The sequence below is a fragment of the Juglans microcarpa x Juglans regia genome, chromosome 8D, assembly GCF_004785595.1.
Source record: "Juglans microcarpa x Juglans regia isolate MS1-56 chromosome 8D, Jm3101_v1.0, whole genome shotgun sequence".
In the NCBI taxonomy this organism is placed as follows: domain Eukaryota; kingdom Viridiplantae; phylum Streptophyta; class Magnoliopsida; order Fagales; family Juglandaceae; genus Juglans; species Juglans microcarpa x Juglans regia.
Window position 1 is genome coordinate 26210912 of NC_054608.1, and position 137806 is coordinate 26348717.

A 137806-nucleotide genomic window follows, 5' to 3' on the forward strand; every position below is an offset into this window, starting at 1 on the left:
AACTCTAATGCACGGGAAACCTTTCAATTTGGAAAAAAATAAATAATCAGAAAGCAATGAAGACAAAATATGGAATTTCTGAGAGGGGACTTTATGCACCATGCTGATAGACCACCCAGTCAATAAAGATGATTAGCAATGAAATTGCAAGAGTAAAGAAAAAAACTGAAGGTGAAGTAGAAGATTCCAGTTGTATAATGATTAATAATGAAAAAAGAACAGGTACCCAACAGCTAAGTAAAGAACATTGTACACAAAGATTTGTCATTGGATAGGATCAAAGACAAGTTGGATCCTTTTCAAATTATGGCCTGAAGGATTTGTAAAATGCACCTTCTCCCTCTCAAGACTAAGAAGCCGTGTTTGGGCCCGTTCTACTTCATCCATCAGAAGATTAACCTCTGACTGCTTTGCAGCCCTATCTTCATCTGAAAGTGTTATAACAACAGATAAGACACTTTGCTGGGCAGATAGAAGAGGCATAAATGTTGACATCATGCGTGTCTAGCATCAATAATAAGAATAGAACATGCCTATTGACTTAAGCAATGAGGCATGACATAAATCAAATTCTAAAATCAGCATATCACCAGATTGCGCGCGTAGTTCAAACAACTGGCTTTGTGCAAGTTCGTGTATTTTCTGCATATTTGAAACACTTTCTTGAGCTTGACGTAATTGATCCTGCAGCAATTGCTCCCTGTATGAAAGAAGGAATTATAAATCAGGACATGGATATAGACAAACACAGAACTGTCCAGGAATAAATAATATAGATGCCAAATGGACTCAGATACATATCCTAACGCTAAGTGCCACTAGATAGGACTGTACCTTTCTTTTAAAACTTCAAGCGTTTTTTGGTTCTCTTCTGCCAAACTGCGTTGCTTCATCTCCACAACTTCTTTCACCTTTTCTTCCATCTGAACACATATTAGAAACCTCACACATTAAGAGGAGAAACCATCATGGACTGAAGTACACGAAACTATCTACTAAATGGGAATTATATTGTTCCTGCAACATTCGGTTTACTTGACAATTAAAGCTTACTTGACATTTTGTTTTTCTTTTTCTTTTTAAGTGTTACTGGCATAACTAAAGTACTGTAAACATTACCCACCTGTTGCTCTAACTGGCGTGTGCGCTCTTCAAGTCTTCGTATTGTTGCCTGCTGATTCTTTAAGTGGGTGGCTTCTGTCCGAAATTCCTCAAGCTCGACTTTCATTTTCCGATTCTCAGATTCTAGTTCAGACAATTTTAGATCTTGCTCCTGTATGGAAAGAAATATGAATTTAGAAAAAAACAACAAAACAACTAGCATGCATACACAAAGTGTAAGTATAATGCACACAAGAAGCTTGTATCACATATAGAGACAACAAAGAGAGCCATGGCTTGAAAGGAAACAGCTAGACCAGGTGCTAAGCTTTTATATCAGAGCCCAGAGGCCTAGGTTTTGTACTGCTTTTCAAACCAATTCACATCCACCATTACCCAGCAAAAACTCTGTTTTTTTTTTTTCTAATGATGAGGAAACCCAAAGACCATGCAGACGTGGCATGCCTTTTATCCAATCAAACCTGGACCCGTATAACATGTCTTTATCACTTGATCCAATTCTTAGGGTATACAATTATATTTAATTTGAACTACAACATTGAAATGTATGGATAAAGAGCTAGCACATACTCAAGGATCTTAAAAATATGGGTGCTGCTACACCCACCAACATTTCCCACTGAACGGCCAATTTGTTTTTTTTCAAACATTTTTTTAAACCCCTTAAACATTTAAAAAAAATCACAAACTCATTCAAAAACACTTCCTTAACCATCAAGTAAAAAAAAAAAAAAAAAAAAAAAAAGCTAATCGGTGGCTTTTGTCGGTGATATTCCTCGTGGGAATATCATTTCCCTAAAAATATTTAAAGTACTAACACAAAACCCCTTTAGCTTACCAAGGATGCAAAGATGATATGAAGTTTGTGGTTATTATATCACTGATGTTACCTCATTATATCACCGAGGTATAACACATCATGAAGATATTTATATGATTTGATGAAGATTTTCAAAAGAACAAGTTTAAGTGCGAGCTAATTATATAAACGTACCTATAGAAAAAATTCATTTAAACTGGCTCCAATGCAACACAAAAAAGAAACATGCTAGCACTTACAGCAATTGAAGCAAGAGCTGGATAAGGATCTGGAGCCTCATACAGTTTTTGATAGATGTTAAGGAAAGCATTTTCTCCAAACTTTGCTCTCTTGGTAAGATTGTCAACTTCTTCTTGGTATCCCTTAAGTAAAGAGTTGAACAAGCTTAACTTTTCCTCTGATGAAGCTTTCTTGAAATCTATATGCACGGCAGTTTAAAGTTTTAATGAAAAAAAAAAAATTCAGGACAGAGAGCAGTGGGTGAAGTAGAATGATAACAGAAAAGATAGATCCCATCAAGACCTCTCCAAATTTTCCCTTTAATACCTCTAGTGCTTTCTGCAAGCTTCCGTCTGTTTTTCTGGCTGTTCTCCTGATTTTCGGCTATCCTAAGCCCTTGTTCATCCAGCACACCTTTTTCCTTTTCTAAATCAAAATCTGTATACAATAAAATCAGAAAATTGTGAAACATTCTAACAACACAAGACCTATTCTTTGATGCTGCACAAGAAAAATATTCTGATAGATGCAACTATGCAACAATGGAGCTTTACATCAGACATAAAATCAGGAGACATAAAAGAATGGGAAAAGCAGAGTAACTATGGGCATCCAGTACAAAAGGAAGTATGAAACAGGGTATGTGATGACCCACAGAAAGGACTAGGTGCATTTGCAAATTAACCCAAAAAAGATTAATCAATTTCAAGTTTCCCTAGAATCACTTATAAAGTCCAGTTTCAACTTGTAAGTAGCCAATGCAACTTTAACAAATATAGAAACTCAGGGAATTAAATTTTTCAAAAGAGTCAACATGCAGGCCAAAATTGCCAATAATACAACAACGATTAATAACTTTTGAGACATTGTGCAAGTCCATCAATACCTTATTCAACCCCACCACTTTCATGATATTTAATGGTTTAGGCCAGTATCTTATTTATAGATTTAAACAGTTGCTGCAACTCATTATGATGGTTACAAACTTTGACCTTGGATCATGGACCAAAAACACCATATTCATTCATATGGATCGGGACCCTTTAGAATTTCTTGAGGTATCCCATCATGAAGAATAAGTTTACTACTTTACTAAACTAGTACTTACAATCTGAATATGCATCATATGTACTTAATTAACCTAGTATTTACTTATAAAAAATTTTGAAGTGATAAATGCCAAGATGATAGAATCTTAATCAGTTAATTTGAATGCAATTATTGGGATTTAATAGCTTCAGTATGATAGAATACCATATGACTATAGAGGACCCTGATTCAGATTTATAGTTCTGTTCTTATTTTCTTTTTTGATCGGTAAATAAAATTTTATTGATCATAAGAAAAGGCAAAGCCCAAGTACACGGGTCATATACAAGAGCAACGCCTATGAGTGATGTTCTAGTGATACAATAAATTCAATGGTCATGCCATTAAAATCAATTACGATCGACTAGTGGAACAAGTTGTTAAAAAAGAAAGTTCTAAGTTCATCCAATGATTGCTCATGATCTTCGAAGTTTCACTCGTTCCTCTCCCTCCAAAGACACCACTATAGACATATCGGAACCATCTTCCAAATTGCAGCAATTTGAGAAGTGCCTTGAAGACCTCTCCATGAAGCTAAGAGGTCAATCACCCTTCTTGGCATCACCCAAGCTACACCCACCCTAGTAAAAAAGTCATTCCACAAAGTCGTGGCAATTTCACAATGCATTAGTAGATTCAACAGATTCTTCGCTCTTTTTACACATGCAACACCAACCCAATACTATGATATGGCATTTTCTTAGGTTGTCAACAGTGAGAATCTTACAAAGAAGCTGTCCATACAAAAAAATAAAAATGATGCCTTTAAGGGGGCCTCTATCTTCCAAATGCTCTTCCATGGAAATGGCATTTCGCTTAGAGATGGATTATTCTCTGTTACATGGTTTTCTCTCCGTACATGCTCTACCATGCTTTTTTATGTCATAATTTTTTTTTTTTTTTTTTTTAAAAAGCAGAACTTCTTTTTTTGATAAGTCAATTATCAAACTTCTAGTTAAGAAATCCATAAAAATTATCCAAATAGCAAATTATCAAGCTCCTCGTTGACCAGTGAGTTGTTTATTGTATATTAGTTGTAACAAAAATACATTCAGCCAAAGGACTATTCCAAAATTTTTTGTTGATAAGTGACCATTCCAAACTTCAAAGACGAAGCCAAAAAAAAAAAAGAAAGAAAAAAGACTAAGGTATAGAAGAACTTGCTGATAAATACGAATATCAAAGACAATACATCTTTGTACAAGTTGCATAACTAATATTGCCTCGAGAATGTAAACATTTTACAAGTAAAATCATGCAATAAAAAAAAACAGCCTGAATTGAAAAATGAAACATGCAGAAATCAATACTGGGAGAAAAAAGGATTTAGGATATGTAATTGAAAATGCAGGAAAGAGAGATTAGAGGGCGCGAGAGTTAAAAACTAGCAGGCAATGCGGGAAGAAAGAATTTAGAATTTTGGATACCTTTCCAGAAATTGGAGACGACTGAGGTAGGAGAAGAGGACGAATTCGATTTCTCCCTCTCGGATCCACCACCTTGAGGGGCCTCCATCAGTCACTGATCCGGATCGCCGAAGAAACGCAAGGGTTCTGATATGGCGGTCGATCTCTGCAACAACTAGTATTTGGTTCCCAATTGCAGAGGCTGAAGAGAGAGCGAGAGCGTAAAACAGATTGAGATTGCCTCTTTCTTCTTATTATGGATTGATCCAGCGAGAACTCTCTTTAAGTGTTAATTTTTATTTTATTTTATTTTTTAGGTGAGCGGCTTTACTCATAGATCAATTACAGTCTTACAGATGACTCCGTAAAGTTTTATTACCTTTTTCACGGGAAAAATGCTTTAGCCGTTTAGAAAATTTTATAAAAATAAATTTATAAATTGATATATTTTGATGTGGTTAAAATTATTTTTATTTTAAATTAAATATAATATATTATATAAATTTATGTTAATTTATAAATTTATTTTTATAAAAAAATTTAATGGTCGTAACACTTTTCCTTTTAAAATCCTAAGTGAAAATGATCGTGAAACTGTAAGGGCTTGTTTGGGGCCTCAGACCAGACATGAATTTGAAGAAATGTAGATAAAATAATTTATATTAGTTTTTTTAAAAAGTAAAAATTTGAACTATAAGTTACAATAATTTTAAGTATATCTTCAAATTTGAAGATGTACTGTTCATCTTCAAAAGTAATATTTTATTGTAAAAATTATCTCAATTATTTTGTTTTTCAGTTTTCATTTCTCACGATTTTCACTTCCTCTGAACGTATTTTCACTTTCATTTTTACGTACAGTTTTGAAATATGTGAAATAAGAAATATTATTATTAATTAATATATAGTTAGTGTAATTGTAAAATATAAAAAAATTAAAAATATTATTATTAAAAAAATAATATTATATTATTATTTTGATTAATCCAATGTGGAGTTAAGATTAGAGATGTTTTGAATTTATGAAAAATATATATTTTTCATCAAATTTTATAGATGATTTTGACGATAATGCTAACGCTCTTATCCATGAGATGAAATCAAATATCCAAATGGCCATTCACGCAATAACCCAACTGAGATATCTGTGTCTCAAAAGTTTAATACATTGTTCACCGACATGACTATTCATAGACTAAACAGTGTCTATTGTCCCTGCTTTGATCGTACTTTCCTCCGGCCGTTACTTTTGGTCTTCCCTCTTTTAAGCACCCTCCTCCGTTTGGCCATGAAGCTCTCGTTCCCTTCATGTATAGACCCTTCTATCTCTTCGATCTTCGTCCATCTCAATTTCTTTGAAGACGCCATCCATCACAGTTTCATGGATTTTGTTTCGCCCCAAACCCCCAAACTGAAAATTCCTCCATGCCTTAACTGTTGGAATATGCTCATCTGAAAGCCGAATCGCATCTATGCCCCTTGTATTGACGTTGTTTGCGTTCCTGTTCCCTTGAAGGCATTGTGCTTGAAACCTTTCCAACCTCAAATCATCCTGCAAATTGCCCTGCGAATCTCTGGCCCTAACCTGTGCATTGCTAGTGTAATCTTGACCCTGACCCAGCCGAATCTCTGGCCCTAAAGCATAGCCTGTGTTGTGCAGCCTTTAGACAAAGAGAAGTGACCTCTGCATACACAACTAGGTTCGTGTGGTTTGAAATAGTGGAGTGGTAGTCTCGTGTTTTGAGCTTGGCTGTCTCATTGCCCTGCAAAATTGTCTATAAAGTCGCAATCCCCAACCCGACTGAAGGCACCTGAATGAAGCGCTACAAGTCTCGCACCGCCATCCCTAAATATCGCAATAGATGGCGGACCCTTCATAACTCCACCACCACGAGTCCTAAGACACGCTCCTACTAGGCATTGCACGTTATTTCAATTTCGAGTCCAATTAGTTTGGGAATTTATATTTTCAGAATGTTTGGGAATTATCCATGCGTGCTTTGTAATAATAGATGACCATTGCACTTATTTCAATTGTGATTGCCCAAGGATTAATGAATTGCATAGTAAACAACTCTTCCACAAAATTATGATTCCAAAGACTTCATTGTTGAAGCATTTCTTTTTCCATGGGTGTCTCCTATCTTGTGCCCCATTGAAACCCATGGTCTGTAAGTTGAATTTTAGGAAAAGTGAACATTTGATTTCATATATCCACCTACAAAAACATCTCATAGAATTCCCATAAAATGGTTGATATTTTGGTTCGCAGTGATTTTTTTGTAAAATGACGGAAGCAAGAAAAATGGTTTTATGATCTTTTGTAATGGGAGCTGGAAAAATGATGAGCACAATTAAGAATGTGCCTAAGAAGATTTCTTCATAGACTTGTTTTGGTTAAACACCACAAGAGCAAAAGTTGTCATAATGTTATTTATTTATTTATTTTTGTTATAAAACTGATTTTTTTCTTAAGTCCTTCAAAAATAGGCAACATGCATTTACTTATCTGGTTGCAGTTTTGATGGGAAAATTCCCACAAAGAAAATCTAATTAAAGATTGCTTCTAATTCACACATTTCGTCTCTAACTTCATTGGCCAGAGGACTTGCCATCGTGGGTCTTAGCGACTTAATTAAGTGTTGGGTCTTGTCTTTTATTAGTTGTTCCATGTTTCTGTGTAAAATGGGCCATAGGCCTCGAGTCTTTTACTTATGTTGAGTCTATACGTCTAAGGCCATTGTATGGCCCAGTAGTAGATTCCTTTTTCATTGTGTCCCTAAAACCTTTTCGAATCAATCTGAATGTTAATAAAAAAAACCTTATTTTCCCTTCTCAACTTCTGGAGGCGCTTTCCTTTGAAGAGAGCATTATCATTCTCATTTTATTATGCTATTTCTTTCCCTATTTTATCAATTGTGTTACAAGTGGTATCAGAGATACTGATTCTCTGTATCAGTTGAACCAACTACAAGATGGATTGAATGTTGTGAAGAAATCAAATGAGGTGCTAGAAATAGAAGTAACAGCCATAAAGAGGCAACTAGATGCCGTTGTGCAGCAGCTCACAGTCTTGACAACTGAAATGCAGAGGCGAAACAACAATGGAGAGTCTTCATTAGACGTTCAGAACCGAGAGGAACATGGTCCACAACAGCAACTGGGAGAGATTCAGACTCACACCATCAAGCTCGACTTCCATGTACTCCATGGTAATAATCCTGCATGTTGGATTTATAAAGTGCATCAGTTTTTTACATTTCACAATACATTACCCCACCATCGTTGGAGACTTGTATCCTTTTACATAGAGGGTAAAGCCCTTACATGGTTCCAAGATTTAGAGGAATCTAAACAACTTATTGATTAGGACTCATTCATTAAAGCCCTTTTAGTGAGATTTGGTCCAAGTGCCTATGATGGCCCCATGGAGGCACTCACTAAACTAAGGCAAGGCGGAATGGTGGAAGAGTATAAGGCTAGATTTGAGACACTGTCTAACCGATTGAAGAGGTTGTCGGATACGTATAAACTTAGTTGTTTCCTTAGTGGCCTTAGAGACAATATCCGCTTGCCCGTCTGTATGTTCAACCCCCAGAACCTAACCTCAACTTATAGCCTAGCCAAGATCCAAGAAGAGATTGTTAACCTTACCAAAAGAACCCAAAAATTATCCTTAACTACTCCCCAGACCCAGGTATCCTCAAAAGTCCCAACCAGCCATCATTTTTCCATCACAAAATCCCACCAAACACCAACAAAGTATTTTCCAAGCCATCCCTACCCATGCAAAAAATTAACCAATAACAAATGAAAGAGGAGAGAGATAAGAGACTCTGTTATTATTGTGATGCAAAATAGAACCCAGGGCACAAGTGCCAAAAATCTAAGTTGTACTTGTTGGAGGATGTGTTGTTGGAAAGTGAGTTGGTTGTGCCATGTGATGATGAGCCGTGTGACTAGGTGGAGGAAACACTAAGATTGCATTTGGATGTTTAATTGAGTTGAGTTGATCTGAGTTCTTTATGAATAGTAGTGAGTTGAGATGGTTGAGAGAGTTTTGTGGGACCCAATTAAGATGAGTTTAAGTGTGCTTAGATGTTAAGATGAGTTTAGATGTATTTATGAGAAGTTGTAAAATTATTGGGTCCCACCATTAATTATTACTATTCTTATGACAGTTTTGTCTCCATTTACAGGTGCCAAACCTGCAAGCAAAATAAAAGAAATGAAAGCAAAAAAGAAAAAGAGACTGCACTTGCTGATGACCGAATTTTTCTTGGCCCCAAAAAACGAAAATCTCGGTGGGAAAGGAGAGGATTTTTTGTTGGAAAATGGGAAATGACAAAAATTTCAGATGAAGGGAACATTAAATACTGCCTCATGCACATATATGTCAAGTGGGGTCCAGTCAATGGTAGAAACTTGAAAAGCTGTGGGGCCCAACTACTAATTTCATATTTAAACTGCGTTCAGAAGAGATGAAACCTGAGTTTGAATGTTCAACTCGATCTAAAAATGAAGTGAACTGGACTGAGTTGTGCATCCAAAACGAAGCCTAACCCTCGAATTGACTACAAACCAGAGCAGCCCTGAAATTTCCCTCCATGCGCTGACTAGGTCTCACAACCCAAGAACTATGAGGTGAAAGGAAAAATTGGCAGTCAATGGATCACTATCTTGTGGATACAGGGTCTACTCATAGGTTTTTGGATCCAACAATTATAAAAAAAAAAAAAAAAAAGGTTTCCTATTGACTTCAACGAGAGAGTGAGGGTGAGGGCTACTAATGGGGAATTGCTTCCTAGTGATGGAAAATGTAATGGTGTCAAGGTATTAATTTAAGGAACTGATTTCACAATGGATGTCCATGTATTGGTTTTAGCAGGCTGTGACAGGTCTTGAGAATTAATTGGGTAAGAGACTTGGAGTCAATTTTATGAAATTTTGAAAAGCTATTAATGCAATTTCAATACCAAGGAAAGGAAGTGTCCATTTAGGTGCTGGCAGGGACTAAAATGATAGAGGAAGGGACTCTGAAAAGGCTTGATGGGTTGGAAAAAAGGGGTGTAATTTTACAAGTGTTGGAAGGGGTGAAGGCAACAAACTCGGCACCTCTAGAAGAGATTCTAGTAGCAATGCAACCATTGTTAGAGCAGTTTATAGATGTATTTTCATAACCCAAGGGGTTGCCCCCATCCCAAACCCACGACCATTCCACAAACTTGCTACCAGAAACTAAACCCATCTCCATAAGACCGTATCGATATCCCTATTACCAAAAGGAAGAGATTGAAAAAATAGTGTAGGAACTCCTATCTACCGAGGTTATATAGCCTAGTCAAAGTCCATATTCATCCCCGGTGCTGATAGTCTGTAAGGCCGATGGTATGTGAAGGTTATGTGTCGCTTAGCGGGGCCTCAATAGTGTTACCATCAAGGATAAATACCCTATTCCAGTGGTGGAAGAGTTTAGGGATGAATTGCATGGGGCCATAATTTTTTCAAAGTTGGATTTGAGGTCAGGTTACCACCAAATTCGTGCTAAACTAGAGAATTTTTTCAAGACATTGTTTAGGATGCATGAAGGCCACTACGAATTCTTAGTTTTGCCTTTTGGGCTAATCAACGCACCATCCATCTTCCAAAGCCTCATGAACTAGGTATTTAGACTCTATTTGAGAAAATTCATACTTGTATTTTTTTTTTTAATGATATTCTTGTGTACAACAAACAGTGGAGGAATATGTGCAGCACCTCCAAATTACCCTTGATCTACTACGATAACACAAATTGTACACCAAGCGATCAAAGTGTCACTTTGGCTACAAGGAAGTAGCCTATTTGGGCTATCTCATATTGGCGAAAGAGGTGCGGGTAGATCCTGATAAGCTACAAGCCATGAAAGTTGGCCCTTACCTAACTCCCTCAAGGGCCTAAGGGGTTTCTTAGGGTTAATAGGATGGCTTTTCATAAGCTAAATGAGGCTGTCACCCAGTCCCTATTTTAGCTCTTTCGGACTTCACAAAACCATTTACTATTAAGTGTGATGCCTCGGGCAATGTCATTGGTGCAATTTTAATGCAGCGAGGCAAACCTTTAGCCTTTTTTAGCCAAGCCTTAAAGGGGAGAGCTCTCATGGTGTCTACCTACGAGAAGGAACTATTTTCCTTGGTTTCTTTTATTCTTAAGTGGTAGTATTATCTACTAGGGCAGACCTGTATGGTGCGTACTAACCAACAGAGTCTCATGCACATTTTGGACCAAAAGGTGGGTACTTTGATGCAACAATGTTGGATTACTAAGTTGCTAAGGTATGACTTTGTGGTGGAGTACAAAAAAGGGGTGGAGAATAGGGTTGTCTATGCCCTATCAATGAAGGATATGAATGAGAAGGCAGAATTAATGCTGATTTCAATCCCTAATGTACAGTGGATGGAAGGTTTGAAGGCCGCTTGTGAAAATGATGCACAGGTACAAAACCTTATTAAGCTATTTTCCAAAGGCAAGCTAGGCCCTAATTATACCATGAGTAAATGTCTCCTACTATATAAGGGCAGATTGCATGTTCCCAAGCATGAGGAGTTCAAGAATAAGCTATTGCACAACAGTCCTTGGGGTGGTCATTCGGTGTATGACAAGACCATCCATCAAATGTGAAGGGATTTCTATTGGGAAGGTCTTAAAAGGGATGTTAAGGTTTTTATCCGGAATTGTGACTTGTGCCAACGAGTTAAGGTTGACAACACCCTACCAAGTGGGCTACTTCAGCCACTTCCTGTGCCAACACAACCACGGACCCACATCACCGTAGATTTTATAGAAAGGCTACCTAACTCCCAAGGGTTCAACACTTTGTGGGGGTGGTCAACAGGTTGACCAAATACAATCACTTTATCCCTATCAAACATCTTTATACAATTAGGGATATTGCTGTTCTATTTTTTAAACACATCTTCAAATTGTATGGGTTGCCACAGTCCATTATCTCTGATCATGACAACACGTTTACTAGCTAGTTCTAGCAAGATATTTTTTCCTTGCTGGGGGTTCAACTCTCTCTAAGCACGTTGACCACCCTCAAAGAGATGGGCAATTAGAAGCAGTGAGCAAGACGGTCGAGAACTACCTCAGGTGTTTCCATGGAGACAAACCTAAAGATTGGGCTAGGTGGATACCCTTAGCTAAGTGGTGGTACAACTCCACTCAACATTCATCTACACGGATGACCCCTATGAAGCCCTTTATGGCCAACCACCACCTAGGCTACTGGATTATGTGTCGTGGACAACACGTGGTGAAGCAGTGGACACCACCTTAAGGACTCGGGACCAAATCTCAAGACTCCTCAAACACAACTTACAGAGTGCGCTAAATAGAAGGAAAGAATACTCTGATCTTAATGGAAGGAGCAACAGTTTAGTGTGGGGTGATGAAGTATACCTGAGGCTCTAGCCATATAGGCAGAGCACGATGGCTCAGCATCGCAGCCTCAAGCTGGCTCCTCGATAGTTTGGACCATTTCGCATCTCGCAGAAGATTAGACAGGTGGCTTACAAGCTCGATCTCCCTAGTTCCTCAAGGATCCATAACACATTCTATGTATCTCAACTCAAACGCAAGATCGACTCTAGAGTTACTGCCTTTCCCACGTTACCTCTAGTAGATGACAATGGAGTGATTGGCCAGAACCCGCAGAGATCTTGAACCGACGCATGATCAAGGCTGGCCACATAGTTTGAGTGGAGCTCTTGGTTTGATGGCTGGGCCAAGAGGTTGATGACGCCACATGGGAGGTGTATTCGAGACTCAAGGAGGATTCCCCCCACCTTGCGAGCAAGGTATTTTGAATTGGAAGGGGGGGGGGGAATATGTAACAAACGCCGGTTGAGATGGAGGAGGAGGAGGTGGGACGGTGCGAAGCAAGGAAGAGATGGGTGGCAGTCAAGCCCTAGCACATGTGAAGGAGAACTGTCTGACCAAAGGGGAAGTTGAAGTGAAGTCCAAAGTCTAAGTGATTTATGATGGAAGTACATGGCGTTGGATTCATGGGCCAGTGGGCTTGCCATCGTGGGTCTTAGCGACTTAATTAAGTGTTGGGTCTTGTCTTTTAGTTAGTTGTTCAATGGTTCTGTGTAAGATGGGCTGTAGGCCCTGAGTCTTTTACTTATGTTGAGTCTGTACGTCTAAGGCCATTGTATGGCCCGATAGTAGAGTCATTTTTCATCGTGTCCCTAGAACCTTTTCGAATCAATTTGAATGTTAATAAAAAAAACCCTATTTTCCCTTCTCTAACTTCTGAAGGCACTTTCTCTCGAAGAAAGCATTATTATTCTCATTTTATTCTGCTATTTATTTTCCTATTTTATCAACTGTGTTACATAGTAGAAGTACTCCAAACAATATCATAATTTTTTTCTAAGTAAATAGATCAAAAGAAAAGAATTGAGTGCTAGTGCTCGCAAAAGGCCTCACATGAGTTGGAGGGATCATCAAATCAATCACAAAGACTAGTGGATCATTTTCCGGCCAGTTGATGAGTTGGAAGACATTTTATTATTCGAGGGCTGAAAAGGATGAACCAAAAGAGGACGTATGTGGGAAGTAGAGATCAACTCTTATACCACTATATTATATATATATATATATATATATATATATATATATATATATATATATGTGCGCGCGCGCGTATTTGCACCCATAGAGAAAATGATTTTACTGCCATGCAGGACTATTGGATTGATGGATCATTCACTTATTTTTTTTTCCTAGTCAAAAAAATATTTCATTAACATAAGGAAATAGAGATACATGAGAAGGGAGAGGGGTTTCCCAACAAACATCCAATTACAACAAAGTCAATACAAAAATAAAAAATAGATCAAGTTTTGGGACTATACTTGATCCTCATCCATTTCCTGCAACGAGGGCACTATCCTAAATGATAGTTTTTTTTTTTTTTTTTTTTAATTTGAACAGCTGTACAAACTGTGTTGCCACCACTGGACGCGGTGGATTTTGGTAGTGCACTATAGTTTGTTATGATATTTGGTTAGAGAAAGCAAAAACATAGTAGAATAACGAGTATCGATTGGCCTGGATTGTCGCTGGCTGAGTTTCTTCGTTCCCACCTGTGATTGCACGTGGAATCCACATATCGGTGATAGTGAGATATGGTGGTCAGATCTAAAAGATCAGCCATTGGATGCGTGTAGTTAATCATGGACCAATCACTTTATTCAGGAGGAAATTGTATTGCAAATATTACTTGCTGAGAACCCCTGATTTTTTTTTTCTTTTTGTCTTCGTGGCCATTTTTAAATTCCAACCGTCCTTGATGGGAAAAGAGTACTGGCTAAGATCCCTCACCATTAAAGTTTGCTTCTTAACAAACATGCTTCCAACGCAGCCAATCTTTGTGGAAAATTTTTATTTACCATCAAGGCTACCGAACCCATCTGGAAACCATGGAAACTAAAACCCTTACTCTTCCCCGGGAAATTTTTTGAGATACATTTTTTTCAATTACAGATCAGCATTGATCACTCCATTGATCTTTTGGCATTGGGAGGGTATACTGGTAATTGGACCACCGTTGATCTTTGACAGAGCGGTCAAATCAGGAATTCGGAAAAGGTTAAATGCAGTGGTTATTTTACAATGGGTGGCACCATAGCAACCGCTCTCAACTCCCACTAGGAGTGGGAGTTACTGTGGATAGGTTTGGAATATAAGATAAAACATAAAATTCTAATCTCATCTCATCATTACACATTTTTCAAATTCTCATACAAAATATAATAAACAATTCAACTTTTTCAAATCCCAATACACATTTTTCAAATCTCAAAATAATAATAATATTAAAACATAATATTTTAAACACAAAAAAAAAACACAATTCTCATCTCACCCCCCAAACCTAATTATTATATTTTTTTTACATGTGTTTTTTTAACAAATATTTTTTTAGAAATAAAAAAATCACATCATTAAAAAACATACTTAATCAATAAAAAAAATAAAAAAATATAGCAGGAGCTCCCAGTGTGGTGAGAGTAGCTGTACTCTTTAATAAATGGATAGTGCTACTATTCCTCAATTTGTCCACTTGGCGTGTCCCTAATACAAATTATACTTTTTTTTTTAACTTTTTTTAAAATATTTTTTAAACATTTTTAAAAGATAAAAAAATACCAATACATTAATATAGTCACTTCCTTAATCAGTAAATAAAAAAAATTAAATGCATGAGCGGTCAAAATGAAAGGACAAAATGAAAGGATATACTAGCATTATTCTTTTTAAATTGCAGTCCCAAATTTTTTTGCACACGGAATTGCAGTCCTAAATTCCCAAATAATTCCTGAGAAGTTCTGAATTGCGGCAATAACATATACAAATCACAAGGCAATCTATTTTAAGGAAAGTTTTAATGAAAAATATTTCTAGAAAATTAATGAATTCAGAGTACATACATTCTTCACTTCAGAATAATTCATCTGCACATTACAATACAATCATCTGCATAGCAATCCTCTTCCCATCACAAAACACTAGAGGCAAACATTGACACAAAACTTCCTATATATTGAATTACAGGCACTTGTATTAATGAATGAACCAAACAATTCAAACAATAACGCTAAAGCAGCCCAGAGGCAAGATTAGGATTTCGCCAGACTTACAAATTACATAAAAAAATTGAAAGAAATACAAATAAAAGCCATCACAACCATTTCCGTGACCCTTTCGACAACTACACAACATGAATAAAATACAAAAAACATTTAAATGTTGATGGTGGCTTCCCACAGCCTAAGAAGTCCATTGCGTCCACCACTGCATATCCTTTTCCTCTCAAGGTCGGAAGCCACACACCGTACCTGTATACCACAGAATGGGGCCAAAGTCAAGTAACCATAAATTCAGATATGCAGTATCATGCATTGTAACCTTTCGACTCGTGACATTTAATGTATTTCTTTAAGATTTGTATCTTTTGTGTAATGTATAATCATATAATAAATGATAGCCAAGCAGATTTCCAATCTTTCTAGTCTGTGATAATTTAACTATTACAGTACATTCAATAATAAGAATCATAAAAAAATCAGCATTTGTAATTTGACTAAAAATACCAGAAGTAATGAACTTCCTGAGATAACCGTGAGCCTAGGTTTAATGAGTTTCTCGAAGGTTAATTTACTACTTGTCCATGAAGACATTTACATATTCTTCTACATATCAAGGTAAAAGGAAAGTTCGAATTTACAAGGATGATCCAAGTATGAACAAGAAAAGTGTCTGACAGAAACATCGAGGCAAGAGATTGATACTATACATGAAGGATTGGAGGCGTTATTGCATTACTGTTTCAAGAGCACAATAAGGGTAGGGGCAGGGCCAAATTTTGAATATGCTTCATATGCACACAGTATCATGTATCATAAGAGGAATTAAAATGAAACATATAATATATTATCTTTAAAAATTGGGTTGAAGTAGATGAATTATCTCTATTTCATATACTAGCCAATTAAAATATTTTTCTGCTCGAGATACTACGGAAATCTTAAAATTGAAAAAAAAGTTTTCTAGCTCTTTAGAGTCCCAAAAGAAAGAACAAACTTTTGACAGTTCTAGATCTCTCTATTTCATATACTATAGCTATATAAATATTTTTCTGCTTGAGATACTATGGAAATGTTGAAACCTATAGTGGAACTTTGCTGTTGCTCCACCCTGAGTGAAGGATCAAGTAGGAAATAGACAAGGAGAAGGAAAGACGGACAACACATACCATGGCAACTGTCCTTGGTGGAGTACGGTAGAGTTGCCAGCCTGCCGTTTTTGAAGTTGTGCTAGAGATGCCACCAAGTCTCTCTTGGGGCCGATTAAAGAGAGACAGAGAATTATCAGCTGCTCCAATACCTAACCAGTGTTCCCCAGCGCTGATGGATAATATAGCAGCAGTATGTATGGTAACATTCTTCATGCACCTTATACCACCTGCATGCAGTGCACAATTAATGTTAATAATAATGCCTGATGCCTGGCTAAACTTCTTAAATATAATGAAGAAGAAAACGGTCATGTCTTCAAACACCAGCAACTAATTCTGCAATCATTTAATTTACCGTACAAGTTCAATTCTAAAAGAAAGCAACCTGCAAAGCTACTGACACTAACTTTCTCAACAAGCTAGCATATTACTCTCTCTTTTTCTCTCCACAAACAATAACCATTTCCCGTTTTCCTTAGTAACCATCTTTTTCAAAGCTTAAGGTGCTAGAAAGATGGCTGATAAATATATCAAGCTCATGAAAAATCTCTAGCCAAATAACATAACAATGAACCCAATCCAGCCCTTGCATGTCCAGGATGCAATGGTCTTTTAGGAAATAGACCCTCCTAAAAGCTTAAAATGATAGAAAGTCGGCCGAGAAAGTACATCAAGCTCACACACCTCACAGATTTCTTTTTGAACAGATTCGCATCTTCTTCAAAATATGAAGCATAGATGCTCAAGAACACATCTCCCACGACACAAATCATCCTCCGCCCACCTCCTTCTCTTTTATTATGTTAAATAAACATATGCATAAGTTGTAATATCCCGGATTGAGTATAGGAAAGTGGTCAATGGGATAGACATTGCTTAGGATGGAGAATTTCTTGCCCTTCATAATGGATTCCAAGGGTCACCAATTCTAACAATGACTAGTTCTTGATGTGGCTTCTGCTTTCTGTTAGGTCATTAAAAATGGTATTAGAGCCAAATCCAACCAGAAATGTAGCACTTGAGCGGAGCCACCTATAATGGAAGGTCGTGAATGGGATCTTATATTGCTTGGGAAGAAGTTCTTGCTCTTTATAATGAATTCCAAAGGACTCCAATTGTAACATTAACCAGTCCTTTTGATATGGGCCCAAATGTGGCTATGGCTTTCCCTTGGGTTGTTACATATATTGTGGCATTTATCTTCATATTGAAAAGTTTCCAATCCAGTAGTCCACAATCCACATCTGTGAATAAGCGCAAATATAATTCCAGGTGAACATAATTCTGGATTATTGGATCCAAAGATTTGATGTAATCTCACTGATGAAAAAATTTATGGATCCTCATAATTAGGCAAAGCCCAAGTACACAGGTGGTATACAAGAAAAAAACACCTAATTTAGTCTACGAGCTAGAGAAAGCAGCATAAAAAATTGAGCCCAGTATAACAAGTATTGTGCCTTCAGCGGGCGGTTAGTAAGAAACTCAGTATTATTTAACCTACAATAACTTAACAACGATTTCATATTTCTCACAGCAGTGAATTCGTGATGGCTATAAAAAAAGTGCAAATACTCTCTTCTAACATGGGACTCTACAGTCCTAACATATTAGAATATATCATGAAACCTACATAACAAGAGGATGCAAATGATAACAGAGATGCAAACATGTCCAACTATATGGAATTGTGAAGGGTTTCTCGTGGGAATCATAACTGAGGTTTTCTTAACATCTCTCATTTATTGTTTGCAGACGATACTTTGATATTCTAAGATGTGGATCGAAATCAAATTCATTCATTAAGGGCACTTCTTTGCTTTCAGGCTGTGTTAGGCTTAAAGGTGAACCTTTCTAAGTCCCAAATGGTCCCAGTCCAGTGGGGAATGCTAAAAATTTAAGGAGTTTGGCTAGATCTTTGAGTCGTAAAATATCTTCTTTGCCCATGAAGTAGCTTGGCCTCCCTCCCATTAGGAGCGTCCTTCAAGGCTAGGTCCGTATGGAATGAAGTGATTCAGAAGAGTGAGTGCAGGTTGGCAAGTCGGAAGAGGTTGTACTTATTGAAAGGTGGTCGGATCACATTAATCAAGAGTACACCCAAGCTTGCCTAAGTATTTGCTCTCATTGTTCCCTATATCTGCCGGTGTGGAAATTGCATAGAGAAGCTCCAATGTGCTTCCTTTAGAGTGGACTCGGTGAAGAATTTAAATTTTAGCTTGTCAATTGGGATAAGGTATGCACCTGTCCTCGTGTGGCCGGATGGGGATCCAAAACTTAAAGGTGTTCAACTGGGCTCTCCTTATGAAATGGCTATGGAAGGTGGTGATAGACTCCAAATATGGTGGTAATTTTCTTTTTTTTTTTTTTGGGGGGGGGGGGGGGGGGGGGGTTGCTCTTTGGAGGTACGAGGTGCTTACGGTGTGGCCTTGTGGAAAAACACCAGAAGGGGCTAGGGGGGTATTTTCTCAACACATTAGGTTTGTGGTGGGGGATGATTCTACGATCAATTTTTGGAACGATAGTTGGTGTGGCGATAAAGTGCCTAACACTTTCCCAACAGTAGATAGGATTGTGTGCAGACAATAGGCATTGGTGGTGGAGTTATTGGAGATTTTTGGTGCTTCTATTCATGGAACATTTATATCCTTAGAGCAGCACATGATTGGGAAGCTGGGATGCTCACAGAATTCTTCAGTTTATTGTACTGTACAGGAACAAGGATTCAAGAAGCAGATAAGATGTCATGGAGTCTTTCTAAGAAGGGAAATTCTCTATCCGTTCATTCTATAAGGTCAACGCTAATCATGAGAGTAACCATTAACCTTGGAGGAACGTTTGGAAGAGTCAGGCGGCTTTCTTTGTATGGACAGCAGCACTAGGGAGGATCCTGACCATGGATAGCCTACGCCAAACTATTGTGATCAACTAGTGCCGTACATGTAGGAAGAGTGGTGAGAGTGAAACTGTGGACCACTTGCTGCTTCATTGAAAGGTTTCTAGGGCTGAATGACATTCTTGGCAGAGTTGTGTTAGCAAGGGTTATGCCTGGGAGGGTGGCTGAACTTCTTGCCAGCTGGAGAATCTTCATGGTATCCTGTGAATCCCAGCAATATGGAAGATGATTCCAATTTGCCTTTTGTAGTGCATCTAGAGGGAAAAAAATGATCAAAACTTCGATGATAAGGAATGCTCCCTAGAGGAGCTTAGAAGATTCTTTTTCAACACATCTTTTATTTTTTTTTCTAAACAATAGCTTTAGACTTTAATGGGTAATGTTCATGATTTCTTTGTATCTATTTCTCCTTCATGAAACATAGCTAGGTGTTTTATCTTGTATGCATCCAGTGTACTTGGCTATGCCAATTGATATTAATAAATTTTTACTTCTAAAAAAAACAATATGGAAATCTTTGTGTAGCTGCTTTGGTGCAATGGACTCAATCATATTAGATAAAAGAAAATAGCAGCCACACCTAGGATTGTAAACAAACTGAGCTGTTCAGAAATAGCTCAGCCTCTGCTTGAGTTTGGTTCACTTCCAAGGTTTAACCAAAATTTAGGCTCATTTCTCAATCTACGCTCAAATCAGGGAAGCTCGTATAACTTCATATTTTTTAATAATATTATTTTTAACTTTCTCATAAGTAAAGAAAATTTTATTAAAAATGATAAAAGGCACGCCCCAACCACATAGTTGGTATACAAGAGGAACACCTGACATGAAACTCAGCCTACTAAAATATATAGAAGCTGCCCAAAGTAATAGGTATTGAAAAAGAGCATTTCAAAATCTTCTATCGTCAGCTCATGGTCCTCAGAGACTTTAACTTCAGAATGGGAGCATCGCACGTATTTTAGAAGATAAGAGTGGATCAAATTCTTAACACAACAGATGTTTAAATCCAAGTGAATATAATTCTTGATATAGATATGTATGTATGTATATATGAACTGTATAAATATATTATAAGCACAAAATTGGTTTCTTGATATTTGCACAATTCATAAGATAGTATATAAATAACCTATCTTTTTCAAGTAAAAAGTCATCTATATTTGATTAAGATTTTCCGATTTAATTTTTAAAAGCTCATGTATATAGTTTACCAAGCTAGCTAAATGATTAAATTGACTTTATGTAAGATTTCAGTAATGAAACGTATTTCATTTAAAAAAATAAAATTTTTTGAGCAGCTCATGAAAAAGCTTTATCTCATTTGACAAAAAAGAACCAATTAAGAACATAAAATGTAGCTCGATGATAAAGTCATGCTTAGCTTGTGTTTGAATAAAAAATTAAATTAACAGAATAGTTTGAACCTTCAATACTTGGCTTGACTAGGCTGAATTATAGCCATAGCCGTGCCTCAAAGGAATGGAAAGAAAAAACCTCAGTAGTCAAGAGATCATTAATGCTCTTACCCTCCTCATTTTCCCAAAACCGCAGCAGCCCATCAGTTGAACCTGAAAAGGACATCATTTTTTTAATAAATATTGGACCAGCATGGCATGACAGAAAAGCAAATGGAAAGAACACAGCAAACAGAATGGGTGATAAGGTTCAACCTGTTATTATTCCTCTGTCCAATGGGGAATACTCAACACATAATATTGGACCAGCATGGCATGCTAGAACAGCTTCACACGTTCCCCGTGAAACAGACCATGCTCGTGCTGTCCAATCATCACTACCAGTAATTAAGGTATCGCCAACCATTCTTATTGACCTGCATATTTTACAGTCAAAGCATCTTTACTATCCCTAACAAACTATAGAAGCAAGAAAATGTATATTATATGATCTTTCATCTCACCTAATCCATTTGCTGTGCCCTAACAGCTTGTGCATCTGCCTACCTGCACGGATGTCCCAGATATTTGCAACCCTGTAATGCAAGTATTCACGTTCATAGATATACAGACAGATATTAACATGCAATGATCGGACTTTCGAAAACAATGAGCGGTCTCAAGAGGAACTTCGATCCCTGTTTTTCTGCACTTTATTTCTATGGGCCATTGCTTTAGATTTTAATGGCCTGAATTTTCATGACTTTTTTAGTTTCCCTTACTTCGACCTAGATAGGTCTTATCTCTTGTATACTATCTTGTGTACTCGGGCTTTGCCTATCTTTATTAATATATTCTTAATTACTTGTCAAAAAAAAAAAAATTAACATGCAAAACTTGATCATCTGGAATATCAAGCATAATTGTTACTTTCAATATACATACGCATCTCTGCCAGCAGCAGCCAAGATTCCTGTTGAGTCATCATACTCCATGCATAGAACTGCACTTGAACAACGGCCTACTGTTGCCACACATGTATCAGTTCTAACATCCCACATCTTCACAGTACCGTCATGGGCAGCAGTGAGGACACGCTCGCCTGACAACATGCGCACACAACTAACCTACAAGGACAAAAAACTAGATTAATTCAATTGCAATCATCAACTGCATATGCTATTGTCTTCATTACTTGGAAGGAAAAAGAGGCAAAAAATAAATTCCAGGAATTTTTCTTAGAAGCTGCAATTATTTATGGCATTATCGTTTTCCAAGAGTGTCTAAATTAACTGAGGTAAAAAAATAGAAATTGGTACAATATATAGGGTTGAATATGAGCGCTAGCTCCAAGCCTATATATATAATCCATGCAACACACCCCTAAGGGTTGAATGAACAATCTCACTTCGAGGGTGAGAACCTCCAGAATAAGAGAGTAAGAAGAAGAATAAACTAGAAAAATAAGAATTCTATTAGTTTCTAGACAAAAAACAAACAGTACACTCCCCACATCTATATGTAGGAATTCCCTAATGGAAGGCTTCCCATGTACTGGGCCTCATTGGACATGGCTTGAACAACTAACATAAGCATAATAAGAAAATTAAAAGGTCCATTACATCATTAATCTACTTGGGCCTAAGCCCATGCCACTAACTAAAATAAACTCGGTTCCTACTGATCCAATGCAGCAGTCTCGCAAGCTGGCCCCTGCCGTTCGTGACAGTATGAAGCCCACGAGCCCAAGGCCACTTGGACTGTTACAATCCACCTCCTAATATTAACCCACTACTTAGAGGTGGAGCTCGAAATTGATCTTTGTGGGGGAGGGAGTGAACCAATATTATATAATAAATAACTATTTTTTATTTCTTGAATAAATATATTTTGCTATATGTAGTCATACAAAAATGATTTTATAAACCTAATTTAAAAAATATATATTATTGTCATGTTCATTAGCTTAAGGATATATGGTGCATACCTATTATGGTAGTGAAAGATCACAGACTAAATATATTGATCCAAAGAAGGTACAAGTCATACTTGGGTCTATACTCCAAAATGACTGGTTTTTTTTTTTTATAAATAAAAATATTATATATATCAATAGGAGTAATCAAGTACACTGAGCGTATACAAGAAAACACCTAACCCATACTAGAGAGCTCCTAATGACCCAAAAAGCCTGTGAAAAACTACCCAAAATACATTAAGCCCGAATTGGAATAAAACACACCACCTCAACCCCAACCCCAACCCCTTGTTTCCCGTAAGACTAATACTCCACCCGAAACTTCCTCTATGAGAACATCTTCATGATGCCCTCCCTTTAGTTTACCCTCAACTTGAGCTACCACCCTTAGTGTCGTAGTTGATTGCCCAAGAAAGACGCTTTAACTTTCTGCTTTTCTTAAAATTTGATTTGGTTTCTAGCAAGTGGCTTGCCTCAATCGCAATGAGTAGTGCTTTAAATTGGTCTTCACATCCTCCATGTGTAAGCCCCACGATATGCTAAATCTCGTTAACCTTATGCAGAAACCAATCCTATGGTGAACCCGCTATATTGTTTATCAGAGGGAGAGAAACCAGGGGAACAACATTATCCCCAGACACAGTACCCAACTGCACTCCTGACCCTAGACATTCCTCCTCACAAGACACCAATGACAAACCCATAATTTTCTCCCTGCCATATCTTGCATTCAAATCCTGAACCTCCTCAACAGCTATCTGGTTGCTGTCCATTGTTGCTGTCACCATTAAAGGTTCCTCCCCTCCATCGACGAGGACATTGCTTGTATGCGCTCCACCCCCGAATGATCCTTTCTGTGCCACTTTGTCAGACCCTACTGCTCTCTCAAGAAGCATAGAACAGGTAGGGGAAGCACTACCTTCTGTTACCCCATTCTCATCTTGACAAAAGCTTGGGGCTGTATGGGTGTGAAAAACATTTTCCCATCGGCCAATAACAAATAGACACATAGGCAATCTATTCATCACTGAAATGCACCCGCATGTATGAGAAAAACGCCCATAGCACAATTTGACGCTCTCTCCCTCTCCCTCCCAGCCCTCTCCTTTCTCTCCCTCCTATTTGGACTCCTCCACGGCCAACGGAAGCCCAAAAAAGAAAAACACCAAACCAAAAAATCAAAAACAAAAATAATGTACCCAACATTATTCAATAAACCTATATTAGTAAATTTTTTTTTTTTTTTATAAGTATATGGTAGTATAAATAAGAATAGGCCAAGCCCAGGTATACAAGGTGGAATACAAGAGATAGGACCTATCTAGTTGCTAAAAAAGAAAGAAAAAAATCATGTACAGTTAGGCCATTAAAATCTACAGCACTAGCCCACAGAAGTAAGGTGCAGTAAAGAAAATTCTAAGATCCTCTAATGTTAGCTCCTTATCCTCAAATGTCCGCTCATTACGCTCCCGCCATATGCACCACATAATACAAATAGGAACCATCTTCCACACAGCTTTGATTTGTGGAGCACCACCCGGCATTACCCAACAACCCAATAACTCTACCACTGTTGCAGGCATGACCCAAATCAACCCTATACGTATGAACACATCACTCCACAATGCTCTAGCTATCTCACAATTTAGCATAAGATGATCCACTGTCTCGCCAGCTTTCTTGCACATACAACACCATTCTAGAATAATAACCTGGCGCTTCTGCAGATTATCAATGGTCAAAATCTTACCCAGAGCCGCTGTCCAAGTGAAAAATAGTGCTTTTGGAGGTGCCTTATTCCTCCACACACCTTTCCAAGGAAAATGCGTGTTTGGAAGCTTAGTAAGGGACTTATAGAAGGAGCGAACCGAAAAAATACCCTTACCTGCCGGATTCCACCACGGCTTATCTTCTCTCAAACCAGACATCCTCGTAGAATACACTCGACTGAAAAAGGCCTCCACACTGTTAAGTTCCCAATCATGTATTGCTCTACTAAAGATGACATTCCAATGGAGTTGATTCCCTGAACGAACCATGAGATCCGCCACAGAAGCCTCTTGATCACATGCCGCACGAAAAACAGAAGGGAATGCAACTGCTAGAGCCTCCTCCCCACACCAAATGTCTCTCCAAAATTTTATACGAGTGCCCTCCCCCACCAAAAATTTAGTATGACGAGAAAACACCCCCCAACCACGTCGTATATGCTTCCAAACCCCCACCCCATAGGACCCATTCCCCTCTCTAGTACACCACTCCCCTCCCATCTTACCATGTTTGCAATCAACCACTAATTTTCAGAGAGCTTCTGGTTCCACATTGTATCTCCAAAGCCATTTCCCAAACAATGCCCGATTAAAAGTTCTCAAATTCTTTATCCCCAATCCACCTGAAGGAATTGGTCTGCATACCTTATCCCAACTGACTAGATGAAACTTGAATTCATCTCCCATCCCGCTCCATAAGAAATCCCGATAAAGTTTTTCGATTCGCGCCGCCACACTAGTTGGAATTGGAAATAAAGATAGAAAGTAAGTTGGTAGGTTAGAGAGAGTACTCTTGATAAGCGTCACCCGGCCTCCTTTCGATAAATACAGTCTCTTCCACCTAGCCAATCTTCGTTCTATTTTCTCAATAACTGTGTTCCAAATAGACAAAGCCCGTGAAGCAGCCCCCAATGGTAACCCCAAATACGTCATAGGAAGAGAAGCGACCTTGCACCCAAGAGTGTTAGCCAACTGTCGAGAAATGTTGACGTTTCCAACAGGCACTAATTCTGATTTATCGAAGTTAACTCTTAAACTTGACGCTGCTTCGAAACAAAAAAGAAGCGCCTTCAGTGCCCTAAGTTGATCTTCATCTGCATCACAGAAAATTAAAGTGTCATCTGCGAATAATAAATGGGAGACCGAGATAAGGCCCCTTTGTGGATCACCCACAGAAAAACCAGCCATAAAACCATGACTAACCACAGCCGATAACATCCTACTCAAAACCTCCATGACGATAACGAAAAGCAGAGGGACCAAAGGATCACCCTGTCTTAAGCCTCGAGAGCTATTGAAAAAACCCTCTAGGTTACCATTGATCAAGATTGAAAATCTTGCCGTAGAAATGCACCATCTGATCCACATACACCACCTCTCCCCAAAGCCACATCTCTTCAGTAAGTACAAGAGGAATTCCCAGTTAACATGATCATATGCTTTTTCCATATCTAGTTTACAAATAATGCCTGGAGTGCTGGACTTTAATCTACTATCCAAACATTCATTTGCAATTAAAACCAAGTCTAGAATCTGATGACTCCTTACAAAAGCATTTTGTGGCTTTGAGATTACTTTATCAATTGCCACCCCTAACCTATTAGCAAGCACCTTTGCAATGATTTTGTATATCCCATTAATGAGGCTAATGGGCCTAAAATCCTTCAACTCCACCGCTCCAGATTTCTTCGGAATCAAAGCAATAAAAGTAGCATTCATACTTTTCTTGAATTTCCCTGCTGAGAAAAGCTCATGAAACACACTCATAATGTCATCTTTCACGACCTCCCAACATGTTGAAAAAACCCCATCATAAAACCATTGGAACCTGGTGCTTTATCCTTTACCATCTTACAAACCACATCCAAAACCTCCACCTCCTCAAAAGATCTTTCCAACTAGGATGTTGTCTGTGGTTCTATGGACACAAAACCAAGTCCATCTAGTTTGGGCCTCCAACCCTCATTTTCTGTAAATAGACGATCATAGAAATTCACCACATGTTCTCGAATCGTAGGGGCCTCTATGCAATCACTACCGTTGATTTTCAGCATCTCAATAGAGTTAGTTCTCCGATGAGAGTTAGCCACTTTATGGAAAAATTTAGTGCTTCGATCCCCTTCCTTTAACCAAAGAGCTCTTGACTTCTGTCGCCAAGAGATCTCTTCTAAAGTTAAAACCCTTTCCAACTCTGATGCCAGCCCTGTCTTGCTTGAAGCTTCCTCTGAGGTAAGAGCCCTATCCTCAATAATCCTTTCAAGATTCTGTAACTCCTCCATTAAAGTTTTCTTTTGCTCCCCTATATTTCCAAACGATTGGGAATTCCAAAGTTTTAAATCTTCCTTTAACGCTTTCAGTTTGCCTGCAAGAATATAAGAGGGGTACCATAAAACTGATAAGAAGACCACCAAAGCCTTACCATCTCCACGAAGCCATTGCTTTTAAGCCACATGTTTTCGAACTTGAAATAACGACGACCTCCTTGAATACCACCTCCATCTAATAATATTGGAAAATGATCTGAGCATAGACGCGGCAGTCACTTCTGACATACCTTCGGATAATGGCTATCCCAGTCTGGCGATATTAAAAATCTATCCAGCCGGGACCAAGTTTGACTGTTAGACCATGTGAAGAGACCGCCAACTAGAGGGAGTTCAACCAAATTCAGGTAAAAAATGCACTCTGAAAATTCATTTATGGCTGGATGTAATTGGGTGCTTCTAGATCTTTCACTAGGGAACCTTACTACATTAAAATCTCCTCCAATGCAACAAGGAAGTCCCCACCCACTATAGATAGCAGCCATTTCATCCCACAAACGGCTTCTAATATTGTCAATGTTCGGTCTATAAACACCTGCAAAAGCCCACAAGAAATTATTCTCTACCATCTTAAAAGAGCAAGCCACTGTAAATTCCCCTACAAACTCTTCCATCTTCTCCACAACCCTTTTATCCCACATCACCAAAATACCGCACGATGCCCTCTCAGAAGCTAGATAGGCCCAATCTGCATACGGGCAACCCCACACATTTCTCACGCGCTTTCTGTTTACCAATTTCAGTTTGGTTTCTTCTAAACACACGATATCCGCCTTCCAATCCCGAAGTAGATTTCTTATGCGTAGCCGTTTATTAGCCTTGTTCAACCCGGAAACGTTCCAAGACACAATTTTTGGCTTCATAAAGACAGTCAACCCCTTTCCTTTGGACCTAACGCGGCTTGAGCTACCCTCATTCAACGACTAATTAAGCCTATTAAGCTCCCTTTTCTTCTTAGAATCAAATTTCGTGGACTGAATATGACTCGCCTCAATGGACGTGAGGAGGGCCATAAACTGTTCTTCATATCCCACACATTTCATACCCACAACCTATTGTATGTCCTTTACCGTTTGGAATACCCACTCAGAGAATTCAAAGTCATTCGGTAATGAACAATATAATGGAAAAGGCTCCCTTACTACTTCGTCTCCCTCCCCCCCGAACATATTATTTCTTTTCCATTCTACTATAGTGCCCACTTTTTCCACTGCAAGAGAATCCAAGAATTCCATATTAACCTCCAAGCGTCCCTGCGATAACCCCCTAGCTTTATCTTCCAAGAAAACCCCCCTCCTTATTTCTCCTTCTTCAGATAGTACCTCCAGATGTTCGTCGTAGGTAGAACAAAGACCCAACTGAAGAGATGAGGGCTTTACGGTATGGATCGGCATTTTCTGGGTGTTCGGCATTTTCTGGGTGTCAAGTTCTTGAAAACTACTGAACGGAGACGGAATCTGCGATTTCTCCTCCTCGGCGACGGTAGAACTTGATCCACCACCCTCGCCGGCATAACCTGAGTCGAGGCCGAGTCGTCGACCATCGTCGGACAAGTCTGTGAATGTCCCGCAGCCAAAGGAGGAAGAGTTCCCTCGATTTGGCTTCGAACCAGACCCTCACGCTCTGGACCCTCCGATGGCGTAGATGCTTTCACCGATGGAGCGACGGCCTATGGCGAGACCATCGGTGCGGTCACCTGCGGCGAGCCCACCTGAAGCCTCATCGTCGATGTTGATATGGGCCCATGGACCAATGGGTCAGCAGCGGCCTTTGGAGTCCCGACAGACTTTGTTGCGTCGAGAGTAACCTTGGGCTGAGGCCCATCTACTGCTCCCAAAGCCTGTCCCTTTCCTAAGCCCCCGAAAGGTTCCAACTCCTGCCCCAAAACGTTGCGTTTCAGCCAACCAACTATATCATTTAGTTCTCCCAAGTGTGTTTCGATGACAGCTAAGGCCTCTACCAATGTTTCCTTATTCGGACCAACACCCCCCTGCCATTAACGTCGCTGGACTGACCCCTCTCCAAAGCTGGAACACCACCAAGCTTGAGCAATCCTGACGTCTCTAACCCCTTTGCAACCCAAGGCCCTCCTGTCGACCAACTAATGCCTCCCTGAATGACGACGGAAGAGCTCCATGCAAGGGTTTCACAGGTGCAACACAATCTTTAACAGCATCCTGCAACACCACCATGAGGTTCCTCCAGCCCACACCACCTTTGCTTTCAGGGATAAAGATGAAGCTCCTTCTTCCACCACCTTCATACTCTGCCAGGACCATATACGTCCTCTAGCATTGGAACAACTTTGAGCAATATAGCCTCTGTCCCCATCCCTATGAGCAGAGTAGAAACCCTATCTGTAGCCTTCAGACCACCCTCCAGAGCTCTACAAAACCACCTAGCAGTCCCCACCCCTACTCATGTTTTTCACCCCTTTCCTTCCTTTCTCACTCAAAAATATGTAACGCCCATCCCTGCTCACCTCAAAAAGCTTAGCCTCAATCACAACACGTTTCATGACTGGCACTATCCAATGTAATAGAACACTAACCAACACCCACAACCACCAACACCTACGCCATTAACAGAAAACTAATGAAGAGAAAACTAACTGTGTGAATATTTCGCATGTGTACGGAGAGAAAACTGTCCTTCTCTATTCCCTACTTATATGCACTCTTGAATATACCTATATTAGTAAATTATATAAATAAAATCATGAAACCTCTCTCTCTCTGCTCATGAAATTTAGTATCGGTTGATAGGAAGTTGAACCCCACGGTGCCTTTTCACAATATCTCTCTCCTCACCGCGTACCTGTACTGACCTCTCTGAATGTTGTCCCGGCGCTTCTTGTACAAAAACCCGGCCACTACTACTAGCCTTGCCGCCACTATTACTGCCACCACAATCCTCGCTTTCTTGCCTCTGCTCATCTTGTCGGACGAGCTCTTTTCTTCTTTTCCGTTGCCGTATCTCTTTTCCGGATTGATGTTGCCAGCAACTGGAGGCTTCGGCATCGGAGCCTGTGATTTTGGAGTCGAGAAGGAGTTTGGAGAGAGATTTGCTGGAGAGGGCGTGGGGGACATAAAGTCGACAGTGGGTTCACCGGAGCTCGAACGTTCGGTTGCGGGGCCAATGGTGGCGGAGATTTGGCGCCAAATCCTGGTGCCGGACTGGGTGAACTATCGGGAGCCTGTGGTGCAAGTACGGAGAGTCCCACCAAGGAGGGAGAGAACGTTGGATTGTGCTATAGGCGTCTTTTCTCATACATGCAGGTGCATTTCAGTGATGAATAGATTGCCTACGTGTCTGTTTGTTATTGGCCAGTGGGAAAATATTTTTCACACCCATCCAACCCCAATCTTTTCTCTTTCATCTTCTAAAAGAGGCTCATCAGTTTCTTCCAAAGTACTCAAGACCCTGGAAGGACCCCCATCTTCAACTGAAAGTGAACCCTAGAAAAAAGTACCAACCCCATTAGCAACTGGTGATTGAAGGCAGTTAGACCACAAGCTACCGATGTCCTGAGTGACACCGACGTGAACAGTGATGCTGGCATCCAACGACCCTATCTGTGACAGCGTCGAAACGCTCTTTGCCAGCGCACTTGAGGCCTTCAAACCCGTAAGATCTACCCCCGCCCCCTTTGTCCCTTTTCGACCCACCACCCAAACCCACAACTAGATCCAGCCCCTTATCCACTTTAATCATGAGATCACTCGCATACTCCATAACTCCCGTCAATTGAGCTTTGACAGTCCACAAGACCCCTCCACTTCTCCCAATGTCACCTGATAGCCTTTGTCTCGTACAAGTGTCTTACTCTTTCCTTTTGTTGAGGAGCTATTTTCAGATGGACTATCCACTAGTGACCTTAACACCAAAGCGTACGAAGCACCTTTGACCGAGGAAGGCCTTCCCACTATCTTTCCATCAACAAACTCCCTCTGTTTGCATGCTTCAGAATAGCGGCTTTGGACCCAGTAACGCTTCGAATGGACTGCAAAAATCCTTTCCATCCAATGTCATTTGCGCCTTCAGGAACCACCAACAAACCTTTCCTCCTTCCATTCTAGAATTATGAGAGTTGCTAAAAGCTGCCCTTGTGTTAATATGATGTTGAATGATGAGATCTCCATTACCCATCCTTAGCTCTCTGAAGAATCCTTCATGACAGTTGAGTTCTAAACAATCCTCTATCCCCTTAGCCACCCATGAAGCTGCTGTCCCACCTAAACACATGAACTTAGCCATCCTTTTACTAAGTTCAAAGATGCGAAAGCTATTTCCTCCTTCTTTCGTAAAAAAAAAAGTTTTTTATTCCACCTTCAACCACCTCTCACCTTCCATCTGAGACAAATCCACGTCGTGCGTCGTCATCTCCCGATCCCAAGTCACAAGATCATCTCCCAAGATAATCTCGCTTCGTCATCTCAAGGATTATACAAAAATAAAAAGTAGATCAGAAACACCAGGTCTGCGCTAATGAAATGAAAACAAAAATCCCGATCGTCGGAAGGGGACTGATATTAGAGGGCCCTCAAAGGAGTCGCCAGAGCTTGTCGGTCTTGTCTATGGCAGTGGCGGAGGCACAACTTCGATGGTCAATGTCACCTTCGAGAAAGATAGAGAGAATCTTGCGAAAATCAAGGTCGCCAGAGCCAAGACCTACGCTGGACAACCCTTAGCGAAGTGGCCGGGGCCGTCGGCCTTGTCTGTGCCGGTGGTGAGGTGTCACTCATTGGTCTAGAGTGGATGAAGGGTGGCGTCGGGTTTTCTCTCTTTGGATTTGGATTTGGGACTAAACCTTTTGTTTTAGTAAAAACCAAAATACATGTATTTTCTATTAGCTTTTGAGAGCTAAGAGGATTATTTCATTTTTTTGTTTTGGGGGAGGGGGGGGGGGGGGGGGCATGGCATGAGACCTTTTTTTACCAATTCTTTGGTTTTAAAATCTCATTGAACATAATGTTAATGCATTGGCCGCTCTTCCACACATGCTTTATGCATACACCCTTTTTATTCCATACTCCTTTATTTTTTATTTTATTTTTTTCAATCAAAGAAAGATGCATTGAGTACACAAAACCTGTCCATCGTGGCCTTTTAGCTCTTCCAAAAGCTGAGTTGTTTGTTTGTCCCATACTAAAACAGACAGGTCATCAGATCCTGATACCACCTTACCTCGATCCGAACTAATTGCACGGACGGTTCTACAAATGAGCCAAAAAAGAAAGTTAATCCATGGTGAGTCAAACAGCAATAGGGAGGCAAGGGGAGTAGGAAAGATTGGCTTCAATCAAAGGGGGGAAAGAAAACCTTGTATGTCCTTTCAAAGTTGCCCGAAGTTCAGAACCGCGAAGACTAGGATCCCAGATCTTAACCTGCATGATTGTAGAAAATGAATACCCATAACATCTTTAAGACCTGCATGACATTTTATAAAAAGCCTCTCAAGCAAGTTAGAAGATAAAAGCCAAAAATTCAAACTTACAGAGCAGTCTGTACTTCCACTGATAAAGAAACCTGCATCTTCACGGTCACCCACCAGATCCCACACCTCTCTTCTTGACACGCAATGTAGAGCAGTAACAGCACCGCTATGACCCCTAAGTATGCGAACATTGGTTTGAATTTTCTTATGCCCTCCAGCCAATAGATCTTGTTTGCGAGGAGTCCCATTCTCATTTGTGTCTAAGATTGGAAGACAATAAACCATGTGGTTGTAGTAAGATTACCTTAACAGAAAAACTAATGATGCATGCATGCAACGATGACAAGAGTACCTGCATTGCCAGCATCAGAAGCCCATCTACGAACGCGACTAAAAGAGTTTGTTCTGGATGCTGTGTCTCTGCTGAACATGCTCTGAACCCAGCTCCTTCCAACACCAGAAGCCTCAGCAGGTGGCTGATTCTCATCTGTTTCCTCTTTTGAACGTGGGGATGGTAATCCGAGAGACGACATGGATTGGGATTTTGTAGAAGTGATTCCCCAGTATGCGATACGTAGTTGCTGGGTATGTGACAGGAATCCTCTAAGTTTAATCTGTGACAAAGAGGTAAAGTATGGTTTCAGCAAAGGAAATTATAAAGAGAAAATCGAATCAAATGGAATGGCAAAAAAATCATAACAAAAATTGAACAAGAAAAAAGTGGCCAAAAAACATTAACCTAGTAGCTTGACACAAAACATCCAATGAGTCAAAAAGGCATGAGCAAAATTAACCTAAATCCATATCAATTTTCTTTGTCGACTATCAAACCCAAGAGCTGATGAACAATAATCATTAAGACAGGCAATAAATCGAATTTCAACAAAGGGAAGCATCATCAAACAATGGATTGACGAAAAGGAGGGCCAAAGGATAGTAGAATGTCCAAGACCATTTAGCTGAAGTTGCGTGCCTTCCGTGAATGTCTCTTGTAGAATTATAGAGAGATTTATGTTTAAGGATCTGTTAGCAATATTAGGGGCTAATATCTAGGAGATTTACAGCTAACAGATCAGTTTTTCTTATCCCATGATTTTAGGAGATTTGGTAGTCTGTTACCAAATCTGTAGATATAAGTTTCCTGTTTTATAGCTTTCAGTTTTAGGTAGTTCTGATTTCCTTTCTAGATTAGCTGTAAATATCCCTAAAATAGATAAGCATTATCATCTATAAAAAGAGGGGCCTGTAACCTTATTTTCAATATAGTGGAATCTTACTCTTTCCTTCCACAAACAAGATGGTATCAGAGCAATCTCTGAACCCTAATTCCCTCATATGACCAAATACGGGAAACGTGATTCAAGAGCTACCGTTTCCCAAATCACCTCCAATCAGGAAGCCATGGCTTCCAACAATCATAGTAACCTCATGTCCATTACAGGACACAAACTGAATGGGAACAACTATCTCCAATGGTCCCATTCCGTAATGATGTTCATATGCGGAAAGGGCAAAGATGATTATCTCACCGGAGATGCTGCCAAACCAAACAAGACGGATGAAAAATTCAAAGTCTGGAATGCCGAGAATAATATGGTCATGTCATGGCTCATTAATTCCATGACAAATGACATTGGAGAAAACTTTCTTCTCTATGGAATAGCAAAGTAGATTTGGGATGCTGCCAAGGAAATATATTCTAACAATGAGAATACATCGGAATTATTCGAGGTGGAAAGTGTTCTTCATGATTTCCGCCAAGGAGAATTAACAGTGACTCAATACTTCAACACTCTCAATCGGTATTGGCAACAGCTAGACTTATTCGAGGAGCACAATTGGAGCTGTCCGAATGATGGAATCAGGTATAGACAAATAATTGAACGGAAAAGAATATACAAATTTTTGATTGGATTAAATAAGAACCTTGATGAAGTACGAGGAAGAATTTTAGGATCCAAACCACTACCAAATATCCGAGAAGCTTTTTCAGAAGTTCGGAGAGAGGAAAGTCGAAAGAAGATCATGATGGGATCTCAAGATTCTGTGACAAATCCTGAGAGTTCAGCACTTGTGGTGAGAGGGAATCCATCCAACAACAACAACGATCACAGACCAAAGAAAGGGCGACCATGGTGTGATCATTGTCGACGTCCTGGTCACACCAAGGACAACTGCTGGAAGATTCATGGCAAACCAGCAGATTGGAGGCCTTCCCGGTTTGCCAATGACAAAGAAGGACGAGGCAACCTTGCTTCCATGGATGAACAACCTCCACCCGAACCAACTCCCTTCAGCAAGGAACAGATAGAGATCTTGCAGAAAATGTTCAGCCAATCCTTGCCTGCACCAACTCCCACTGTAGTTGGTACCGGATCCCTGGCACAAAAAGGTAATTTTTTAAGTGCTCTAAATGCTAACAAGGAGAGACTCAGTCCATGGATTATAGACTCAGGAGCTTCTGATCATATGACTGGAGATGAGAAGCTATTTTCAACTTACACCCCATGCTATAAAAATTTAACTGTGCGAATAGCTGATGGTTCACTCTCAAAGGTGGCTGGTACAGGCTCGGTTCAAATTTCAGAGAACATCACTCTTGATTCCGTTCTACTTGTACCAAAATTAAATTGCAATTTACTGTCCGTTAGTAAACTCACTGGGGATCTCAACTGTGTTACTAAATTTGGCTCAAATCTGTGTGTATTTCAGGTCTTGGACTCGGGGAAGACGATTGGCAGTGCTAAGATGTGTTCGGGGCTCTATCTTCTAGAGGTTAATGATCCTCCTCAAGGAGCAATTCATCAATCAGATTGTTCAGTGTCCAGTAGTCCTGTTTCTTTGTCTGTGAGTCAGTCTAATAATGATAGTGCAATTATGTTATGGCACTATAGGTTAGGTCATCCAAATTTCTTGTATCTTGAGAAGTTGTTTCCTTCATTATTCCATGGTAAAAATCCAAATGAATTTCAATGTGAGATCTGTCAATTCTCTAAACATATTCGCAATTCTTATCCTAACAGATCCTACAAAGCATCTCAACCATTTTCCATGATTCATAGTGATATATGGGGCCCTTCTAGGATAAAAAATGTTACTAGTTCTCGCTGGTTCATTTCATTTATTGATGATCACACTAGACTCACATGGGTTTTCCTCATGAAAGAAAAATCTGAGGCAAACCAGATCTTCAAAACCTTCAATACCATGATCCAAACACAATTCCAAGCAAAAATTCAAATTCTGAAAACTGACAATGCCAAAGAGTATTTCAATTCCAGCCTTAATGATTATCTCATGAGTCATGGTATTGTCACCAAAGTTCCTGTGTTAACACTCCTCAGCAAAATGGTATTGCCGAAAGAAAAAACCGGCATCTTCTTGATGTGGCTCGGTCTCTTATGTTCTCTACCTATGTACCAAAATATTTCTGGGGTGAAGCCATCCTTACTACTGCATACCTCATAAATAGGATGCCATCTCGGATTCTTAACTTCCAGATTCCCTGTCAAATTCTCCTTCAGTCCTTTCCCACTACTCGTCTCATCTCCACCATCCCATTCAAAGTTTTCGGGTGTTCAGCTTTTGTCCATGTCCATCAACAACACCGGAACAAACTTGATCCTAGAGCTCATAAATGTATTTTCCTTGGGTACTCTCCAACTCAAAAAGGATATAAATGCTACTCACCGGTCACTAAACAATTCTATCACTCCATGGATGTCACCTTCTTTGAGCAACAACCTTATTTCCCCAAATCTGATATTCAAGGGGAGACTAATTTTATCCTTGAATATCAGCTTTGGGATATTGAAGAATCACCTCATGTCTCTCATAATTCTGACCAAACTTGCCCATCAATAAATCATGAATCACTTCCTCCTCAAAATCTCTCCCTTGAGTCTTCTTACTTCCTAGAACCTCCTACTCAAGATCAAGCCAACAATCCACCTCAAAATCTGGACACACCTCAAAATCTAGACACTATTCAATCAACAAAGAGTGATGAATTGATTACCTACTCAAGGAGGAGAAAGAACCAAAAGGAGAAGGAACAACAAGCATCTCTTGAGCAAACCCAAGAGTCTGACTCAAGTCCTAGACCAAGTGAAGATCCACCAGGTAACACTAATCCTGAAACTAATGATGACAATGGCCTTCCTATTGCTGTGAGAAAAGGGGTAAGATCATGCACAAAACATCCGATATACACATTTGTGTCATATGAAGGATTGTCACCGAAGTTCAAAGCTTTTGTTGCCAACCTCGACAACATCCAAGTTCCTAATAATATACAAGAAGCTCTCGGCTCACCAGAATGGAAATCAGCAGTGTATGAAGAAATTCATGCACTAGAGAAAAATGGAACTTGGGAAATCTCTGACTTACCAACCGGGAAACGCCCAGTAGGCTGCAAATGGATCTTCACAGTAAAATATAATGAAGATGGGAGTGTTAATCGGTTCAAGGCACGGCTGGTTGCAAAGGGATTCACCCAATCATATGGAATCGATTATGAGGAGACATTTGCTCCTGTAGCCAAGTTAAACACAGTTCGGGTTTTATTATCCTTGGCTGCAAACCTTGACTGGCCTCTCCACCAACTAGATGTCAAGAATGCCTTTCTAAATGGGGACCTAACTGGAGAAGTGTACATGGAAATTCCCCCGGATTTGAGACACAAACTACATGCAACAAGGTTTGTAAACTTAGGAGATCTCTATATGGGCTCAAGCAATCTCCAAGAGCTTGGTTTGAAAGATTCACAAAGGTAGTGAAGAAGCATGGCTACTCTCAATGTCAGACGAACCATACACTATTTGTTAAACACTCTTCTGCAGGAAAACTTGCTGTCCTCATAGTGTATGTGGATGACATAATCCTAACAGGAGACTATGAAGAGGAAATCTACACCATCAAAAGTTTACTAGCTGCAGAATTTGAAATCAAGGACCTTGGGAATCTTAAATATTTCCTAGGTATGGAGATTGCAAGGTCAAGAAAGGGAATCTCTGTCTCACAGAGAAAATATATCCTAGATCTCTTAAAAGAGACTGGAATGCTCGGGTGTAAGCCGGTAGATACTCCTATGGATCCAACTATCAAACTAGGAGCTAAGGAAAATTGTGCACCCGTGGACAAAGGAAGATACCAAAGATTAGTAGGTAAACTAATATACCTATCTCACACACGACCAGACATTGGATTTGCTGTTAGCATGGTAAGTCAGTTCATGAACAATCCAAATGAAGAACACATGGAAGCTGTGTATAGAATCCTGAGATACCTGAAACTAACACCAGGTAGAGGATTATTTTTTGAGAAGAACCAAAGAAGAGATATTGAAGTGTTCAGTGATGCAGATTGGGCAGGATCAGTACAAGACCGAAGATCAACTTCAGGATATTGCACTTTTGTGTGGGGAAATTTGGTCACTTGGAGAAGTAAGAAGCAGTCAGTGGTGTCAAGAAGCAGTGCAGAAGCTGAATTCCGGGCAATGGCACACGGTATTTGTGAGGGAATTTGGTTAAAAAGGGTGCTAAAGGAATTAAAAATTTCAGATGAAGAACCTATGAAAATGTTCTGTGATAATCAATCAGCAATCAGCATTGCCAAAAATCCAGTTCATCATGATAGAACAAAACATGTGGAAATTGATCGACATTTTATAAAGGAGAAGATAGAGGAAGGAATAATCAAGATGTTGTACGTGCCTACATGTCTTCAGACAGCAGACATCCTTACCAAGGCTCTATCGAGAAAGGTGTTTGATGATCTGAGTTCCAAGCTGGGGTTAATTAATATTTACCGCCCAGCTTGAGGGGGAGTGTAGAATTATAGAGAGATTTAAGTGTAGAATTATAGAGAGATTTATGTTTAAGGATCTGTTAGCAATATTAGGGGCTAATATCTAGGAGATTTACAGCTAACAGATCAGTTTTTTCTTATCCCATGATTTTAGGAGATTTGGTAGTCTGTTACCAAATCTGTAGATATAAGTTTCCTGTTTTATAGCTTTCAGTTTTAGGTAGTTCTGATTTCCTTTCTAGATTAGCTGTAAATATCCCTAAAATAGATGAGCATTATCATCTATAAAAAGAGGGGCCTGTAACCTTATTTTCAATATAGTGGAATCTTACTCTTTCCTTCCACAAACAAGATCTCTATTACTTGGAAAAAGAACTAGCAAGTACCCAGTTGGAATCCAATCCAAACACGCATCAGAGCAGCTCTCTAGAAGACCACTGTTTGAATGTGCTTCAAAATGAAACAGATTTCAATGGCCTCACTTTGAAGCCCCATCAGAACACTGCTTCAAATGCCCAGCACTTTAAGAAATTTATTAGTTAAACTTTTTTTTTTCTTTTTGAATTTTGAACATTAGGGTTTCTCTATGAATATATCAGTGTAGTCACCAAGCATATAAAATCTCAATAAGTTGAGCCATGGCTTGTTAAGAAAAGGATCATTTTTTTCATGGTTAGCTCTCTATCATTTCGGGTGGATTTTCATAAGGTGGTGAAACAATTTATCTCTCTGTGTATCTCTTTGGTAGATTTTCACAGACAAATGAGCTACTTTTTCCAAGTATTGTCTAATGTCTCTTTCTTGATCACCATAAGATTTGGTATTGAAACTTAGGTTTCAATGGCTCCTCACTGTTGCCATGTGCTAGACATTAAAAGGGTAGTCCTCAAGCGTAATATTTGACATGCTATAATGGATGACTTAGACAAGTAGAAACAATTCCATCAGTGTCTAAGTGCTACAAATCTAAGGGATGTGACGATGGGCATCATGGCTAAAAGTATAATACACCAAGCAATGAAGAAGGGGGGATCAAGTGAAGAAGTTTCTTTTCTGCATCAAACTCAAAGGAATTACAAATTCCAACGAGATTATGGCATTGAGGTCGATATTACAATATTTGAATGAAAATGCATCCGAATGAGTTTTTAGATGGCGTAATGTCCAAGAGAATGGACATATTGAGAGTAAGGATCAGTCACCGAAGACTGAGGAGGAGAATGATTATGAGTAAGGTACCCTATGCCTCAGCTATTAGCTCTCAGATGTATGCTATCGTCTGTAGGAGACCAAACATTGCCCATGCAATGGTAGTTGTGAGTAGATACATGAGCAATCCAGGAAGTAGCACTTGGAGGCAGTAAAGTGAATTTTGAGGTACTTGAGGGGTTCTTCAAATATGTGTCTTTGCTTTACTGCGACTGGTCTAAAACTGCAGGGTTATGTTGATGCTGATTTAGTTGGTGATACTAACAACCAGAAGGGTACTACAAGTTTTGTATAGACTTTGGGTGGTACTGTTGTGTCTTGGTGTTCAAACTGCAAAAGACTACTTCTCTATCTACCACAGAAGCCTAGTATGTTTCTGTATCTGAAGCCTAGTATGTTTCTGTATCTGAAGCCTCAAATTATGATTTGATTACAAAGTTTCTAGGAGGACTTGGGTAAGAAGAATGAGAAGGGTGCTCTACTTATAACAAAAATAAAAAATAAAAAAATGAGAAGGGTGCTCTCTATAGTGACAGTCAGAATGCCATATTCCTTGTCAAGAACCTAGCGTTTCATTCCAAGACCAAACATCTTCAAATTAGATATCATTTTATTCTATCTCTTCTTGATGATGGCCAGTTGATACTTGATAAGATTTGTGAAAGCAAGAACCCTACAATTGTGTTGACTAAAGGGTGTTACACTTGAGAAACTGAAGTTGTATGCAAATTCAAAAGGCCCTGTTTGGATAGTGAAAGTGTTTAATCTCATCTCATCTCATTATTACAATTTTTTCAAATTTTCATACAAAATATAATAAACAATTCAACTTTTTCAAATCTCAAAACAACAATAATATTAAAAAATAATATTCTAACAATATTTTATTTAACTTTCATCTAAAACCATCTCATCTCACTATCCAAACCGTACCTTAGTCTTCTAGCCCGAGGAGAGCTATGATTTGCAGGGATGGAGATTTTAGTTTTGGAGGCAGGTGGTTGATACTTGTGAATGTTCCAATCTCCAAGGGGGAGAATTGTTGGGCTTCTTTGTGTGGAACCTTGTTCTGTTTATGTACGGCCCAATTTGATGATCCGACCCGACAAGGATGAATTGCAATTTTTGGTGAATTTTCAATGAGGTTTGGACTTATCCAAGCCAAAGTGATCTGCTAATTAGGGTTTACTATATATTAATGGTGGCAATATGTGATACGACCCATTAACCCAACACGAACATGATACGAAATTAGCGGATTTGAGTTTGATGTTAACGGATCAGTTTAGACCCATTAAATTTTTTACTCAAAATTACAATTATATCCTTTTTAACCTAAAAACAAAAATAGTTTAATCCTATTTCGTATTTCCTAACTCTCTCTCTCTCTCTCTCTTAGTTTTCAGTTGGAGTCAGTTCTCATGAGTCACGACTGCCTCCCACACTTCTTATGGATTGTAATTTTGGTGTTTTTATTATTTGTATTGTAATTTTAGACTTACGTAGTTATTTTTATATTTTTGGAAGATATTATGATTTTTAATTTTATGTGAAATTATATTAATCAGGTCAAATAGATTATTTGGGTAAATTCAACTCATTTACATAAATGGTTTGAAACTAGTCGAAACTGGTCGTTTCGTGTCAATATATTTTTAATTAATTCATAACGGGTCAAAATGGGTCGTGTCGTGTCGTGTCAACCTGTTATTTTTATGGGTCGTGTTAGGGTTTAGAAATCTGACCCGTTAAGCTTAACGAGTCGTGTTCAGGTTGATCCATATTGTATAATATACACGACTTGACACGACACGAACATGACCCGTTAACACAATTTACAACCCCTACAATATATTGTATTATACCATGTACGGTCACCATATTGCCACGCATTGTATCTATGATTTTCATCTAGGTAAAATCATTTGTAGTTGCATGGACGTAGGCACGTTGCCCAACGACATAAAACCTTGTGTCGTGTGTAATCGATTTCACCCTTTTTGCTTTAGTTTTTCACTTATCGTTCCTAACAAACTTGACGCTCTTCAACAAATAAAAGTAATCATTTATCACATTCGTACCAAAGTTTCCTGCAATTTCCTTCTTAATGTAGACTACCAAATAATTTGCAATTTCCTAACAATTTTTGTAATTTAAAAGGCTCGCATAGTTTATTTTATTTCGAAGCTTTGTCTTAACCATGTATATAGTTTAAATTTTTTTACGCACTCATATTGTAGAATCTAAAAAAAGTTTTTTTTAGAACATTTTTTTACTTATAAAAAAAAATTTCAAAATAAAAAGTGTAGAAAGTTACTCATGAACAATTCACAACATGACATGCAAAACTAATGTAGCCAATTGCATATTGGAATAAACAAAATAAAAATTTTAAGTTTACATGAATCACTGGACATGTACATGATTTGTAGGTAAGATAGCATACTTGGAATTGGAAAAAATTAACAGTTCCATTTACCGTAAAGATCCCCTATCCCTTTTATAATAGATTAGAAGTGTGAATCATTTTTTACTACTTCTATTGAAAAGAAACAAGTCTTACAAACTCTATTTTTTATTTTTTTTTTATAAGAATAAAGTTCTATTGATTGTAAAGAGGCATAGCCCTAGCCCAAGTACACGGGAAGGGTGCATGGATTACACCTAGCATCATCTATGAACTAGAAATGGATACAAGAAAATTGTGAAAACTAGACCCATTGCAATCAATGAGTGAATCCAAGAAAAAAGAGTGTTGAAGATGAATCATTTCAGCTCATCCAAGGACAATTGAAGCAGATTATGCTTCTCCTAAAGAGATGTGTGGCTTCATATTAACTGCTTAGAAGAAGAATAATTCCGGCAATTAAAACCCAAAACTAAGGCCTGGTTTGCTTTCAAGACTAAAACTCAAAACTTTGAAAACCTCTCATCTCATCATTACAACTTTTCCAAATTCTCACACAAAATAAAATAAACAATTCTAACTTTTTCAAATCCCAAACAAAAATAATATTATAATAATATTTTATTCAACTTTTTAACTTTAATCTCAACTCATCTCATCTCTGAAAACAAACGATGCCTTACTCTTTCTTTTTCCTTTTTTTTCTTTTGTTTCACTGAAATTTTTCAGAATCTTTGGGGGCCAAGCCCCTCGAGATTCATCCCTGCCTCATTGTTTTCTTACTAGGTGGAACTGGGTGTTATAATGATGTCAAGGGGCTCCAAAGGAAATCTTGACTAGTCTAAGTCCGAGTATGGCTTGGACTTCCCTTCAATACAAGAGACGATCTAATAATAGCATGTGGAGTTGGGCAGTCAAGCAATGTGGGCCTTGACCAGGATGTTAAAATTGGAGTGGGGGAGATTGTAACGCCACACTAAGTTGCACACATGGTATTATTGGTGGGTAATCTATGACAAAGAAGAATTGAGTATGAAGAAGATATATTCAGTGCCAAGTTTCATATTGGTTCCTTACTAGATTTTTTTTTTTATAAGTAAACGATTATAATATATTAATATGAATAGGCATAGCCCAAGTACCCAGGGGGTATACAAGAGATAACACCTATTTAGGAAGAGGAAATAGAAATAAGAAAGTCATGAAAATCAAGGCCATTGAAATCTACAGCTTTGGCCCAAGAAAACAAAGTTCTAACAAAAAACAATCTAATCTCCTCCAATGAACGCTCCCTATCTTTGAACGTCCGGTCATTTTGTTCCTGCCAAATGCACCAAAGAATACAGATAGGAATCATCTTCCACATAACTGAGATTTGTGGAATACCACCCAAGTTCGACCACTATTGCAGGCATAACCCAGGCTAGCTCTACTCGTCAGAATACGTTGACCCATAACGCTCTAGCAATCTCACAATGTAGTAAAAGATGGTCCATAGTCTCATCACTTTGTTTACACATACAATACCATTCCACCACTATCACCCCGTGTTTCCGTAAATTATCCATTGTCAGAATCTTTCCCTCATGCAAAAAATGCCGCCCTAGGAGGGGCCTTATTTCTCCAAATTCTTCTTCATGGAAAGTGATTATTCTGTAGTTGTGTGAGGGCCTTATAGAAAGAACGAACTAAAAATATACCTTTTCTGGCAGATATCCACCACAAAGTATCAGCACCTTGGATGCGGTCACATGGAGTATAAGAGTCGGAAGAAATCTACAAAATTACTGACTTCCCAATCTTGAGCCACCCTAGTGAAGCTCACATTCCACTAGAATAAATCACCATCCATCTCCATGAGGTCCGCCGCTGAAGCTTCCTTCTCACGTGCAAGTATGAACACTATAGGGAATGAGTCCTTGAAAGCACTATCTCCACACCATATGTCGTGCCAGAATTTAGTACTTGAACCATCTCCCATCACAATTTTGATATGAGGAGCAAACACTCCCTACCCTTGTCTAATGCGCTTCCATACTCCCACGCCATAAACCTCACGTACCTCCCTAGAGCACCATCCCCCCCCCCCCCCCCCCCCCCCCCCACAAAAAAAAAAAAAAAAAAAAAAAAAAAAAAAAAAAAAAAACAACAAACCTCCATATTTATAATCAATCACCAACTTCCATAAAGTTTCATGTTCCGTATTGTAACGCCAAAACCATTTCCCTAGTAAAGCCTGGTTGAACACCCTTAGATTTCTAATTCCCAAGCCATCGGAAGAGATTGGGGAGCATATCTTGTCTCACTTGATCAAATGAAATTTAAATTCATCCCCATGTCCACCCCAAAGGAAATCACGATGCAATTTCTCAATACGTGCCGCCACACTCGCTGGAATTGGAAAACAAGAATAAGCAATAAGTAGGTAGATTGGAAAGAGTTTTTTATTAGAGTAATCCTACCACCTTTCGACAAATAAAATCTCTTCCAATTTGTCAATCTTCGTTCAATCTTTTCCATTACTACATCTCAAAGGAAGGCCTAGATAATTCATAGGGAGAGAGGAAACCCTACAACCAAGAGTGTTAGCCAACAGCCGGATGTAACGAACGTTACCAACTAGAACCAACTTTGACTTGGATAAATTCACTTTCAACCCGGACACAACCTCAAAGCAAAGTAAAAGTGCCATTCGTGCCTGATTCTAGTTTAGATTTGCCTCACAAAAAATTAGGGTGTCATCTGCAAACAACAAATGAGAAATGTGAAGAGTACCTGATGTATGTCACCAACCGAAAAACCAGCCAAGAACCCACTGTTAAGCATCGTTGAAATCATTCTGCTACATGCCTCCATGAATATGACAAAGAGGAGTGGGGACACGGGATCCCCTTGCTGTAGACCTCGGGAGCTATTAAAAAAACCAACTAGGTTGTCATTCACCAAAATTGAGAACTGAGCCATTGATATGCACCACCTAATCCAAGAGCACCACCTCACCCCAAAACCACACCTCCCAAGCAAATGCAACAAAAAATTCTAGTGATCATAGGCCTTCTCCATATCCAATTTGCACAAGAGACCCAGATTGCCCGATTTTAGCCTACTATCTAGGCATTCATTGGCGATGAGTACTGAGTCCAAAATCTGTCTTCCCCTAACAAATGCATTTTGGAATTTTCTAATGATCCGCCCCAAATTCCTCCCAGACGATTTGCAAGCACCTTGGAAATGATCTTATACAGTCCATTCACAAGGCTAATGGACCGATAATCCTTAACCTTCGATGCCCTAGCCTTCTTGGGAATAATTGCAATAAAAGTGATGTTGAGACTTTTCTCAAATTTCCCGTCTGAAAAAAATTCATGAAATACCTTTATTAAATCCTCCTTCACCACTTCCTAGTAAGATTGGAAGAAACCCATTGAAAATCCATCTAGCCCCGGTGCTTTTTCTTTGACAATCTTTCTCACCAATTCATGAACCTCAGCCTCCTCAAACGGCCTCTCCAACCCAGTGACATTTTGCTGCTTAATGGGCTCAAATGCTAGCCCATCAATCTTTGGCCTCCACCCCACTGGCTCGATAAGCAACTGCTCAAAATAACCAACATGTTCTTGGATCACAGGGACCTCCGTGCAAACAGATTCGTCAATATTCATCACCTCAATGGCATTAGTTAGCATATGGGAATTTTCCACTATGAAAAAACTTCGTGCTACGATCACCTTCTTTCAACCACAAGGCTCGAGATTTTTGCCGCCAAGAGATCTCCTCCGATAGGGTAGCCCTCTCTAATTCTGAAACTAGTTCTGTCCTCCGACCAAGTTCCTCTGAAGAGATGGCCCTTCCCTCTGTGCCTTCTCTATCTCATGAAGCTCCTCCAATAGTGACTTCTTGCGGTTGCTTATATATCCAAAAGACTGCACGTTCCAAAACTTTAAATCTTTTTTTAAAGCTTTCAATTTACCTGCACATTAAAGCTTTGAAGCTTTAAATCTTGCGGTTACCTGCACGTTCCTTACTAGATGAAAATGGGTTTTATATTGATTTTAAGGAACTTCAATAATAACCTTATAAGTTCCTTTGGATGATAAGTTCGAATATGGTTGGGTTTTCCTTGTGTCATTACAATAACAATATCTAGTAACCACAAAATACCTCATCACATATATAGATAAGCTAAGAAAAAAGGGGATCAATATGCCACCATGAATCAGAAACGTAAAAGCTGAAAACAATCAAGCAGTCCAAAAGGGGAAAAGAGAAAGTTCACTTACAAACTGCTTGTATCCAACGCTGTTTTTATCTGCTATTGTTTCAAGCATATACCATGCATCATTATCAGGAAGTCCCAACCCAACCTTCATGAAGAAATAAAACAGAATCGGAGCTCAAAAGAATGAAAAAATGTGTAACTTAAAATGTGGTCAGGGAAGGGAAAAGTGGTCAAATGGAAAAAATATGTAAATAAAAAAAGACCACACATACCATGTGTGATGCCATCGCAATCAGCTGTGCAGTGACCAGAGATGCGTAATTTGCCGAACTGAAATAAAATAAAATAAAATAAATATTGAGGAATTATTTCTTTTTTGACAAGTAGTCGAAGAATTTATTGAAAAACATGAGCCCAAGTACACATGTAGCATACAAGAGGAACACCTAGTTAGAAAAAGGAAAAGAGGCACAATAAATCATGGAAACTCAGCCTATTACAATCTACAATAGCTACCCAAAGGAACAAATTATTAAAAAAGATAAATTATTAACCTCCTCCAACATCCGCTTGTGATCCTCAAAATGTCTTATCTTTCCCTTCCCCCTAAATGCACCACACCATGCAAATCGTGACCATGTTCCACACTGCTACAATATGTGGGTTGTTCAGTACCAATATGTCCCAATGATATGATGTTTCCTTAAGTTGTCCATAGCGAGAATTTTACCTAAAAAGGTTGTCTAGTAAAAGAAAAAACTACTCTCAAAGGCACCTTGGTGCACCAAATATTTCTCCATGGGAATCAGTTACTATTATGGCTGATCTTTCTATAAGGTCGTTATGGCTCATAATAGTAACTGATTCCCAAGGAGAAATAACTGATTCCCAAGGAGAAATATTTCTCCTTGGCAGTTGCCCAAGCATCTTATCTGCACCTTCAAACATAATCTTGTAGAGTACAAGAGGTTGAAGAACACTATGAAGGCATCAGCCTCCAAGTGTCATCAGCAGCTCTGAAAAATTTAACATTCCACTAAGGCGTCTCAATAAAATTTCATTAATCAGCCAGTGAAACCTCACTCTGAGAAAGCTTCCTCGAGGTTCTACCACCACACCATAAATCATGCCAAAACATAGTCTTAGAGTAGTCACCTACCTAATATTCTTCAATAACCTCACCCCATATCGCTCATTTACCTTATTAGAGCACCGCATTCCCCAAGTATGGCCAAAGTTAGAATCCACTACGGCTTTCCACAAGGTCTTCCTTTCATTTTAGCACCATCAGAACCATTTCCCAAGAAAGGCATGCTGAACAAAAGCAAGTTTCGAACTCCCAAACCACCTCTAAAATTACCCCAATTATGCCAGTTTCGAACTCCCAAACCACCTCTAAAAGTAAAATTTGAACTCTTGTTTACTAGGTAAATTATGCCAATTTAATAGGTAAAATTTGAACTCTTCACCTACCCACTCAATAAAGTTAAGCAAACCAAATTTACCTGCTTCCACTAAAAAGCCAGAGAAAAACCTCCAGCAACTACAGCTGATAACATTTAGTTGAGTCATATTTACTTGCTTCTATTTAATGAAACCCCGCCCAAATGTGGGTTCAATTGGATGTGCAGATAGGAAACAGATGCATGGCATAATTGTGCATTGATGCGTACAATTGCAAAAGAAAGAAATATATTTTTAATAAAATGTATACCCCAAATAATGAAAGCAACTAAGACAACTTCAGAAGAGTATACCTAATTGTAAAAACAATAAAACAATAGAAAACCAAAACAAAAACAATGACAAAAGTCTCACTTGCTTGAAGAGCGCTCCATTAGATAGTCGAAGTATCCTTCCCAGAATCTGTGAAGATCATAAAGAATGTGTGAAAGTTCCAAATCTAAATTATTTCACAGCTCAAAGAAAATAACATCCATTTTATGCGAGCAAAACTGATTCAACTTTTTTTAGAACAATGAAGAATCCTAATGATAAAAGAATCCCAAATCTTGCAAATTAGAGGAATAAATATTGGGTGGCAAAGAGAACTGAACACTCTCTTGTTTTCCTAGACAAGTTTAACAGCCCAATTCAGGAAGAAGTAAACACGAGTACTTCTATAAACAATACATTGCCCCCACAGCCTTTCCTAATACCTGAATACATGGAATCTAATTAAGGTATACTAAGAACATCTCAGAATATCTGTGAATAATAGTGAAGTAGTTTGTGAAGAGTAGTGAAATGGTTAGTGAATAGTAGTGAAATAGTCTAAGAATATCTGAGAGTGAAATAGTCTGAAATCTGACAGAAATTTAGGTCATTTGTGATTTCTCTAGTTTTTCAAAATTTCTCAAAATTTTTCAGACAGATTTTTCCAAATCAAACCAAACATCTTCAAATCTAAAAAAAATGCAACATTCCAAGTTTTCAACTTCTCATCCAATCATTACCCAAACACAAAAATCAAAACAAAAACTACTCTTAAAAAATTGTATTCAAACACTTTTCAAAACATATTTGAAAAAAAATTATTCAAATTTCTCTCCTTTCACAAAACCCAATAAACAATGATCTTAAATATTTCTCAAATCTACTGTAAATGTTTCTCAAAATCAAGCAAACCAAACATGGCCTTAATACTCAGAGTATCAACAACTAAAAAAGAATGAACAGAAGAAGACAGCGAGCTACTTAAATTAAAAACAAAGAATTCCACCATCATCTAATCAAACACAGGACAGATCCTTAACTGGGGATTGTATCTGCTAGAAGTTCTTATAGTTATTTGCAAAGCACAATCTTAACCCATTACAAAGGACGAAAAGGACAAAAAGCAAATGGATTCAAAGAAAAGGACTATAGCTAAAGCATACTAAATCGTTTCTGTTTAACATATTTAAGATTTATCAATAGTAAAAAGCAGTTAAGATAATGACACTAACATGACAAAAATGCTTCATCAGCAACAAGATACAATCACCGACTTAAAACAAATTACATATATCTTGTTTATTTTTTATATATGCCATTCAGGCTTTCACCATCGAACTTTCTTTATTGCTTTGCATCAATTGTCTTTCTGGTGTCCAGAACCTCCCAAATATCTCACTTTGATTTTCAGAATTTAAAAAATGAATCATCGGGCCCAGCCCATATATTTTTGAGGTACTATCATGCACTTTCCACTCATAATGTCTAAAGGTTCAAATTTTGAGGTAATATCATGCACTATGATTTTTTTCTTTTTAATTGGATACATGACACTGCAGTTATTGTTATCATTCAGTTATGATTATTATTTTCCTACTCATACAATACAGATAAAGCAAGACTACGAAATTTGAGACTCATTATCCTACAAAGCACAGAATAATGTGTTCAGTTCGTTTAACAAAAGCTCCTGAGCATGTACATCTGAGTTACCACAACTAAGAGTGACCATGATGTTTAAATAAGAGCAGAAAGCATCTAATAACAAATCAAGCTATTTTCACACCCATTTCCAGATGTAATATTGAAAATAAAGTAAAGGGTAAAATGTAATTATTTAGAGAAATCAATTGCACATGCCGTAACTCCTACTTGTGGAAAGGAAAAGGAGGTGAAATATGATATAAAAATCTTGTAAAATTATGACCTGCAACACATACCGCAACTCCTCCCAGATTGAGAGAGATATAAGATGGCGTTGGATGTAGTCTGAAACATTATTAGCATCTTTCTTATGCATTTCAGCAGAGACTTCAAGCGCATCTCTAATTGTAATTAAATCATTCCGAGATGTTGCACGGTTGATTGCCGTTTTGAGCTGAATAAACAAGTCAATTGTATTTAGAGAGAGAGTAATTGCAATTGCAAATATACAAATTCCATATAAAGTGCACTAAAGCAACTAGAGGTCTAGAAGAAAAGAAAAACATGCCAAAGATCAAAGCAATGCAAATGCACCTTTGGTCAGCTTCTGGAAATTAATTTCTTTTTGTAAGCCATAATTTATATAGAAAGAGCAAATTACTTTAAATGAATTTATTCAAACAAATTAACTTTAAAAAAAGGCAATTTTATTTATGCTGAAACATTGACATATTGATAACTAAGAATAAATATGTCATAAAACTAATGGAAAAAATTAAATGATGAAACCACTAAAAATCATGCAGTAAAACCAATGCAACAGGAGCTTTCTAACTTAAAACAAATTTAACAATTATGTTTACTACAATACTCAATCAATTTTTAGGAAACTTTGACTTAGAATATACATACTAATTCTTTCACTGCAATAAACTGTTCCTGAGTCAGTTGACAGTGCCACCCCTGAGAGCATAAATCCAGTGCAAAATCAGCTTAATGCCACAAAATAGAAGCAGGAGACGTACAGAAATAAAAAGCAATAATAATAAGCGTAAAAGTCTGCTAGAGCTACATACTGAGTGTATATGCTCTCTTATACATTCAACAAACCCACTACCACCAATTCCCTCTGCATCAGATTCAATCAGAGCTGCAAAAGGCCAAAAAATACTTATTGTTGTGGGAGCTTTTTAACCATTAGAGAAGGTTTTGAATTAGTGAGTGACAGTTGTAAAGAGTTCATCTAAAATGTTAATGAAAATCTTCAACTCAAATGGAGCATACCCAGAATTGTGCCATATTCAAAAGATGAAAGGGGATCATCAGTTGCCCCCAATTTCAGGAGACGCAGCCACAAACCCTATTTAAGAACAAAACCACAGTACTTGAAATAGAAGTTCAAAGGTTGACAACAAGGCTACTATAACAGTTTCAAAATCAGAACAGCATCAAAATCAACCAAACTACACTTAACTAAGAAGGAACCACCAAGCATTTCTCTTAAATTCTACAAGCATTGGCATTGAGATTAGTAAATTTGTTTTTATACTCATCCACAATTGGTTTCAATTAGATCACACACACAAGCCCATAAAGCACACACCTGCTTAAGACCAACTCGATGGTATCACAAGAGGTTAATCTCCTATGTACCTCACAACTTATCCATTATAAGTTGGTTGAGAGTCTACCCCACATTTCCTCCATATCAGCTGTTAAACTCTATAGTCAAGATTCAGCACTTCTTACAAATTACCCATCCAGCCAACAAGGGTCAAGGTCAGCAACAACCAGTCATAGCCATAAGTATTTTCAGCAGTTTTTGGGAACCCTTCCGAAAGACTGAAAAAAAAAAAATACTTGGACCCATTTATTTTCCATCGTCGAAGAATACATTTCTATCAAATCCAAGATCAAGCTGTTGAGGTGCTGACAATTTTATGCCCACGTATAAAGATTCAAAAACCTCATAAAATTGTATGTATTTATTATAATGTAATCAACAGTTTAAATATAATATCTCATGTACAGTAATAAGACCAAGCAATGTGATTAGAAGAGAGAACAGTAACCCTAAAAACCCCACATATAAACAGTTCAAACCTTAAATGCCAAATTCAGAAACTTTATTCACAATTTACTTGTATCCATCTCTAGTACCTACTTGTTATTAGGTGTTTTATATGTATAGATCCTGTGTACTTGGGCTACGCCTTCTTTACATTAATAAAATTTTAATTTTACCTATAAAAAATGTCAAATTCAAGAACTGGGTAACCAGATAAGTTAGATATTTTTTTTTTGATCGGTAATCAAGAAATTTTATTCATAATAATAGGCAAAGCCCAAGTACACAGGGAGTATACATGAGAAGTAACTAGAGTTTAAAACTAAAAGTAGAAAGTCATGGACATTTAGTCCGTTACAAACAATGGCCCCCACCCAAGAAAACAATGTTTTAAAGAAAAAAACTTTCAGCTCCTCCATTGTTCTCTCATGGTTTTTGAAGCTTCTATCATTTCGCTCCCACCAAATACACCAACACATACATATGGGGACCATTTTCCAGATTGCTGCAACTTGTGAATTTCCACGGAGGCCTCTCTAGCATGCTAGAAAATCCACCAATCTACAAGGCATGACCCGTGATAATCCAAGTCCTATATAAAACATCAGCCCACATGGTCCTGGCCACCTCGCAATGTAGAAACAGATGGTCAACTGATTCACAATCTTTCTTACACATGCAACACCAATCCAACACCATTATCTGACGTCTCATTTGGTTATTTGTGGTGAGAATTTTGCCCAATGCTGTTGTCCAAACAAAAAAAGTTGCTTTTGAATGAGCTTTTGTCAGCCAGATGCTTTTCCATGGGAATGTGGGCATGCTTGGGCTCGATAAAACTTTGTGAAATGATCTAACCATGAATTCACCTTTCTTGGAAGGGCTCCAAAACATCCTGTCCAAAGTACCCTCGGTCATATGTACAGAACACAGTGCCGCATAGAAGTTTGTGATAACCTCCATCTCCCAGTCTTTGGCTGCCCTAGTGAAGTCCACATTCCATTTAGGGGAGCCACTAGAAAAGGCCAAAAGATCTGCTATCACTGCATCCTTTACTCGTGCTAGCTCAAATATGGGTAGGGAGACCTTCTAGAGACATACACATTTTTTTTTTTCAATATCATGTTTAATTATCAAAAAAACAATATGTGTATGTCTCTAGAAGGTCTCCCAACCCGTCCTAATGTTTTTCCACAAACTCACCCCATATGAGCGGCGTACCTCATTCGAGCACCAACCATCCCATGCTTCCCCAACCTGCGCAACTATGACAAACTTCCACAGGGCACCCCTTTCTTGTTGGTACCGCCACAACCATTTACCCAATAGTGCTTGGTTGAATTTCGTCAAGTTACAAATCCCCAATCCACCCCCTTTTAATCAACATGAGCCTACCACCTTTTGATAAATAGAAACTCTTCCACGATGCCAACCTGTGCTCCACCTTTTCAATCACAACATTCCAAATCTACTCTAATTTGAAGGAAACACCCAAGGGTAAGCCAAGATACTGAAGAGGTAGAGAAGATACCTTACATCCCAAGAGAGAAGCTAGAGCTGGCGCTTCGGGAACATTCCTGTTAGACCTCCACGTCGAGTCGCCTCTAGAGATGCCGCACATGCCCTAGTCATGGTGGGAACAAACACCTTGGCTAGCCCACAACCATGCCTTGGCTCATGGGGTGATGTGTGCGGGGCGCCCACCATGCATGCATGCCTTGGCCCGAGCGCTAGCACACACGGGGCGCCCAGCATGTGGGCTAGCAAGGTTAGTCAGGACCAGCCTGCGCACGCAGCAATGCGCCGTGCGACCATGCGCGCGGCAACGCGCACGCCCCTGCGCGCAGCAAGGCGCACAAGCACAAGCCGCACGCTCATGCGCGCAGCCAAGCGCAGCTCTTGACCGCGCGCGCATGCGTGCGACAATACAGGCCGCAGTGCGCCGCGCGCGCCCACGAGTTATTGTGCACAGGCCCATGAGCTTGGCGATGGGCCACGCGGCCCTTGTGCACGCCCATGCGGCGCAAGGCCTTGCGCCACACTGCCAGTCCTCCCAATGCATGCGCGCGCACCTGCCTAGCCATGCAGCACTCCAGCGAGGTTAGTGGCATGCCTCACCCAGCGCACGGCTCCAGCCCGTGCCTTGCAGAGCAGGCCAGTGGCATGCCCACCAGGCATGCCATCCAGCACATGGCCCCAGCCCATGCCCTGCAGACTCAGCGCCTAGGCCACCAGCCTAGGGCATGCCATGCACCACCTTGGCTCACCATCAGCAAGCCATGCCGCACCACATGACCATGGACCAGCCCGAAGACCACCATGCTCCAACCTAGCCCATCATGGGCCATGCATGCCAAGGCTAGCCTTGGTCCATGACCACTATCTTGTTATTTCTTTTATTTAATTAATTTGATTTAATTATTTATTTTCAAGGGACCTATTGGGGGTTTCCACTTTGTATTGCTTATAAATAGGACATCTTTCATTTGCTTTAGAATCTTTTGGCAAAACTCCTAGAGGGAAGACTATTGTTTGAGAGATCACAAACTGGTGCCATTGCACTTGGTCTTTTTGGGTGAAATTCGTGAATCCCAAATAGAGAATCACACTTTGCAATTCTTTGAATAAGTGTGATTCATTTATCTTGTTATTTGCAACTTGGTGCAATTCGTGAATCCAAGTTGATTTTATCAATATATGAGGTTTATTCATTACTTGTGCAATTCGTGAATTAAGTCTTGAATTATTATTGTTTATGTTTTTATTCATTCAAGTTCATAAGTATTTGCTTGTGTTCTTGAGTGTTCTTCATTTTATTCTTGGTGTTCTTCATAAGTTGCTCTTCCAATCCATTCCTTTCATCAAAGTCGATCAACCCTTGTGTTAGTCAACTTTCCATAAATTGTTGGCTTCATCTTTGTTGCCCTAGCCGAACCCTACTTCCATTGGAATTTGAATTCAAATTTCGGCAACCTCTTGCCTAATTTGAATTGTCCTAGCCAAACACTCCACTTACCAAACTAGGTTCCTATAATCTAGGAACCCTAGTTGACCCAAACACTTCTCCATACTCGGCTAAACCTTTCCAAATTGAATCCCTAGATTTTAGGAACAACTTCCTAAAATCTCTCCCTAGCCTTGTTCGGCCAACCCTAGCCGACCACATACTTTCCCATCTTCCATACACTAAACCTAAACCTTAGCCGTCCATCACCCAACTTCCAAACCCTAAATTCCATCTTCCAAGAGGCGCCAACCCTAGCTCACTCTAGTGCCGTACGCCCTCATTCATTGAACCCCACACAACTCCTTGACCCTTACCACCACTCCATACACTCATCTTAGCCTAAACACCTAACCTCACCGTACCCAAGTGGTCATCTTGACCACAATTGTTCGAGAACCAAGCAAGAGAGGAACAAGGATTCGGTCATCACAAGGCCACTTTTGGCGAGGAGAACATAGTGTTTAGGGACTTGACCGAGGTCCCTAACAATTCCCCACCGGTACCAATTCAGACTTTGAGAGATTAACTCTCAAAACCCGAAACGGTTTCAAAACAAAGAAGTAGAGCCCTCAAAGATTGGATATGCCTGAGGTTTGCTCCACAGAATATGAGAGTGTCATCAGCAAATAACAAGTGAGAAATATTAAAATAGTCATAATTACCATTCCCCACCGTGAAACTGTAGAGAAAACCACTATCCACAAGGCCTACAATCATCTTACTAAGAGCTTCCATGAAGAATAGGAAGAGTAAGGGAGAGAGAGCAGATCTCCCTGTCTCAAACCACAAGAGGAGTCATAGAAACCCACCAGTGAACCATTCACCAAGATAGAAAAGCGGACTGTTGAGATGTAAAACTATACCCATTTCAGCCATTTCTCTCCAAAACCGCATCTTGCAAGTAAATAAAGCAAGAATTTCCAATTAACATGATCATAGGCTTTTTCCATATCTAGTTTGCAAATTAACCTAGGTTCATGAGATTTGACTCATCCATCCAGCACTTCATTTGCAATTAGAACCGAATCTAGAATTTGTTTGCCTTTGACAAATGCGTTTGGTGGCTTCGAGATTAACTTCTCCATCACTGTACTCAAACGGTTCGCTAGCACATTAGAAAGAATCTTGTAAACCCCAGTTACAAGGCTAATGAGACAATAGTCTCAAACATCCACTGACCCCACCTTTTTTGGGATGAGTGCTAGAAAGGTGGCATTGAGACTTTTTTCAAAGCTAGCATAATTATGGAACTCTTGAAATACCCGTATAAAGTCACCCTTGATCACTTCCCAACAAGTTTGGAAAAAAACCCATGATAAAACCATCAGGGCAGGGGCCTTATCACTAGCCAAGCCTCGAACGACTCTGCATACTTCTTCTTCTTCAAAGGGCCTCTCAAGCCACCCTACACACTGTTGATCTAGTGTTGAGAAAGTCCACCCATCTACTGGCAGTCTCCATGGTTGTTGTTCGGCTAGGAGATGTTCGTAATATTGTACAATGTGGTCCTTGATTGATCCGAAGAAACTACTCCATCAACCATCAATATATCTATAGCGTTGTTCCTCCGATGCGAATTAGCCACCCTGTGAAAGAACTTTGTGCACTTGTCTCTCTCCTTGAGCCATAATGCCCTTGATTTCTGTCTCCAAGAGATCTCTTCCATCAATAAAACTCGTTCAAGATCTGTGACTACCTGACTCTTGCGAGTTTTTTTAGATTTAGTGAGAGTTCTTGCCTCCTCCTCATCCTCCAAACCCTGTAACTCCTCCAGAAGGGAGTGTCACTGTAGTAGCACATTGCCAAACACTTGTTCATTCCATAGCTTCAAATCGTGTTTCAGCACTTTTAACTTTCTTGCCAATATGAAGCTTGGAGAACCTTGGAACTCATAAGAGGACCACCATTGCCTAACCCTGTCTACAAAACCGTCAGATTTAAGCCACATATTTTTAAATTTAAAATACCTTCTGCCTCCTTGGATGCCTCCACAGTCCAAGAGGATAGAGAAATGATCAGAGCACACTCTAGGTAGTCGTCTTTGAGTTACATCAGGAAAATGTAACTCCCATTCTGGAGTTAGCAAAATCTATCAATTCTCGACCAAGATGGGAGTTCTCGAGTGTTAGACCAAGTATACGTACCTCCCGTTAGTGGATATCCATAAGCGCCTGTTCTGAAATGAAGTCAGGAAATTCCCTCATAGCGAGTGTGATGTGGGATGTACCTGACTTTTCACTCGGGAAACGAGATACATTGAAATCACCCCCTGTACAACTTGGTAACTCCCACCAACTAAGAAGTCCGCCAATTCTTCCCACATTGATCTTCTTCCGCATCAATATTAGTGTCGTAGACTCCTGCAAATGCCCGTCGGAACCCATCTTCTATATTTACAAAGGAGCAAGCCACAGTGAAATCACCCACACATTCCTCTAATCTTTCCACCTCCCTTTTGTCAAACATGATAAGAACACCAACCAATGCTCCTTTAGAAGGTAGAGACGACCACCCAACATGATGCCCTCTCCACAAACTTCAAACAATTTGCCTTGTAATTAATTCTAGCTTGGTCTCCTGTAAGCAAATGATATCACTTGCCATTGTCAAAGTAAGTTCATGACTTGGAGCAGTTTGGCCTGCTCGTTCAGCCCCCTTACGTTCCATGATATAATTTTTGGCTTCATATCAGAACCGTCGTTGCCGTCGTTGCCCTTCCCTTAAGATGCCCCCGGCTAGAGTTCTACTCCCCTCCCTCATCATTCATTGTCCATGTAAGCCTCTTGAGTGCTCTCTCTTTTTTTGTCAAAATAAGTGAGGGATTAGCTTTTGCTTGTGCATGTCCAGCTTCAATAGCTATGAGTAACGCCAAAAATTCATCTTCAAAACCCTCGCATGTAATCCCAACACAATTTTTGATCTCCATGACTTTTTGAATTACCCAATCTAACACCCTCGGATGAAACGAGTTCAATGGAGTAGGTTCTGTCCCCTCAACAGAGCATCTGCCCCTCACTGCGTCCTCCCCCCTTTCAACCATCATCTCCACCCCACTTGTAGACTCACATACTACAAGAGCCCCTTCCATTGCAACTTCCTCTTGAGTTACCCAGGCTTTCTGCATTGTCAGGGTCAACAGATAGGGATTTTTTGGCAACTAAAAAGGATTTCGGCACCTTTAACGGTTTATGGGCAGCTGAGGAAAGTTCTGTCGGCCCAGAGGTCGCTGCTGGCATGTTCTATGGCTTCTCACAATGTTCCAACCCTCCCAACAACTCACCCATTCTCTCCTTTGCAAGATCCTGTGGTAACTCAACATTCACCAGCGCCGGTGAAGTCACTTTCACAGCTGTGATGGCGGGAGGCAACCCAGAAAGGTCCGTCGCACCCTTCTATGCCTCTCCATTGGACATTGCCCTCCCGATGACACGATCCAAATGCGTAGCCTCCTCAGATCGCAAGCTCACTCCTGGCGCAAGATTTCCAGTGTAGAGGTTACCGGAGATGGTCCCTAAAGTTGCCAGCAATGAGCCGTCGATGTTGGGTTGTTGCCGCTGTTGATGGACCATTGCCGGCGATGGGATAGTCCCTCACAGGCTATCGTTGGGTTGTTGCCATTGTTGGGCTGGCAGCTCAATGGGCCCAGCTGAGGATGTGGAGCCCTTCTCAAAGGAAGGCCCAATCCTTTTGAGATGCCAGCTCATTTTGGGTTGGGCTTGGCATGTCCATCCCAAGCCTACGCACATCTTAGCTTTACCTTTATCCAATCTTGATTTCAAGCCCAGCCTAGGAATTAAATCCCAGCCCACATTACCTATAAGTGCTTCGATAGCCTTCTTCAAACAACAGAGCTCCTCCTTCACGCCAACCTGCTCCTCCTTCATCCCAAAGAGTACCTTCTGCCCCTCACTTTCCCCTGCACAGGCATTAGACATACCACCTCCAACTATATCAAGTACAGAGTTTCGACCAACCCTCCCTGCCAAAGGACACTCCCCTGCTACCCATTTCTTTTTGTCCTTTTCTCCATTTTGTGAAGCCAAAACCTGTCCCGTACCACCATGCACCACCACCCTACTTCCTACTCTACCACCACCACCAGCCTCGGCGTATAGCTTGACCACCCACCTCTTTACCCTGAACCACCATTGGAACCTTGGAGAGGCATGCTTCATCTCCATGGACAAATTTTTCCACCCCTGTCCTTCCATCCTTGCCGGGAACACAAGCAGGCCCCGATGCCCATTACCACCAAATTCAGTAACTTCCAAGTAGCATCCAAAGGCATTAGAATACTGGTGAGCAACCATTGCCAAAGACCCAACCCAAAAAGTCTTGAAAAAATCCTTTCTTCCCTCCAAAAGGTAGCATTCTTCCATCGTGTTTGCCAGCCAACAATCCCTAGAAGGGCTGAAAACCATCTCCTTCGTAACCTTCTAGCCTCTTTCAGTAATACGGAAGAAATTTCCCCCCTCTAATGATAATATGAAAACCTTAGTTTCTATTAATAAGTGTTTTAAGTAGCCCATCTTTAGTCAGAACTATAACAGACCCAAGAAAAGCTAATGGGATGATGATTCCAGTGTAGATCACCAGAAGGGATCACCCATGGTAAGGAAGAATGTTAAAGGGAACTCGAGGGGAAATGGATTGAAGTCATATGCAGAAAATAGAAGATAGAAGAGAACAAGAAAAGTTTCACAGCCAATTAAACTAGACGACTTAACAAGTGCTGAGCAGGCTTAAACCATTAGCATGACCCCACCAGATATGAAAAGAATCCAAAAAGGACATAGCAAAGGCAGTCCAGATAAACAAGCAAAATTGGCAAAAATGCTGTAAGAGAAATCCCATCACAACAAGAATTGCCCACCCACGGCAATATGCACTTCTTCAAAAATTACATGAGGCGTGATTCTACCATTCTATTCACCTCAAGAAGAAGAAGAAGAAATGCAGATGACAAATCCGATAAGTTAGATATTAAAAGCATATGATCCAATGTGATTCAAAATACATGAAATACCAAACATGAACCAATAACTGCTGCATATTTATCAACCAATATACAAAATAAATTTAAATAACTATTCGAACATGAAATTAACTTGTTGCAAGCAATTCATTGATGGAAAAAGTCCAATACAAAAGCAAGGAAAATAAATAAAATGAAAAAGGTTTCACCTGCAGCTTAACTTTTATGTCCAAAACCATGCGCTCCCTTTCAGCCTGTAAAATACAAATGAAATAGTGGATTCAGTTCAGAAACTTTGTTAAGTTCAACCGTAAAACTAATTAGGGCATCCCGGGGATGGTGTAAAGAACTTACAGCCCTCTCCATTGGACTGAGACTTTCTGCTTTTGAATCCTTACCCGCCAGCATGGAAGGAGAACTGATGAAGATCAAGACAAATTAAGGGTAGCACTAAGAGACATGACATCAAACAGCTAGAACATTTTAAACTTGTCCTTTACAAATACAAACCTTGGAATATGCTTTCCAGAGTATTCAAAAGCTCCACTTGCTGCAGCAAGAATCTGTCTCCTCTTCTCTTCTTGCTCTTCTGTTCTAAAATTTGAAGGAAACCGGTCATAAGTATATTTGGCACCTGATCCTGAAGAGCCAAAAAGAAAATTGGAAAATGAATATTACCATCTCCAAATTGTAAATACCCTTGTCTCTTTATAAAATGATTCATTCATACAATTGGTAATCTAAATAAAAAGGGGACAACAAATATACCTGACAGTCCCACATCAGGATCAGATATTGTTATAATCTCGGGCTCTACCAAAGATGAAGGAAGTATAGAAATAGGATTTTGACCCCTTCCAATTGCATCTTGTAACTTGTCAAGGAGATTATTTTGATTTTCACCAGAACCCAAACCTCTCTCCAGATAATCCAAGAAACCATGAGAGTCTAGAAATTGTGTTATCTGAAAAAACAAAGACAATTACAGTTCAAGTACACTAAATTTTCAATGGATACATTTGAAGGAAGATAGGTACTTTATTCATGTAAACAAGATGAATTAAAAAGAGTGTTCCCCTCATAATACATCAACTCTAAAGAAATGATGGTGATGACAACAACAACAACAACAGTAGTAGCAACAGCAGCAGCAGCAGGCAGCTGCTGTAGTAGTGGTAGTAGTATTTCTTAAAATCATCCATAACATACAAAAATGGCAGAAGATGAGTGGAATTGCATCACATCACCATAGGTTCAGGCGGTTGGTTGGTTGACCGAGAGCGCTTCTTTAGAAATGCTTGAGTGTTGAAGACATGATTTGCTGTGTTTTCCTGACAAAGAAGATTTTAGCAAAAAAAAAAAAAAAAAAAAAAAGAAAGAACAGAAATGAATGAGTGCAAGTTTAAAAAATAAATCCATTGCAAAATACAAGATAAGGGTTTCATACAATGAAATTGCGGTAGCCACTTAGAAGTGAAGCAAAGAACTTTAGGAATATTAACCTGCACGTGAACATTCATCGAATGTAAAACCAGAATTTTTATGTTGGATTTGATCAAACATACGGTTCTTTACATGATAAAAGAACTCGCATTCACATGTCAAGGCATCACCATTCATACAAGTCATATGGTTTAACCTTATACAATATACGTGCATATGAGTAAAAACTTCACATTCTCCTAAACTGCTCATTCAGTCAGGCTTTAAGAATAAACCATCAAGCTAAGATTTAGAGCAGGCATAGAACAGAAACAGGATTCAAGTAAATTACTGAGGTGATTGTTAAAAATTGCACTTTTATCTGGTGAATAAAAGGTATGAAAAACTTTAAACCACTACTACAAAGAAAATAACCCATTTATCAAAGAGCAGAACTGTTTTCTTATTGCAGAGAGCTCCTCCTTCTATGATAAAAGCGTAAAACATTTCATAAATTTGCAATAATATGAATGCAAAAGTATCACCAAAGGTCCAAAAACAGTATATTAGTTTAAATGAAGTAAAACTGAAACGATTGGCTCTAGGAAGTCAAGAGTGCATCGTAAACATGTGGCATCAAAGGATCACCTAAGTTGAAGGTCATGGTCCTCTCCCCAAGGTTTGTTGCCACGTATAGATAATTGCTCAGAAGTATTATAAGGGCCACCCTTCATCTGATCTATCCCCACAACATTGGGGCACAACAACTTTGTGATCTCATCACGCAAAGAGCTTAATTCTGGCTCTGGAATAGTGGGAATCTCTTCTGATGTGGTGATACGATTATACTCCAGGTCTACCACAACTACCTATAAATGGGGAAAATATAACCAATTCAAACGAGTTAAATTCAAGATGGTAAATTGGAAATATAAGCATGTATGTAACACGTGCTATGATATTTCATCACCAATATAACAAAAATAAAAGCATTTAAAAATTTTTATTAAAAAAAAAAAAAAAAAAGAAGAAGAAAAACAACAAAAACATAGGAATGTAATAATTAACCTCAAAGATTCATGATGTCTCTTTTCAAAGTAGAGAAGCAACAACATTATATGCACCAATCAACATTTTATGTTGTCTATTAATGTTGCACTAATAATCAGGAAAACCATTCTAGTCAGTGCTAGAAACCAGCAGTTACAAAAGCTTAAGCAATAGGAAGTAAGCCAATGATGTTCAGCCTCAGTCTTGCAATGTTAGTCACGCCTCCCACTTTTTTATTTAACAAAATAGATGCCATGTTCTAAAACTAAAAATTAAAAAGAACTTTTAGGCCTCGTTTGGTTTCACAAACCTTTCAAATCATTTCATCCCATCTCATCTCATCTCAACATCCAAACACCATTCAAACACAAACATTTTTCAATTTCAAATTTTCAATTTTTCAACTTTTTCATTTGATCATTACCTAATCATTACAAGTCATGAGAACAACAAGAAGGGCCTGAAACAAAAAGACCCGAGTGCAACCACAGTGGTGAGGTAATCATATGCAGAAGCTCTGAATATGGGTCCTGCTTCGGTGAATCAGTTTGCTAATAGAGACAAGAAGGGAAGCTGTGAAAGGGGTCTGCAGCCTCTACAGATTGTACATGGAAATATTCCAAGTCAGAAGGAGTCCGACTTGGATGGTTTGGGTCTTCCCAATGGTATGTACTGTACATTAAAAGAGATGCAACACTAGCTTGCTGAGTTGAAGGCAGCGGTTTCTATGTTATCAGCAAAAATTGAGGGGCTAGGTGAGCTAAGAGGTGGTAATGGTGCTGCTGTAAGGTCCAATAAGGGTGAGCTTGGCGTGTTAAGTGATGGACTGAATGCTAAAAAATTAGATAAAGGAAAAAAGAAAGTAGGGTTTGGCCCAGTTTCAATATCTAGACCCAGGTGAGTGTGGAGGGTCAAGGAGAAGCAGGTCATGATCTACATTCGAAGAGTAAATTGGGTATTGGCGTGAAGACGACTGAAACGGACTGCCCCTCACCAACGGTGACTTGGAAAAAAATTTTTTGATACGTAACAGTGACTTGGAAATTGCCAACGAGTTGCGTAGTCAATGCTCTTTTCGTCGAATCGACGACACCTGTGACAGAATCTATGGTATTGCTCAGTTTTGGGGGAGTTTTGAGGGAGGTTCCACCACCCATGCCAGAGGTAACCGGTGTACCTCTTTAGGCATCTTGTGGGTAGATACATAACTTTGGCCAAGGGGGTGACAGCATCAATAGCACTAAAGAGGCATCTTGTGGGTAGATACATAACTTTGGCCAAGGGGGTGACAGCATCAATAGCACTGTGGAGGAGATGCAAGTTTTAGGAACTGGTGTGGAGGAAGGGATGGGGCTGTCATTGGTGCCTTGTGTAGCATACGGATCCAAATTTAGGGCTTAAAACTAGTATTTTATTTATTTATTTATTTATTGTTTTATATTTTTATTATCATTTTAGAGAATGTGCTAACAGATAGATTAAATTAGTGATTCCTTCCCTATCCAAAACCTTCGTATACTTTATCCATTAAGTTCCCGTGTTAGACTCGGTTTCCAGTTTAAGATTAACTCCAACTCAAACTCTTCAAATCCTCTCAAAATCTGTATCCTCGTAAGAATAGGCTCCTAAAGTTTAGGCAATTTCGAATTATAAACAATCTCCTAAAGATGTACGTTGTTTCCCTCCGTCGCCTATAAGAAACCCACAAGGCCTCCGAAGTGTACACACAAAAAGCCCTAGAGAAAAGACTCTTTCACGTAGAGAAAGAAACTCACCCGCAAGCACCACGCAGCATCCCTCCCAGCAACCAACAGCCATCTCGAAAGACCACCTGCCACACCACCACAGAAAACGCCAGCCAACCTATTTTCGTCGCACCCACTCCCTCAGGTAAGCCTTGCCGCCGCGCGCCACCTTCCTCCCTCTCAATATTTTAGTTTTCATTTCTCTCTCTCTAAACTCTCTCTCTCTCTCTCTCTCTCTCTCTCACTCTCTCTCTCTCTCGGTGTCTCACTACCATCGGGACTCCCTCAGTTGTGCCGCCGGTCACTTCTAGTCACCCAGAGTCGCTGCGCAACAGTTTACTTTTCCCCTTGGTTAGTTGCCTTCCGTCGCACGATGCTCCTCTCAGGAGCTTTTCTTTCTCAGCCCTTAGGGCTTTTACGTTACTGATGTTAGAGTGGGCCACGAGCCTTAAGCCTTTTGGCCAAGAGCCTTATAAACTCGAAGAGGACCTATTTCTACACGGGCCATGTTTTAAGTTGGACCCAATCTTACAGAAACTGGTATAATATTTAAAAAGACTGTTTTCTAATGTGGGTCTACAGTATTATTAAACCTGGGTTGCAAAATCATTACATTGTTATTTTATAAAATACATAATATGTAGATATTTTCTACTATTTTATATTTAAAGGACTAGATATGATATTATTGTTTTAGTAGCCATAAAATAGTGAGATTAATCAATGAATTCAGTATAAAGTTAGATATTTTATTAGATTTAAAGTTTATGATATGTGCTCAAGTGGGAAAGATAGTAGGACACTTTTTCCTAGAAGATTAGTAACGTCGTGTACCTCGTATAGGTAACGCACTCTCACTTGGAAGTCAAGAAGCAACGCTAAGAGGTAAATAGTATGATCATATGAATGCATGCGTACTGTGAATATTATTGTTATGTATAAAAATGTGATGTCCTTATGATGATTATCTATGCTACGCTATAAGACAAGTCAAGGTTAGATTCCTTTCACGATCTTTGATGAAATATGAGATTATGCTTGAATGAATGAATTTGTTATTTGATTGATTGAATGTTACTAAAATCATATGAAAGCCATGAGATGTTCATGTAGTAATTCAAGTCAAATATGCCATGTAATAGAATAGTCAAATTATGCAAGCCATGTTCATATGATAATTAGATCATGTATGCCATGTTCATGTAGCACGTAGATCATGTATGCCATGTTCATGTAGCATGTAAATCATGTATGCCATGTTCATGTAATACTTAAATCATGTATGCCATGGAATGTCATAAAATGTTCAGTTCTAGTCATGTTATGCTATGTCATGTTATGTTATGCCATGTACAAGAATATGCCATGTTAAGAAAGTTCATGAAGCCTAGTGAATTCTCATGCATTAAGAAAGATAAGAAATTTTAATACAGTACCACGGACTCAAGCGTGGTTAACCACAAGTAAAGTGAAACACGGACCCAAGCGTGTTTCACTCCATGTTATTCAGTTAAGTGAAACACGGACTCAAGCGTGTTTCACTCCATGTTACTCAAGTAAAGTGAAACACGGACCCAAGCGTGTTTCACTCCATGTTATGCCAGTTAAGTGAAACACGGACTCAAGCGTGTTTCACTCCATGTTAAACAAGATAAACAAGTTATTATACATTCACGTTACATATTATGTATGCTTCAGCTCATGATGATGGATAGATATGTGCTATGTAAATATATGACGATTATATGTATCTATGTTGTTAAGAGTCTTCAGAAACTAAATCCATGCTAGGCCAGATTATGTTTTACAGTATAATGTGCTATTTACTCAGTATTCGACTCATTCTTGTTTGTCTTCTTGTTTCTTTCATGTCTAATTGTTACAGATGATGTTTATGACGATGCAGAGCTGGATGGCCAGGAGTAGATTTAGTACAAAGGATTAGGAAGGAATAGATGATAATTCACACAAGAATAAGACGTCTTTTACGTCATTCCTAGGATTAATTTATGTTCTTTTACTTTACGTTCAGTTTTTGAGACGATTATGTTCAAATCAGTTTTTAATATTTTATCGCTTTTAAATAAATAAGGTATATTCAAAATATGAATCTCTTTACCGGGCATTATGTTATGAATGTTAGTAACATCTCTATCCTATGGGAACGGGGTGTTCCACCTTGCGAATGGGGGTTTTTTGGGCTTGGTCCACAGTTTGGAGCGGAGACTGCAGAAGATGTTGTCCCCCTGATATCTCTCCCACCGATTAACAATATAGCTGATTCATCATTGGATTGGGTCTTGGACAAGGTAAATGAGATACAACAGTGTGTGGGGATTACCTGCGAAGGATTCGAGGACCAATGCACAACACTACTCACTAAAATTGAGGCAGGTCATGTACTTGGCACAAAATCAAGATCTAAGAAGAGCAGAGAGTTAAAGCGTCTTACTTGGGCAATCACCTATGACAATAAGGGAGGTAGTTCAAGTCGAAGGAGAACCAGAGGGAAGACAAAACCAATTGTATATTTTTAGTATGCTCGTTCGGAGTTTACAAGTATTGAGGAGTGTGTTACAGAATTGGTGGTGGGATAGGCTTGGTGCACTGCCGGTGGTTTGGGGCAGGCACGTCTTTGGGCTTGAGCTAGGGCTTTGTTAGGTTCATTTTCCTAGATGTGTTTATCCTTTTTTTTCTTTTGCATCCCAACGAGATGTTTTCTCTTGTATACATCCAGTGTACTTACCTATGCTTATTGACATTAATAAATTTTTACTTATCAAAAGCTTTATTTTTTTTATAAGTAAAAATATTATATATATCAATAAGAGTGACCAAATACATTGACTGTATACAAGAAAACACCTTGTCCATATTAGAAAGCCCCTAATGACCCAAAAAGCCCACAAAAACTTTATTCATTATCTAATTATTACAACTTAACTTTTCCAAACTTTCAAACAAAACACAAAACAATTCAATTTTTTCAAATCTCAAAACAAAAATAATATTAAAAAATGAGATTCTAACAATGTTAACTTTATAATATTTTTATTCAACATTTTCTCTCTCGTTCCCAAAACTCAATAAAACATCTTAACTCAAACCATTTCACTACTATTCACTGATTTATTAACTCATCTCAACATCTAAACGAAACTTAGTTCTGGTAAATTGTCACTATTAGAAAACAAATCCCTATATGGACCAACAAAAAGGGATGCAAGGGGTACAGTAACAACACACTATGCGACTAACACCGTTTCCTAGCATGCAGGACCAAACTATAAGTGGACCCAAAAAGGAACAGAAATAGAGACAAACACAATACACAAATTGAAATAAGTGGAGGATCCTAAAACATGAAAGATGAGATAAAAACCAGACAATTTTTTTATGTACGTATTGAGAAATTGGACAGTGTAACTAGTGCAAAGAGGACAAAAAAGTAAATTAAACCATGAGTTTTGTATAAAAAGACTTACGCCATCCATTGTGAGAGCAGACGTATCAACACCTGAATGGAGACCCATCATATATGGTGTAGGAGCATCAATGTAATCTACTCCACTGAAAAATAGTAGTGGAATGTAGACGTGCTTCAGCACAACAAACATACCAAGATTAGATGAGAATAACTAACTATAATCACAAAAGGCATTACTATAGTATTTGATAATCTACTATCAAATGAATAATATGTTAACTATCATTTCCCACCACAATATAACATATAACACAAAATGCCAGCAGGATAGAAGCCGAAAACAGATACGCGAGGGAAACATTGTTTTCTAGTCCATCAAAAGAGCAGTGGACCTCAAATATCAAACCTTACCTGCCACCGAAATGGATAAATTAAATGGCATATGGCCTCCGATACAAGAGTTAAAAGCGAATACCTGAAAAATACAGAACAGAGGATAACTTATATGTTGGACCTGCATATCTAGGATGATCACAATCTAGAGATATTAGAATCGGTCGAGCCATATGCAAAATGTTATACAACAGACCAAAAATATCCACAATTATGATTCATAAGGTGATGATGATGGCATCCTTTTTTTTTTGTACAGAATTATAATCAGAAAAGGCCTTGGGATTCTCAAGTGGTTGTCAGAGGTGGTGTATGCTACATTTCAAGCAAAGGCTTAAAAGAATTCATGAAAACTTCCAGACTGGGAAACACAGTTACATTGACAAATGATGCTTCAATAGCCACGGCAGGGGTTTTTAGTCATTGTGGAATGTGGTGATGGGGATTAAAGAGGATTCATCATTATGCTGAAGGGAAGAGGTCAAGGTTCAACGATGGAGCCAGGGTTCTTCTGAGTGGAGATCAATGTTTTAAAATCCGTTCCGGTGATCATTCCGGTTTAAGTACTAGAACAAAATATTTCGGTACCAGTGCATTCCGGTGCATCATTTCGGGATTAATTATATATTAAATATAAAAATTTATATGTATATATAAACTAACAACTAATAGAATAAATACATATATATATGTAAGTGTGTATAATGTATATGTGTATATATATGGAAGAATTGAACATTTATAAAATAATATAAAATGAATATATTGTAAAAAAATCACAAACTTGAGTTGAGACACAAAAACAAAGAAAAATAAAATAAAAGAATAGAGAAATTATTAAAACTAATGATATTTAAAAAAAAGAGTGAATGAAGGGACATATTTAAAGTTTCAAAAAATTAAAATTATATAAATACATTTTATATTCTAGAATTAATTAAATACCATTTGGATTTAAAATTTACAAAAATGTCATCCAAGTACAAAAAAAGTCCAAAACGGAATAGGGCCTATAATACTAATTCTGGCCGGAATACCAATTCTGGCCAAATTTGACCAGACTGGCCGAAATGGACCGGAACGGGCCTTAATTTGGAGCAAAACAGAACGAGAAGGTATAGTGTACAGGATACTACATCGGAACGGAAAATTCCGGCCGGAATGGCCAGAACGGAATGGAATTTAAAACTATGGTGGAGATCCCTCCTCGCGCTGAGAAAAAAACCATTGTTAATAGCATAAGACGTATCCAAAGGCACTGCTTTCAGTGAGAAGGGGCTTAGCAGAAGGTGGAGGTGTTACCATTAGCAGGCCTGACAAATCAGCCGATTGCAGAATAATTGAGAGCGGTCTAGAAAAGGCTGAAATTCATTTTGGACATGTGCATTGCACTGACATGCAGGCAATAGCGTAGGACCAACCTCCAAGGTATCACAAGTGTACACTTGCGAATGTTAGCAGATTAAGGGACATGTTGCTCTTTTTAAACATTAACGTGGATCAGTGCTTTGAAAGAGTGGACTAAGTTTTTAGACTAGGGTCGGTATGAGTGGCTGGCCTCGGGAGCTCATTTTTTAAGCTGCACCCTATAGGCTTAGGTTCCCTCCCTCAACCTTGGGGTGCCTAAGCAGCCCGTGAGCTACCCACAACAAATGTGTCTTGGGCTGAAAGTAAAAGGAAGTCAACGGAAATTAGCGTGAAGTTGGGCCAGGGAAGTTTTGCCCAAGAGAGCAGCACTGGGAGAGATATAAGCAAAGCACTGAATTCAAGGGCCCATTCCAAGACAATATCTCAACCCTCAATCATTTGTCCCTCTCATGGAATTGCGTTTTTTTCTTATTCCTGTAGTTTGGTGTTTCCTATTGTATACACCACATGTATTTGGATTGTGCATCCTTGTGCTTGTAATAAAATTACATTGCTTATCAAAAAGGAAACAATATCACGTCTTAAGTAGGAGGATTACTTGTTTGATCGAAGCAAAATCCTCCTTTCAAGCAACACAGCAGTAAAAAGTTCAATTAAGTTGTCAACATCCAAGCACTGTACAAGTGGTTGAAATGATATCTGCATTCATGAAATAGAGAATGGGTTAATAAATGATAAGGTTATCTTCAACAACCACTGAATAACAGTTGGCAAAGGGAAGCCACGCACAACTGAAAAGACAAAGGGAACTTGAGTGTCATACATCAGCATGTGGGAGACCATCCTTGGGTGGAGCCTCCACAGAAAGCAGGCAATTATCTATAGCAAATAAAACTCGATCCCTTCCAGGTGTAGGCAAAGGTACATTGGACACCATATGTGCTATAACATCCCATAATGGCTTGCTGAAATTGTTGCAGAACTGATAATATCAAATATAATAAAAACGAATACCATAGACTTTCATATTTTCAATGGATTGTAGATAGAAAATTCAGGTCCCACTTAAATTCTGGCTGCAACACAATCTAGCACTAAATGGCACATACCTACTTCCATTTGCGGAAAAGCAAAGTGCAAATAGTTCCTCAAGTGCACTTCGAAGGGCATGAAAACTCGGCAAGCGTGAAATGAGACATATACATTTTTCAGCAAAAGAATTTGCCGGTATACGGTAAGCTTCGGCAATATCCTCACTGACTGGATCCCGAAAAGCAATGCAACTAACATATATTTTTGATCCATCACCCTCTGCACAAGTTTTACATTTAGACAAAACAAGTATAGCTTTTAGAAGTTATCAGACATTAAAATATCGGATCATGCAAAAAGAATTCAAAGAAAACAATAGCAGGTTATAAAGAACCATGACAAAGGAAACTCTAAGAATTGACTAATAATTGAAAAAGTTAAACTGAATGATACTAGTGCTAGAGTGTAGTTACTTCTTCACTTCCTTAAAAGGCATAAAAGTTTCAGCTTTTAAAATCAACATCTGAGCATTTCATGCTCCCAGCTTGAAAATATGCTTAGAATTAGGATACAAAGTACAGTACGCAAATCAGAATATATCAAACCACTTTCACAAGAAAATTTAATATTCTACCTAAAAGAACATTAGGTGAGAGAAGAAGCTCTCATCCCTTTGCAAAGTGATGGAAGGAGCTCTCCTCCCTTTGTAAAGATAGATAGGTGAGAAATGTCAATTCCTTTCAAAGTTCCAAGTATAATATGCAATGTGTCCCACATAAAATGGTCCTCGTAAAGTTCAATGGCAAAGCTCTCGTCCCTTTGTAAAGATAATTTGGTGAGATTGTCTATCCCTTTCAAAGTTCCCAGTGTAAGATGCAATTATGGCATCCCACATAGTTTATAAAGTTCAATGGCAAGACCAACCAAGGAATAAGCAGGAGAATAACACCAATGCCTGCTGGTCAAGTAGTGGTGCAGGGAAAATTGAGTTCCCAGAGGTAAGGTTACACTTTAAAAAAACTCAAGCATAACCTGTTGCACAATTATGAAGAGTAGAGCTGGAGCCTGATATCTACCAGTGGGCTCCAGCAGCTAGAATTGCTGGAGCAGTATATGAGTTATAGCTGAAAGGAAAATAAGTTCAAGAAGGTTAAACTGCACTCACAGGCATCAAGAAAAAGATCAAAGAGAGTTGAAAAACAAAATGCACTTTAAATTCAATGGCAGAATGGATTTCAGGAAAAAGAACAAATTTGCACTCATTGTTGTGGAAGGCCATGACCCCTTTGGGCCTAGATTCAAGGATAGATGGGTCAAAAGAAGCTCTGGATTGAGCCATTCTGACTTTGAATAATATGTATCATGTGCTGAGTGCAAATGGACGGCAAAGGAAGACAGGGAATTGAGGAACTTTGGCAATGGAAGTGCACTACAGGTGAGAGAAGATTATGGACAAAAGCAAGTCCCTATGAGAGTTGATGGGACATATATGCCAAGAAATCCACTCAAAACAACAATTTCATTTGCACAGGCCTGCATAGGCTGAGAACTGGCCAGAACAAAAAGTTTTATGCATCAGAATCTCAAAGAAATGACAAAAAGGGGGCAATTAGGAACTTATTGGGTTCATACACCTTCCATACACCATGAGGACTAGGCCAAAAATGCCTACCCAAAAGAGCAATGAAGTTGCACATGCACAGTAACGCCTCAATGGAAAGCCCAAACTATATGGCCTATACTCCAAAATGACTAGTCAATGATATAATTGGAACCTCATTAAAACATTATAAAGAGCAAAAACTCTTTCCCAAGCAATATGGTATCTCATACACCACCTACATTATCATCTTATCATATGAGGTATCACAATCTCTCCTCCTTAAATTTTTGACGTCCTTATCGGGCCCATCCGTCATAGATGGCATGGCTCAAGTCCTACATTTCTGTTTGGGATAGGCTCTGATACTATTTGTAGTGCCCTAATGGAAAGCCCAAACCACATAACCTATATTCCAAAAGCCCTAGCCAATAACACAATTTTTTTTTTTTTTTGATAAGTTAGTCAATAATACAATCGAAACCCCATTGAAACATTATAAAGAACAAGAATTTCTTCTTCCCAAGCAATGAGGGATCTCATACACCACCTACCCTATCCTCTTATCATATGGGGTATCACAATCTCCTCTCCTTAAATTTCCAATGTCCTCGTTAGGCCTATCATTATAGGCGGCACGGCTCAAGTTCCACATTTCTAGTTGGAATAGACTCTAATACTATTTGTAACGTCCTAATAGAAAACTCAAACCACATAGCCTATACACTAAAAGGACTAGTCAATTATACAATTGGAGCACCATTAGAACATTATAAAGAACAAGAACTTATCCTTCCCAAACAACGTAGGATCCCATATACCATCTACCTCTTATGATATGGGGTATCACATGCACATTGACAGGGCAGTGGGCAACTGCAGATGTCAAGGTAAACAGACCGCACAATTTCAGTTAGAAAAAAAAGCATAGAGATCAACACAAATAAATAAGAGTAATACTACATACAAGTCTCATGCAAGATCTTTGAAAAAACATGGTATTATGAAAAAGAGTAGCTTTTCCTGAAGTGGCCGATTTTTTTCAAAGGAATTAGAACAAAACTTTCACGCCTAAGGTTCGTACAAAATCATGTATTGTGATAGGATCACATTGTCCCAGTTTCTTACCTACCTTAACATGTATCTGAGGTTTTACAAGTCCAATAACAACACATAAACGAAAATGCATGCCAAGTATATATTATTTGGGATCTGGAAAATAAAACATAACAAAAAAATCCACAAGTTCAATGCATAAATAAATGAATAAGACTTGTGCTCATTTTAGGCGTACCGGTTAAAACAATCGGGTAGCTCCTCGGAGAAGTTAAAGCATCATTAGCATCAAAACCAGATGAATAAAACTCGACCCCAGCCGGTAGAACACACTGCAATAGCAACCCCCCCCCCCCCCCCCCCCCAACATCAGTCTCAAAATTCCACAAAAAAGGAAAAAAAAAAAAGAAAAAACAATTCCTCGGAATAGCAGCACTTGTCATATAAATTAACTAAAAAATCAAAAGTAACTTCAGAATGAGTGAAAATGCATTCTGCTAGTGTTATTGTTGCTGTCGGTCGTGGTACTTACGGTGGGGAGCTGAGGTGGCGGAGGGGGATAGAGGGAGTGGTTGGGTGGAGGGTACTGGTCAAGCAGAGAAGGCAGGTACGTGACGCCGGTTCCATGAAAGCCCTTGTCCCCGTCAAGGGTTCGAATCTCCGGACCAATCCCACAAACCACAAAGTGCTCGAAGATCCGAGCCATTGTTGTTATATTAGTAAAGCTTATTCGTAAATGCAAGATGGCTGAGATCCAGATTCATATGAAACCGACATTGTTGAATTGGTCTGAGATTTGGTTGGAAGTCAATTGCATTTTCAATTTTATTTTGGGTGTTGTGGGATTCGGAGGAAAATGGTCGTGGAAGTTTCAAAATTTCAGTGGAAACCTGGCTCAAGTTCCTGAGGAAGAAAATAAAGTGGACTGAACTGAAGTTCCTCTCTCTATTCTTTCCCCTCACCCCCACCCCAAAAGGTTGGACAACCGGTTCGCCTGGCCTCGTTTGTTTTTAAAGATGAGATAAGATGAAATGAGATAAATTAAAATTAAAATTAAAAAATTAAATAAAATATTATTAGAATATATTTTTTATTTTTTTATTAAAAAAATTGAATTATTTATTTTATTTTGTATAGAAATTTAAGAAAATTATAATGATGATATAAGAAGTTTTCAAAATTTTAGATTTTATCTTGAAAGCAAATGAGGCCTGTTGACACTCAGCGGGATGGTAAAGTAGCAACCGAAAGACTGGACCCACGCTTCGCCGTAAAGGAGGTTGGACAGTCGAGAGGTTGGACCTGCCTGTTAACACTCAGCAAGAAGGTAAAGTAGTCAGACAATTGAAAAACTGTACCAATGTTTCGCCATGAGAGAGTTCGAGCAGTCGAGAGCCTGGACCCACCTGTTGACTCTCAACAGGAAAGTAAAGTAGTTGGGCAGTCGAAAGACTGGACCCACGTTTCACCGTGAGGGAGGTCGGGTAGTCAAAAGATTGAACCCGCTTGTTTACTCTTAACAGGAAGGTAAAGTAGTCGGGCAGTCAAAAGACTTGACCCGCGCTTCACCGTGAGAGAGGTCGGGTAGTCAAAAGACTGGAACCGCCTGTTAACTCTCGACGAGATATGAGTTGGCTTTGAGTTCGTTTGTATAAACATTTGTCATTAGCAAAGAGTATTTATCCTTTGACGCTTTTGTTTTCAATAGCATTAGTGGATTTTTTCCCTTTCGATGTGAATCGTTGTTTATGTTTCTATTTTGTTGTTGATGTTCGTTGATAGTTAGACTATGTTTGTAGTAACCCGCTCTAGGGTTTATTTGGGGAGTGAGATGAGATGAAAATTTTATTAATTAATAATAAGATAATTTGTGAATAATAGTGAGATAATTTGAATTGGGTATTTTTTGGGTTTTGAGAAATGAGAGATAAAAAACTGAATAAAAAATATTATAAAGTTAAAATATTGTAAGAATATAGTTTTATAATATTATTTTTGTTTGGGATTTAAAAAAGTTAGAATTATTTTTTATTTAAATTTTTTTTAAAAAAATTGTAATGACTAGTTTAAAAATGTTGTATTTAAATTATGTTTAAGAATAAGATGTGATGAGATAAAATGAGATTAGATGAGAACTTTATGTCTCATCCCATGCCCCAAACTTAACCAAGTGGTCAAGGAGCTCGTTGACATCCTGGGTCAACCTTAGGCAATTGATGAGCCCGTCAACTCGTTCCTAAAAGTAACTCACGTGAGGCGATTGTGGAGCTCAGAGGCTCGTTCCCATAGGTAACTCGCTGATGGCAATTATGGCACGAGTGTAAATACTTGACGTTTGTTGGAGGAGATGTCGTGTTGGGAGTAAGGTCGAGTAGCCGAAAGACTAGACCTGCCTATTGACTAGACCTGCCTATTGACTCTTAACGGGAAGGTAAAGTAGTCGGGCAGCAGAAAGACTGGACCTGTGCTTTTGCCATGAGGGAGGCTGGGCAATCGAAAGGCTGGACCTGCCTATTGACTCTCAAAGGAAATGTAAAGTAGTCGGATAGTCGAAAGATTGGACTCGCACTTCGCCATGAGGGAGGTTGGGTAGTTGAAAGGTTGGACTTGTCTGTTGACACTCAACGGGAAGGTAAAGTAGTTTGGCAATCAAAAAATTGGACTCGCGCTTCGCCATGAGGGAGGTCTGGTAGTCAGAAGGTTGGACCCCACCTGTTAACACTCAACGAGAATGTAAAGTAGTCAGGTAACCGAAAGACTAGACTTGCACTTTACCGTAAGGGAGGTCGGGCAGTCAAAAGACTGGACCCGCTTGTTGACTCTCAATGGGAAGATAAAGTAGTCAAGCAGCCGAAAGACTGGACCCGCACTTTGCGGTGAGGAAGGTAGGGCAAGCGAAAGGCTGGACCCGCCTGTTGACACTTAACGAGAAGGTGAAGTAGTTGAGCAGCCGAAAGACTAGACTCGCGTTTTGCCATGAGGGAGGTCAGGCAGTGGAAATGCTAGACCCGCCTGTTGACACTCAACGAGAAGGTAAAGTAGTTAGGCATCCGAAAGATTGGACTTGCGCTTCGCTATGAGGGCGGTCGGGCATTCAAAAGGCTAGACCTGCCTATTGACACTCAGTTGAACGGTAATGGATGAGATGATTGACCATGCTACAAAAGTCAACCAGGTAGAGTAGATAATCCCCAATCACAAGTGTGAGATTTGCAAACCTGAATAGTCTTGCTAGAGCGTGGCGAAGATTTGAGATGTGCCGGCAAAACCTGCGGGCAACCATGCTTCGGAAATGTTAAAGATTTGGGATGCCCATGTGCATGTTAATGCCAAGAAATTTATTCCGATTGAGACATATTGAGATGTCCAAGCAATCCCTGAGTGGAGCTGTGTAGTCAGTGTTTTGTTCCATAGGAATCAATTATGTTAGTAAAAATGAAATGCACATAAATTTTGAGAGAGACAAACTGGGGTGATTCAGTCATTGTAGCCGGTCATTGCTTGACTAAAATTACCCGTTGCTGGTTGTTGTTTCCTTATCTCTCTCTCTCTCTCTCTTTTAGAACATCAAATAGCTTGATCAACGTATACTATGCAGCTTTGACCACGTGGGTTGACTATTGCATGGGACATACAACGTGTGACCTTTCATGGCCATGTGACCATGCATGGCCAAGCAACGTCTGAACATGCATGGCTGGCCATTTGTTAGAGGGGGTGGTCGAGCTCGTTCTTGCCCGCTTGTGTATACGGCAAGGTGGTTGCCTGTGTGTGTGCCCAACAGGGGGGTTAGTGAAGCACGTTGCAAGGCCCATGCAACATGCCATGGTGGCAGCCTGTGTTAGGTTAGGCCTTTCCTTGTGGCCGAGGGGCTTTGAGTTGCCGAACAGTGGCTGAGGAGCTGTGTGTCCAAGCAGTTTCTATCCGAGATGTTTCTATCCATGCAATTATTGTCCGAGATGTATATGACTGTGTAGTTGTTGTTCAAGATGTATATGGCTGGGCAACTTGTGGCCGAGATGTATACGGTTGGGCAACTTATGGCCGAGAGGCTTGTGGCCAGGGAAGGCACAACTAGGTAGCAGGTGGCTGAGATGGGTTGGCCATGTGTAGCATGCGTGTGGCCGACATGCTCATGCAAGGCAGGATGGATGCATGTCTTCATGGCTGAGGAGTTGGCTGAGTTGTGGAGTACTCCGCCAGCAACAGAGATCGCTAGCGGTCCTGTTGGAGGTTGGCATTGCCATCCAGCCCACGGTGGCCACTAGAAGAGAGGGGCTCCCCTCTAGTGCATGGGGCAACGTGCACAGCCTTAGTTGCCAGGGACCACCACGATCACAACAGAAAGTGTCGGCTGCCCTCGTGGTGGCCAGCTGCTCCTTCTTTTTTGCCCATAGACAGTGGGCAGGATGTATCTTGGGTGCACATGGATGTGCACCCGCTGGCTGACGTGTGCATGGCCGCATGGCATGCACATGTTAGGCATGCCATGTTCGGCCCCCGATAGTGAGGGCTAGGCGATCGGAGACAGAAACCTCCGACGACCCACATTATGGCTGCTGACAAGTTCACTGGGCTCGCATGGGATTTCGTGAGCCTCCCGTTGAGCTGCAGCATGTACCCATACTATGCATGGCATTGTGCATGCCATGCACAACTGGAAAGTGCATGGACAACAGGCAATTGCTCGTATGTGCATGCGCATGTGTACTATGCATAGTGCACAATGTCAGGGACTTGGCATCTGTGTGTAGATGCACAATACTCGTCCATATTCTTGCCTCTCTTTTTTCATAGTGCACTAAGCACTTGCAGCTCAAGTGGATGAGGAGTTTGGGTTCCCAGCCTTGCACATCGGTTGTGCAAAAAGCACTTAAGTTGGTAAAAATAAAAGTCGAAAGGCCGATGCTAGTTATATGGAGAAAATTTATCTGCTGAGTATGAGATGATTTTGCAAGCTAGAAAATCATCTTTCTTCCACTTTCGGTGTAGAAAATTAGTCGAATCTCACAGATAGTGCCAACTGTTAATGCCAAAAATTGTACAATAGGCCGGAAGGGTAGAAAGAGTCATTGTCAACCCGCTGGGAGGATTCAGTCCTCGATCGGTGTGGTTTGGAACCCTCAGTGGAAGTCTGGTGCAACTATATGGCGTTTGTATGTATATTCATGACAGTGTGTAGGAAATACATGTAAGAAAAATAAAAGAGATGGAGACACATAAATTTACGTGATTTGGCATAATGCCTACATCTACGGTTCATTTGGGGGAGAAAAATTCACTATAATATGATTGTTTTATAGTCTTTCATCCTAATTTTACAATGGAGATCAGAGATCTATTTTCTGGTAGAGATATTCTCTCTAGAGCTCTCATCGCGAGGTTGAAGAAGCTGAAGAAGAAGTCTTAGGCTTAGTCTAGAAGTCCCCCTGAAGTCGTCTGGTCCTTCCCCCGTTATCCTCTGTCCACTCTTCCTTTATGTCACATTTCATCTTTTTCGTCCTGACGTATTATCCTTCCTTAGCCTTTTGTTCCATCCTTTCCTCCTCTTTGACTTCCCTCCTGATGAGATTCCCAACCTTGAGCTGGGTTTTGAAAGCCACTTTGGGCTTAAGATATTTTATCACCTCCATAAACATCATAATATTACTACCATACATAATCAAATATATAAATAAGTTAGACACTAGTATTGAAATAAGTCTAATATAATAAGTTAATAACACATAATACTAATTTACTAAAATATAATAACATGTAATTAGACACTAGAAATAAGTCTAGTGTAAAAATAAGTCATAAATAAGTTAATAGTATAATATAATAACATATAATACTATAGTATAATAACATATTATTAGACACTATAGTTTTCTTGTTTGTAAATAATTAGACATAATAGTATAAGTCTAGTATAGAAATAAGTTAAGACTGTAACACTCGGGCCCAATCTTAGCCCAGGCCCATAGAGAAGCTCTGTTGCTAAGGAAAATCGCTCCATTTATGAGTAGTGTGTGCACTCTTATTTTATTTATTATTATTACTATTACTTTATCTTCTTCATTATTATTTTTATCATTTAATTTTTCTACCTCTCTTCTCTCCCCCACCAGATGGTTTCCTCGACAGTTTTCCTTCCTCGTTACCCACGTCCTAATTTCTCTCGACAACTGCTCTCCCTCATCCCATCCTTTTATCTCTCTCCCTCTCATGTGCTGAAGGCTAGCATAGTTGTCACACAATGATCTCCACCACCAAGCCTACGTTCAAGCAAACCACCGTAGAAACACTGCCCAAGCCACCGTAATGACCAGCACCCTCACGATATCCCGCACCCCACTGCATCATGCCAAGTACGGTGCCAGCCACCGAATGCATCGAGATGCCACCATGATATAGCCCCACATTGTTGCCATCCCCACCAAAGCCCACTCCTGGCCGTTGTACTCCTCACACCAATAACTCCAGTCTCCGTTTTACCAAGCCGCAAGCCTTCTTCCTAGGCCCATGTGAAGCTCATAGCGTTGCTTGCTTCTCCAAGTCCAGCAACCAAACCGAGAGCCACCCCATTGTCACAACTCCTCCACGCCAACAACCTCTTTTCCACCGTGAACTACTATGGGAACAACCGATGGCAAACCCATGAAAAACCACCCCAAGGACTTGCACCACCCACTGTGTTTCTAAACCAAAAAGGCCTTGTTTCATGCACCAAAAAATAGATCAGCGCCAGGACTGTTTATCCACTCAAGCCACCGTGCCCATCATGGCAAACTACCATGGCTCCACCTCAGAGCCACCATGAAGAAAGCATGCAAGGGTCGGAGTTTAGCCCAGTGCCTTAGCGACTGAAACCGTGAAGTTCGCTCTCAGTAACCTCCCTCTCTCTCTTTTCTCTCCTCTTTCATTCACTTTCTATCTCTCTTTGTGCCCTGCCACTATGCCTAGCTGCGCTACTATCGACATCCACCCACTGCCACTCCGATCAGTTGTCATGAGTTTCCCTCATGGTGAGCTTGGTTCCATCGCACTGTAGTGTTATGTTTTAATCCTATAAATCTGCCTATGCATTTTATGATCTTTTCCTAAAATATCCTTGTTATTAGGTGGGTTCTATTTTGGGTCCTTGTCTATATTTTATTTGTGAAGGCCGTGTTTTAATATAAGATCGTATAAAGAAAATAAATGAGAATTTAAATTATATTATGTTAATTGTAATCCCTTGTCGTATAACATTTGAAAATCATATTGAAGAAATTGTTTTAAGTATAATTATATTACTTTCAATAGTAAATAAAAAGATTTTTAATTTTATTAAATGAGTTTTCTACTTGTTACATTATTTGAATTTGATATAAGTATATTATTAAGTTTTAAATTAGCAGTATTTAAATTTTTTTTTTTAAAAAAAAACTAAGCCAATTATATGATACAAGTCCTTGATGGTTTTAAATTAGATATGATTAAGAATATTTTATGAATTACTATTGCTTAAGGAATTTATGAATTTCCAACTACATTATATGTTGCCAGTATGAAATTATCGTTTTAATAATAGTTTATAAGGATATGATTTTTAATTATGATTAAGTTGATTTTTGAAATAAATCTAAGTTGTTTTGCATATTTGATAAAATTATATTATGATAAGTTAAGATTATTTTTAATGATAATAGTATTTATTAGATTTTTGATAACTGGATAATTATGAAAACTATTTCTGTAGTATGAATTTAAATAGATGGAGAGTTTTAGCATTTAGAAGTTTAGTATTTCGTATATGTTACGATTGACATTCATTCGGCACGATTGTGGAAAGATTAAAAAAAACTAAAAAGTCCAGATAAGCTGGATTCCTATGCTAGATTTGCATAAAAAGAAATAATTTGAGGTTGGTTTGTAAAAATGTGCATGTTATTTTAAAAAGAAAAGGTGAAAAATAATCTCAGTATATGTTTTGCATTCACTCATGAGATATGTATGAAAGATAAAAAGAAATGCTTTTGACATGAATAGTGTAGTCATGAGCAATATTTGACATGTTTATGAAATGTGCAAAATAGCGAATATGATATCTGTGAATTTTTGTACATATGATATGAAAATGATTTAGATCTGTTTTTGATCAAATGGAAATAATATAAATATATTTAGCATGTGATTTGATATGATATGGATATGAAAAACTTTTGGCATACTTATCTATTTTAATTTTGAATCTGAATATAGTTTTGATATGATGATATTGATTCACGTGATATGGATGGTATCAACATGATATAATATGATATGAGTGTATCCACTTTGGAAACAAATTGGTTTTTTATGTGTTTTTTTCTGTGTGCACACTCTGGATTCCGAGATTAAAAAATGAGAAGTTTTACAATATGATACTGGCTGGTTTGGCCACTAAGGATAGCACAACTCTACCACGGGGGTTAAACATGTATATAATATGATATGGTGATATGATATGATATGATACGATACAATATGATAAGATGAAGATGTTCATTTATGTCATGCCAAAGTGTTTTTGAATATGAACAAGCGTTTTTTATTATAAAAATGGTTTTTGAATATGAAAATGGTATTTGAATATCAAAAGGATCTTTGAATATGAACAATTGGTTTTTGAGTATGAAAAGATTGAAAAGTCACTTTGATTTTCTGATGACATGTTTCTGAGATCTGTATATGAAAATGAAATGTTTTGTTTCTGCATATCCAACTTCCTAAAAAGGCTCATGTTTACATACCAGTATATGTTATTTGCTTACTGAGTTGTTGATAACTCACTCCTATTTCCATAACTTTTTTTCAGATAATTTTGATGGTACAACTGGGATTAAGACTAGAAATCATGTATAAGGCTACGTAAGTATAGTGGAATAAGTACAAAGAGGGTATTTTGGTTATCTGAGTATTTTATTCAATAGTTATGTTTTGCTTTGTCGATTGAGTATTTTGGAAGGTTGATGTTTATTTTGAGATTTTGTGGTGTTTTAGATTATTCATATTGGAGTAGTTGATTTGAAACAACGAGTTGTATGTGTCATTGAAAACTTTGTAATCTATGACTATATGATTGAGACATGATTTTGAGTGACAAGTAATAACTCCCTGACCCATCAAGGACTGGGGTGTTACATAGACACAAGTATATAAATAAGTCTAATATAGTAAGTTAATAACATATAATACTATAGTATAATAACATGTAATTAGACACTAGAAATAATATATAATACTATAGTAGGATAACATGTAATTAGATACTATAGTCTAAGTCTATTATAAAAATAAGTTAGATATTAGTATAGAAGTAAATAATCAGTGAATGATTTAGATTTTAATTTTTGGAAAGATTAAAATTTTAGAAGTCCACAAAAACTCTTTTAGAAATGGGCTAAATTAGAAGTTAAAGAAAGTCCAGAAAAAGTCCAAATCCAACTCCTCTCCAACAAGTTGGAGTTGGAGTTCGGATTTGAACTCCAACAAAATCGGAGTTGGAGTCGGATTTAGGATAATCCAACTCTCACTAAGTTGATGCTCACCCTGGTTTTAGAGAACGCTAGTCCCGCACATCCCCTTTGAAAAAATGGATAAACTTGGAATTCACATGAAAAAATCTTTTTTTAATAATGGACCCTACTTATTTTCAATGAAGGTGCGCGAAATTTACAAATTTTAAGATTGTATCTAGCATTATTCTAATAAAAATAATTCGATATGAAAAAAAAATTATCATATTCGTCAACTTGAAAAACTTTTGAAGCGAGCTAGGATAGAAATACAGCAAATTTGAGTGTATGCTACAATACCGCAAATTTGTTGATTTTATCATCACGATGCTCCAAAAGGTTTTTGTAAAAAAAATAATTATTATAATTCTTCCCTCATTGTAGAGCTGGAATATATGCTTGATATTTGTTAGTCCATTTATCAGAACTTCATGCAACTCAAGCTGTATAATTATCTAATGCTTAAACATGAAGGAAAAATAAATCTAACCTTTGCACAGCCAAGATCAGGTGTAGTTTTTTGAAATGCACTCGGTTGAATTTAACCCGTTAAACTTGTATATCTCCTTTCAGCAATTTGAGTAACTATTATGCCTTTTTAGTTTAGACTCTTTGTACTAGGACATGGAAATGTGTATTCTATGATAATTCAGGTACATGATTTCGTTCGATATGGGTGAGGTTGCCTCCATCTTTCTAGCAGCAGCTTTAGGTATTCCTTAAGGTCCGATACCTGTCCAACTTCTGTGGGTTAATCTTGTTACCGATGGACCACCTGCAACTGCTTTGGGGTTCAATCCTCCGGTCCAGATCATGTAGAATGGACGTGTCTCAAAAGTGTTTGCGTAGAATGGAAGTGCCTTAGAAGTCCCATGAAGTTTGCTGAAAGTTCCAAGTGTTTTTTTGTGTAGAATGAACGTGTCTTAGAAGTGTTTGTGGAGAATGGAGGTGTCTTATAATGGTGTCCTTTCCTATAATATTTTGGACACAGTGAGCCATATAAATTACATATGAATTCTCAATGATATTTTTGGGTTGGTAAACATTTTAGAGAACTGAGTGCAAACGATGAGATCTATCAAAAGTCTTATTACTTTATGAGGTAAGAAGCCGGAGTTTTGTATTCATGGTGTGGAGAGTTTCATAGGTAGTAGTAATGTTGTTAGTGATCTGCCTACCAGGCACAAAATCACATTGGTTTGGTGAAATGAGTAAAGGCATAATGGATTTCAGTATGTTTGTGAGCATTTTTATAATGATCTTATAAATGATATTGTAACACCCCGCATTTTAGTGTATTTTTACTAAATGATTATTTTTATTTATTTAAATTTTATTCTCGTATTTTAAAATTGGTTGGATTTTGAATGAGTTTATTTCCATGATTTTTATTTGGTGAAAATTATTTTTATGTGCTTTCTTAATATTTATTTATTGTTATGCATTTAAATTGCTTTTAACATTTATTTAATTACTGTGGGATTTAATTATTTCAATTTGACTTTACCATTACGTTTAAATTATTTTATTTAACTTGAGGTTTTGAAATCGTTTCCGTTGGATCATTTTTGTGACCCAAGTTATGAGGATTGGACCTCATTTCTTTTCCCTCTATTTTTCTTTTCCTTTTCTTTTTCTTTTCTTCTTTTCTTTTCTTTCTTTTTTTCTTTTTCTTCTTCCCGGTTTCCTCCCCGGGTGCGCGAGTTCTTCTCTCTCTCTCTCTCTCTCTCGCCGTGCGTTGGCTTCTCCCCCAGCCCGCCGCCGTGCGTCGGCGACACCGCCCGGCTCCACCGCTCCCCCTGCCGCCGGCGATCACCCCCCTCCATTTCCAGCTCCTCCATCGCCGCCGTTAACCACCACAAACCCATTGAAGCCGCGGCGTTCCATGCACCACTGCGCCGCCGTCGCGCTACCTCCGGCCACCATCTTTCTACCACATCATCCTCGACCTCTTGGCAACCCATTGGACCCAACCCCAGCTCCGATCCGTCACCGGTGAAGCCCCACCAAGTCCATCTCCGATTTGCACATTTTTGGCCTAAAACCACCCCTTGCGCCGCCACCCACGGCAAACCACCACCACCACTAGCTTCACCGACCTCCCTAGGCCCTACCCTATCAATCTTGGGTCTTCGTTTGTCCTCGTTGAAAAGTGGGTATCTGTGACCCACGGCCACAGTGTATTTTACACTGTGGTGTTGCTCAAACGTCGCCTTTTTCAACTTCGTGATCCTCGGAAAATTATTATATTGCACTGTAAGTATTTCTCCAAAGAACTTTCGTAATTTAAATGTATTTTTGCACTAACCCATTTCACTGTATTTTTGGCATGCCGGACTGAGTCCGAGGAGTTCGGGGGTCGGATGGATTTGTGATTGGAGTTGTTTGGTTGATTTGGTTGAATTGGATATTGGTTGTTGATGGGTTGGTTGGATTTGTTGGTATTGTTCATTGATGGATGTCAGATATTGTGTTGGTACATGTGCATTTCATTACTTCATGCATGATCATGTTTGTAAAAGAAAACTGGGTTTTCGTGTATTGCATTCATGTTCATGTGCTTTGAAAAGCTATGATTTTATGTGATAATATTTTTGGTGCGTGTGTATCACGACCCCAAGCCGAGATGGGGTATTAACTCGGTGGAGCTCCTCTGGTTACTCGGGAGCGGAATATACTGAGTAACGTCCCCTGGATTGTCGCCGGGCGACAATGGGATCGGACGAGATGGTCTCGTGCCGACTCCGTGGTCCTTCTGCTGGCGGGGACTAGAGGATGTCTGGCCACGTACGCGCTGGGCGCGGAACTGGGCATCGCTCATTGCGTAGTGTGGGTGCTTGGCCATGTACGCGCTGGGCGCGGAACTGAGCACCGCTGCGAAGCCAGGACGTGCGGATGGTCCATAGGGGAGACCATGGTGCATATGGAAATAATGCATGGTGCATTTGGGATTAATGCACTATTTTCTGGAAAAATAATGCGAGTTGACTTTTGGGTAAATCATTTTCTGGGAAAATGTTTTACGGATAATTTGGACCAAAATGGGATTTTGGTGTGTGTTGGAAATTTATCATTTTCGGGAAAAATGATGTTTTGTGGAAAAATGCATGTTTTCATGTGCATGCATGTTAGTTGCATTTAATGCATTTTATATTACGTTGTTATTTGGGTTATACTTACCTGCGAGACCATTTTGTGGTGTCGCAGATTTTGATGCTGATGAGGAGGAGGAGGGCGAGCCTGAGGAGACGGCTCCGCCTGAGGAGTGATCTGGGATCACTCGTTTGTACATTTAAAACTATTGTAAATTATTTTATGGATGACTGTATAACTGCTATTTAAATCTTTACTGATGTTTGATTGTAATTAAATTCTGGTACTTAGTTGACTATCTGCTGCGTTATTTTATTTGAACACTGTTGCATGTACACACACTGGCACTTCGTTGGGATGTGTGACCGTGTTGTCACCATCCTGGCGTCTCGATCCCTGTGTATTTTTATAGGGGGGATTGGGGCGCCACAGATATTGCATAAGCTTATGGGTCTATACTCAGAAACATTCTTTGGATTTGGGAATTAAAACCAGATAAGTGTGAATAATGGCTACTATACATGATTGAGAGTTAAGAAATGATAGAATTGTATGACAAATCTCATTCCCCACCACATCCCAATTGTCTTCATAAAAGCAAGTACTATAACCATTTGGTCCAGGGGCTTTGAATGGTCCCATTTGAAAAACTGCAGTCTTAACATCATCCACTGTAAAGGCTTGAAGTAAATCATCATTCATAGTAGGAGATACTATAGGTGTCAGATTATGAAGGCCAACATCAATTTGAGAAGGATTAGAGGAAATAAACAGGTTTTGATAAAAATGAGTAAAAGCAAAACCAATCTCTGTTTCAGTACTACACTAAACACCATGCTCATCTTCCTCTTGCACAATTTTATTCCTTTTTTGTCTTTGGCTAGCACTCAAGTGGAAAAATTTACTGTTTTTATCCCCATTCTGTAACCATTGAACTTTGGCCATTTGTTTCCATTTTAAATACAAAGATTCTTGAAGAATAGAAATATCTTTCTGCAATTTACTAACTTCTGGTACTAAAGTTGCTGTGAGAGTTGTCTGAATCCTTTCAAGTTGGCTCATCTTCTCCTTAAGGTGCTTATTAGAGACCGGATTTTTGAGTAAGCCCATCTTCTTACAGATTTCATGAAACAAGCTAGTTTATTGTTTAGAGAAACCAGATTATCAGAGACTCCACCAGCCTACAACCAATCAGATTTTATAGCACTACTATATCGTCATAAGAAGCCCATCTGGCCTCAAATCTGATTGGCCTCTTCAAAGGACTAGAAGGCTCATGATTTTTAAGAAAGGTCATGAGAGAGGGCATTGATCAGAAGAGACAGAAGATTGAATTCTTCCAAATTCATCACACCAAGCAGAAGATGCCACTGCCCTATCCAATTTCTCCTTAGTGAAAGAAGAGTCTGACCTATTGTTAGACCATGTGAACCTCCCTCTAGTAAACTGTAGATTATGAAGTTGACAATCATCTAAAGATCCTTAAAAATGGCAATCTGTTAATCACTTCTTACAACACCCCCCTTTTTATCACCCTGAAAAAGGATCTCATTGAAATCTCCAAGACAAAGCCACATATAAGAATTCAGAGAATTGAGATGCCTTAAAATGTTATAACCCTCTATTCTTTTTTCAGTAATGGGATGAACATAGAAACATGTGAGCATCCATGGAGGTTTTGGAGATATGCTGTCAACCCAACAATTAATATGTCTTTGAGAATAGCTCTGAATTTCTACATCACAATCTAACTTCCAAAACAAAGCCAGTCCCCCACCATGACCCAATGCCTCAACCAGAAATATATTAGTATAAAACCAAGAAAATACTTCTAACAATCCATCTTATTCTTACGTAATCTAGTTTCCATAAGAAATAAGATGTTTAGCCTTTATCCTTAACCATAAGGTTAAGGTCGTGAACTGTCCGAGGGTTGCCAAGCCCTCGGCAGTTCCAACTTATAAGCCTCATTTCTTTTGGCGGGGCTGAGAAACAGCCTTCGCTAATGTTTTCACATTTCTCACTTTTCTTTTAAACATCAATTTGTCCTTAGTAGTACGGTTACCAAAAGGCAAGAACTTCCTCTTTCTAGTAGCCAAAAAAATATCAGAATTAAAAGTAGCCTGAGCTTTAGCATTTCTGACCATATTCTTGAGATGAAGTAGTGAATGAGATGGACTAGAGGGGTCATCTTGTTCAGAGGCTTCCATGCAACTAGTACATTCCCCATCATCAGGAATGCGGACTTTGTCAGGAGATTTCTCAACAGATTGGGAAGGGATTATAGGATGCAGTGTAGGATCAAGCATTGTGGAGGTGACAGTTGTGGTAGTTATAACAGTCGGGGTAGTTACAGTTGCTGCACTGGTAATCTAAAGTATAATGTATATAGTATAGTAATGTATATATTATATAGTTTACTAATGTATATAGTAATACTATATAGTAATCTAAAGTATATTACATATAGTATAGTAATAATATTCTTGATCAATAATATATTCACAATATAAAAGAACTATATTATCAATAATAGTATTATTAGATTATATAATATATAACAACTCATGGGGAGCAAATAAAGGAGTTTCTTTTACTTCTTTAATAGTGGGTTTTATAGGAGATATTTGGGTTTCAGTTCTTTCTAATTGTTTACCCATGGTTTTTAGATATAGATTGGTATAGTTGTTTTGTTGGATTATATTATCAATATTTTTATCAGTGTTTGCTGTAATAGAGAGAATTTGGCGAGATGCTGTGCTTATAAATATTCTTGATCAATAATATATTCACAATATAAAAGAATTATATTATCAATAATAGTATTATTAGATTATATAATATATAACAACTATTATATATTACCTTATAAATAATATATTATTTAGTATATATTATCAAAAATATATTCTAGAAACGAATATAACATTCGAATGTCTCAGAAATTAAGTGACACACGTTCAAATGTACAAATAGTAATGTTCAGATGACTCACTCTGGAATTAAGTGACGTTCAAATGTTAACGTTAGAACGTTTGAACGTCACGTGTATATAAGCTATCATCCGAACGTGATAAGACATTTCTACAAAAACCAAAACCGTTCGAACTCAAATCGTGCACTTCGCCATTAAATCTGTTGCTGTCGCCGTCAAATGCCACCACAAATGTCACAAAAGAGGTAGACATCTCTCTTTAACCCTTAGTATATTTTTTTTAATATTTAATGGAGGTTTTGGTATGAATCGAAATCCATTGGTGATCGGATTTTCATCTTGATTTTTCGGTCACCATGAGTTACCAATGGCCAATGACTATGGTAAAAAACTTTCTTGAAGTGTATACTTCATTTCTACGGTGGCTTTTGGTCACTTTTATTATGTTTGAGTTGTACGGGAATGGTTGAGTTGACTAAGCCATTTCTGTGTCGTAACGTTCGAATGTTATAACCGTATATTCGAAAGTTAGACCTTTCAAATGAGGAAGACGTCAAACACGTTTGAACGTTAATCTTGTAACGTGCAAAAGTTCTCTAGTACATTTGAATGTAACGAAAGTACGTGCGAATGTGTATTTTACTTTCAAACATACGTTTGTAACGTTCGAATGTCATATCGTTCATATTCTTGAGCGTCACATATGTTCAAACGTTAGTCTTATGTTCGAATGCTTATTTTACATTCATTCAAATGTAAAACCTTTCAACTTCTAGAAAGGTCAGAAACGTTCAAACGAATAGCTAATATATGTTTGAATGTCTTAATAAATACGTTCAAGAGCTTGCTCACATTCGAACATTTTTTTTATACGTTCGAATGTAATAAACTTTAGTTCGAATGTGTGTTTGCCATCATCACGTTCGAACATAACTGAATGTTTAGCCTATAGGAAATTAACGTGCGAACGTAAAGCCTAACACGTTTGAACTTAAATTATTTTACATTCAAACATTTTTTCTAAACAATTTAGATTACAGTACACAATATGCATCTATAGTACGAATGTTTTTCTTCTTCTTCTTTTAGGATATGGCTCATCTTCTGACTACTAGGAAATAGGGGAGGGAAGGAACCAGACATGAAACTTCTCTGATCGAGGCTCAAATCGGTATTGGCCGAATGAGAATTGTTGATCAACGAGTTCGATGAGCTTGGATGGGAGCAGAAGAGCCTTAGAAACATCTTCACTACTAGAGGTTGAAGCAATATCTGCATATTGAAGGGTAGTATATACCCCTCAATGGTTCAGGAGTTTTATATAGGGATGTGCTCCATTCCTCAGGATGCATCCTCTCACACCGTGACTATACGCGGTGTTCAATTAAAGGTCTCGGCGGATGTCATTGCCGAGCTACTCGGGATCCGTCGTGTAGTTGAGACATCGACTACAGGAGATGCTTAGCCTGGAGATGGATCCCGATTAGCAGGCACATCTGCAGTAGTTGCAGGCACATCTGATGCAGATGTAGGCACTTCTGCATCATCTACTGGCCCAGTTGATAGGTCAGAGGCCGATGGTATTGACCATGAGGCTGAGGATGACAACTGAGATGAGGATTTCTATATCCTCACTGGGAGAGATTGCACGCAACTCGATAAGAAGAACTCATTCAGCCAGATATAGCTGCTGCCTTTTTTCCACATGTTGCATCTTATAGTTGTAATAAATGTGGATCCTGTGGCACATAAGGCCACATTCACTCAGATTTGCACACAGTTCATGATACAAGTGGCATGTGGAGAGCCCATCAAATTGGCACTGCGCATTTTTGAGAGGATCCGTTACGAGGCGAGCATCATCTCCATGGACAACCTCCCATACGAAGTCGTCATTACTCGACTATTACTGGCCCGGAAAGTGCCACCCTAGGCGGAGGAGTGGTTGACATAGTAGATCAGCCCCCTCAACTTGACCACACACCGTTAGAGCATTGGATAGCGGAGGGGCATGCTCGACGTAAGCCCGGCCCTGTAGCAGATCTTGTTCTTCTGACCTAGTCTGGGCCCTATGTTGCTCCCCATATTGGGAGTACTAGTCAACTGCTGATGGGTACATCTGCAGGGGATGGGCGGCCTGCTTGGGTTGATGCAGTGATTTCGAATCTTACTGCGCATATTGACCGACAGATAGACAGACAGATCGCAGCTATAGAGGAGATTGCCCCCGAGATTGCCCATCATGTAGATATTCTAAACGAAAAGGTGACGACATTGATTGAGGAGTTTCACAGTACATGATTTGTGAACAACACGTTGATTTGACTGTTGTTTAAAAATTTTTATCATATTTTGTACTTTATTTTTATTATATGTAATGAACAATATTATTTAATATATCTAATGTTTTTGAATTTCAATTCTCAATCTTTTTTAATTTAATGTTAACTTATGCAACTTTAATATTAGATCACTGCACTTCTATTCTCAATATTTTTTAATTTGAAATATCTAATTTTGATATTAAATCAATTAACGTTCAAACGTGAATTACTAATGTTCGAATGTTGGCGTAAAAAATTTACACGTTCGCACGTAAGTAGCCTCAACGTTCGAATCTCCAGTGCTCGTTCGAACGTGAATATGTATACATTCGAATGTAATACAATTTCTCGGCTGCCTTAGTGATGATTTCCACAAACTGTCACAAAAAATATTTTTTGGTGACGGTTTGGGGACTGTCACAATTGCCAAACTGTCACAAAAACTCATTTATGTTGTAGTATATGGATAATATCAACAAAATATAAGATTTATTGATATTTATTTATTGTGAACGAGTTGGTACGTGGGATTTACGAAAAGCAATAGTTTGGATTAGTATTTGGAGGAAAAAAAATAGTACTTTGTATTAGAATTTGGAGGAAACAAAATATGAGAGGGATACGATTGGAGATAATGTGCAATGAGATAGATTATAAAAAAGCGACACATTTTGACTTCAACACTACAAAAAAGCATCACACTCAGCAATTTTCAACGCTATCGGCAGTCGCTGTAACATCCGAGTCCAGTCGGGGTGCTTTAAAAATAAAAAATTTTGGATTACAGTTATGAAAAATCGTTTGGGATTACGAGTAAAATTTTTAGAAGAGAGTTTAGACCTAAGATATTTTTGACGGTATATAAATTTTTTAATAGGTTTAATAATTAGGTTTTTAAAGTCTTTAATGAATCAAGCGGATGTTCATCAGAAAATTTATGGAATAAGTGTATTTATTTTAGATTGAGTAGAGACCCAAAACTTTAGATAAAAGCCATGCAATAATCTCGTTAAGGGTCCAAGGCGTGCGCCTAAGTATATTTACTTTATGTTACTTTATGTTATTTTATTTTATCTTCTTTTGTTTTCTTTTAGATGTAAGAAACCGGTCTGTGGAATCGTGTTCCAGACACCATCGCTCGGTTTGTGTCCATTTTTCCTTTTTCATGCAGTGTTCCCATCCTCTCCTCTAGGTTTCTTATCTCTTTACTATTTATATATCTTATATATGTGTTAAGCATCCTCAGCGCCGCTGCCCTCTCTTCATGCTTTCCGCCATTTAAACTCATCTGAGCTTCCCCCCAACCTCAATACTGACCACAGCCAGCCACTGAAGAACCACCTTCTCCGTAAAACACCAACCGAAGAGCTCGGCTTGCATCCAGTAAACCGCCACACCCAAAGCCAGTCCACGAGTCGTAACTCCACCAAACACAGTTCGCGCCGGTGCCTCCGCCTCTCATAGTCCATCACCCAAGCCGTGCGCCACCACCTCTCCGTGTAAACCCACCTCTGTAAGCCACGGAACTCCCATGTTTTTAGCCACCCGAAACAGAGACCCATCCACCAAACCACTGCACTGCACCACACTGCGCAAGCCGCTACAAGCTGTCACCACCTGCACGGAAGAGGATGCCGGACACCCACAGACCACCCCAACCCGTAGCAACCCCTCACGGTGAGCATCTGCTTCTTTCCGCCCTCTCTCTCGCTCACCTCTCCCTCTCGTTCTCTCATGCTCAGCGCTGCTCGACGGAAGCTCCGCCGCGCTCCTGCTCTCCTGCCGCACCACTACAGTTCCTCCAGCCAGCTTCCGTCGCACGGTGCCACTGCCTTGGTTTTGCGTGGGTGAGCTTCTGTCGCCACTCCCGTTTGAGCCTCTGCATGTTGTTATTTTGGTAGTTGTGTAATAAGGAAATATGGTATATATATATATATATATATATATATATATATAATTATATCGGTGAATCACTAGGAAGAAGAGTGTTTTGAGTTTTGACCTTTCTACCCCTTTTTATTAAAAGCATACTTTAATTTCTGGAGAGGCTTTTAATGAACTACAACTTATACCGTAAGCTTAGTTTTATTTGATTGGTATTTAAATTTAGTGAGATATTTATTAGTGGTCTAGGTTTAAGATTTATTTGATATACATCATTTTGATAAACCCGTCTATTTTTATTAGACGCTATTTCAATATGTTTGATAAACTATTTTAGTAATTTTATTGGACTGAGATTTTTTTTAGCAAGTTAAAATTTCACTGTTATAGATATGAGTAGTTGGACTCGAATTCTTTTTATAATTATATTATCTAGTAGGAGATTTTATAGTTACACTTCAATAGTGAGTAAGTTAGATTTTTTTTTTGTTATGTTTAGTCGAAGTATTAAAGGGACATCGATGATTTTAGAAAGTGATGATGTATTATGAGGTTATGAGGATTTTAAGTTTTAAGGAATTAAAATAAGTTATTCTAGAAGGTTAAGCTTAAATATTGAAATACATGTTCAATTGAAATTTATGAGAATTACGTGATTACCTTATAGGTGACGACTGATAATTCTTCGACATTGGGAGGAAATTTTTGGGAAAAACTAAGAAGTCCAGGTAAGCGGGGTTCCTATGCTAGACTTTGCATAAAAAAAAAATAAAATGGGCTGAGGTTGATTTTTTTGAAAAAAAATATGCATGTTTTGTTATGAAAAGAAATCTGAAATGACCCCAGTTATTTGTTCTACATGACTCATGAAATTCTGTTTAAGAATAAAGTACTTTCTGTTATAACTGGTGTAGACATAAGTTTATTTTGACATTTTGTTTTTGAACTGTGCAAAAGAGAGCGAATATAAAATTTTGTGCATAAATTATATTTTGTGAACTGATTCTGTTCTGTTCTGAAAATGTTCTATACTCTGATGTGATATGATGTGATTTCTGAAACCTCTGGCATGACATTCTGTTTCTGTTTTGACCTTACCACGGGTGTAAAACTGTGGCCTCTGTTTGGGTTGGTACCAACTTTTATATTTCTGATGCACCCACTTTGAAAACAAAGTGGTTTTCTGCGTGGTCTTTCCTATGTGCACACTTGGGGCTCCGAGAATGATAATGGGAAGATTCACATTCTGTTTCTCCTCGGTTGGCTGTCGGGGGTTGCACAACCCTACCACGGGGGTTAAACATGGAATTCTGTTATGATATGATGTTTCAGTTATGCTGTGCCAAGGAATTTTGAATAAGAATATTATGAACTTTCGCTCTAATATTTTTTAAAAATATGTTCTGACTCTGCATTTTGAAAATAAAAAGTGTTTTGTTCTGCATTCTGAAATCTGTAAATGCTCATGTTTGCATATTAGTATATGTTCTCTGCTTACTGAGTTGTTGATAACTCACCCCTATCTCCATAATATGTTTCAGATAATTTTTGATGCAACAGCTGGAAATCAGGAATAGAGAGTACTTGCAAGTTCTGTTGATCATAGAAGGCTAAGTGTCTTGGGGTACAAGGATTTTTGGAGAATCTTTTGGTAGTGTTGATATTTTATGTGGCCTAGGTATTTTGAGTAATGGATATTTCTAGTCTTTGTGGAAAAGTTTATGTATATTAATGAGACACTTCTGATGTGCCCTTATGTAGGAACATGGATATCTGTGTTGAACAAATAGGTTAATATGTTATGGAGATTCTGGTTTATTTTAAAAGTATTATTTGGAAATGATTTTAAGTGATATGATTTAACTCTCTGGACCCTCGGGGGGACGGGGCGTTACAGTCGCTCCGCCTCATGTCGGTAAGTTCCATTCTCTTGATCTCTCTCTGACAGCCTCCGTCTCTCCGTATCTCACTTTATGTTTCTCTTTTCCTCTCTCTCTCAACTCTCAGCAACACCGCACACCTCCTTGTTGCATTTGCGGCTCCACCGTACCAAGCCACGCGGTAGGCTCCCTTCCGCCGTGACCCAACCCCATTCTCAATATAATGCATGGATATGGAATATAAGATTTGTTTCACTTGATGAGTATAATGTAATTATCATGCACCTTTACTTCCCCATTATTATTATTATTATTATTATTATTTATTTATTTATTTTACTTCCCCATTAATTACTATCTTTATAAGCATGTTTATTTAACCATATATTCATTTTGACTTTAGTGATTTCAGATAAATTTACAAAGTAACAAGTAGCCAAGTAAGATCTAATTTACTATCTTATCTGTAAATTTGTCTAATACTAACACTTATTGAATATCATAATAATATTTATTAATTTATTAATTTTATTATTTGTTTCCGGCGAGGTGGTGGTCGATGGTTTCAGTTATGACTTACCTGGGCATACGTGCATTAGCACGTTATGCCTTACTAGTGTGTGTATATATATATATATATATAATATTTGAGAGTCGTCGCAGAGAAGATCTGCATTTCATCTGGAAAGGGATCTAAATTAAGGTCTGGGTAGAGCTAGCTTCAAGTTTATGAAGTTATCTAGCTAAATCATGTGAACAGCCCTTTGTCCTGCATCTCAGTCCCGCATAAAGCTTGGACTTCTGTTGTATCAGGTTCAAAAATCTTTCCTTCCTCTCATGACTCTGAGGCTTATTTCTTTCTTTCTTGCTCATCTTTGCAGGCATCTAAGCTTTAAGCGAGTGGCATCAAATTTAAGGTTGCATTTTGATCTTGATTTGGCTTTTTATTTCTTTTAGCTATTCAAAGCTACATATCTACAGCCTTAACTGAACATGTATACTTCCAAAAATAGCGCTGGGCCTGTGACATAATTTGTGTTTTTTGATGTATTTAACGTTGCTATTTCTCAATTCTCATGCATTGAAGGGATTTAGAAGATCAATTGCATATTTTTTCTAGTATTGGGAATTCCAGCATTGGAGCTTATGGTTTTCACCTATCAAAATTGGCCCTTTCGTCTGTACATCATCTATTCATATCTATAAATGTACGTCTGTTATATATAATGTTATGGTATCTACAGACGATGACCTCCTGATGTCGTTGTTTTAACATTGATTTGATTGTTTTGGGAGGTGGAAAGTGTCCAAAGGAGACCTGGACGTGGTATTTGAACTTTGATATATAAGATTTAGGCCCCAAACAATTGAGGGAATTGTCGATGCCGCTTTCTTTTATCCATGTCCTTCTGTAATGTCCCTTTGAATTCTTGATATTTTGAAAGGATAGTTGGAAAAGTAAAAGTCAATATGCATGTAGAGACCAATTGTCCACCCAGTTTTATTTTAATTGCGCGCTATATAGTGAGGATCATGTACTGTTTGTCTTGATAGATGGCAGGAGAATCAGAAACTACTTTTCAAGATGTCGACGCAAATACTTCATTCATAGAAAATCTTGAACATCGAGGTACAAAATTGTCTGATGAAATCACAAGGATGTTAGAAAGCTTAGAGCCACTCCCAGAATCACCTGGATGCTGCATCTACAAGGTTCCAGATCCCATTCGCAATTCCAACGAAGAAGCTTACACTCCTCAAATTATATCCATAGGGCCTTTCCACCATGGTAGCCAAAAATTGCAAACCATGGAAAAGTTTAAACTGAGATATCTCAAGAGTTTCAAGGAACGATCCCAGATCATAGACTTGGAAGATTTAGTAAGCAGTATAAGAGGTGTGGAAGAAAGTGTTCGTGAATGTTATTCAGAGACTATTCCATTTGGGAGTGATGATTTTGTGAAAATGATCTTGTTGGATGCGAGCTTCATTATTGAGTTCTTCTTGAAAAAATGGTCGAAAAGCTGGACCTCACACGATGCTAAGATATTAAAGCCATGGTACTGGGGCAGGCTGCAGTTGGACTTGATGTTGCTTGAAAATCAACTTCCTTTCTTTGTTATTCACAAAATATATGACACTGCATTATCATCTTCATCAATATACCCTTCCTTCATTGACCTTGTCATTCACCAATTTGGATATACTGACGTTCAAATTATAGAGGATCCCAATATCGTGATGCAAATAACGCACTTTCTTCACCTGCATAGGAGCTATATTTGCCAAGACAGCGAAAGGCAAACAGAAAGAAGTCCCGGAATAATTCAGGAAATGCATAGTGCAACCCAACTGGCTGAGGTAGGAATCAAGTTTATGGCATACAGCGGGGATTTGTCTCAGAGTGACATAAAATTAGTAGGCCGAGTGATGGAAATCCCACGCTTTAAGTTAGACAAAAACACGGAGATTTATGCTCGAAACCTGATCGCCTTTGAGCAATGTCACTTTCCAAGTGCTGCATATATTACTGATTATTACTTCCTGTTACGTTTATTAATCAGAAGTCAGAGAGATGTGGATTTACTTGTTCGAGAGAAGATCATCGTTGATTGGGTAGATGACATCGATGCAACTTCTGTGCTCAACAAGATCTTAGAAAATATCGACTGTTCATGGATGAACGTTAATTATAGACATCTTGCTGAAGATCAAACAAATTCTATGAAGCCCGCGTGAGTTATCTTCAGATTATGATGGCTACCTTGAAACGTGATTATTTTCGCACCCCTTGGATGGGTGCTGCCACCATAGGCGGCATTCTATTGTTGCTGCTCACTGTATTACAAGCTGTGTGTGCTCTCATCTCTGTGAATTAAGAAGGTATGAAGCTTTTGCAATTCTACGAGTATTGGATTGCATTATATATGATAGTTATGTTATACTCATTAGTTCATTATGTTGTCGGACTGAACTTTCAATGTGACATAAGTATTAATAGATCTTTCGATCTAGCATTTGAGCAATTCTTCATATATTTTATCTCAATTGTTGTCATTCTCAATCACACTTTAATTGGTCGCCATTTAAATAATGAGAAATATTAGGTCTACGTACAAATCTTTTGCAAGAAAATTTACATGATGGCGTGGCTTAAAGTGATAGGTTAGATTTACATTACAATAAAAGAAGTTTTACAATTTAGTTGATTATATTAAACTACGTCAATGTATAAACTTTTTTGTGTAAGATTTCTGTATAGACCAAATACTTTCCTTGAGTAATCTATTTAATTATATAAAAGCCAAGTTTTCAAATACTGAGTTGTCCTTCGTATCATAAAATAAGGGAACGTAAGGGTGCAAGTCATGTGAAACAAGAAGGTGAGTTTGAAAAGAGGTGGCATAGTGCGAAAAGAGAGATGGAAACCAAGTGGTAAGTCGGGAGACACCAACACCGCACTTCTCAACACGTTTCGAATTAAATGCCAGCCTCTTCTTTTTATTAATGGGAAATGATAGTCTGCCGTCCCATTCTTATCGCCCAAGTTGATCGCTTGCATTTTTTTTTTTTATTTAGTGATTAAAAAAGTGATTTTAAGTGTATTGATATATATTTTTTTTATTTTTTAAAAGTATTTAAATATATTAAAAAAATATGAAAAGAAAAAAAAAATAATAATTCTAGGCAGTAATAGCGGTGAAAGTGGGGCGGCATAGTAGCCCCACTCTTTATTAATTTGTTTTGTCTTTTGCGTGCAGGTTTTGTCAAGAACGTGCGGGAGTGCTCTTCTTTTTTTTTTCTTCGGTTTCCTCTTTTCTTCATTGGTTTTATTTCTTTGCACCTCTTCGTTCGACGTCCGTAGCTTCCTTCCATCCTCTTGTGTTTGGCGTCCGTAGCTTTTTAGCCTTTTCGTGTGCGTGAGACACCAACACCGCACTTCTCAACACCCACAGATAATCCTAGTAGCTGTCAAGTGCTGAGAACAAATAAAGGCACTTCGAGGGGCCTAATCTCCACAATCCAACTTGGACTCAAAGCAAAAACGTACTTCATTAATCTGAATTCAACCATATAAATAGATATAGACTCAACTGAATGTAACGTCCCACTTACGCAGTACAAATGTTACTGGCTTAGTGGCCCACTGACTAAATGCTTGGACTGGAAAACAGAAAGTGGCCTAACGGCCCACAACCTATGCTAAGGACCCGGACTAACATAACCGAATACTTGGACTAAGTCAAATGAGAACATTCTCGACTAATAAAAGCTAATAACACGGACAACCATTAGATCAATCGGACGACTGTGGTAAGAGAATGCCATGGGTCACATGACAAACCCTCCCTGTTCGAGGACCTTATCCGCAAGGTCTCCAAACTTTGTCTTGAATTCTTCCAGGCTTTCCCATGTCGAGCTCTCCTGCCCTAATCCTAGCCATTGCACAAGTACTTCTGTCACTGCCTTGTTGTTTGTGCGCTGCAATCTGCGAGCTATTATCTTTGCTGGTTCTGGATGAATGGAGCCATCGAGGTTCACTGGAGGGAGTTGGCTCTATGGAGTGACTAAAGATCCCAATCGCTTCTTCAAGCAAGAGACGTGGAAGACCGGATGGATTTTAGATTCCGGTGGAAGATTGAGAAGACTCAATCGGTAAGTGACACTCCCAATTTTCTTCTCGATCTGAAATGGGCCGTAAAATTTTGGGGCGAGTTTTTGATTTCGATGAAGAGATGCGGAAAGTTGTCTGTATGGCTTCAATCTGAGGTAAACCCAATCGTGTTCCTCGAAGCTCCGTTCTGTTCACTTGAGGTCAGCATATTTTTTCATCCGCTCCTGTGATTCACGCAAGTTATCCTTTAAGATCCGTAATGCTGCATCTCGGTTTCTTAAGGTGTCTTCAACGGCTTGTACCTTTGTTATGCCGGGTACATACTGGAGTATTTCTGGGGGAGGGAACCCATAGACTGCTTCAAAGGGACTGGTCTTTGTAGAGGAGTGTGTATTGGTATTGTACCAATACTCAGCTAACGGCAACCAAAGACTCCAAGGGTGCGGTTTTTCTCCAGCAAATCTTCGCAAATATCCTTCTAAACATTGGTTGACAATCTCTGTTTGCCCGTCGGATTGAGGGTGGTACGCCGTGCTTAAATTCATTTGTGTTTGTTGTAACCTACAAAACTCAGACAAGAAATGTGAGATAAAAATGGGGTCTCGATCGCTGACAATGGATTTTGGGGTTCCATGGAGTTTGACGATTTGATTTGTGAAGAGTTTGGCTATGGTTTGGGTTGTGTATGGATGGTTGAGGCCAATGAAGTGTGCGTATTTGGTGAGGCGGTCCACAATCACCATAATCACAGTTTTAGAGTGAGACGGTGGAAGGCCTTCAATGAAATCCATGCTTATGTCGGACCATGGTTGAGTTGGGATTGGGAGTGGTTGGAGGAAACCTGCAGGGTGGCAATGTTCCACTTTGTTCCCCTGGCAATTGTCACAATCTCAGATATAATGTCGCACTGTGGTTTTCATGCCAGGCTAGTAGAAATTTATTCTTACCCTTGCAAGGGTTTTGTGATAACCCGAATGCCCTGCTAATGGTGTATCATGCATTTGATGTAGGGCTTCCCGATGAAGATCCGGACATCCACCCAAATGGATTCTTCCTTTATATAGGACTAGGCCATGCTGTAGGGACAAATTTTTGTGCTGCAGTGTACCTTGTTGTAACTGTTGGTGCAGTGATTGCAGCTGAGGATCTCTCAGATAAGCGTCTTGAACTCGATGTATCCATGGTGTTTGAGCTTGAGTTAATGTAATTGCCTGTACTGATGTCTCTGACTGTTGCATTCTGGATAGGGCATCTGCTGCTTTTTCTCGCATCCTACCTTGAACTCCACACTGAACTCATATCCCAAGAGTTTGGATATCCACTTCTGCTGTGCGGGCGTATCGACCCGTTGCTCCACCAAATATTTTAATGTTTGTTGGTCTGTTCGAATCTTGAATTTCCATCCCAACAGATATGAGCGCCATTTTTTTTACTGCTAGCACTAGGGCAAGAAGCTCCTTCTCATATGTAGAGAGTAGGAGATTTTTGCCCTTGAGTCCTTGGCTGAGATAAGCTAGCGGACGTCCTTCTTGCATGAGGACAACACCAATTCCCTCTCCAGAAGCGTCACATTCAATGACAAATGTTTTTGTAAAGTCGGGTAGGCCTAGGACAGGTGGGGTAGACAGGGCGGTTTTGAGGTGGTTAAAGGCGAGAGTTGCTGCTTCATCCCATTGAAATGAGTTTCCTGAGAAGTTGAGTTAAGGGATTGGCAATGACGCCATACCCTTTGATGAACTTGTGATAATATCCTGTAAGGCCTAAGAATCCTCTAAGGGCACAGATAGTTTTTGGTAGGGGCCACTGCACCATAGAAGCAATTTTAGAGGGATCGGCCTTAACACCATCGATTGAAATTATATGTCCAAGGTATTCAATTTCTGAACACCCAAACCGACATTTTGACAATTTAGCATAAAGTTGATGGAATTGTAGGAGGTTTAGGACAATACCAAGGTGGATGATATGTTCCTTTAGACTTTTACTATAAATTAGGATGTCGTTGAAAAACACCAACACAAATTTACGTAAATAGGGTCTAAAGATATCATTCATTAAGCATTGAAAGGTGGAGGGAGCATTAGTGAGCCCAAAGGGCATCACTAAAAATTTGTAGTGTCCTTGATGAGCTTGGAAAGCTGTTTTTGGGACGTCTTCGGGTGCGACCAATATTTGGTGGTACCCGGAGTGAAGGTCAAGTTTTGAAAAAATCACAGCCCCACACAATTCATCAAGAAGTTCATCAATAAGGGGAATAGGATACTTATCTTTGATGGTGACTTGGTTGAGTGCTCGATAATCTATGAACATTCGCCAACTACCGTCGGCCTTTCGAACTAAGAGTACTGGAGAGGAATAGGGGCTTTGGCTGGGTCGGATAGTCCTGCTTTGAAGCATTTCTGTTATTAATTTCTCGATTTCACCCTTCTGATAATAGGGGTATTGGTATGGTCAAGTGCTCACTGGTCCTGTGCCCTCAAACAGCTGGATTCGATGATCATGGCTGCGGTGTGGTGGGAGACCCTTGGGCTCTTTGAAGACTTCTATGTAACGGTGCAGCACCGACTGGATTTCCTTGGGAATTTTTGCTGTTGTTGGGCCTGGTACTTGTTCCATTAGGTGTATGACTAAACCTTTTGGATGCAGCCCATTGTTGGAACAGAATTCGTCCATTTTCATTAGGGTCGGAGTTGACGGGCTCAATCCTTGTAGTTCTATCGGGAGATCTCCCCATTTAAACCCCATTGTAAGACTGCTGAAATTCCACAAAATAGGGCCTAGTGTGCATAGCCAGTTGACTCCCAATACCATATCACATCCTCCTAAGGTTAGTAAATAGAGAGTTGTATAGAACTTGTTACCTTGTAGGAAGAAGGGTACCGTCATACAGCAACCTTGGCAAGGCAGGCGGTCTCCATTGGCCACCATTACTGTCATGCTTCGATTTTCCAGCATTCATAGTTTGGCACGCCTTGCCACATTCGGATCAATAAAACTATGGGTGCTTCCCGTGTCGATTAAGACTGTTACTCATTGATTACCCACATAACCGATCAACCTCATTGTTTTTGGTGCAGGAGTCCCTGAGAGAGCATGAAGCGATATCTCCACTGTTTCGTTCGAGCTAGCAATCTCCTCAACATCTTCTTCCACTAGTGCACCTTTACTGTCTCCTGGAGGATCTTATTCCTCCAATCCTTCTAGTAGGAACACCTTGGGTGTTCTGCATTTATGGCCTGGAGACCATTTATCTTCACAATAATAACACAGGCCTCGATCGCGTCTGTCTTTCATCTGGGCTGAGGAAATTCTTTGTATGGGTAGGCTTGTTTTGGTTCTGGGAGGAGGTGAAGCGCGATTATGGGTGACTTGGGGTGCAGGTAGCTGTAAGGGAGAGTAGGAATTAATGGGTCGTGGACATGGTGGTCTGGGAAAGATATTTGAAGTTTGTGAGTTATTTGGGCCTGTGGTATGTATGTTGGGTCGGTGCTGCGGTAAACGCCTCCAAACTTCTTCATAAATTCTCGTAAGGCCGAAGGCTGTGGGAAGATCACTGGGCCTGAACATAGTTACTACTGTACGGATCTCATCTCGGAGTCCACTCAGAAAGGAGCTCACCCGAAATTCCTCTGTTAAATTAGGAATTCGGTTAGATAGCAACCCAAATGAGACTGGTATTCTTCCACCGTCGTAGACTGGTGGAGTTTTGTAAACTCAGCCACTGGGTCGTCAAAGGGGGTTGGTGCAAATCTCATCTGTAAGGCCTCAACAAAGCCGTCCCAAGTGTTAACTGGGTGGGCTTCGTTTAACCACTGATACCACGTTAAGGCCCTTCCTTCCATGTAGAAGGAAGCCAATTGCACCTTTTGTTGATCTGGAATATTATGGAAAGCAAAGAACTGTTTGGCCTTGAAAATCCAACCAGCAGGGTCGGATCCATTGAATTTTGAAAAATCGAGACGCATAGCACGTCCTTGGATTCCGGTATTGGAGTCAAAAAGGGGGTTGTTATGGTGCCTGGAATTGCTTCCCTCTGGGTTTGAAGTGGTGTTATGAGGTGGAGGGTGGGTCAAGGTGTGGGACAAGGTTGCATACTTGTTGGCTAGGGTGGCAACCTGCTGGATTAAGTCTTCCAACAATTGCTGCTGTCTGGTGTGGGCTATGGTTACTTGTGTTTGGGTTTCTTTGATGGATGCATTTCCGGCTTTCAATTGTGAGATAGCTTCGGAAAGCTGGGTGAGTCGAGTCCCATCAGCCATGGATCGACCTGTCTCTGGATACCACTGTCAACTACTGAGAACAAATAAAGGCACTTCGAGGGGCCTAACCTCAACAATCCAACTTGGACTCAAAGCAAAAACGTACTTCATTAATCTGAATTCAACCATATAAATAGATATAGACTCAACTGAATGTATCGTCCCACTTACGCAGTACAAATGTTACTGGCTTAGTGGCCCACTGACTAAATGCTTGGACTGGAAAACAGAAAGTGGCCTAACGGCCCACAACCAATGCTAAGGACCCGGACTAACATAACCGAATACTTGGACTAAGTCAAATGAGAACATTCTCGACTAATAAAAGCTAATAACACGGACAACCATTAGATCAATCGGACGGCTGTGGTAAGAGAATGCCATGGGTCACATGACAGTAGCAATATTCCTCAAAGCCGTAACATCAAGGTGCACATTTTCTTTCCTTTGAAACATTAGTTACTGATCTGTTTGGTTAATTCATCAATGATTTTTCTCTTGTTTATTTATTGTTTCCTTCCTTTGGGGTACACTGTGTGTGCATGTGCAAAAAAGGAGTAGGACGGAGAAGATCGAAGAAGATTTGGCTAGAGCTCGAGCGGCTATCCGTAATGCAATTCGTATCCAGAACTATACTTCTGATAGGGAGGAAACATACATCCCCAACGGATGCGCTTACAGGAATGCATACGCCCTTCATCAGTAATGTTTTGAGTAAATTCTTTTTGTTAATTTTTCATAAAGGGATGGCTGAAAATGTTTTGCATTTCTGGGTTGGTTTTAGATTGCTTATAACAAAGTGTTTTCTACATCAGCCGAAATAATAAAATTTTCAAGTCCATCTTCGGCAAATCTACCAACATTTTTTTCTGAGCGGTCTGCATTCAGGCGAGCGAAAACGTTTTCCAATCCGTTTCTTTGTTTGTTTGCTTGTGGCCGTACATGCATGCTTTTGTGTCTTTAATTCGGGCCTCCTCCTTTTGGTCATGTTATAAATTGACTATGAAATATTTATTAGTGAAGTGAACTCTTTTATATATTCATGTTCTAATATATATATATATATATATATATATATTTGATATACATTTTTTTGCTAGTTGTGAAAGTGATTATGTATAATAAACTATTTAGAGTTATAAATTCAACATAAATAATGATCCGCGTATTGCGCGGGTTATCGACTCGGTAATATAAAATGCCACTTGAAATGTGACACATCATCATATATGAGTGGGGATGACAAGATTTCGGATGAATAGTAGCAGCATTCGTGCTTTATTTTCTCTTTCTTTTCGTACTAAACATTACTGCAAGAATGGGTTGTGGTGCTTTCACTTCCATTGTAACATGTTCGGAAATCTCTCCCACTCTCGTACAAAGATATATATATATATATATATATATATATATATATTTATATGATGACTTCCTCTCACTCAAAAATCTTTGCACTTGTTTAGCATATATGTTATAAGAAATGACAACCATTTAGAACCTTACACATGTCAAATGGAGAAAAGCTACAACCAAGTGGTACTCAAGTTGCTAAGGTGGAGGGTTGCAGTCATTCTGTTATGCATTTGAGAATCTATATAAGGATCGATGTGGTCCATTAATGTATGATATGAATAGAGAGTTACATTGTGCCTAGATGATATATAAGGGAGAAACAGAGAGAGAACCTGAGAGATATACTTTGAGAGAAAAAGTGATAGAGAGGGGTGTGATTTTGTAATCTCAATGCTGTATTTTCATCTTGATCAATAAAATTGAAAGCTCCTAGATGTTCCTGCCATGGTGATGGAAGCCTCACTCGCGCTCAGGTGTTTACAGTCATGTTGGATGGATGAATCAAGGGCTAACTTTGGGGAACACAAGATCCAACTGGTTGGAAGATGAAAATCAAGACAAACTTAGGCTAGCACTCAATTCTCGAAAATTAGGGTGACAAAGTATAAGCTTCACTTTGATTGAAAATAGCATAATAATCAATTACAATGCAAAACCGAAATAAATAATACTAGGGTTCAGCCAGCCCTCCCCCAATTATTCCCTCCAATGACTTCTTTTGAAATCACAATCCTAAAACAAATCCAACTTCTAAAATTAAGGAAAAAATCCCAACAACTATGAAAATAAAGGAAATAAATTAACTAAATAATAAATGGATAAACTTCCTAATTTGAAGAAGCACAACTTGTTCACCAATCCCCTAAAATCAAGGGATTTGCCTTATCGTTTAATTTCACGGGATTTGCCCCATTGCCTTAATTCACGAGATTCGTCAACAACTCGATCATCCTCTAGGTGGTGAGCGGTTGGTCCTCAGTCGCCTTGCCTTGTGCACCCAAAGCCTCCCTCCACGCCTTGGCCCGTTTAGCCTTCCTAGTGACATTGCAGATAACCCTTCTCGCATCTCCATCACATGAATGTAAATCATTAGGATCGAACCACATAATTCACTTGTGTTCTTTACTGCTTTCTCTATTCCTTTCAATTTTCTGTGAGTTTTCTTCGCAATCTTGGAAGGCAAATCTGCTCTGGGATTCAAAATAGATTGGATTCAAGTTCAACAAGTGGCATCAAGAGCCAGGTTCGATGGGAACAACCAAGTCTGATGTCGAGAAATTCACTGAAAAAAATGATTTTGGTTTATGGAAGATCAATGTAACACCCCATGCCCGAGGGTCTGGAGAGTTAACTCATGTTACTTGATAATCAACTCCAACATTGCTAATATACTTTCAAATGCTCCAAATCAAACATAAACACTTCCAATTTAAATAATCACACAAACTCATTTATCAAATCCTCGATACAGTAACCCAAAAAAATATCAACTTCTCTACAAGTCACTTAAACTCACATTTCAACAATATAATTATAGACTCTAAATTCCCGACATTACAAAGAAATTTGATTAAAACTAATTTCCTTAATATAATCAATTCTTCAAAATATCACGTCATCAGAACACAATAAAATTTCATAACAATAATCGCCAATACTCATTGAAACTTTCTATTCTTAATCCACTATTCTTAAGTCATCTCACCCACTACTTGTAACATCCGAGTCCAGTCAGGGTGCTTTAAAAAAAAAATTTTGGGTTACAGTTATGAAAAATCCTTTGGGATTACGAGTAAAATTTTTAGAAGAGAGTTTGGACCTATTTTTTAATAGGTTTGATAATTAGGTTTTAAAGTCTTTAATAATTCAAGTGGATGTTCATAAGGAAATTTATAGAATAAGTGTATTTATTTTAGATTGAGTAGAGACCCAAAACTTTAGATAAAAGCCATGCCATAGTCTCATTAGGGGTCCAAGGCGTGGGCTTTAGTATATTTACTTTATGTTATGTTTTGTTATTTTATTTTATTTTATTTTCTTTTTTTTTTAGACGTAAGAAACTGGTCCGTGGAATCATTTTCCAGACACCATCGCTCGGTTTGTGTCCATTTTTCCTTTTTCATGCAGTGTTCCCATCCTCTCCTCTAGGTTTCTTATCTCTTACTATTTATATATCTTATATATATATATATGTGTTAAGCATCCTCAGCGCCGCTGCCCTCTCTTCATGCTTTCAGCCATTTAAACTCATTTGAGCTTCCCCCCAACCTCAGTGCAGACCACAGCCAGCCACTGAAGAACCACCTTCTCCGTAAAACACCAACCGAAGAGCTCAGCTTGCATCCAGTAAACCGCCGCACCCAAAGCCAGTCCACGAGTCGTAACTCCACCAAACACAGTTCGCGCCGGTGTCTCTGCCTCTCATAGTCCATCACCCAAGCCGTGCGCCACCACCTCTCCGTGTAAACCCCACCTCTATAAGCCATGGAACTCCCCTGTTTTTAGCCACCCGAAATAGAGACCCATCCACCAAACCACTGCACTGCACTGCACTGCACCACACCACGCAAGCCGCTACAAGCTGTCACCACCTGCACGGAAGAGGACGCCGGACACCCACAGACCACCCCAGCCCATAGCAACCCCTCATGGTGAGCATCTGTTTCTTTCCTCCCTCTCTCTCGCTCACCTCTCCCTCTCGTTCTCTCGTGCTCAGCGCTGCTCGACGGAAGCTCCGCCGCGCTCCTGCTCTCTTGCCACGCCACCACAGCTTCTCCAGCTAGCTCCGTCGTGCCTTACCCCTCCACGCGTGCCTTGGTTTCCATGGGGTAAGCCCTTGCCGCCGCGTACTGGGTGTTATTCCCGTGCATTGTGTGTGCGTCGGGTTTTATGATTATAAGTGATGTACGTACATAATATATATGTTATATATTTATAAAGTGTTAACTTGATAGTTGAGTCTGTTGCCAGTTTTACCCCTATACCTCCAGATACATGTTTTCGGTTGAGAGGTATTTATTTATTTATTTATTTTTTTGTCATGTTAAAATGAGTTTTGTTTTAAGTCTCATAAAACATTATTTTTGTGTAGAAAATATTTTAATAACATAGTTAACTAAAGGAAGTAAACCTATTTTTAGGAGAGGAGTTTTTCATGTCGTAATTTATAAGATTTTTAAAGTAGTCTAAGTATTTTATTAATTTATAATGCGTAGTTGGTGCTTTAGATATTTTTAAATATTACTTTTTATTAAGTTCCATAATTGTCTTAATACTTGTTTGATTAAACCTCTTATTCGGTACAAATTCAATTAAGTGGATATTGATGGTTTTAGAAAATGATGGTATTTTAGGAATTATGAGAATTTTAAGTTTTGAGGTTTTAAACTAGGTTCTTTTAGCAATTTAGGTTTAATTATCGAAACACGTGATTGATTGAAAATTTACGGGGATTGCGTGATTTTTATAGGTGACGATTAATATTTGTTCAGCTTTGTTGAGGAAAATTCTTTTAAAGGCTAATGAGTTCAGGTAAGCGGGGTTCCTATGCTAGACTTTGCATAAAATAAATAAAATGGACTGAGGTTGATTTTGGAAAAACATATGCATGTTTTGTTATGAAAAGAAATTTAAAATGACCTCAGTTATTTGTTCTGCATGACTCATGAAATTCTGTTTAAGAATAAAGTACTTTCTGTCATGACTGGTGTAGACATGAGCAAAGTTTTGGCATTCTGTTTCTGAACTATACAAAAGAGAGCGAATATGAAAATCTGTGCATAAATTATATTTTGTGATCTGACTCGGTTTTGTTCTGAAAAATGTTCTGTACTCTGACGTGATATGATGTGATTCCTGAAATCTCTGGCATGACATTCTGTTTCTGTTCTGATCTTACCACGAGTGTAAAACTGTGGCCTCTGTTTAGGTTGGTACCAACTTTTCTGTTTCTGGTGCACCCACTTTGGAAACAAAGTGGTTTTCTGCGTGGTCTTTCCTATGTGCACACTCAGGGCTCTGAGAATGATAAGGGGAAGATTCACATTCTATTTCTACTCGGTTGGCCGCCGGGGTTTGCACAACCCTACCACGGGGGTTAAATATGGAATTCTGTTCTGATATGATGTTTCAGTTATGCCGTGCCAAGGAAATTTTGAATAAGGATATTATGAACTTTTGCTCTGATAGTTTTGATAACATGTTCTGACTCTGCATTCTGAAAATAAAAAGTATTTTATTCTGCATTCTGAAACCTGTAAATGCTCATGTTTGCATATTAGTATATGTTCTCTGCTTACTGAGTTGTTGATAACTCACCCTATCTCCATAATATGTTTCAGATAATTTTTGATGCAACAACTGGAAATCAAGAATAGGGAGTACTTACAAGTTTGTTGATCATAGAAGACTAAGTGCCTTAGGGTACAATGATTGTGGAGAGTATTTTTGGTAGTGTTAATATTACATGTGGCTTTGGTACTTTGAGTAATGGACATTCCTAGTCTTTGTGAGAAAGTTTATGTTTATTAATGATACACCATTGAGGTGCCCTTATGTAGGAACATGGATATTTGTATTGAACAAATAGGTTAATATGTTATGGAGACTCTGGTTTATTTTAAATGTATTGTTTGGTAATGATTTTAAGTGATATGAGTTAATTCTCCGGACCCTCTTGGGGGCGGGGCGTTACACTACTTCACAATCTTGATCCTCAGCTGAAATGTCTAAAATCATATGAAAATATTGGAGATAAGGGGGTGAGTTATCAACAACCGAATAAGTAGAACATATACTAGTATGTAGACATGAGCATTTACAAAATTTGAAATGCAGAACAAAATATTTTCTTTCAGAATGCGGAGTTAGAATACTTGTTTTCAGAATGCAGAATCAAGACTTACCAAAAATATAAGAGCGAAACTCTCAGAAAACATTCTTATTCAAAATTCCCTTGGCATAGCATATTTGAAATATCATATCAAAACATAATTCCATGTTTAACCCCCGTGGTAGGGTTGTGCATTTTTCAGAAAGTCAAGTAGAACATAAATCACCATGAATATCAAAGCAATTGCACTCAGAATAGAAAACCACTATTATATCCTGTGGTGGGCTAGATGTCACTATTGTATCTCTTGACAGGGTCAGAGGTTATTATTGTATCCCGTGATAGGGCCAGAGGTCACTATTGTATCCCATGACAGGGCCAGAGGTCATTATTGTATCCCTTGACGGGGCCAGAGGTCACTATTGTATCCCGTGATAGGGCCAGAGGTCACTATTATATCTCGTGACAGGACCACATATCAGAGCAGAACAGAATCAGAATAAGAGTCAGAACAAAATCAGAATCAGAGTCAGAACAGAATCATAATCAAAGTTAGAATTAGAGTCAGAACAGAATGAACGTCATGCCAAAGGTTTTTCAGATGCCAAATCATTCCAAAATAGAGTACTGAACAAATTCAGATAATTTCACATCTTTCAAAACAGATTCAGAATATATACACGTCACATGCAAAAATTATAAATTTTCATATTTGCTCATATTTTTCTGAGTTTAATAGCAGAATGTCAAAAATAAACTCATGTCTACACCAGTCATGCCAGAAAATACTTTATTCTTATATAGAATCTTATGAGAAATGTAGAACAAATAATTGAGATCGTTTAACATTTATTTTCATAACACAACATGTACATTTTCAAAATTTATCTCAGTCCATTTCATTTTTATGCAAAGTCTAACATAGGAACCCTGCTTACCTGAGCTTCTTAGATTATTCAGAAATTCTCCACAATAGTACTGAACAATTGTCAATCGTCACCTATAAAAATTCATGTAACTTAAATAAATCTCTAGTGAACAGATAAATCTCATATTACACATGAAGTACCTATTTTAATTCCTAAAACCTTAAAATTCTCTTAACTCTAAATATCATCCCTTTCTAAATTCATCAATATCCACCATAACCAACGTCAAATTCAAAACACCAATATTTAAACCAGAAACAGGCAACTAGACTGCAGAAGATTTGTTAGTGCAAAAATATATTTAAATCTCAAGAAATTCTTTAGGAAATTACTTACAGTGCTAAAATATAATTTCCGAAGGATCACTGAGGTGTAAGAAGTGGCGGCACAGCCACCCAACAGTGCAAAATGCACTATAGCCGTGGGTCTCAAAATGTTAGATTTTGAACGGGGACAAACGAAGACTTGAGATTACTAAGAAAGGACTTAGAGGTGTTGCTAAAACTAATGGTGGTGGTAGTTGGCCGTGGGTGGCAGTTGGAGGCCAAAAAGCTCAAATTGGAAATGGAGATGGATGGGCTTCACCGGTGGCAGATCGGGGTTGAGGAAGGGTGGGTTAGGTAGCTAGGAGGCTGCTGGTACTATGGTGAAAATATGGTGGTCGATGGTGGCACGACGGCGACGCTAGAGCACAAAAATCGGTCGGCTTGAAATAGTGCGTGGAGGCTAACGACGGCGAGGGAGGAGCTGGAAACAAAAGGGGGTGGTCGCCGCCTGGAGGGGAAGAAAATGGGGTGGGCGGTGATGACCACGGACAGTGCATGACGGCGCTTAGGGCTGATGAATCAAACAGACAGGGGAGAGGGGAGGGAGCTCATGCGCACGGGAGGAAGAAGCAGAGGAAAAAGGAGGAGAAAAGAAAGAGAAGAAGGAAAAGAAAAAGAGGGAAAAAGAAAAAGTGAGGGAAAGAAATGAGATCTAATCCTCACAACTTGGGTCACAAAAATGATCCAACGAAAAGAATTTCAAAACAATAAATTGAATAAAATAATTTAAACGCATAGACTAGTTAAAATAAAATAATTATAATAAATCCAGTAATACAATAATTTTAAAGTCCAACATTAAACTAATTTAAAGTAAAGAACAATTTAAATGCAAAACAATAATTAATACCAAGAAACCACATCATAATAAATTTCACGACTTAGAAATCATAAAATAAATCCAATGAAAAATCCGATAAATTTCAAACAAGGGAACCAATATTTAAAATAATTAAAATAATCATTCAATTAAAATACACTAAAATACGGGGTATCACAATCAAGATGTAAACATTACTGGTTCAACAAGGGCTTGAAGATGCACTTCTTGGTGAAAAGAACTTGAGTTCTTTATAAGAGAAAGAAAAATCACATGTCTTACAGAAGGCTCATAGTACCATAATTCTTTCCCTTGGTGACAAAGTCTTGAGGGAAGTTGCCAAAGAAGTCATAGAAGCAGAAGTTTGGCTAAAACTCAAGAATCTGTACATGACCAAGTCTTTGGCAAATCGACTCCACAACTGGAGAAGGGTTGATTGTAAGGGGTAGACCATAAAAAATAAATCACAAAGGGAAGAATAACAAAACAAGATCAAAATCGAGAGGAAAGCAATTGAAATGTTTGTCTGTCACAAGAAAGGGCATTTTAAGAGGGACTATCCAGAAAAGAAACAAAATCTGGGAAACAAGCCTAAGGAGGAGGGAAATGCAGCTGTTGTCCTGGATGGATATGAAAGTGCTGAAGTTCTGAATGTTTCAGAAGTGGATTCAAGAAAAGAATGGATTCTGGACTCAGGGTGTTCAATCCATACGTGCCCCTCTAGATCATGGTTTGAAACCTTCTGTGAACTCGATGGAGGACATGTGATTCTTGAAAACAATAAATCCTACAAGATTCTGGAATTGGGTCAGTAAGATTGAATATGCATGATGGTTTTTGGAAAGGTTACTCAAAGAAGTAAGATATATACCTCAGTTGAAGAGAAATTTAATTTCTCTAGGGATGCTAGATCAATTTGGTTGTACTTTTAGATCAGAATCTAGAATCTTAAAGGTTTCAAAGGGGTCCCTTACAGTAATGAAAGGAATAATAAAAAATGGACTCTACACACTAGTTGGTAAGATAGTAATTGATGAGGCATCTCCAGTTCAAAAGGGAATAGAAGACAAGGTCCTTTTATGGCATAGAAGGCTAGGACATGTGAGTTAACAGGTTCTACAAGAGCTTAAGAAACAAGATCTACTGAGAGAAGAAAATCTTGGGAGATACCTTTCTGTGAGGACTGCATACTTGGGAAATCAACAAGAGTTAGCTTCAAAATAGCAACTCATCAAACCAAGTAGACCTTGGATTACATTCACTCAGACCTATGGGGACCTGCAAAGGTAAATTCACATGCTGGGGCAAGGTATTTTCTGACTATTATTGATGACTACTCAAGGAAGGTATGGTTATACATTCTGAAAAATAAAAGTGATACATTTGCTAAGTTCAAAGAATGGAAAACTCTAGTAGAAAATCAAGTTGGCAGAAAAGTTAAGAGGTTAAGGACATATAATGGCTTATAGTATCTGTCTAATGAGTTTAATGATTCTGTAAAAGGGAGGGCATGGCTAGGCACAAAACTATAAGGGAAACACTCCAACAAAATAGTTTAGCTGAGAGAATGAATAGAACCATTTTGGAAAGGGTAACTTGAATGCTAGCAACATCATGTTTATTAAAAACCTTTTGGGCTAAGGTTGCTGTTACATCAGTGCACCTAATTAACAGATGCTCATCATCAACCTTAAATTTCAAAACTTCACAAGAAATTTGGCCAGGAAATGACCATTTAAGAATTTTTGGATGTGTTGCATATGCACACTCAAAATCAGATAAGTTAGAACTACGTGCACTTAATGTGACGCCCCTAACCTCCGCTTGGTATGGAACGAAGACTTAGAATATTGGGACATGCAACACAAGGTTACATACCCCCGTTCCTGACAGTTATTATGTAATGCATCCTAGTATGCAATTAGCAGTATGCAATAATCGCAGCGGATAGAAGGGTGAAAACATAACTTATGCCAGAATAACAAAAACATCTCAATTTTATTAGAAATTATCAAGTTCAAAATACCAACATAGCATAGACTTAGGTACAAAGTTAAATCGTTCTCTTCATGTGATCTAAGGCATGAAGGATTAGGGCTACAAACATGATAATCAAATCTAGTCTCTTCTTGAGGTCACGCTCTTCCTCAGTCAGTCGGACCCAGTGCTCCATCTAATCCGTCCTCTTCATATCTTGAGACAACTTTTATCATTCCGAGTGGAATGATAGTGGGTCCATGAGGGGTGAGATTTACTTGAAATCTCAGTAAGTTAGCAACCAACTTGCACAAAGATAAAGTATGCATGAAGGATGATAAATATGAAGTGTATGAAATGCAGAAAAATGTGCATGTGTCTCCCATCCAGATTCCTCATCATCTTTAGAAAAATCTTGATGCACTTTCACTTTCAGAGAGCATTTTCACTTTCTCATTCCAAAAACATAACATTTCGAAAGAGAACATTTTCATACTTCATTGCATTCGAAAATCATAACATTTCACCGTTTATTAAAACTATCATTATTAACATACATTTGGTAGCAACATGGTTCCCCATACGCACCATGAGAACCTGTCGGTGACCGTAGAACAACTCATGTTAGTATTACGTCATTATCTGCAGATATAATTCTCACTGCATTGGTAACATAACATAACATCATAATATCATAACGTGTACACCCACCAGCATTAGGTGTCATACATATTGACTTTACTCCGACGTTCTTTAAAAAGAACCCATTTGATGCCCATTGACTGTTCTTCGTCAATTCAAGGGTTATCACTCCATTCTTACTCACTCTAGAGTGGACAGAGGAGTACTACTAGAATAATTTTCCATTCTACCCTCTGGGGTCGTGACAAAAATTATTTTTATGCTAAGTTAAAAATGTGTTCCATGACATGTGCATATATAACAAGCTTTTTATGTAAAAATGACATTTATAGGTGCACTATGCTAAAATGGTAGAAATACCACTTGTCATGTAAATATACACTCAATGTATCATATAACATGATATTTTATGCTCAAAGTGATAATTGAAACATGAATGAGGCATTTATCAATAAATCATAAATAATTTGCCAATGTATAAGTTAGAGGCCAACGTACAAATTTCCGGAGTAATTGAAAATATTGTCATAGCTACGTAAATCAAGTGCATACTAAGTTGAGATTAATACTTCTATGGGTGAGGTCCAAAATCAAAGGTCTAAAAAATGGGTATTTAAAAACAATTCTCCTAGACCCTCAAAAATTGCCGTTAAGGCTCTAAATTTTCACTAATTGCAAATGAACTCCAAATTTAATAAAGAATCATGGAATTCATATTTTTGGCATTCTAAAATCATCTATACCCTTGAATTTTCAAAAATCAAAGTGGAACTTGCCCCAAATGGTCCCAATCCATGGCATGTACTTTAGTTGATGTCTAAGTGTATTTTCAACTATTGGTCCCTATAGTTACATGCATGTGAGTTTTTCTTTAATCACAAATGATCACTAACATCTTTGATGACATAGTAAAGACTAATTCTTGGATAATAGAGTTCATCCCAATACTTAGTCATGGCTAAGATATCCTTAATCTCTACTTCATTCAAAACCGATTCATACTAGATGATCAAAACAAGATAGATTCAAACCCTACCATGGCATGCTTCTAACCACAATTTAAACCTTCCATAATTATGCTAAGACAATAATAAATCATATCAAATCATGCCTAAGACATGCTATGGCTAAATTTTCACTTAAAATCATTTAATTAACCAAACCATCTCTTAATAGACCCGATTTTGATTTAAGCATGATAACCTTCCCAAAACTCACCCAAATTTCGTACCAACTCATGGAAACAAAGCTTGACATGCTAACTAAGATCAAAAATAAGAAAACTAACAAATTTTTTCGCCTTCCAGCCACTCTAGATCGCCTTACACAAGAACACTCAAGAACTCACTAAAGAACTTACTCGATTTCACTCTTTTGATTTTTAAGAGGGGGGAAGTGCTCTTCAAGACTCAAGAGAAAGCTTGGAGTAGAGGTGTGGAGGAAATGAGAGGGTGAGGGGGCCTTTTATAGGTGGCCAAGGGGAAGGGGATGTTGGCTTTGGTCAAGGGAAATGATGCAAGATGGTGTATAAATATGAAATTTCTAGATTTACACTCCATCGTCTATGTCATCTTGTGCAGATCAAAATAGTGCCCTAAATCACCATTATTTTACTCCTATGGTTGCTACATTACTCCTATGGGGGCTGGCCAAGTTGTGGGGTAGAGGAGAGGGAAGAAAAATAATCAAAACCACCCGAGGGGGCAAAGGGGTTAAACCGGTTTTTCTCTTGGCAGGTTTTGATTATTGCCTTGTCTAATCCTTTTGAGCCATCATGAAGATATAGCCCGAATAAGGTGATGGGATGGAGGTGTCCCTGCTGAAATCTCAGACTGCCTTCTACAGTTTGCATCCTTTTGAGCAGGGGAATAGTGGCCTGAAACCACCATGATTTCTTCTCTACTGTGGCTACAATGGTCTTATAGTGACGACCAGGTCGTGGGGTGATAAGTGTGGTTTTATGCTATTTTCGTCCTGACTGATGAGTGGTAGCTAGAATTGAAGAGTGCCGACGAGAAGGAAAATTCAGAATGCCAAGAAGAGTTACCTACCACTGCTTAAGGTGGAGCAATCGATAAACTCACCTTGTAACCATGAAACTCAAGTTAGAAAAATTGAGGACTCAAGCTCAGAGGTTAGAAATCAAGGTGGAAAGAATACTTACCAACTAGCTCGAGACAGGGAAAGGAGAGTTATAAGACCTCCACAGAGGTATGCGCAGGCTGAGATAACTGCCTTTGCTCTTACTATTGTTGAGAATGTAATTGAAATGGAATCTAGATCCTTTAAGGAAGCCATGGCTAGCAAAGAGTCAGATAAATGGATGCTTGCAATGCAAGAGGAAACAGAGTCTCTAAAAAAAAAACATGGAAAATGGTTTCAAAACCAGAAAATTGTAAACTGTTTGTGTCTAAGTAGATTTACAAAAGGAAAGAGGGCACACCAGGAGTTGAACTCGCTAAGTACAAAGCCAGGTTAGTAGCTAAGGGGTTTACATAGAGAGAATGAGTGGATTATAATGAAATCTTCTCTCCTGTGGTTAAACAAAGCTCAATAAGGCTTTTACTCTCTTTTGTGGCTTACCAAGACATGCATTTGGAACAACTGGATGTTAAGATAGCTTTCTTGCACGGTGAACTTGAAGAAGTCATATACATGCAACCACCTGAAGGCTTCACTACTGAAACCACAAGGAATCAAGTGTGTTTACTAAAGAAATCACTGTATGGACTTAAACAGTCCCCAAGACAGTGGTATAAAAGATTTGACTCCCACATGATTCACAATGGTTTCAATAGAAGCAATTATGACAGCTGTATTTTATTTTATTTTTTTTGTAAATGCCCTCACTTTTGACGAAGGAATACCTTGGTTATATTATTTCAATTTTCACTTTCCACTAAAACCATAAACAACCTTATGACCAAAATTATAATCAATAAAAAAAACTAGCATTCCCAAAAGTAACAAAAATTAGCAAGATCGTAAATAAGGTAACACTAATTTAACTGTGTGGATCAAACCTCTAAAAGACCTTGAGCCTAACTTAAAGAATTCCACTCACACGAAACTCTAAAAAACCTTGGAGCATTTCCTTCTCTAAAATATGTTGCACAGTAATATCCCCACTATTAACATCCCCATTGTGACAGCTGTGTGTACTACAAGCAAAACGAAGGAAAGGACATAATTTAGATTAACCAAGTCAAGTGCATGCTTAAGTCAGAATTCGAGATGAAGGAATTGGGTCTTGCTAAAAGAATCCTAGGAATGGAGATAATAAAGGAAAGGAATAAAAGGCTTATCTATTTATCTCAAAAGTCATATATTTCCAAAGTACTTAACATATTTGGTATGAATCAAGTAAAAACAGTTACTTCTATTAGGCAGCATTCAAAATTATCAGTCACTCAAGCACTAGAAACTGATAAGAATAAAGAATTTATGAAAAAAATTCCATATGCCTGCATGGTTGGGAGCATCATGTATGCTATGGTTTGCTCTAGGCTTGATCTATCCTATGCTGTTAGTATAGTGAGCATGTTTATAAGCAATCCAGAAAAATCACACTGGCATGCTCTTAAGTGTGTATTTAAATACTTATCTGGTACAAAGTGCTTAGGACTAAAATTTTGTGAAAATGTGTAGATAGGATCTGATCTACAAGGCTTTGTTGACTCAGATTATGCTCGAAATCTAGACATACGAAAATCACTAACAGGTTTTGTGTTTACTATTTTTGGAGGAGCCGTCAGTTGGAAGGCAAACCTACAGTCAGTGGTAGCCTTATCAACAACTGAGGCAGAATATATTGCAATGATTGAGGCAATAAAGGAAGCTATATGGCTAAAAGGAATATCGTATGAATTAGGCATGTATAAAGGCAATATCACAGTTCACTATGATAATCAAAGCACCATAATTCTTGCCAAGAATCATGTTTATCATGAGAGATCCAAGCATATAGATGTCAAGTTGCATTTCATGAGGGACATTATATTTGCTGGGGATATTAGGGTGGAAAAGGTTCCTACTAAAGACAACCCCTCTGATGTAATGACAAAATCTTAACCAACAACCAAGTTTAGACACTGTCTAAGCTTGATTAATATGGAAAATTGTTGAGTACCCACTAGGGGGAACTTGCAGGAACATCTAAGAGGAAGAAGAAGACATCTTGCAAGGACTAAATGCTTGCCAAGGTGGAGAATTGTTATAAGAAATGACAACCATTTAGAACCTTACACATGTCAAATGGAGAAAAGCTACAGCCAAGTGGTATGCGAGTTGCAGAGGTGGAGGGTTGCAGTCATTTTGTTATGCATTTGAGAATCTATATAAGGATCGATGTGGTCCATTTCTGTATGATATGAATAGAATGTTACATTGTGCCTAGATGATATATCAGGGATAAATAGAGAGAGAACCTGAGAGATATAGTTTGAGAGAAAAAGTGAAAGAGAGGGTGTGATCTTCTAATCTCGATGCTGTATTTTCATCTTGATCAATAAAACTGAAAGCTCCTAGATGTTCCTGCCTTGGATGTACATCATTAGGATTGAACCATGGAATTCATTTGTGTTCTTTACTGCTTTCCCTATTGCTTTCAATTTTCTGTGAGTTTTCTTGGCAATCTTGGAAGGCAAATCTGCTATGGTATTCAAAGCAGATTGGATTCAAGTTCAACAATATACGGTCACAATTTGCATTTTGATCTAGATTTTTCTTTTCTTTCTTTCATGGTACTTTTATTTAATTTCTTCTATTTATGGTACGTCTATTTAGGGTAAGGTATTCAATAACTTTCTAGCTTGATCATATTTACCTTCCTTTCTCAAGAAAAATGTTCGAAATTGAGTATTTGTATTTCCAATTATATATATAATATATAATATTTAATATACAATGATTGCACCTCACTCCCATGTAAGGTAAGTTACAATTCTGTAGAAAACTTCTCTCTCTCTCTCTCTCTCCAAAACATCTCATGCAAAAACCCAAACCTAGATAATCCAACATCTTTGACTAGATAGGGTGGAGTTTGGCTCCTCCATCCCTCATCCACTCCAATACATCTAGGAACTGGCCTTTTTCTATCCTTTCAGACTATAGAAGCAGATGGGTTGATCTATTATCTTCCAGCCTCCAACAATCGAACACGTTGCTTCACAAGACTCTCTAGCCACTAATCCATCAACATGTAGAAGTAGATTATTGAAAAGCGCATTGCACATGGCTCACATGCGACCTACATGGTGTGTGAGATCCACGCGCCGTCGGGCCTTGGACTTTTTCTAGTTGTCATTGCGGCACTGGTGGAACCATCAATTGTGGATCTTTTAGATCTGACTAAGCTCATCTTCCCCCACTGGCACCCGACCTCTACATGCCAATATAGTCATTGAGAGTTATTTGTTTATGACTCAATCCACCTATCACATGTTATATTCCTATGTTATCGCTTTGCCTACCACTCGCCCCTAGCGGGTGGGTAGCTAGGCCACCTGTTTCTGGGCCATTTTTGGGCCTAGAATCCGTTTTTATATAAAGTTTGTCAAATAAATATAACACAATACTTATAAAATAATATAATGCAATCTACTATAAGCAAAAGCAAAGAATGAATTAAGAGCGATTACGGCTTCTTGTGTGATCATTATCCTCTACCTCGTATGTAATGCCTCGGTCCCGGATGGGGTCGAAGAGTTACTACCTTTTACTTAAAATCAAATATTACAGTACATATATAAATTCCAATCTCCTAACTACACATAGATCTCATTATTTTAACTCGATTATATCAAATAATAACTAGTAACATCACAAATTCTTAATATAAACGCCAACCCCCAACATATCACATCATCAAAGCACAACAATTTTACTGAATAAATTCCTCAATACTCATATAAATATTCTTTGTTTAATCCACTATACTTAATTCATCTCACCCATGCTCCACAATCTTAATCTTGAGCTGAAAATTTCCTATCATCTAAAAAATATTGTGGAGATAATGGGTGAGTTATCAACAATTCAGTAAACAGAGAACATATACTAGTGTGTAAACATGAGCATTTACTGAGTTCAAGATGAAGAATAAAATATTTTTTATTTTCAAAATGCAGAATCAGAACATGTTATCAAAAATACCAGAGCGAAAGTTCAAAAATATTCTTATTTAAAATTCCTTTGGTAGAGCATAATTAAAACATCACATTAGAACATAATTCCATGTTTAACCCCCTGTGGTAGGGTTGTGCAAACCCCGGCGGCCAACCGAGCAGAAACAGAATGTGAATCTTTCCCTTATTATTCTCAGAGCCCCAAGTTTGCACATGGGAAAGACCACGCAGAAAACCACTTTGGCTTCCAAAGTGGGTGCACCGGAAACAAAAAAGTTGGTACCAACCCGAACAGAAGCCACAGTTTTATACACATGGTAAGGTCAAAATAGAATAGAAACAGAATGTCATGCCAGAGGTTTCAAAACTCACATCATATCATATTAGAGTACAGAACATTCAGAATAGAACATAATCAAATTACAAAAATATAATTTATGCACATACTTTTATATTCGCTCTCTTTTGTATAGTTCATAAACAAAGTGCCAAAATAGCTCATGTCTACACTAATCATGCCAAAAAATACCTTATTCTTATACAGAATTTTATGAGTAATGCCGAACAAATAACTGAAGTTGTTTCAAATTTCTTTTTATAATAAAATATACATATTTTCCAAAAATAATCTCAGTCCATTTTATTTTTATACAAAATCTAATATAAGAACCTAGCTTACATGAACTTCTTACCTTTTCAAAACTTTTCCACAATTGTGCTTAGCAAATATTAATCGCCACCTAAACAATTTTCATGCAATTTCTATAAATTTCCAATTGAAAACTTATCCCGATATTTATCCTGAAATGCTAAAAATTGTCCTATTTTAATTCCTTAAAGCCTAAAATTCTCATAACCCTAAAATGCCCTCATTTCCCAAATCCATCAATATCCACTTAATATACTCAATCTAATTTCAACACAAACCCTAGTCCATTTAAGAAATCGAACCCAACCCACTTAACATAATGAAAAGTCGTTGTAATAAAAAAACTACCTAGCGCAAAATAATTTAAAGCTTGAGCCCAACCCAAAAACATTTAACTTCAAAATAACTTAACATAACACACTCAAGAAATTTAAAAAGGGACCCAGTAGAAAATAGGTCCACGTGGCCCAAAGTAAAGAACCCACTTTTAAAACCCTCGTGTTTAGTTTTACAACTAAAGGGAAAAATCATAATTTCATAAAACAATATACAAGATAAGATTTATGGAAAGACAACCGACTTGTTTTTATTTTAAAAACTATGCTGAGGCATATCGAGAGGGAAGGAGGCGAGTTGGAGTTGGGGTGCGGTGGATGGTGGTGATCGCGGCGAAGCACTGAGAGAGAGAGAGAGAGAGAGAGAGAGAGAGAGAGAGAGAGATGATGGAATAGAGAGAGTGTGTGTGTGAGAGAGAGAGATGAGGGAACAGAGAGTGTGTGAGAGAGAGAGCGCGGAGAACCACGGCATGAGGGAGAGAGATTGTGACGCCCCGACTCCCACGTACAAAAAAAAACACGAGAATCGTGATGTCAGGATGATGACAACACGGTCACGCATCCCAACGATAGTACCAAGTGTGTGTACATGCAACAGTGTACAATAAACAACGCAGTGGATAAATTTAACAAGTCAACTAAGTACCAGAATTTTAATACAAATATTCAAAACAAAGCATCTTTAAAAAGTTATACAGTCATCCCAAATAAAATGTATACAAGTCTCAAACCATAAACGAGTGATCATCATCACTCCTCGGGCGGAGCCGAATCCTCAGGCTTACCCTCATCCTCCTCTGCATCAAAATCTGCGATACTATAAAATGGTACCACAGGTAAGTATAAACCAAACAACCACGAGATAAAAACATATTGATGCAACCAACATGCATGCATATGATGAAATATGCATTAAATCCAAAATATCATTTTTCCCAAAAATAGATATTTTCCAATACACGCCAAAATCCCATTTGGCCCAAAAATAATAATCCGTCATTTTCCCAGAAAATGACCCAAGTCAATAAAACATCATTTTCCCAGAAAATGAATCACATAAAATCCTTTTATTCAACACACGCTATTTTTCCAGAAAACAGCCCATTAATCCATTAACTAATGCACCATGATCTCCTATAGGGATCATCCGCACGTCCTGGCTTCGTAGTGATACTCAGTTCCGCGCCCAGCACATTCGTGGCCAAACACCCACTACCCAACTAGCGATGCCCAGTTTCGCGCCCAGCGCGTTCATGGCCAAGCATCCTCTAGCCCCCGCCAGTAGAGGGGCCACGGAGTCGGCACAAGACCATCTCGTCCGATCCCGTTGTCGCCCAGCGACAACCCAGGGGACGTCACTCAGTATATTCCGCTCCCGAGTGACCAGAGGAGCTCCACCGAGATAATACCCCATCTCGGCTTGGGGTCGTGATACACACGCACCCAAAATCCTTTAACACATGAAAACTCAGTTTTCATGAAACACATGAACATGAATGCATGTACACGAAAATCCAATTTCTTTTACAAACATGATCATGCGTGCAATATGCCATGTACATGAACAACACCATACCAACAACCAACATCTCACAATGCAAACCAAACACACAACAATTCCGTCCACAATCCATCCGACCCCTAAACTCCTCGGACTCAGTCCGGCATATAACCAACTAGATCACAATAATATGAGTTAGTACAAAAATATATTTAAATCACGATAGTTCTTTGGAAAAATACTTACAGTGCTATATAATGATTTTCGAAGGACCCCGGAGGTGCAAGAAGTGGTCGCTCAGCAACGAAACAGTGTAAAATACACTGTGGTCGTGGGTCTCAAAAACTCACTTTTCAATGGAGACAATCCAAGACCCGAAATTGATAGGGTATGGCTTAGGAATGTCGGTGAAGCTAGTGGTGGTGGTGGCTTGCCGTGGGCGGCGGCACAAATGGTGGTTTTAGGCCAAAGATGTCCAAATCAGAAATGGAGATAGGTAGGCTTCATCGGTGACGAATCGGAGCTGGGGTTGAGTCCATTGGGTTGCTATGAGGTCGAGGATGAAGTGGTGAAGAGATGGTGTCCGGAGGTGGTGCGACGGCGGCGCGCGAGCTTAAAGGGTGCCGCGGCTTAGTGTTGGGTGTGAGGGATGTAACACCCCGTATTTTAGTGTATTTTTACTGAAAGATTATTTTTTATTGTTCAAAAATTTATCCTCTTATTTTTAAATTGGTTGGATTTTTTTTTTAGTGAGTTTATTTCTATGATTTTAATTTGGTGAAAATTATTTTTATGTGCTTTCCTAATATTTATTTATTGTTATGCATTTAAATTGCTTTTAATATTTAAATTAATTACTGTGTGATTTAATTATTTCAATTTGACTTTACCATTGCGTTTGAATTATTTTATTGAACTTATGGTTTTAAAATCGTCTCCGTTGGATCATTTTTGTAACCCAAGTTATGAGGATTGTACCTCATTTCTTTTCCTTCTATTTTTCTTTCCTCCTTTTCTTTTTCCTTTCTTTTATTTTCCCCCTTATTTCTCCTTCGGCCATCTCCCGCGCGCGACATCTCTCTCTCTCTCTCGCCGTGCAATCGTTCCTCACCCAGCCCGCCGCCATCGCGCCGCCGTGCGCGACACCGCCCACCCCATCATGCTCCCCACCGGCCGGCGACCTTACCCCACCAACCTCACCTCCATCCGCGCCGTCGTTAACCACCACCAACTCTTCAAAGCCGCGGCGCCACTTTCGCTCCAGCGCCGCCGTCGCGCCACCTCCGGCCACCATCTTCACACCACTTCATCCCCAACCTCTTGGCAACCCATTGGACCCAACCCCATCTCCGATCTGCCACAGGTGAAGCTCCACTATCTACATTTTCGATTTGGGTATTTTGGTCTTCTACTGCCCATTGTGCCGCCACCCACAGCCAACCACCACCACCACTAGCTTCACCGACCTCCCTAGGCCCTATCCTATCAATCTTGGGTCTTCGTTTGCCTCCGTTTGAAAGTGGGTATTTGTGACCCACGACCACAGTATATTTTACACTGTTGCGTTGCTCAGACGTCACTTCTTGCAGCTTCGTGATCCTTCAGAAATTGCTTTATAGCGCTGTAAGTATTTTCTCAAAGAACTTTCGTGATTTAAATGTATTTTTGTACTAACTCATTTTTAACTGTGAACTGGTTGGTTATGCCGGACTGAGTCCGAGGAGTTCGGGGATCGGATGGATTGCGGACGGAGTTGATTGTATGTTTGGTTTGTGATTGGATTGTGTTGACATTTGTTGGATATTGGTGTCGTGTCTTGTTCACTGCATTTGCACGCATGTTCATGTTTGTAACTGAAAACTGGGTTTTCGCATGATTGCATACATGTTCATGTGTTTATTTGAAAACTGGATTTTCATGTGAGAAATGATTTTTGGGTGTGTTTGAAATGACTGGATTGACTGGTTTGAGAAAAAGGAAAAGAGACTGTAGGGATGGTGGTAAGCAGGGACGGTGGTAGAGTCCCGCCTGTGATTCCCACCTACGGTGCACGCGATAGGGATGGTGGTTGTGTCCCGCCTGTGATTCCCGCCTACGGTGCACGCGGTAGGGATGGTGGTAAGCAGGGATGGTGGTATAGTCCCGCTTGTGATTCCCGCCTACAGTGTCCAATAAATTGTTGAGTTTTGTGCAAATCATTTTTTGGAAAAATGTTGGATTATATGTTTTGGCTAAAAATGGGATTTTTAGCGTGTGTTGGAAAAGTACTTGTTTTCAGGAAAAATGAGATTTTGGGATTTGTTAGTTGGTTGCTTTAATGCGTTTTTATCTCGAGGGTTGTTTGGATTATTACTTACCTGCGGTACCGTTTTATGGTATCGCAGATTTTGATGCAGATGAGGATGATGAGTCTTAGGCTTTGGCTCCATTGGGAGAGCGATCTGGGATTGCTCTCGTGCATTGATATTTATTATCCTAGTCTTTTATGTATTTACCTTTTGTAATATATTTGGGATGACTGTATAATTTTTTTAAAGATAAATTATTTTGGATACTTGTATTTAAATTTCTGGTACTTAGTTGACTTATTATATTATCCGTTGCGATTTTTGTTGTGCACTTTTGCATGTTGCACACACTTGGGCACATTTCGTTGGGATGCGTGACCCATGTTGTCATCATCCCGATGTCACGATTCTCGTGTCCCTATACGTGGGAGTCGGGGCGTCACAAGAGCTATCGGCGGCGATAGAGGAGCTGGAAATGGAGGGAGGTGGTCGCCGGCCAGTGGGGGAGCTGAAGGGAGGGGCGGTGTCGTGCACGGCGGCACGACGGCGGTGGGTTGGGTGAGGAAGAAGCAACGCACGGGGAAGGGGAGAGAAGGGTGTCGCGCGGGGAAGGAAACGCAACGGGAAAAGAAAAGAAAAAAGAAAGAAAAAGAGAAAAAGAAAAGTGGGGAAAAGAAATGAGGTCCAATCCTCACCTCTTGGGTCACAAAAAAATGATCCAACGAAAATGATTTTAAAACAGCAAATCAAATTAAAATAATTTAAACGTAATGATACAATGAAAATAAAATAATTAAATCCAACAATCAATTAATTTAAAAAGAAGAACAATTTAAATGTACAACAATAAATAATATTAAGAAAACATATCAAATTTAATTTTCACAATTTAAAGATCATAAAATAAACCATTTAAAATATCCGATAATTTTAAAACAAGAGAATAAATTTTTGAATTATTAAAATAATCCTTCAGTAAAAATACACTAAAATACGGGATGTTACAGAGATGTTACTGAGAAGGAGGGTAGTGTGGTAGGACCCCATGCTTTGTAGCCCATGGCCAAGCCAACAGCCATGTCAAGACAAGGCTAGATAGCCCCACAATAGCCCCATGGGCATGCCATGGGGCCTGCCAAGACATGCCTAGGATGCCCAGTGAGATTGGTGACCAGGCCAGCCCGTGCAGCACGCCTAGCTTGCCCAGCCTGCCTAGCGCGTGCAGCGTGCATGCCCGCGCGCGCGCACGCGCTGCACCAGCGTGCCCTGCGCACACGCCCCTGCCTGGGCCATGCTAGCCCACCCATGGGCTCATGCATGCCATGGGTCAACTTGGCCCATGCCAACTATGTTATTTTTTATTATTTATTTTTATTTAATTATTTATTTTTCAATAGACCTATTGGGAATTTCCAAGTTGTAATAATTGTAGCAAAAATAAAGCAATTGCAAGGCAATGATTAATTTTTTTATTTGTGAAACGAAATACTTTTTTATTAAAGCATTTTTCGGACATATTTTATTTGTTTCTAAAGAAAAGAATGAGAGAACTCACCGAATTGTCATCTAAAGCCGAAATAACAACACCTGCCATGTCTAAATATTTTCTACTTTGCTGTCAAAATCAATCCACGCTGCTTCTAGGCTATCATATGTTCCTTCCTTCTGATATTCTACAAGTGATCCGATATCGTAGATGGGATACCTTGATTTAAGTCGCATCAACTTGCGTCCTTTAAAATGATACCGAACGCCAAAGATAGTGCCATTACTCTTAGGCCTTAGATTGACAGATGGTATTTGTGTTATAGCAGTTTCATTTGCCGCAAGAGTGGCCAGGCATTCCAAACTACTCAGGTCTGGTAACTTCTCAAGGCTTGAACATTCGTCAAGTCCCAATGCTTTTAATTTTTTGAGACTTCCAATGGATGGGTGGACCTCACACAAGCTTCGACAACCTGAAAGGTATATTCTCTTAAGATTTGGGACTCCAGTCAAATCTGGTGTTTCAATCAAGTTCTTTGAATATCAAGATCAAAGAACTTCAAATTGGGTAAAACCTGTTATAAACAAGTAGTTAATTGGATCAAAATATAAATATATTAACTTGTTTGGAAAATTAACGGGGAATTATTAAGATGAATACGTATTTATACAAGTGAGAAACTTACCATCGACCCCTTCCATAGTTGTTTCATACGGCTAAAAGGCATCCTTAGTACAGTAAGATTTCCAAGTTGGAAACTGCTCGGAAAGGATTTCAAATAATATCCAGGCAACTCTAGGTATCGCAACTCAATGGTTGGCAGGTATTTTAAAGGATTTCTACGCCATTTTAAAGTTCGAGAATGATGGATTTCAAAGTATCTCAATTTTCTCATCTTTGACAATGCTTTGGCGTTGAGTCTCTGATCTTTCGTTTCAGGACAAAAATCCACGACTATGGCTTTAGTTGCATCAGTTCCCTGGTAACTAAGAAACAACAGATTAGCAAGAATTATACCTTTTTTATATTAATATCTACACTAATCAACTTACAGTATCATTCTTCAGTACGTTAAAGACATCCTCATGACAAAATAGTCTACTACGTCGTCCAGGTTCTTCAGGGCATTCGCGGCGAACTATTTCCTTGCCCAGTTCTTTTAGCAAATCATGCATGATCAACGTTCCCTGATATGTTTTGCTTACGAGGGACCTCTCAACGAGAACATCAAGGTCGATGCAATAATGACCAAATCTTTCTAATAACATGTTAGAAAATATGTCCCGTCCTCCGAAGAAACACACCATATCCAAAAATAACTCTTTTTGCAATTCCTGCAGCCCATTAAAACTTATTTGAAGTACATCCATAATTTTTGGATTAAGAATTGCTTTTAGTTTTTCTCTCTCACTTTCCCATGCATCCATTGTTCTCCCAAATAAGAAGGAACCCAAAACTTTAAGAGCTAAAGGAAGGCCTTCAGCAGACTTCACAAAATGCTTAAATAGATCCATGTAATTCTCTGTAGGATGGGTTTTCTTGAACGCTGACAAACTAAAGAGTTGCAAAGCTTTTTCTATTCCAAGCTGCTCAACCTTATAGATATCATTCACTCCATGTGTTCTCAACAGATGACTATCTCTGCATGTTATAATCACCCTACTCCCTGGACCAAACCATTTCCACTCCCCTCCCTGCTAATGCCGTTAGTTGTTCTTCAGTATCCACATCATCAAGGACAATAAAAACCCTTTTATTCTGCAGCATCTTCATTATACTCCCAATTCTGTGGTAATGATTGTATACATCTATTTTCTCTTGCATGATTGCAAAAATGAGTTCTTTTTGTAAAGAAGCTAGATCACGAGCAATAGTAGAGTTTTCTCTAATACGAGAAATAAAGCTGCTTCCTTCAAATCGACAATTAGAATTAGAAACTCGATCATAAATTATTTGGGCTAGCGTTTTCTTACCAACGCCACCCATCCCATGAATTCCTACAAAGCGAACATTGTTCGATTCCATATCCAATAACTTCATCATTTTGTCTACTTGGGAGTCTATTGCAACAAGTTTATTGTAATCAAGATGTGAGAATCTAGAATTCAACTCACGAGATATACGTCTGCTGATATCTTGTATAATTGTTGATTTGTACCTATAAATTGATAGAACAATTAATATTGACGAGACCTGAATCGACACGAATAAAAAAAAAAAAAAAACGCTAGCTTTAGTTGATAATTAGCATTGTTTATTAGAGGAAGCGTATTAAGGCTGCAGATTCATCAGAACTACAAAAAGGCCTTGCCAACGCAACACCCACATGCAGCACTCTCTCTTTACGGAAATAACAAGAATACTCATGGAATGCTCTGGAATACTCATGCATAACAGAATGTGATGAGGTGTACAATGGAGATCCAATCTTGTATTTTGTTTGTTATGAATTTGGCATTGTATACTGCCTATAAAAGCTCTACTTTAGAGCACTGTTGTAGTAAGGAAAATTCTATAATATAGAATACGGTTTGTTGAGATTTTGTTCTCTTTCGAGTATTTCATCAAGCACATTTTGTGCAATACTTCATTTTCTCATTAAAGCGAAACACTTTTAATTCGTACTTCAATATTTTCCCTCTTGCGCGCATCACTCGAGCTGCCAGACCAGATCACAATTTAAACATTTTAAAAATTATAAATGTCATAATTTAGGTAGATATAGATACATGTTAATTGCTTGCTATATATCTGTCATTGCAAGAAGAAAAGAGGAAATGTTTTACCTGTCATGTATGTGCTCTCCTACAAAATTGCTGACTTTTCTGAAAGCATTTCTCCACATATCAATCTCTTTGATGTCTACCTTGGGATCTTTTTCATGTTTGGCAAAAGCTTCTGCAAAAGTCCCTCTTTGATTTCTTACGTTTGAAGGATCCACATGGTAGAAAATAGGAATAATTGTGATCAGCTTCGTCTTTTTCTCCCATCTAACGATCTCAGCAAGTTCCCTCATGAGGCACATTTGGAAGAAGCATAATTTGCCGAAAGAATGACGATGGCGTATTGTGATTTTTGAATTGCTTTCAGAAGCGCTTCAGAAATGTCTTCTCCATGCTTGAGTGTTTCGTCATCCCTAAAGACCAGAATGCCTTTCCGTTTTAAATCATGATGTAAATGATCCGTAAATCCCCTCCGGGTGTCTTCGCCATAGAAAGTAGGTCTTGTTTATTTTCAGAAAACATATCATCTCATCTCAGCTCATCATTACAATTTTTTTAAATCTCCACACAAAATAAAATAAATAATTCAACTTTTTTAAATCTCAAAACAAAAATAATATTAAAAAATATATTCTAACAATATTTTATTCAACTTTTTAATTTTAATCTCAACTCATCTCATCTTATCTCTGAAAATAAATGAGCCAGAAAAACTTGATGTTCCCAATGAGGCGAAGAAGAATGATCTCTTTTTCTTTTCTTGCTAACTTCAGAAGTAGATGAAGAGGGTCTTCGAGTGGCCATGAATGCAATGCAAGAGATTTAGAAGCTTAATTGTGGAAGCTGGGAATATTGGTAATTTGCGGGAATAGCACTTCTGTATGTATATATAATAGAAGCTAGCCATGGAGTACTAGTAGTACTGGTCGACCTGAGATGGAAAGTTCCAGGTAGACAACATCAACTTTCGGTTTATTTGGTAACCCATCACAGGTCCTATGGCATACGAATTTAAGGTTCTGCGCAACTTCTCTCATCTTGTACTTAATAGGGCAAAAATGTAAATTAATTTGGTAAAGCTGTTGACTGACTTGGCTACATTTTCTAGAGGAAGATCGAAGAAATTCATTTGATATAGTGAATATTGCAGAGAGTAAAGAAGATGAAGTGCTCAAATTTCAGGTATGAATTAAAAGGCAAAAGTTTGTCACAAATTTAATTAAGAATACAAAAAACTTTGCCACGTAAATTGAAATTGGGTTTTTCACAATGAGGCCTAGGCCTGACCAGGAAAGCCTGAGCCCAAAAGAAGGGATCGGCTCAACCTTCACCAACTCCATAGGATAAAAACCATAAAGCCTGAATTCATATAGAATCCATACGTTTCGCCATAGACACAATATATATATATATATATATATATATATATATATATAGTCGTACCGTATGTATTGTTTGGAGAAGCCAACAATCCATGTATAGATTGAACATGTCCGATATCTGAACTAGAGCATTTCCAATGGATTTAGTAAAATTCATATTTTTGTAAAATTTGAAAGAAATAGTTGAATATAGCCCATCCAATAGATTATGTATTTTATAACTAATATCCAGTTTGCTAGAGTAAGATCTCTACATCTATAGAATACCATTCATACTTGTATAAGTATTTAATTCATTTTTCTCTCTATTTTTTACGCTTTATTCATTTTTTTATCTACTTTTTACTTTTTACTTTATTTGAAATGAATAAAATATATTAAAAAGTATAATAGTTAAATGATATAAATAAAAAATAGATAAGTTAATGTATAGTATATTGCAAAAATTAATATGTAAAATAAAAAAAAAAATGAATTTTGATTAAGTATTTTAAAGGACATGATGAAAAATCCATTAGGAGTGCTCTATATTAGTTTGCAAATCTAACTCGTATAAGATCTTGATGGGTTTCACACACACACTAAAAAAAACAGTATTTCCCATTGCCAAAAATCGCCGCAAATAAGCCATAATATGGTTGGATTTGATCTTTCTCAGCAATTTTTACTACACCGAATGTCCGTCGCAATTGTTTACTCAATTATTATTTAAACTAGCGAACAACAAAAATTATCGCAAATATTTACTTTTTCGGACAATTTGCTTTCGCCGTAAATTCCAAATAAAACACCACAGATATCCATTCAGTTTACTTATTAAATTGCCAAGAAATTTTTTTGGTGAATTATAGTCATCTCAAATATTTAATAAATTGCCACAAATGAGAAGATCTATTCCAACAGTCTAATTAAATTACTGGAAAATCTTTTTGCGGCGAATTATAGTTGTTGAAAATAGTATAAAAATCGCCGGAAAAGTATTTCCAATGATATTTGATTTCCACAAATAAGTTTAATATACGGAAAAAAATTTCTGGCGAATTTTACTCGCTAGAAAAAGTATTTCACAAAATAATAAAAAAAAAAATTCCGCAAAAATCCTGATGAACTTATTTAACTGTAAGATATAATTAATATATGTTTAAAACCATGCGCCATAGTATCTGTACATAAATTTCTTTTACATCTAAGGTTATATTATTAAAATATGAATGAATGCATGTATACAGCCATATCCATGTAATTCATCAAAATCTAATATATTCCCCTATAGATATCACATATAGGGTGGTGATTCTCCTTGTAGCAAGATTTATGGTATGGTTTATTCCCAGACTTAGAGAACTAACTATAAGTGGGCGAAAAGAATAGATACGTAAAATTCACTGTCACAAGTAGAAATCTAAATTCAAAAGAAAACAAAACTAGAGATCCCTACAGCTATAACAAATAGAAATTTAAAGGCCAAGGTTCAGGCAAAAGTAGTAACTAGCTGAGCAGTCATTAGATTCTCATCTTTCCATGGTTACCTTTACTTGTTGCAACTAAAGGGAGTTCTGCAACTTCTCGACCAAAAACTCGAAGAATTCCAGCCGATACGGTGAATGAGCTGCAGTGTCAGCAAAAAAGACCGTCATCATATCTTCAAGAGAGACAGCATATAAGGTTAGACCTTAGAGAAGACTAGCTCTTACTTGACCAACCAGTACATTCCCCCAAATTCTTGGCCCCTTACGTTCCTTCTGAGAGAGAGAGAGAGAGGGGCGATTAGTGGATATGGAAAAGAATGGAAAAAGGCGACTATGGGCTCTAACAGCACAGTATCAATGATGAAAAGATCTCAATTGCTCACCCATAAACCATAGCTGGAATAAGGTCCTGTCCACTAATTGAGTCTATAATAGGGGCAAAGCAATCCTGAAATACAAAGACAATCATCTCAAACTAAATATAGCACAGCTTTCCACTCATTTTCAAGCATATGAAGATCTTCACTTGTTACCCCCATGTGCAAACATTACAGATGTGATTTCTAAAAGCTTCAAGCAATTATGAAGGCTAAAGGTAAAGAAAAGAATCAGTATATATCTCAAGAGTAGAGTCCAAGCGTCAGATGGGATGACTTCACCATAACAGTAGCAAATCACTCAATTTTAGCGGCTGAGCAACATCACACTTGATATGGGAAATGCATAAGGAAGTGCAGTTTGAGAGAATACTATTAACTGACATTTTTTTTTTAGTAAGTATTAACCAATAAATTAACTGCTGCAAAAACCTAAATACATTGTTTGCTTCCTAAACTCCTCTCAACTCATCTTAACTCATCATTACAACTTTTTCAAATTCCAATACAAAATATAATAAACAATTCAACTTTTTCAAATCTCAAAATAATAATAATATTAAAAAATAATATTCTAACAATATTTTATCATCTAAACTCAACTCAACTCAGTTCAGTTCAACATCCAAACGCAGTCTAAAAGTTCAATCTGATCATTAATCTTAATAAAGAAAGCACGCACATTAATAGAAATATATTAGAAGTGAGAATATTATGTTAGAGAGAGAGAAAGACAACTTGGTATATCCTTTTGCAGATTTAATTGGCTTCTAACTCTTTAAGACCATAAAAGCTTTTGATCAAAGACAAAATTTCTGTACCAGTAAGTCTACTTCTACAAGAAACACACAATGGGGCCATAGAATCTGAAACAACAAACAAAAAGTCCATATGCTTAAGTATATTTGAGCTGAACAGAGGAAGATAAAAAAATCAATTGCTACTTGTCCTTTACCAAATTCGTCCTTCAATTTCTTTATGAGATTGTGAGATCGTGGTTTCTATGAAGGTTTTTCTACCTCTTGACATGGCCTAAAGCAAGGGAATGGCGGAGAGGATGAGAGCTGTTTGCTGTTTGAGGTTGAGTTAAAGAGATGAGAGAAAGGCAAACTAAGGGGCTAGAACTTAAGAGGAATCAGATCAGCTAAAGTTGCTAAATTTTCTGCACTAGCTTGTACAGCCAATAAGTTAGTTGTATACCTGTTTCAAAATGCAGGGGATGTGCTCAGCAGAGGAGTGTGGTGATTATTGTGGTTTTCGAAGAAGAGGAAGGAGTTGGGACAGAAAATGAAATGGGAGGTGGTATAAATAGAAGAAAGAATGTGGGATGGATGGTGGAGATTTACAGATATAAAGTAACCAACTTTAGAAACGAGAACTTTTGAGACCCACATAAAACAAAGAAAAACAAAACAAAAAATGACCCACATGACGAATCATCCAAAAGCATTTCTCATCTTAATAAAATGCAATTTGTTCAACAGAAAAAGGAATGGAACGGAAAGTCTCCCGTTTAAATTTTCCCTAAACATGGGGTAACTTCTTTATATATATATATATATATATATATATAGGTAATCAGTTTTAATTTACATTTGACACATTTCAGCCAAAGATGCCCTCATGTACATTATCATGTTATCATTCCAAATACAAAGTTGAAGCTAGCACAGCTACCACATCATCGATAACAAATATACATTTGCAGGGATGATGGAAAGGAAGGGAAAAGAAAGACATAACAGGAGAGTAAGTGAGGCCTAGAAAGAAGGGCAGGAAAAGTGCCAAAACAGAGAGTACCAATTTATATATATAAAATCAATGCTTTTGAGGATGAAGCTATAAATTATGCCAAAATGGGGGTGAGTGCATGATCACTCTCTCTTGGGTAAGTTTGAAATCCGCCTTAATTCCCTAGATAAGAGGAAAAAAAATCTAGTACTAAAATATGAGTACTACATGTTGTGACAAGAAATTTTATCATTTCTTGAATTAGATTGAATTGATCAGACTAAAATTTTTAAGAAGCTTAGTGTGCAAATTAAAGAAATAAATACACAACCCGAATTTTACATAATTTATTAGTACTTCTGGTGTGAATCTCTTAAATAGTATTAAATGCTTATAATCATAAGCTTTATCTATACAATTATGCAAAATAGATACACAAATAATGTTGATGATGAGGCATTAATAACTTTACACACACACATGAGAATGATTAGATATTGTATGCCTCCAGCTTAGAGCAGATAGATTGATTAGGTTCTTTAGCTCATGATACATGCTTGCATAAAAAAAAACGCGTGGTACTCATCTTGCAGAACTATATGATCATGAGGTAATATATGCTAATTAATATACTTCCATTCTTTACAGCAAGCTGCCAAGCTATAATATTACATATATATATATATATATATATATGCTCTCTTTTAATATATTTTTTGGAAATATATGTTTTTATTTTTATCATAAACAGATGAACATATATATATATTTGCAGTGCTCCAAATTCTTCTAAAAATTAAAAAAAAAAAAGGAAGAAGAAAAACAAAAGATTAAATGGGCAAAAATGATCTGATTTCCCAAAACTTTTGGGGGATAATTATTTTTTTTTTTTATAAGTACTTTTGGGGGATAATTAATGTAAGCTGCTGTTAAATTAAAACATATAAATCCCTATTGATCTAATACCCAATGCCAAAATCTAATTAAAACATATAAATCCCTATTCCAGGACAATATGCAAATTTTGTCCCACACAACTCTTAGCCACCAACACAAACAACAAAGACACACAATAATCTTGTTTATTATGCACTCTTGCATAACAAAATAGAGAGATGAGAGAGAGAGAGACGATGGAGGAGAGATGACCTACCGACGAAGACGAAGAGTATGGTGGTTGTGGTGGCAGAGCATGTTAAGGAAAATTCCATGTCTACAGCACATGCGCCATCACAGGCATCACAGGCAAGTAAATCGAGCAAGACCCCATAACAAATTCTCTACTAGAAGCTGCACAGCCAGCTACTGCCCCTACTACGGATCCGGCCTGCATGAGCCACACTGCTTCGCTGCTACTGCTACATGCTGCCTCTGCTGTACTACATTCTGCAGCTTGTAACAAAATACCGTTAGAATATTCCTGTAACGCCCCGTTCCCCATGGGATCGAAGAGTTGCTCCCTATAACTTAAAATTCATCATTCATCAATATATTTACAGACTCCAAAATATAAAGTCATCAGAATACTACAAAATCTCTTAATAAAATTCACCACTTCTTAGAGATCTTCTATGAGTAAATCCACTATGCTTAAATAATCATCTCACCGATGCTCCATAATCACGATCCTTAGCTGGACTATTCAAAAATCATCTGAAAAATAATTGGAGATAAGGGGTGAGTTATCAACAACTCAGTAAGCAGAGGACATATACTAGTGTGTAAACATGAGCATTTTCACAGAATTCAAAATTCATAAATAAAACATTTCAGTATCAATATGCAAATCTCAAAAATACACATTATCAGAAAATCAAAGCGACTTTTCAAACATTTCATATTTAGAAACCAACTTTTCATATTCAAAGACCCCTTTGGCACAACATGACTGAACATCTTCATCTTATCATATCATATCAGAGTATCATATCAGAACAGAGACCATGTTTAACCCCCGTGGTAGGGTTGTGCATCATGCGGAAAGCCAAGTAGAACATAAATCACCATGTTACGAAAGCGATTGCACTCAGAACAGAAAATCACTATTATATCCCATGGAGGGCCAGAGGTCACTATTATATCCCGTGACAGGGCCGGAGGTCACTATTGTATCCCGTGATAGGGCCAGAGGTCACTATTGTATCCCGTGACAGGACCACATATCAGAGCAAAACTGAATCAGAATCACCATATCAGAATCAGAATTAGAGTCAGAACAGAATCAGGAAGTCATGCCAAAGGTTTTTCAGAAATCACATCATATCAGAGTACAAAACCTCTTCAGAATAGAACAGAATCAGATCACAAAACATAATTTATGCACAAAATTTCATATTCGCTCTCTTTTTCAAAGTTCAGAAACGGAATGTAAAAAATAAGCTCATGTCTACACCAATCATGACAGAAAATACTTTCTTCTTAAACAGAATCTCATGAGTAATACAGAACAAATATCTGAGGTTGTTTTCAGATTTCTTTTCATAACAAAACATGCACATTTTCCAAAAAGGACCTCAGTTCATTTTATTTTATGCAAAGTCTAGCATAGGAACCCCGCTTACCTGGACTTCTTAACTTATTCAGAAATTCTCCACAACAGTACTGAACAATTGTCACTCGTTACCTATAAAAATTTATGTAACTTAAATAAATCTCCAGTGAACAAATAAATCTCATATTACACCTGAAGTACCTATTTTAATTCCTCAATACTTAAAATTCTCTTAACTCTAAATATCATCACTTTCTAATTTCATCAGTATCCACTTAAACGAATCCATACCGAAGAGAGTAATCGAATAAATATTATGATAGAAGAATACCGGTGTTTTTTTAAAATACTAAGGTACCCATAACGTATTATAGATTAATAGAATACTATGGCTACTTAAAAATCCCATAAAATAAGGCCAACTTAAAAAATGAGTTCAATTGAAAACTAAGTAATTCAAATTAACAATATAATCATTTTTTTTTCTTTATGTATAATAAAATCCAAGCCCAATCATTAAAACATAAACCCATTAAAACTAAAACCACGAAACCAATATCAGAAAACTGCATCATACTAAGGGGCAAAACTGTAATTATCAATCAAAATATTTCCTAAACATACAGAAGTTTACGGGAACAATTAAAATCATACTAGAAACAAAGCAACATCGCACGGTTGGACAGTAACGGAGAACCTACCGAGAGAAGTTTCGAGCTGCGGGAAGCGGCTGGGCACGGCGGCTGGGGTGGAGATGCTGGCGAGCTGGGCACGGGGAGAGAGAGGGACGTGCGATTCAGAGAGAAGAAATTTGAGAGAGAGAGAGTTTATGGGATGAGCAAGCTGAACGTGAGAGAGAAAACAGAGAGGGAGATTACCGTGCGGCGGAGGTGGCATGAGGCGGACCCGGGGTGATGGAAAACTTCGCCAACGGTTTTTGGGGCCGCAACGTGAAGGAGCTCACAGTGGGTAGTGGTTGTAATGGCTCAAGATAGAAGGAAAAACATCCTCTGTTTCGGGAGTGAAGAACAGAGGCTTGCGGGATGGCTATCGAAGGCTACACTAGTGGGTTCACAACTGGGTCACGGTGGCGGCGGTCTGGGCAGTTGGTTATGCACGGTGGACAACCTAGGTTGCGTCCGCTGATGGTGAGGTCGCACGGGAGTTGGTTTTTAAGGGAACAATACACGGAAACAACTACCAATTGTCTCTTGGGATGGGCTCGACTGCGATGCCCAGTGGCTGGGAATGGTTTCAAGGAGGAGTTTGGGTGATGGCCGTTTACGGTGGAAGTGGGTTGCTGTTTGTTTTTATGTGGAGAAAGGAGTTTGGCGTCGAACTAGGAGGGCTGGGTGGTTCTGCAGTGGTTCAGCGATGGCACAGGGTAATTCTCAAGGTATAAGATGAAAGTGTATCTTTATGTGGGTGATAAGAAAACCCTAGAGAAAGTGAAGAGATAGACGTGCATG

The 137806-nt window shown here is 38.5% G+C and overlaps 5 protein-coding genes and 1 long non-coding RNA gene across 8 annotated transcripts in view; 2 read left to right on the plus strand and 4 right to left on the minus strand.

The window, feature by feature from the left end:
- The window catches only part of LOC121242994 (protein CASP), a 14184-nt gene extending 9236 nt beyond the window's left edge, over window positions 1-4948 (minus strand). The window contains exons 1-7 of one of the 2 annotated variants that reach the window (XM_041141038.1): window positions 4678-4946; window positions 2489-2599; window positions 2182-2360; window positions 1124-1273; window positions 835-923; window positions 591-700; window positions 334-428 (exon numbers count right to left, since the gene is read on the minus strand). In XM_041141038.1, the coding sequence (XP_040996972.1) occupies window positions 334-428; window positions 591-700; window positions 835-923; window positions 1124-1273; window positions 2182-2360; window positions 2489-2599; window positions 4678-4765 (822 nt within the window). In that variant the 5' untranslated portion in view covers window positions 4766-4946. Of the gene's footprint in view, window positions 1-333; window positions 429-590; window positions 701-834; window positions 924-1123; window positions 1274-2181; window positions 2361-2488; window positions 2600-4677 lie in introns of both variants that reach the window. The other variant, XM_041141039.1, reaches the window with a different exon arrangement.
- A 10167-nt stretch (window positions 4949-15115) lies between these two features.
- On the minus strand, window positions 15116-73358 carry LOC121242650 (DENN domain and WD repeat-containing protein SCD1-like). 2 transcript variants are annotated; one of them, XM_041140558.1, is made up of 31 exons: window positions 72921-73356; window positions 72627-72720; window positions 69810-70011; window positions 69524-69665; window positions 69299-69399; window positions 67351-67414; window positions 66998-67111; window positions 61366-61586; window positions 60743-60797; window positions 60543-60626; window positions 60064-60259; window positions 59806-59935; window positions 59650-59713; window positions 59505-59549; window positions 50530-50605; window positions 50322-50395; window positions 50158-50208; window positions 49542-49699; window positions 47704-47751; window positions 46158-46215; window positions 45947-46030; window positions 32595-32856; window positions 32303-32502; window positions 32128-32192; window positions 31898-32021; window positions 21680-21861; window positions 21259-21330; window positions 21011-21171; window positions 20867-20908; window positions 16463-16671; window positions 15116-15545 (listed from the first exon to the last, which is right to left on the minus strand). In XM_041140558.1, the coding sequence occupies exons 1-31, from the start codon at window positions 73092-73094 to the stop codon at window positions 15450-15452; spliced, it is 3648 nt and encodes a 1215-aa protein (XP_040996492.1). In that variant the 5' UTR covers window positions 73095-73356; the 3' UTR covers window positions 15116-15449. The 2 variants fall into 2 exon arrangements, 1 of the variants encoding a protein (XP_040996492.1); XR_005935939.1 differs by lacking the exons at window positions 15116-15545; window positions 16463-16671; window positions 20867-20908 and having other exon boundaries at window positions 21102-21171; window positions 21665-21861; window positions 72921-73358.
- LOC121242652 lies at window positions 30205-31542 on the minus strand. The gene is made up of 2 exons (XR_005935940.1): window positions 30865-31542; window positions 30205-30819 (listed from the first exon to the last, which is right to left on the minus strand). It is a non-coding gene; the product is annotated as an uncharacterized LOC121242652 (long non-coding RNA).
- Window positions 33482-35239, plus strand: LOC121242651. Its single transcript, XM_041140559.1, has 2 exons — window positions 33482-34634; window positions 34955-35239. Exons 1-2 carry the CDS (start codon window positions 34268-34270, stop codon window positions 34987-34989), a joined length of 402 nt encoding a protein of 133 aa, XP_040996493.1. The 5' UTR covers window positions 33482-34267; the 3' UTR covers window positions 34990-35239.
- Window positions 73359-95582: 22224 nt separating the features above from the next.
- On the plus strand, window positions 95583-96767 carry LOC121242355 (UPF0481 protein At3g47200-like). Its single transcript, XM_041140231.1, has one exon. It carries the CDS (start codon window positions 95583-95585, stop codon window positions 96765-96767), a length of 1185 nt encoding a protein of 394 aa, XP_040996165.1.
- A 29340-nt stretch (window positions 96768-126107) lies between these two features.
- LOC121242356 (disease resistance protein RPV1-like) lies at window positions 126108-136184 on the minus strand. Its single transcript, XM_041140232.1, has 6 exons — window positions 136170-136184; window positions 128951-129387; window positions 127971-128322; window positions 127217-127858; window positions 126850-127143; window positions 126108-126738 (listed from the first exon to the last, which is right to left on the minus strand). Exons 2-6 carry the CDS (start codon window positions 129187-129189, stop codon window positions 126691-126693), a joined length of 1575 nt encoding a protein of 524 aa, XP_040996166.1. The 5' UTR covers window positions 129190-129387; window positions 136170-136184; the 3' UTR covers window positions 126108-126690.
- Between the last annotated feature and the right edge of the window lie 1622 nt (window positions 136185-137806).

Coding starts and splice junctions, on each gene's coding strand:
- LOC121242651 (XM_041140559.1), top strand. CDS start 34,268: ATGATGGGATCTCAAGATTCTGTGACAAATCCTGAGAGTTCAGCACTT. Junction 34,635..34,954: donor CGGATCCCTGGCACAAAAAG/GTAATTTTTTAA, acceptor TGTGTATTTCAG/GTCTTGGACTCGGGGAAGAC.
- LOC121242650 (XM_041140558.1), bottom strand. CDS start 73,094: ATGGCTCGGATCTTCGAGCACTTTGTGGTTTGTGGGATTGGTCCGGAG. Junction 60,260..60,542: donor ACCAACCGCCTGAACCTATG/GTGATGTGATGC, acceptor TTGTTTTTTCAG/ATAACACAATTTCTAGACTC. Junction 59,714..59,805: donor TCTGGAAAGCATATTCCAAG/GTTTGTATTTGT, acceptor GATCTTCATCAG/TTCTCCTTCCATGCTGGCGG.
- LOC121242355 (XM_041140231.1), top strand. CDS start 95,583: ATGGCAGGAGAATCAGAAACTACTTTTCAAGATGTCGACGCAAATACT.
- LOC121242356 (XM_041140232.1), bottom strand. CDS start 129,189: ATGTGCCTCATGAGGGAACTTGCTGAGATCGTTAGATGGGAGAAAAAG. Junction 128,323..128,950: donor GGAGAGCACATACATGACAG/GTAAAACATTTC, acceptor ATCAATTTATAG/GTACAAATCAACAATTATAC. Junction 126,739..126,849: donor AACTATGGAAGGGGTCGATG/GTAAGTTTCTCA, acceptor TGTTTATAACAG/GTTTTACCCAATTTGAAGTT.